The sequence below is a fragment of the Apodemus sylvaticus genome, chromosome 5 (genome assembly GCF_947179515.1).
Source record: "Apodemus sylvaticus chromosome 5, mApoSyl1.1, whole genome shotgun sequence".
NCBI classification, from domain to species: Eukaryota; Metazoa; Chordata; class Mammalia; order Rodentia; family Muridae; genus Apodemus; species Apodemus sylvaticus.
Genome location: NC_067476.1, coordinates 37873764 through 38017942, shown reverse-complemented (window position 1 = coordinate 38017942; position 144179 = coordinate 37873764). Strand labels below are relative to the sequence as shown.

The following is a 144179-nucleotide window of genomic DNA, read 5'->3' as shown; positions in this document are numbered from 1 at the left end:
ATAAAACAAAACAATCAAATAAGAGTAAAACTGAACAAACCTACAGAAGAAAAAGAGCCAAAGACTAAGCACAGGAAATATGTCCAGATGTGAAGACACACATGTTTGCACACAGGAATCTCATAAAGACATAAAACGAAGAGCCATAATAGAACCTATATGGTTAAAAAAAGAATGCTCCAAAATAACAGTATGAGGCAAAGAACCTCCAAAAATGCTGCTGGATTCTTTTTGTGCTGGCCATCTATTGCTAGGTATAGGTTCTATCAAAAGAATGGCTTGACTCTAAGTGCCTACATTTAAAGAAGTAGAAATAGAGTAAGTAATTGATTTAATGATGAAACTCAAACATTTAGAAAAACAAGAAAATAAAATCAAATCCAAACACAGTTGATTCCAAGAAATAAGAAAAATCAGGCCAGAAATTAATGATATGCAGATGATGGCCATTATAGGAAAAATCAAGGGCTTTAAGAGTTTATTCTTTGAGAAGATAAATAAGATTGAGGGATCCTTGGACCAACTAACAAAAAGGAAAAAAAGAAAAGACCCAAATTAATAGAATCAAAAATGAACAGAAGAACATTACAGCAGACACTAAAAAATTTTAGAAAATTATAAGGAAATGCTTGAAAAAACTGTACTCCATTAAGTTGGAAAACCTGAAAGAAATTGGCTGATTTCTGGATTCAACCAAAATACTTAGAAAAAGTCAATAACCTAAATAGATCAATGAAATTATATTCAAATAATAATTAAAACCTTTCCTTCAAAATTCACAGCAGAATTTTAATAGACTTCTAATGAAGATCTTTAGCCAATTCTCCTTCAACCATTCAAATATAAAAAAGAAAAGAAACAGAAGTACTTCCTTCTATGAAGCCACTATCACTCTAATAACCAAAGAAGTAAAAGACAAACTAACAACAATCAACTGGAAAACTATAGGCCAATACATTTGATGAATGTAGACTCAAAATGTTCAGTAATATTTGAAACAGAGTACAAACATACAGTAAAAAAATTTGTTGAAGTTGGGATTTTTTTCCCTATAAATGCAAGAATGGTCAACATATTCAACTCAAAAATGTAATAAACAAAAATGGACTTAAATCTAAAAATTTCATGATTATTTTAAGAGATACATAAAAGGTCTGTGACAAAATGCCTTCATGATAAAAGCCCAAGAGAATGCAGTACTAGAGGAAAGATACATGGAATAATAAAAGCCGTCTATAAGAACCCTGCAGCTGACGTCATCCTAAGTTGAGGAAAACTGGAAATAATCCTGCTGAAGTCAGGAATGAGATAGGGATGTCTACTATGACCACATCCTTTTAATACTGTGCTCAAAGTACTAGCTAAGAAGTAAGGTAAAAGAAGGAAATGAAAGGGATGCAAACAGGAAAAACGGAAGTTACACTGTCCCCATTTGCAGATGACATGATTGTATGCATTGGAAGGTCTCAAAATTCTACCAGAAAACTCCTAGATATGGCAAATTCAGCAATGTGACACATTTACAGACTCAATTCTACAAACCAACAGCTTTTCTATACACCATCAACAAACATATGGAGAAGGAGATCATGGACATACCCCCATATGCAACAGACTTAAATAAAATAAAATATATAGGAGTAAAGCTTACCAAAAAGTGAAGGACCTTTACCATAAAAACATTAAACAGTGGAAGAAAAACATAAAGAAATATAGTAGAAAATAGAATGACATCACATGTTTATGAATTGGTAGAATTAATATTGTAAAAAATGACCATTTTCTCAGAAGCTCTTTATAGATTCAATGTAATCCCAATCAAACCCTCAATTCACTCTTTAAAGAAATATAAAAGCCTGCACTAAATTCATAGGGAGTCACAGAAGCTCAAAAGACAAAGAATACAAAAAAGAAACCCACCAAATGATCCATTAAAAGTTTGAGCCTGGACTGTGAACAGAGTACCCAAAAGAAGAAAAAAAATGGCTACCTAATATCTCAAAAAGTGTCCACCATCCTTAGCATATATATATATTTGCTAAGGATGGTAGACATATATGCCATATATATATATATATATAAAACAAGTATGAGATTGTATCTTACCCCAGACAGAATGGCAAAAATTAACAAAACAACTGACAACTAATACTTGAGGGGTGAATGTAAATACAAAAACAAAAAACCATATTTACTGCTGGTGTCACCCCAATGGAAATCAATGTGGAAATCAAATCCTTCAAAAAGCTAAAAGTAAAAAGTAAAAGTAAATACTGTATGGTCTGCTTTACCACTTTTGGTATATGCCCCGAGGACTGGATATCCTTTTCCTCAGGTTCTTGCTCACCCATGCTCATTGTTGGCATTCCTTTTATACTCAGCTCAACAATTAACTAGCAACAGCCAGGTAGGCTTGGTTTGCTATAAAAGGGACTGTTGGGCCTTTCTGACTCTCTCTGATTCTATGACCCTCTTCCCTCTCCGTGACAGTGACCCCTTTCTCCCTCTCTCCTCTTCCCCCTTTCTATTCTCTCTATCCACTTGTTCCTGGCTGGTTCTCTCAATCTCTCTCAATCTCTCCCTCCCTCCCCCCTCCCTCCTTCCCCCCTCCCTCCCCCCTCCCTCCCCCCCTCCCTCCCCCCCCTCTCTCCCCTTCTCGGGTCTCTCTTTCAATGTTCCATTCCCTTCTCAACCCCCCTTCCAATGTCCCCATAAATAAACTCTATTCTATTTCATTCTATTCTACACACATAATACGGTTGCTACCTCAGAGGGGGAACTAGGGGAGGGATGCTTCATTATGGACCTGATAAGGGACCCTGTCGCACTGCACCATACTGTGCCCTATAAAACATATCCCAGTCTTTATAAAGCACATCACTCATTGCTGTTCTATTCACAATGCCTAGGAAATGGAAACATCCTAATGCCCTCCAGCCAATGCATGGATAATGAAAATATACTACATATACACAATGGAATTTTATTCCGCTATAAAGAAAAGTGAAATCATAAATTTTGAAGACAAGGTTGAAACTGTAACAGGTCACATTGAGTGAGGTCACCCTGGCCCAGAAAGACAAATGTCACATGTTCTCACTCATCTGAGGCTCCTAGTTCTTCAGATGTGAGTACATATTCTAGAGATATACTTTGTACATATATTCTATAGAAATAAGCAAAGTAAAATGAGGCCATTGCCTGGGCAAGTGGGTGGGGGAGCCATAGAATTTAGAGCTATAACTGTCCCTTATTTTTGTCTTATTTTGAAAACAAAGAGTTTGGAAATATTTAATCCATGAGCAAAACACTTCAGTGAGGGAATTCTTGCAAACTGATCTGCCCACCGGTGCTTACTGATATTAATGAGAGGAAAATACAGTGGATAGTTCAAGTCATAAATTTTAATTTTAAACCCAAAAATTAAATATAAGACTTTCCTAGGTTCATCATCTTTAAAGACTGTTCCACTTTGGTATTTCACTGACACTATTAGACATTGTAACTATATTTACATACAAGGGTATAACATGGCAAAGGACACTGAAAACAAAGAACTCTCAGTGTTTTGTGATTTCTTAAATACAGATTAACACAATTAAATACAGATAAATACAGATTAAATACAAACAGATGCAGTTTTAAAAACCTATGCTTAATACTCTAGAATATGAAAATGAGTCTGTTCGAGGTATTCTCCAGAAGTGTATTAGTTAGGGTACACACACACACACACACACACATCATTTATTAGAGTAGTTTATAGGCTGTGGCGTGGCTATCACCATGACTCTCTCCCTATAAAAAAAAGCAAGAAACTGGTAGTTGTTTAACCCACAAGATTGGGATGTCTTTTTTGGGGGGGGGGGGGGATTTGGTTTTTTGAGACAGACAAGGTTTCTCTGTGTAGCCCTGGCTGTCCTGGAGCTCACTCTGTAGACCAGGCTGGCCTCAAACTCGGAAATCTGCCTGCCTCTGCCTCCCAGAGTGCTGAGATTACAGGCGAGCACCACCACTGCCCGGCCAAGACTGGGACATCTTTATTGAATTCTCTTTGCATCATTTTTCAGGCTGTCTTAAAGGTTACACATTGAAAGGTAGAAGCTTTTTGTAGGAAGCCTTAGACAATTCTACTTGCAAGGCCTTAGCCTCAGACTGTATTCTATTCTTCCATTAAGGAAAGAGATTCTTGGGCATTTTACCAGTGATTCAAATGCAACTCAAACAACTTTTGTGTGGTACTGTTCACCTCCACCAGTACAAAGCTTTGTCATACATAATGCAATTATTTCAAAATCTTTCTATAAAAGGTACAAACCTTTGCATTACTTGGCAGCCTGATAAACAATCTGCAACTAGCTAACAAAGAGAATGGGGAGAACAGAGAGGAGAGGCTAAAGCTGCCATGGATTAGGGCTACATTTTCAGCATATTTTAAACGTTGGCTTACCAGACTCCCTTTTACTAAGCGAACCTCCCGAGTGAACCAAAAGATTAAGTTCAATTTTTCCCATTGAGTAGCTCATTAGAGAGCTTATAAATATGCCTTTCTTGAGAGACTCGGTTTAAATTTAACTGTTAACAAAGGCACTTACTTCATCAGTCTTGGCCACCTTTTGAACCCAATCAGCTCAAACTTGTTCAGTTCAAAAGTACAAAGAGCTGGTGATTAGAACAGATCTTTCTTTGCATTTTCCAGGCATGGCTGGCGGTCTCCCCTTTTATATTTAATGCCATTGTTTGGTGACTTTCAAATTATCTAAATGTTTGCCATTTGTGCATTGTCCGAGAATGCTGTGGGCCAGATTTTTACTGAGTTTCAGCTATTTGGTGGTGCAAAAGTGAAGACGTGTACGATCATGTGTAGAATGTAAACAGAAGTAAAACAACAGATTCATACATCAGAAAGAAGGGAAGAATGCAGCAAGCCTGGAATCCCTTGTTTCCTTACAATGGTCACAAAAACTAAAAACCACACTTGCTCGTGTGTCTGCAAGGAACCCACAGTACATTGTTCTGTACATCTGGTCACCTCTCATCTTCACATTTGTTCCACAGCTATGCTTTGTGTTTAATGTTAGCTTTGAACTCATACTTTGAAGTGCAGAGAGCGGCTGAAAACAGGTAAAGGAACGGCTGCCTTGATTCCTCTATTTTAAATGCCACATAAAGAGCTTTCCTGCTTTTACTGTCCAAATACTTTTTAAATCTGACCAGCTCTTAACGTGACTGTTTCTGTCTCTACTCTGCAATAGCAGAGCATGCCAGCCTCGCTGCTCTTTGGTCCACGTTACTGGATGTATCAATGCCTAATGGTTGCTTTTTCATTTCTATTCCCACCTGTGCATAACTAAATTGAGCTTCAAAACTAGAAATTGGATGATAGCACTATACTAATTTATCCAATTGCTCCACACTGAAGTTACATTATATTGAGAACTCATTTTCATGAGTACAGATCTATAGTCTGCCTTTCCTTATATGCTGGCTGCCTACTGTATCCTGATGCCTGTGTGTCACACACAGTGGCTTCTCTTCCTGAAATACCACTATGTTCACTGATGTGGTTGCCATTGCTTTTATTTTATCTTTATGCTCTGGGAGCCTTCTCACCATTCGAGTCTTTGCATCTCCAAGAGTTATATTAATTACTCAATGTAAGTCCTTGTTGGTTCCTCTCTCTCCTGCTGCTTCTTTCTACTCTTCAGTTTACTTTCAGTTTACTTACTCTTGTCTGGAATTATCTATCAATTGACTTCATTGCTCAGTTACTGTGTAGATGCTGGGTAAATGCATGTAGAATGAATATCTAAAGAATATTGTACATTAAAAGAAAAGATGAATGTGTTCTCCCACTAAGATGAAGAGTTTTCTATGTGCTATCTGTGGCATTACCGCCCACTGGTTGAAAACCACTGTTCTAGAGTATTGAATCATGAATAAGAAGTCCTTTTTATAAGGAATCTGGTTTCAGGTTCCATTTAAAAAAATGATTCAATAAATTTTCTCAGAAGAAAATATGCCAATAAAAAGTTGGGGAAAGCTTTCCAAGGGTGGCTTCTGCGTCTACATTGACGCACCCGAAGTAATAGTTAACGTTTTGTTTTGTTTTTCTGTTCATTGTTGAACCAATAAAGTCTGTGAACCCTAAAAAAAAAAAAAAAAGTTGGGGAAAATCCAAGCAAAGATTTGTTAGTCTCCTCAAAGCTTCCAAGGAATAGAGACAGTTTTTCAGTTACCCACTTCATTCTAGAAACTCTTTAATTTAAAAAGGGAGCCTCAGAAATCGCATAGCCATGATTTTAAGAGAAAGTTGATTTTATTTAATGATGTCTGTAATTCACAACATCTTCAGTCGGAGAACTGTTGACATTATCTATGGCCTTATTGTGCATCTGCTCAGATTAACTTGCCCCATGTAGGCAACTTCTTTGTACATGTGGCATTAATGCATGTGATTTCTCATTATCAAGGCATTTCCTGTTCCATGGCTTCTCTTTACTGGTTTCTTTCCCTGTTCTTTCTTTCTTTCTTTCTTTCTTTCTTTCTTTCTTTCTTTCTTTCTTTCTTTCTTTCTTTCTTTCTTTCTTTCTTTCTTTCTTCTTTCTTCCTTCCTTCTTTCCTTCCTTCCTTTCTTTCTTTCTCTCTCTCTCTTTTTTCTTTCTTTCTCTGCTGACATCTCTAATTTTCCTTTGACTTATCTATTTATTTATTTTTATTTATTCATTTTACATTCTGATTGCTGTCTCACATATCGGTTCCTCCTCCCGCAGTCTTTTCCTCTCCCCCCTTCCTTCTCTCCTCTGAGAGAATGAAGGCCCCTGTGTATTTCCCCCTCCCTTGCACATCAAGTCTCTCTAGGACTAGGCACTTCTCATACTGAAGCTAGACAAGGCATCCAAGTTCAAATTCCACAGATGGGCAAAAACTTTAGGGATAGCCCCTGTTCTAGTTGTTTATGACTGACATAAAGACTAAGCTGTTCATCTCCTACATATATGTGTGTGTTGGGGGGGGGCGCTAGGTCCAGCCGATATATGCTCTTTGATTGATGATTCAGTCTAGGAGAGCCACCAACAGTACAGGCTGATTGACTCAATTGGTCTTTCTGTGGAGTTCCTATCCTGTTCAGGACCTTCAATCCTTCTCCCAACTCCTTCATAAGAGTTCTCAAGCTCCATCCAATGTTTGGTTGTGGGTTTCTCCATCTATCTGAGTCATCTGCTGGCTGGAGTCTCTCAGAGAACAGCCACACTAGGCTCCTGTATACAAGCATAACAGAGTATCATTAGGAGTGTCAGGGATTGGTGCTTGTCCATGGGATGGGTTTCTAGTTGGGCTGGTTATTGCTTGGCAATTTTCTCTGTATTTGATCCATCACCAGTCCTAGCATTTTTGTAGGCAGGATAAATTTTTGGTGGAAAGTTTTGTGGGTGGGTTGGTGTCCCTATCTCTGCAATGCAATTCTTGCCTAGTTATACACAGTGGAATATGTGTATTCCAGATTCCATATGCCAACTGCTGTGACTCTCAGCTAAGGTAACCCCCATTGATTCTTGGCCAACTCCTTTATCCCAGAGAGATGCACCTGTCTCTCGTGCCATCTGCAGATTTCTATTCATTCTCATGGCCATCTGGCCATCTCTCTTGTTTTTCCCTATACCTGATCTTGAATGCACCCCCATTCCTCTCCTTATCCCTCTCCCATCCAGAACCCTCCCTCCATTTGTCTCCTACAACTATTTTATTTCCCTTTCTGAGTTAGAGTCAAGCATTGTCCTTGGAGTCTTCCTTCTTGTTTAGCTTCTTTGGGTCTGTGGTATGTAGCTTGGGTATCTTTTATTTTATGGCTAATATCCACTTATAAGTGACTACATACCATGCATGTATTTGGGGGTCTGGGTTACCTCACTCAGGATATTCTCAAGTTCCACCAATTTGCCTGCGAAATTCATGATGTCTTTCTTTTTAAAAGCTGAATTTACACATTACAGTGTATAAAAATACTACATTTTCTTTACCCATTTTTTTTCCAGTTGAGGGGCATCTAGAGTATTTCCAGTTTCTGGCTATTATAAATAAAACTTCTATGAACATAGTTGAGCAAGTGTTCCTGTGGTATAGTGAAGTGTCTATTGGATATATATGCCTAGGAGTGGTATAGCTGGGTCTTGAGGTAGAATTATTTTTTGAGAAACTACCAAATTGATTTCCAAAGTGGTTATGTAAGTTTGCACTCCCACTAGCAATGGAGAAGTATTCCCTTGATCCATATCCTTGTTAACATGTGTGATTACTTGAGATTTTGATTTTAGCCATTCTGATGGGTTTAAGGTGGAATCATGGTCATTTTGATTTGTATTTCCATGAGGTTTAAAGACTTTGAACATTTCTTTAAATGTTTCTTGGCCATTTGAGATTCCTCTGTTTAGAATACTCGGTTAGGTCTATACCCAATTTTTTAATTGGGTTTTCTTTATATAGTTTTGGTGTCTAACTTCTTGAGTTCTTTATAAATTTCAGATATTTACTCTCTGTGAGATGTAAGGTTGGTGAAGATCCTTTCACAATGTGTATGCTGCACCTTCCTTTTCATTTAATTCTAGAAAATCTGTAATTTATTCCTTCCCTGACCTAGAGATCATTGAGTAGAGTTCTTCAGTTTCCATTAGTATGTAGGCTTTCTGTTGTTATTGAAGTACAGCTTGAATCCATGATGGTCTGATAAGATACAAGGCTTTATTTCAATCTTCTTTTATCTCTGAGGCTTGCTTTGTGACCGATTATATGGTCAACTTTGAAGAAGATATCCATGAGCTGCTGGAAAGAAGCAATTTTCTTTTATATTGGGTGAAATATTCTATATATGTCTATCAGGTCCATCTGAATAATAATATTATTTCTCTATTTAGTTTTTTGTCTGGCTAACCTGTCAGTTGGTGAGAGAGAAGTGTTAAAGTTTGTCACTGTTAATTTTTTGGATGTCAGGTGTGTAATGTGTATCCTTGGCCTGAATGTTTCTGGATCAGCAAGTCTGTTGAAGGTATGTAGAGAGGTGGAGGCATAATAGAGGTCTTCTGGGGATGGCTGGTGGCCCAGGAGTGACCCAGAGGACTTATTGGGCAGGGATTAAAGGCACACGCCACCACTGCCTGCCCTGATTTTTTTTTAATCCCACAAATAACTTAATAAAATAGTCAACAAACCATGCTCAAGATAAAAATACAAATCTTAACCAGTTTGTGTAACTTACCTATAACAAAGTTACTCCAAAATTATGTCCATGTTTTTATCTTAATTACATTTCTTTATTAGTATAAGCCTACCAACTACCCTATATATATTTTCTAAAATTTTATTTATTAAGAACAAAATCTGGGAGACCTCTTGACAGACTGACTCACCATCCCTGACCTCAAGCTGTACTATAGAGCAATAGTGTCAAAAAGTGCATGGTATTGGTACAAAGACAGTCAGGTAAATCAATGGAATAGAATTGAAAACCCAGAAATGAACTCATACTCCTATTATCACCTGATTTTTGACAAAGAAGCCAAAACCATCCAGTAGAAAAAAAGACAGTATAGTCAGCAAATGATGCTCGCTTAAGTGGCAGTCAGCAAGTAGAAAAATGTAATTGAGCAATTCTGATCTCCTCGTACAAAGCTCAAGTACAAGTGGATTAAAGACCTCCACATAAAACCAGATCCACTGAATCTAATAGAAGAGAAAGTGGGAAAGAGCCTCAAACACATCAGCACAGGGGAAAATTTCCTGAACAAAACACTAATGACTCAGCCTCTAATATCAACTATAGATAAATTGATTTCATAACATTGAAAGGCTTCTGTAAGGCAAAGGACACTGTCAATAAGACAAAATGGCAACCTACAGATGTGTAAAAGATCTTCACCAATCTTCCATCCCATAGAGGGCTAATATCCAATATATACAAAGAATTCAAGAAGTTAGACTCCAGAGAACCAAGTAACCCTATTAAAATGGGGTACAGATCTAAACAAAGAATTGTCAACTGAAGAATCTCATATGGCCTAGAACCACCTAGAGAAATGTTCAACATCCATAGTGATCAGGGAAATGTAAATCAAAACAACCCTGAAATTCTACCTCACACCAGTCAGAATAGTTAAGATGAAAAACTCAGGTGATAGCAGACGCTGGCAAGGATGTGGAGAAAGTGGAACACTCCTCCTTTGCAGGTGGAATTACAAGCTGGTACAACCACTCTGGAAATCAGTCTGGTAGTTTCTTAGAAAATTGCAAATAGTTCTACCTGAGGACCCAGCTATGCCACTCCTGAAATATACCCAAAAGATTCCCCAACATATAATAAGGACATATGCTCTACTACATTCATAGCAGCCTTATTTGTGATAGCCAGAAGCTGGAAACAACTCAGATGTCCCATAAAGAGTGGACACAGAAAATGTAGTTCATTTACACAATGGAATACGACTCAGCTATTAAGAAGGAAGACATCATGAGTTTTACAGGCAAGTAGATGGAACTAGAAAATATCATCCCGAGTGAGTGAAATTACCCAGTCACAAAAGAACACACATGGTATGTACTCACTGATTAGTGGATATTATCCCAAAATCTTGGAATACCTATGATACAACTCATAGACAATATGGAGCTCAAGAAGAAGGAAGATGAAAGTGTGGATGCTTAGGCCTTAAAAGGAGGAACAAAATAGTCATGGAATGTAGAGTGAGGGAGAGAGGAGGGGGAGGGAAAAGGGGGGCCAGGATTAGGTGTGGCAAGAGACAGGAAAGAAGTACAGAGGGTCAGGGAATTGAACAGGGGTTTGAGCAGTGGTGGATGGAGAACTGAGGGTAGCCTCTAGAAAGTCCCAGATGACAGGGAATCAAGAGGTTCCCAGAGTCCAACCAGGATGACATTAGCCAAAATACCCAACACAGGGGAGATAGAACCTGTAGAGACCATATCCATTGACCTCCTATTGAAGGATGGGGCCAACCACCCATCTTAAAAATATTAGCCCAGAATTGTTCCTGTCCAAAGGAAATGCAGGAACAAAGCACGGAGCAGAGACTGAAGGAAAGGCCATCTAGAGACTGCCCCACTTAGGGATCCATCACATCTGCAGATACCAAACCCACACACTAATGCTGATGCCAAGAAATGCTTGCTGACAAGAGCCTGGTATAGCTATCACATCAGAGGCTCTGCTGGAGCCTAACCAATACAGATGGATGCTTGCAGTCAACCATCATACTGACCTCCCAAAACTCCCAGGGACTAGACCACCAGTCAAAGAGTACACATGAAGGGACTCATAGCTCCAGCTGCGTATGCAGCAGAGGATTGCCTTACTTGGCATCAGTGGGAAGGGAGGCTCTTGGTCCTGTGGAGGCTCAATACGTCAGCTTTGGGAGATGCTAGGGTGGTGAGGTGGGAGTGGGCGAGTGCATGGGGGAGCACCCTCATAGAAGCAGGGGGTAGGGAGATAGGGGACAGAGGGTTCATGGAGAGGAAACTGGTAAGGGGGACAACATTTAAAATGGAAATAAACGAAAGAATATTTCATTGTTCCAATTAAAAAAGGAACAAAGTCTTCAGGAGTGAAAAGATGGCTCAGGGCCTAAGATCAAGCATTATTCTTGCAAAGACCTGGAGCTGTTAGAACACCACAACCTAGTGGCATACACCTACACCTACACCTACACCTACACACACACACACACACACACACACAGTCATACATACATGTACACACTCACACCTTAAAAAACAGAAAACATGTTTTAGGAATAAAAAAAAACATATTTTGTCTGTCTCTCATCCTTAGTTACAAATCATTTCCTTTAAACAATGCAGCTATGAAACCACTTATACTGCTGCTGCTCAAGCACGCACTGCCTCAGTTCTTCCCCTCTGCCTTTACTTGATGCTCTGAGCTGTCTGTACTTGCTTCCAAACGGTAAATGTCATGATGTTCGCAAATTCCCTTCTGCCGCATTGCAGACAAGCCAAGACAAGACTCTAGGCTACATGTGAGTAGGAGCCCTGTATGCCGAGGGGGTTCCATGGGTTATATCATGAGTTTTGTGGAGGTTGAAGGGTGTGCCTAAGACTTGCCCTACAAATTTCTCCCTTTGGAGTAGTCCACATTCAACCGTGAGAGATGTGTTGGAAGCACTGTTAGTATTTCTCATAGTTCATAGCTCTGGAAGCTTCTGTTCCAGGTATAACTCACCCATGGGCCTCTGGATGAATATGTAGGGGGACCATTCTGTCCTGAAGCTCTGGTTTTATAATAAGTGCAGAAGTCATTGGCTTTTACTTTATTTACTGTAGTATGAATGAAGTGACAACTGCCAAGCTTGCTACATGTTGGATGTGTAAACAAGAGTACTAAGGTCTTCTTCATTTCCTGTTGCCAGCCATCATTCTAGATAAAAATGGTAAGAGCATGAGCAGGCAGTATGGGAGAAGTGCCATGAGGACAAATAATGAAGGCATAAGGCAGCAAATCCACGCTGTGGCTGTCTGAAACAAGGCTGCATGTTGAACCAACGATCCCACAGCAAGCAAAGATCCAACTCCTGTCCTTTGGTGCCCAACACACATTCCAAGAATAGCAAATAAAGGTGATCTTTATCACTGCATTTCCTTCACTAAAAATGTGGAGCCTCAAGTTGTTATTTTAGTCGCCATGAGTCAGGGTCAAGGGTCAAATCTCCAAATAATTAAAGCATTATTTCACCAGAGCACTTAATAGATGTTAAACAAGAAGTTAAAAATTCACACCAACTGAGTTGAACTACTTATTCTACTAAAGAACCTAGAAATGTTAGTGTGCTTGAGCTCACCTTGGTTCCAAACAGGTCAAAGCCTGCAGTGTTGTCCATGCATCTTTGAGCATGGATGTGTTCTTGCTTCCTGGAGTTTGCATTTAAAAACTGTGAAGTGATGACCAAGAACCAGGATCTCTAAGGATCCAGTTTTCTCTGGCATGGAATATGAATAATGATTTCTCAAACAGTCTTGGTGAAGAAACTAAATGAGAACCATGTTGCAAACACATGTTATAGTGCTGGGAACAGGAGCAATGACTCAAGGCCAGAAATATTTAGTTACAATTATTTTCTTTTGGGGATGGCATTGTCTTAAAAATGATCTTAAAAAAATAAACCCCTCTTGAAATATCTAATAACTTATGACTTGAGCAATGACTCATCAGAAAAGAACAGCTAGTATTCATACTGATAACAGGAGAGTTCCAGGAAATGGATAAAGGTGGTCACTTAAAACAAATACCAGAACCAGAGCTTTCTAGCAATACCAATGAAAGTAGTTTAATATATTAGTACTCAGTGTCTCTATACTCATACATAGTATATGTATACACACATACACACATGTATGTACTAACATGTCTTCCTACTGTCAGCTTGCCCATAGGCATTTGTTCAGAAGGAAAAGTATACAGGGCAAAGACACACAATGAAGTGCTGTAGAAGAAACAACTTAAAGAGCCAGAGATGTTTATCCCAGAAAGGGGGAGACTTGAGGGAAAGGGGTGGGCAGGAAAGCTGTCTTCAGATATCTACAGGATTGTCAGGTGGAAGACAGGTTAGACTTATTCTGTATCTCCAAAGGGTTCAATCAAGAACAGTTAATATAGGAAAGCAATAGGGCACGAAAGTTCAGCTCTACACAAGGAAAAGTTTTCAGAACTCAGAAACATTTAGAGGATAGTCTCATGAAGTACCATGTTCCCTATTATTAAAGGATGTGCAAATAGAAAGCAAATGCCCCGATGTCAAGTGTTCCGTGGCGGTTCTGTAGGAGATAGAGTAACTAAACAGTTCTGTAGATCCTATCAGTCTCAAGTATCTTCGGTCTAAGAGGCAGGTGGTCTTGGTGGTAACTGTGGCATCTCCATGAACAGATTCTGTATAAGTGCATCAAGTTTGTTCCCATCTGTGGCCCTGAGAAAAGTGTGAGGAGAGAATTGTGTGATTTAAGTAGCAAGAACAGCTTGTGGTAAGTTAGCGAGCAACTTGAGAACTTTTAAAGACTACGAACCCCACGGAGGGTGAATAAATGAAGTTCCTCGTCACAGAGCAAGCAGCTTAAACCCGAGGCAGGCTCATTTCTTATGAAGAATTTTGAAATGTTCACATTTTTCTTAATTCAACACATAAATGTGTTGTAGTTCCATATTAATGTCATCGGATGTAGTGAAAAAGGAGCAACAGCACTTTAAAGATTCAGGACACACCCAGAAAGGATGAGCAAGTTGGGAAGGGAGAGGACATCAAGAGGAAGAGTGATGTATTTCATTTCTCTGCCCCCTTAACTTTCCCTCCTTCCATTTTTCCTCAAAGAGCCCCATCTCCAGGAGCATTGAGTTTTTCATCTCTAAAGGATCTGGTTGGGAAAAAGACTCTGTGCATTCACCCAGCCAATGTTTATTAAGTGTATGCTCAGTAACAGGGCACTGTGTATATGTGACATCTCGGGTTCTGACTCATCCTTTCATTTTTCAAGGTAGAGATGAGATGCTCATGATGCTACACTACCAGGTGTTGCCTTTGCAAGGCTCACAATATAAATTCCCTCAAATAATTTGCTTCAGCTGTATCAGATAACTCTCTAGAGAAAGGGCTGTGAACATTAGGATGTACCACCTGTATATATATATATATATATATATATATATACAGGTGGTAGATCATATATATATATATATATTGAATATATATATATACAATATATAATCAATATACCCAAATCAGTTTACCAGAATTATAAGGATTAGAGGTAAGAAAGGAAACTACTGTGAGAAATTGCCCAATCTTGCTTTAAGGATGACTGAATCTTGACTTTTATTCTCGAAGTCACTTTTCTCTTCTCCCTCAGGATTTTTGGAAAGAAATGACGAGAAGCTCTCTAAATTCTATTCTCAAACCTGTTGTAGGCATAACTTTTGTTCTCAGCTACAAAAAAAATCTCAAGACAATATAGCCTAGGGGATGCTACCCATCAAACCATGCCATATAATAGATGGGAAGAGTAGCTATAGGCCTTGTTTTTTGTGGTTCATGATAACTATTTCTCTCAAAACCAGCCTATCATAGAAAGATTTCCTAGGACATCTTCACTCTTTGGTTTGTCTAAAATCTTTATTGCTGTAAAGAATGAGCTTGTTTCATTATGCATCTAATTTTTTGTTAGATATACAAACAAGTCTATGAATAATTTTCAAATATCCAAGAATATTGAACTAAAGCATCAGTAACAATGATAATTCAGCTTTAGGATGTTGCAATATAAAGGAAGAAAACAAAGTCAATCTCATTTAAGATAAGTTATATGCATGCACAAACACACACACACATAACACACACACACACACACACACACACACACAAGAGAGAGAGAGAGAGAGAGAGAGAGAGAGAGAGAGAGAGAGAATTCATTAGAAAAATGGGAAAGTTGCCAGCTCTTGTTATAGGTTTTACCTTTTACCTGGATCCACCACTAAATAGAAAGAAATCTTTGCACTTATTTTAAAGAATTACCTATGATATGGATAGGCAGTGTGTGTTCACACATGTTGGTACATGCACATGTATATAAACACACATGAAACAGCATTTCATGAGTCTCATGCTGACATGAAACTCCATGCAGCACACATGACACCAAAATCCTCATCCTCCAGCTTCTACCTGTAGAGTTGGGATCCCACCCAACCCTGTGTGCGTGTTAGCCAAGTAGCCTACTACTAAGCCACACACACAGCTCACTTTTGCTATGTTCATAATAAAGAACAGTTTATGTTAAAATCATACTCTCTGCTGGAAATTCTGGCCCTCACCAAACAGATAATCTTTGCAACTCACCTCTGATCTTTGAACTCCATTATTTTCATTTATAAAATTCTAGAAGAAAACAGCTGTTCCCAAAAAGCTCTTGGGAAAATTAAGGACTTGTGTGGAAAGAGCTTTGACTAATGATTGGCTCACAGTAAGTGCTTTATGTTTTCTTATCACTATTTCCATTATTTTGTGAAGTTTGTCTCATGGTTCCAAGTTTTTAAAAATTAGCAGTGTAAAAATAAAAGGCAACAGCTTTCTGCTCCAAGACGCCTTTTATTTCTCCCAGTTTGGTTATGGACTGGAAATTAGGAAGTACCTCATTGCTTGTTAGAACGTGTGCACCAGAGTCAGGAACACCAAGTATTTGTTTATAATGTACATTTTGAGACTCAACTCTATTAGAACACCAGAGAATGTTGTCTAGAAATATGTTTTTTTTAAATGAGGTATCCAGAGAATTCTCAGGTAGACAAGCTGGAGACTGAAGATAACAAAACAGAGCAAGCCTTGTGTGATTTTGTTTACTTGAAAGCAATAATCCTGTCTGTAAACATACGTTATACATAGCCACTGATCTCTCAGGATAGGATTTTATTTAACAGACACAAGCAGTCTCGGAGGGAAACTTCTAGTGTGTGCTCAACTTTTAGATCAGATACTGTATCCCATGCAATTTCTTTGTTAAATTATTGGTCAGTGCAGACTATGGATGGAGCCATGTATGTCTGGGCAGATTCTGATTATGCCAGAGAGTTTTCAGTCTGAATGCAAGTTCTTCCTTTTTTGACATTTTTTCCCTGAGAATTTTTTCCCAGAATATTTGCCATCATGTGAGTCAAAGATAACACTGTTCACTCCAAGAAAGACTGAATATCCCAATGGGCAAGTCTGTCTACTAGCTATCTAGGAGTGTGGGTGAATGCCAATGTGTGGGTTTGAAGTGCATGGAATTAGCTACTAACTCAAACTTTATTTGCAAGTGTATAGAGTCATCTAAATCCACACCACAATCCTGCTCTTCCATGAGAAAAATATGATTTAGGCTGTTATATTTTTATTTTTAAAAAGTTAAGACAATTTTGTAACTACTAAGGCAGGGCAGAATGGTGATATATCATTAAACAATGTCAAAATAAATTGCAAATGGGGAATTAAAGAAAAGTACAAGTGGAATCTTTGGGTAACAGGTTTCATAGTGACCTGTGGCAAACATGTATTGTAGAATGGTTTGGATACTTGGCACGGACTTGGATAAAGCATACTAGGCTATGTGAGAAAGCAAGGCAAGACATTGAAACAGAGAAGCACTATAATGGGGGTAAAGAAAATAACTCAAAATTTGGTGTTAAAACGTAAAGGAGTCATTCTCCTGCCAACTTTCTGCCCACATCCTTCAGAGTCACTGATCTAGAATCATGCAGATGTGCTTATATGAAAATATACAATTCAAGGATATCCATTAGAGGCCTGCCTCATCAGGAGCATTGAGGTTAGACCCCCTCCCAATACCTACTTGAACAAGAATATCCTGGTACCAAAGTCATTCAGATACCTAAAGACCCTTGAAAGAATACAATCAACAAAATCCAGGGCAATATTATACCTACAGAGTACAGCTACTTTATTACAGCAAGACCTGTATATCCTAACACAACTGAAGCACAAGAAAATGGCCTTATATCCAATCTTATAAAGATGAGAGGCCTTAATAGAGGAAATGAATAAATCCCTTAAAGAAATATAGGAAATTACAACTAAAAATATAGGAAATTACAACTAAAGAGAAATAAATAAATAAAAGTGTTCCATATCTGAAAATGGAAATAGAAGCAATAATTAAAAAAAAAACAACTAGAAATTGTGGAGATGAAAAACCTTGGAAAGAGAATAGGAATAGATGCAAAAATCTCAGGCATAGAACATACAATAAATGAAATTCACCAATAGTAATAAAAACTGCTTGGTACTGGTACAGGAACAGTCGGGTTGGTAAAGGGAATCAAATTGAAGACCCTGAAATAAACCCACAGTCTTATGACAGTTGATATTTGACAAAGAAGGCAAAACCATACAATGGAAAAAATACATCTCAACAGATGATGATGATCTAGCTGGATGTCTGCATTAAGAAGAATGTGAGAGGATCCATATCTATCACCCTTCACAAAACTCAAGCCCAACCGGATGAAAGAACTCAACATAAGACCAGATACACCACATCCAATAGAACAGAAAGTGGGGTAAAACCTTATTCGTACAGGAGACAACTTCCTGAACCAATAGCTCATGCTCTAAGACCAACAATTTATAAAAAGAACCTCATTAAACTGAAAAGCTTCTGTAAGGCAAAAGACACTGTCAATAGGGAAAAATTGGAAAAAGATTGGGAAAGGATCTCTACTGGGCCTACTTCAAATAAAGGGCAAAAATCCAAAATATATAAAGAACTCAAGAAGTTAGACACCAACAACCCAAATAGCCCAATTAAAAAAGTGGGTACAGTACTAAAGAAAGAATTCTCAGTAAAGGAATCTTGAATGGCCGAGAAGCACTTAAAAACTGTTCAACATCTTTTTCATCAGAGAAATGCAAAACAAAATGATCCTGAGATTCCATCTTACGCCCATCAGAATAATTCAGATTAAAAAAAAAAAAAAAAAAACTCAAGTGCTAGCACATGCTAGTAAGGGTACAGAGCACGGGGAAAATTCTTCCATTACTGGTGGGAGTGCAAACTTGTACAACCAAATTAAAAAAAAATCAAGATGTCAGTTTCTGAGAAAACTAGAAATAGTTCTACCTCAAGATCCAGATATTCCATTCCTGGGCATATACCTAAATGATGCCCCTCTGTGCCACCGGACACTTGTTCAACTATGTTTGTAGCAGTTTAATTCATAACAGCCATGCGGAGAGCTCTTGGGGTTGCTTCTAGAAATTTGGTAAGAATTTGACATTGGGCCAGGACAGGAAAGTAGGCTCAGGCAGGAATTTGACATTGCCTAAGACAATTAAGTAGACTCAACATCTTGATTATATTGGTAAGACCCTGAATTCCACAAGATTTTGTTCTATTCCTTCACTATATTTGCTATATTTGTTTATTGTCTTGTCTGTTCCTTGACCTAGAACTGACCATATTCTTTGTATGTACCTAGAATGATATAAAAACAGACTAGAAAAAAAAAAAAACCTGTTTCAGCTTCATAACTGGCTAGGGTCATGCTATATGTTGTCTAATTGTCTTTTTCTTTTCAATCCTCACTCCCTCCCTGTTGAACCCTTTGACTGACTGAGGTGTTTTGGTCACAGCCAGGAACTGGAAACAACCTAAATGTCTCTCAACTGAATAATAGATAAAAAAAAAATAATGTAGTACATTTACACAATGAAATATATTCAGCCATTAAAAATAAAGATGTCATGAATTTTTCAGGCAAATTAATGGAACTGGAGAATATCATCCTGAGTGAGGTAACCCAGTTCCAAACAGACTGGTATGGTATGGACTCATATGTAAGTGCATGTTAGCTATATAAAAGAGGATAACCACGCTACAACCCACAGACCCAAAGAATCTAGACAAGAAGGAAGGCCCAAGAGAGGATGCTTGAATATCACTTAGAAGGGGGAATAAAATCGTTGTAGCAGGAAGATGAAGAGAGGAAGCTGGGTGGGAAAGAGTACAAAGAGGGGAATGGATGGGTTCAGTGTCAGGTGAGTGGAGAGACAGGAGAGAGGGCAGAGTACCAAGAGAAAGAATGGAATCTGCAGCTGGTGGCAAGGGGAGGGGCATCTTGAGTACCAGCCAGAGATCTGGGATGAGGGAGACGCTCAGGAATCAGTGCAGGTTTCCTTAGGAGACGCACAGCAGAGGGGCGAGGGAACCTGAAGAGACCACTTCTTGTAGCCAGGCAGGAAGCCCATTGGAGATCTAGGGACACCAACCCACCCACAAAACAAACAAACAAACAAACAAAAAGGAAAGAATAATAGAGGGGTTGTGCTTTCTGGAGACTGTGATTAGCATAAGGACCAGAGGAATTCTGGGGGCTGAATCTGTCTCTCTGTCTCTCTCTCCCCTTCCTTCTCTCTCCCCAGTCTCCCTGTAGAATTTGTGCAAATAGAAAATCTTACCAGCACATATCTTTGCTGAATACAAACCATGAACTAGACATTGTGCTTTAAGACTTTTGGTCTCATCACAACTGTATTGTTGTTGCATGTAAGTTAGAAGCTTGCTGTCAGAAGACTAATCTGGTGTACTGAGATGACAGATGGAGGAGGGAGACCAGATAGATGGCTGTTACAATGGTCCAAATAAACAATTCTAGAAGCTTATAATCAATTTATGGTGCACCTCTCTCTATGCAGTACCTTTCTCCTGACATGTCTCCCAGGGGCCTGTCTTCTGAAGGGCTTTCAGTGCATTTACTGTCTGGATATCCTTTTCTTTTCTTTTCTTTTTAAAATACTATCTTAGTTTTTATTTATTTGTGTGTTTCCAAATGATATTTGTATGCAGTTATATGCATGCTACAATATACATGTGGGGGCCAGAAAACGTCTTTGTGCAGTTGGTTCTTTCCTTTCAATTTGATGTGGGGCCTGGGCTTGAATTCAAGCCAATAGACCTCTGGGGCAAGTACTTTTACCCACAAAGTTCTGAGAATCCTGTGTCATCTTTGTTGTTGTCACTGTTGCTGTTGTCCTTGTCATCTTCATCGTAGTTGTCATCATCGTCATTTTCATCATCATCATCATCATCATCATCATCATCATCATCATCATCATCTAATCCCCTCTTCCTCATTTTCTTCCTCCTCCCCTTTTCTTATTCACGATTTATTTCAATTTAAAGTGTGTGTGTGTGTGTGTGTGTGTGTGTGTTCTCAGATTCATGCTTGCAACACACACATCATGGTTTCAGGTGCACAAGGATGCAAGTGACAACTAATGCTCTGAAGTTGAGATTCCAGGTGGTTGTGGGCCACATGACATGAATTCTGAGGCTAGAACTTGGGTTCTTTAAAAGAACACCTCATGCCCTTAGCTGCTGATCCATCTCTCCAGCCTCCTAGCTCCACCCCGGAAAGGTGATAAAGTGAGCACTACATAGAGGCTTGATGTCATTGTTCACATCATCCAAAACTCAGTAGCATCTTCGCACAGCTGTCCAGTGGTCCTCAACACAGAGGCTTGACAGGAGATCCTAATATGCCTGAAAATCTTTCCTACCTACTCCCAAAGCCTGACTCAGCTAAATTGACAGATGCAACCAAAAAAAAATCTATTCTTCTCACACCATTAAATGTCCCTATAGGTGCTAACACACTGTAGATTCACTTTTCCTTCTCTGCCTAAGGAAAAATATGTTTAATATTTTCTTGCCTTTTTGGGGGGAGGAACAACATCTTGCCTTACTTTTATACTGACATCCAAAATAGTTGAGATGGGTAATGCTGACAGAGATATTACACTCATACATTTCTGCTTTCCCAAGAGGATTATTCAATTCTTTCAAACTACTAAGGAATCTGCGTGCACAAATGCTTTCTGTGGTTTTATAAATATCCAGACAAATTCCCTTTCTATTTTTACCACGTACAGAGGCTCTGTGAGTAAACAAATCATCGCATTAAAATTCTACAAGCAAGCTGAGAGGATGGCTCAGTAGGTAAGTATGCTTGCTATACAAGCATGATGCACTAAGTTTAGATCTCCAGAATGCACAAAAAATCCTCAGGGGAAGCATTGTGATCTTGTAATACTAGTATCCTCTGGAAGGCTAGGAGGGCTTTATTGACTTCCAGCTAAGCTCCAGGTTCACGGAGAGACCCTGTCTCAAGTAAATGCAATAAAGCCTGATGGACCAGGATAGATACCCAACATCCATGTTTGACTTCTGTGTGCATACATAAGTGTGTGTCCTATGCTCCCACATGTACATATATCACCTGCATACTCATGAAAATACAACAACCAGAACTCCATCACAAGTAAGACAGGATTCTAATTGCCTCGATAAAAATTCTAGAATCTCCAGCTCCCTGGATGCCCTCCTTATATATTTTGGATAACACTTAAAAGAGGATCAAGAGAGTAATACAAGGAATACAATTTTTCTTTTGATGGGATTTATCACACACACACACACACACACACACACACACATCTGTGTGTGCAGTTGTGCATGCACTTGCAGATACAGAGGCCGAATGAAGATATCAAGTGTGTTTTTGCTATCCCTCCTACCTTATCCCCTTGAGGCAAGCTCATTCACTCCCTGTATATTCACTATTTTGGCTAAGCTGTCTTCTTAATAAGCCTCTAGTCTCTGTCTTACAACAATGGGTTGCCATGGCCAGCACTTCTTTGGGGATGCTGAGAATTCAAACTCAGGTCCCCATACTTACACAGCAAAGCACTCTTAACTACTGAGACATTTTCTCTTCCTAAGACTCTAGTCCTTTAATATTAAAAGGACCTATGAATTGTTTGCCATTTTCATGGTTCATGGTCGTTTGTCCTGTCTTCCAAGTATTGGACAATTGGATCATCTCTCCCCTTCTGCTTATCACAGCAGTAGGTTCAGAAATTAATCAGTATCCCAGGCTATCTCAATGGGGGCCATCACTGGGACTTGGAATAAAACTAGTGGGGAATAAATTCTTTCATATATCTAATAACTTTGTAAGATAAAATTGCAGATGATTATTTATCAAGATATGTGGACCATCTGCTTGAGAAAAACCCAATACAAAGGAAGTAGAAAAATGAAAGTTATCAGAGAGAACATTCAAGAACCCAGAATACATCCTATTACTATTAAATGTTTTGGCCAAATCCCTTTTCATTTTCAACTAATAAAACATTGCAAAGGAAGGTACATCATGGGTGAGTCTGAGATTACAGACCTTAAATTATGAGATTGCATTGACAGATAAGCAATGAGACACAGAACATGTCCACTCCTAATGTCAAAATGACCATCACACTGACAAATTGTACCGTCAGATCTTGAGTCAGATTTCCAATTGAAGACTGAATTTTTTGAGACTTGTTAGAAAAATTCTAGCATGTTGGAAAGTTTGTGATTTCCTTGCAGCTTTTAATAAACTTAGAAAGTTTAGATAACCCTGGGTTATCTATAAGATGATGGGAAACACATAGGATTGTTAAAAATATTTTTTGTTCAACAAAAAATAATCAAAAATGGTTGGTATTTAAAAAATACATACCCTGAAAATTATCACAGAAGCTGATTTTTTTTCTTTTACCCAGATAGTGATACTGAAGTCAGAAGATCAACATTTGGAATCTATTATGGTGTTCAATTATTGTGTTAGTGTATTGCCATGCATTTAATGGCATATAAACAGGACAAATTTGTTCTCATTAACTTCCTTAAACTAAAAATAGAAAATCCAGGTGTTGTTGGGGGGTGTGCTTAATTTAGAGACATCAAGGGACAACCTATTTCCATCTTTTCTGACATTCCTAGCTTTACTATGCACTTTAGTTCATGGGCCACACGCCGGTGTAAGGTTTTCTAGGTTGTATCTCCCCTTATCTCCATTCATCTTCCTTTCCTCCATTCAGGATATTCATGATTTTAGCCAATCTGTAAATCTAGGATCTTCCCATTTCTTGGATTAGACTCTTAATCCTATATGCATAAACCCTTTTACCATGTAAGATAGCAACTCCAAGCTTCCATAGATGAGATCTGGGTATTACTGGGACTGGTCATCATTTTTCCTGCCCAAACATACTGGAGATAGGAGGGAATCCATTAAAACTGAAGACCAAATGCCCACCCAAGTATTTTCAACAGTCTAATATGGTACTTTCCTTGTGATCGATGGACATCAGATGCCTGTGATAGTATTTACATTACGGCTGGCTTCTATCTCATTAGATAAATGAGGACGACCTTGTGCTCTTGATGCTCTTGCTCTGCTGCCTCCTCCCAAGGGCTAGTTACAATACGCACCCCTATGTCCTGTTTCATTGATATTACTATTAAATCCTTAGAGCTAAACATGTACATGATGTAGCATTTACATAAACTGTTAAATTCATCATTTAAGAATCTTTATGCTCAGTCTGTAACCTATACTCCCAAAAGGCTTAATCTGAATACTTATCTGAAGTCACCAGAGAGGAAGCCATGTCCCTGTTGAGAATGTTTGCTTGCCTTTGTATTAGTTAGGATACTCAGAGCCACAGAACTTATGGAATGAATCCCAGTCTCTCTCTCTCTCTCTCTCTCTCTCTCTCTCTCTCTCTCTCTCTCTCTCTCTCTCTCCTCCTACTGTTTGTGTCTATGAGTCTATGTGTCTGTATCTGTGTATTGGAATGATTTACAGGCTTCAGTTCAGCTAATGCAACAATGGCTGTGAATGGAAAGTCCAAGGATCTAGTAGCTGCTCAGTCCCACAAGCCTGGATACTTCTACTGGTCTTCTGTATGTGCTGGAGTCCTGAAGATGTAGGCTCCAATGCCAGTGAGGGAATGGATGTGGTAGCCGGGTGAAGGCAAATAGGTAAAGACCAAAAGTTTCATTCTTCTATGTCCTTATATAGACTTTCCTCAGAAAGTATAGCCCAGGTTAAAGATATGTCTCTCTGCCTCAGGCTTTGAATCAAATATGTATGGCTTCCCACATCAAGACTAAAATTAAAGTACTACCTCGTCCTCCAGCTTCAAGATTTGAATCAAAGATGTCTGTTTTCCTACCTCAAAGGTCCAGACTAGAAGTGGATTCATCCACTTCAAATGAAGCAAAAATAATCCCTCACAGGTGTGCCCTCTATTTCTGGTTTGTAGTTCATTCCAGTTACAGGCAGGTTGACAACCAAGAATAGCCACAAAGTCATCTTTGTGAAGGGGTCATCTAACGCTTATTTAGAGATATCCCTCCCCATTGGCTACTTTTACCTGTCCTGGCCGCAACTAGATACATGTGGCTCTTGTTTAAGGAACAAATCCTCATCTAGTCTTCATGAAATATTTAGCCTGTTCGATCCATCATTTTTAAAAATTACCATTCAGGGATTTACTAGGAGGCTAAGCTGCCAATTATAACAACTCAAAAAAGATATACCTTCCCTGGGGTTATAAAAATCTTTATCTTTCAAAGCAGTAAAAATAAAATCACCAACAACATTCTTGGAAGATGCAGGCTGAGTTTCAAATTCTTTTGCTTTAAAAAAAATTTACTGTTTCACTGTTGATTTTATTGATTTGCTTCAGGATCTTGTATTATTTCATAGTATTATTATTATTTTATTATATTCTCCCTAGCTTGAATGTTATTTTATTTTGGAATAAATGAATTATTGGTGGGATTAGTGACTTTTTTGTGTGTTGTCTGCCTGATTAGGCTAAACTACATTTCCCAGAATACCTTTCCCAAATTTCCAGGAAAAGAAAACTAGGTCAAAAAAGAGTTTTTTTGTCTGTGTTTTATAAGACTGAATTGAAACAGCAGCTGTTTGTGGTTCACAGAGACTGTGTTGATTTATTGACTCTCTGAGTGCATGGCATATCATCTGTGCCTGTGACTTCACCTTCTTTTGGATCTAACATCAGCATCAGTGAGTCCTAGGTTATGATGAGAAGGACCAGATTCACCTGGAGGACATTCATGTCAGTGGAGTCAGAAGCAATGGTAACTGATAAAGGCCTTAGTTCATCCTCATCTCTTCTCTCTTGCTGCTCTCCCATAAACATGAATCTTCCTTTATACACTTTCTAACAGAAAGACCTAAGCTTCAAGTTAAAGATGTAACAATGGACTTGAAGAAATTTAATAATCGTTCACAGTTACGAGTGCGCACAGATATGACTGCCTATGGCATTTTTCAGAACCCTTCAGATAGGTGGTAGTAGGTACCTGTGGATAGATAAACTGAATGTTAGTGGTACATTAAGATTTTGTTTGTTTTGTTTTGCTTAATTGCTTTGGAAAAATGCCTAAGATAATATGGAAAAAAAAATAAGAGATGCATTTAGACAAGGCTTATCATAGACGTCAGTCCTGGTGACTTAACTCATGTTCAAAGCATCATGGCAATGGAATTGTGTAGCAGAGGAGAGCTATCTATCCAAAGGAGTGAAAGAGAAAGTTCAGACACAGTGGGGATTGGGGACCTGGTACAATCTTCAAGTCAGACACCCAGTGACCAACTATAGATAGTCCTCCCACTTCCAGAATTCTCTCAGCTAATATCTGAAAGTTAAGAACAAGATTCTAGGGAGGAATATTTCTTCTTAGAAACACAATATTCCTTATCTGACTTTCAAAGGTTGATGGCTATGCCATATTGAAATAAAAATAGATCTCATCTGTCTTTGAGAGTCCAGATAACCGTAACAGTTCCTGCATTGTTCAAATTTCCAATTTTCCTCTAAGACTCAAGTGCAAACCTGTATTAAATCAAAGGAAAGTTTCATTTTTTTCCAAGACATGGTCACACAAACTAAACATTTCTTTTCCAGAGAAAAGGGGCACAGATATTAGGAACAGGGTTAAAACAAGTTTTCAACTCAGCAGGGAAAACAGTGAATTCTTTAGCTCCCTTTCTGACATCTAGTATATGTAATGATATGATCCTGGTCTCAACTAGCTAAGGTAATTTCATCATTGTGTTATTGTCACATGGATCCCTCATGGCGTATCGTTTGGTATCCGGTATTGGTCGTTCTTTGCCTATGGCATTCCTCAGCAGACATCATGTGTTCCTGGAATCTCTAACACTCTGGAGTTTCCATTGCAGCACAGTCTTCACCTTCAACAGTTTTATGTATCATCCTTTCAATCGCTGCCTACCAGAATCCTAATAGCTCCATGCGTTGTTTGCTCTCTTAGGCCTTCCTCTGAAGTCATCATCAACCTTCTATGACTCTGTAGCTCTTACATTATGCATGTCTGTAAAATCAGAACCACGTGAACAACATCAAGTCATACTGTCAACTTGAGCAATGTCCAGGCTTCTTTGGATCAGAGTTGCAGCTGCCTTTGAATATCTGGGTGGCTAAACCCAGGAAAGCAAATAAATGGTGTACTGTATGTGAAAAGGGGTTCTCAGTGGCCCTCTTCTCAAGGGAAAATCTTTAAGTGAGTTTATAATTCTGCATACTGATGTATATAGTGGGTGAGATCTGTCTAATTTCTGTAATACTGAGAAAAGGCATTTTTTTCAATTATCCTATGGAAGTGCTTGACTCTAAAGGAAGAAAAAATAAAGAAAGATTTGTTTCTATTATTTTAAAATTATATGTGTATAAGAGGTGGTTTGAGTAAGAATGGCCCCCACAGGCTCATATATTTGAATCTGAGTCATCAGGGAGTGGAGAAAGGCTAGGATGTATGACCTTTTTCACCTTTGCCACTAAGAATAATATAGAGCACTTGTATTTTTGGGTTTTTTGTTTTTTGTTTTTTGTTTTGTTTTGTTTTGCCAGAATACCAGTTTGGATGCCCAGGATCCATATTGTGGTTAACAACTGTCTATAATTCTAATTCCAGAGGATCTGACACCCTCTTGTGCCTTCATGGTCACATGAACATAAACACACAGACATATGTGCAGGTACAAAGCACAGACACATGAACACACAAACTAAAAATAAATAAAACTTTAAACATAGAGAAAAAGCAAACATACTATGAGGAAAATATATAAACAAAATCATATTTTGCAAATCAACATTATGGAATGATTTTGATTAAGAATTATCAGTCCTCCCAGCAGACTCCAGCTGATCAGATACAGATCACAACAGTCAGAAGAATGGTGGGTGATCTGCCTCCCAGCTTAATTTCCTAATTCCTTAGACTCACTTTCCCAAGACCCACTCTGCCATTGCCTACCTCCCATCTCACCATTCACCCCATAGCAAGGTCTCTGCCCCCAGTTCCAGCAGTCTCCAGCTGTTCATGTGAAAGCCACACCAATCAGAAGAGCAGAGACTGTCTGCTGCCCCCAAAACCAAGAAAGTTGACAGATGTCTAGCCTATAGTCTGTTTAGAGACACCATAGTGGTTTAGAGGTCTAGCAGTTTGACAGAAAATGTCACAACACCCAGAAGACCAAAGAGGAAATAGAAACCAAGAAACAAAATACCCATCCAACAAAGACAAAATCAGAAATCAGTATCTAGACCTATAATTAACCCAAACTTAGATGGTTACATACCAGTGTAAGAGCACGATCCACAAATGTCAGAACAATACGGCATCCCAAGAGCCCATATTCTGTCACAAGACATGAATATTCCAATGTAGCTGAAACATAATAAAAAAGACCTTAAAATCAACTTTTTGAGGATGATAGAGGTCCTTAATGATGAACAGAATGAAACCCTTAAAGAAATCAAGGAAAAGACAAAAAGTTGCAGAAGGATCAATAATCCCCCAAATGCCAAGAAATAATCCCTGAATGCCAAGAAAGCCAAGAAAGAACAAAGAAGTGAAGGACTGTTCAAGATCTGAAAATGGAAATAGAAGCAATAAGGAAAACAATTTGAGGGAATCCTGGAAATGGAAAATCTATGTAAGTGAACAGGAACAGCATCACCAACAGAATATAAGAGATGAAATGAAGAATCTCAGGAATTGAAGGTAAGCTAGAAAAATAGATTCATTCATCAAAGAAACTGTTAAATCTAAAAGGTTTATATGGCAAAACATTCAGGAAATCTGGAACACCAGGAAAAGACAAAACCTAAGAATAATAATAATAGAAGAAAATGATTCCCAGGTCCAAGGCCCTAAAAATATTTTCAACAAAATCTTAGAAGAAAAATTCTCTAACCTCAAGAAAGAGCTGCTTATAAAGAAACTTACAGAATACCAAACAGATTGGAAAAGGGAAAAAGAGGTCCTCCTGCCACATAATTATAAAAGTAGTAGATATTCAGAGCACAGAGATAATCTTAAAATCTATAAGGAAAAGGGGACTAGTAACACATAAAGGCAGACCTATTTGACACCTGACTTCTTAACAGGGACTCTAAAAGCCAGAAAGTCCTGGGAAGAGATGTCTTGCAGATTCTAAAAGACTACAGATGCCAGCCCACACTACTATACCCTGCAAAACTTTCCTTCTTTTTCTTTTTCTCTTTCTTTTTCTTTTTCTTTTTCTTTTTCTTTTTCTTTTTCTTTTCTTTTCTTTATTTTTTCGATTTGGTTTTTTTGAGACAGGGTTTCTCTGTATAACTCTGGCTGTTCTGGAACTCACTCTGTAGACCAGGCTGGCCTCCAACTCAGAAATCTGCCTGCCTCTGCCTCCCAGAGTGCTGGGATTACAGGCGTGTGCCGCCACCGCCCGACTTTGCAAAACTTTCAATAACCATAAAGGGAGAAATCAAGATATTCCATGACAAAATCAAATTTAAGCAACATATATCTACAAATCTAGTCCCACAGAAGATACTATAAGGAACATTCTAACCCAAGGAGGTTAATTACACCCAAGAAAATACAGGAAATAAATAATTCCACATGTGCAAAATCAAGAAGGGAAGATCTTTCTCTCTCTCTCTCTCTCTCTCCCACACACACACACACACACACACACACACACACACACACACCACACACACACACACACACACACACACACACACACACATCACCAAAATAGCAGGAACTAGCAATCATTGCTCATTAATATCTCTTAATATTAGTGGACTCAATTCCCCAATAAAAAGATAGAGTAACAGAATGGATAAGAAAACAGGTTCCAATATTTGGCTGCATACTAGAAACACACCTGAACATTAATGATAGACATTACATCAGAGTAAAGGGTTAGAAGAAGAGTTTCCAAGTAAATGGACCAAAGAACCTGGTATAGCCATTCTAATACCAAAATTGACTTTGAACCAAAATTAATCAGAAGAGATGGAGAATATACTTCATAGTCATCAAAGGAAAATTTACCAAGATGACATCTCAATTCTGAACAACCCAAATGCAATGGCCCCAACGTTTGTAAAAGAAATTTTACTAGAGCTTAAGTCACACATCAAACACCACACATTAGTAGTGGGAGATTTCAATAACCCTCATTCACCAATGGACAGGTCATCCAGACATAAACTAACAAAAAAATAAATAATGGAACTAACAAATGTTAAGACTCAAATTGACCCGGCAGATATCAATAGAACATTTTATCCAAATGCAAAAGAATATACTTTCTTCTCAGTACCACCTGTAACTTTCTCTAATATTGAGAATACACTGTCACAAAATAAGTCTCATCAGATACAAGAAAATTGAAGTAACTTTCTATATCTTATTAGACCACTATGATTAAAGCTGAACTTTAATAACAACAGAAACAAAAAGTCTATAAACTAATGGAAATTGAACAGCTCTCTACTCAATGCCCACTAGATCAATGAAGAAGTAAAGAAATTAAAAACTTCCTAGAGTTTAATGAAAATGAATTCACAGCATATGCAAACATATGGGACACAATGAAAGCAGTGCTCAGAGGATAGCACATAGCACTAAGTGCACTCATAAAGAAATTTGTGAGGTCTTATGTTAGCATCTTAACAGCACACTCTAAAACTCTATATGGAAAAGAAACAAACACACCCAATAGTAGACGGAAGAATCAAGTAGGCTGGGCCCATAGGTGCTCACACATACTGAACTGACAACCAAGGAGCCTGTATGGGACTGACCTAGGTCCTCCATATGTATGCTACAGCTGTGTAACTTGGTCTTCTTGTGAGACACCTAACCGTGGAAGCAGGAGTTGGATCTGACTCTGTTGCCTACCTTTGATACCCCTTCCCTCTATTGAGTTGCCTTGTCTAGCCTTAGAAGATGAGGTGCTTGTCTTACTTCAACTTGGTATGCCATGGCTGGATGAAATTCATTGAGGCTGGCCCTTCTCTGAAGAGAAATGGAAGAAGAGTGGATTGGGGAAGGTTGAAGGGATTTGTGGGTGAGGATCTGTGGGTAATGAGGGAGGAAAAACTGTGCTTGGGATGGAAAATGGAAAAAAACAAAAACCCCACCAGTTCAGATTGCAATAGACTTACTAAGGTCATATATTGTTATAAAGAATGAGTGACAACTCTCCTCTATAAGGACAAAATACTATGATCTATTTAATAGTTATATCATCTTGTTGCAAAACGTATCTCATATTTCTTCCTAAAAGTAGGATAAATAGAACATTATATCCTATTCACCTGGTATCCATTATTCTGCATGATACTTTACCAAATATTTCCTACAGAAGTTAAGTCTGGTCAGCCAAAGTTGACAAAATCCTGCATCAATTTTTCTTTCTGCAACCCTAAAATACTTGTAATTATACAAATAGTTAAAGCATTCATTAGGAAGAAAAACAACCACAGGCAAATAAACTGAATTAAATTAATACTAGGATGCATGCATATGTTATATTTACTAAAGGTAATAGACACCTAGAGAAGTAGGAAAGACAATGTGCTTAGACTCTGTAAACCTTGCGGTGATTCTGAAATGAGGTCCTTGGCAAAACCCTCTTGGAATGATTGGGGATAGGACCTTTAAAACTGATGCGAACATTCGTGCATCAATGATTTGCTACTGGTTATTGGGTTGAATGAGGGTCACTTCTTTCTATTAAGCATCATAGACTTTAATATGTTCCTATTTGTACCTGAACTTCAGATTCAGTTTCTGTATACCCTCACAGCTTCCCTCCAATATTTCCTCTTCTATCGGCTTGTTGGTTATTTCTTGTGAGAACAGACCCTTCATTGTCTCCTGCAGCTCTTGTGTGCCTCCTGGAAGGGTTGCTACTGCCTCAGGCCTTTTGCTGTCCTCTAGTGGCTTCTATTCCCATCTACATCAAGGTGGCTGATGATGGGTCCCTGTGGTAGCTGTGGTTAATACAAACATTTTTGCAAAGGTCAGGGATCTCATGTGGCCTCACCTATAGTATGTGCCATTACAGATGATAGGAGCAAGAAAGAAACACTCATTCAACTATTTTAGGGGTAGAGACTCTGTGAGTGAACAGTTCTAATTCTTTTCCTTGACTGAAAGCTGGAAAGGTCCTTGGTTCTATCTGCAGTCCTTTCCTCACTGGGCCCAGGCATACCAGAGCGAGTTCTGATACATGGTTGCTTATTTTTCCCCAAGGTCAGCACCTATACCTGGAAGCTGAATGTAAGATATGTCTAAAGGTGAGAGGACAAATTATGGGTGCACCAACTAGACTGAACACCTCCCTTCCTCACCCTAGTTTCTACAATTAGTTCTGTAAAAAGTCCATAGATTACCATCTCAATAATCTTTACCTTTACCTTTACCATCTAGTTACCTCAATGATCTGAACCCTTGGCTCAGCTCCAGCTACACGGGACCTCTGCCTTTTTTCTTTCTCTTATATTCTCCATAAACTTTTCCATACTCACCTTCGGTAACCCATTAATTTCATTCTTCATACTCTCGAGATAAAATGTGGAGCTACTGACTCTGAAATTTTTCTGATTGTGAGATTCTGGCTCCCTAACTTATAAGTCAAACCCTTCCTGTGGTGAGACAATCTCCACTGAACTTAAAGTCCAAACCCTCCCCACCACCCCATTTCATCAGTGAGCTTACCAACTATGTAGCATCCTACCAATTTAGCAAATAGTCAGTGTGCTAGAGAGAGAAAAGCTGATGATGTTAGGAGAGGGAATTGCAGTCTCTGTTAGAGATGTTTTCCTGCATCAAGAATGAGTTGATGATGTCACAGTGACAAGTATTTGGTGTCTCTGGCATACAATCAAATACACTCATCTTTACATACAATGTTAAACGTTTTATTGGTATATGGGTGCTTTGCCTGTTTTTATGAGAACAATTTCTATGGCTGCTTCCAGCAGAAGAGGTTGTTGGGTCATCTGAAACTGCAATTACAGATGTGTTAAACAGCTGTGTGGAAGCTAGGAATTGTGGCTCAGTTCCTTTGGAAGAACAGCCAGCGTTCTTAAGCATTGAGCTATCTATTCAGCCCTCTTACGCACAATTTTAAAGGTGACAAATTTACAAGCACCACTACCAACCCCCTGCTGCCCAATTTCAATTCTTGATTTCCCATAAACATGCCCTCAAATGTATTCTCTTGGAGGTAGAGACTTACTTCTTCAAACGCACGCATATTTAAATTTTAAAAATTGAATGCCTGTTGCCAGAGCTGTTAGGCAGTAGTCTCATCAGTTAGACCAACTGAAGAGTCACAGGTGGTGAAGAGCTGAGGAAGAATTATTCAATGTGGGAGAAAAAATAAAGATCTAATCATCCACTCAAGTCCATCTTGAGGTGCTAACATGACCTTTGGGTTGAATGGGTATCAAGAGCCTTGCCTAACTGCTGCTAAGTAGTCTTGGCCAAGATGTGGTTCTATCCACCATGGTTCCAGTGCCTTATGCAAGGTGGTTTGATAACTTTACAGAATTGTATAAAAACTCTCCTTGGGGGACAATTGCCTTCTCTGGAAGGCACCAGGCTTCATCCGTTGTTCTCATTTCAGCATCAAAGTCGAGGAAATTCCAGTTTTGGGGGGTCTGATAAAATGTGGGTTAGGGAAGGAATCATCAAAGGAATAATACATTAGCTAGAAATAAGGACTCAGAGATAATGCTCAGACAAAGGACTTGGTCTTGGGGAAGGACTGAGCATGCAGAAAAGAGAAAGAGTGCATTCCTTTAAAAGGGAAAAGGGGAGTGAACAGCAGACTAGTTTCAACCAATGACTAGACAGCAGACTGCATCACAAATGCCAGTATGAAATGCAAAGGATAATTCTGATTGGAGTAAGGGAAAACTTCATGGGAAAAATTACACCAGTGTTTTAATGGATAGGGTGGGTGGGCGTCTGCGGACATAGGGAAACTGGAAAATCAGCTTCCTGAGAGCACACCACGAAATCTGTTGCCAAAGTCATTTACAATCAAGTTGTCATGTTTACAGGTCCTTGAAAAGCTGGTTTTGTTCTTTAATAGATGAGAAATGATGCCATTGTCTCCTACAAAATAGCTGAGATTTTACTTGAACCAAATCTGCTCGAAAATGTTAAGCTGGTTACACAGAAATAATGTGCCTCAAGGTGGTCATTCTCTCTGGATTAAAGCCTGGGAACAATTGTGGCTCCTGTTACAAGGAAAATTACAATGGGCCATTATGGAGAGGGACAAAAATCTCTGTTCCCAGAGGGGGACTGACAAGCGGCAAGTCCCCCTTTGCAAGCCAACACAAAAGCCTGATTGCTTCAGATTGCTTGTTTATGCAAATCGAAGGCAACATTAATTCTGAGACTGGAGCTGTGAGGTGGTAGGGATGTTGCTGATTGGCTGGGTTTTGCTCCCGGGCTGGTAACCAAACTGACAAACCCTATCATATTCATTCCGAGCCTTTAGAAGGAATCTTGCTATTGCATGTCAGACTGAGAGTTCGGTTTTGCGTTAGGTTTTGGAACTGTAGGAACCACAGCATTAGAGCTTGTCAAAGATCCACTCCCTTACTTTCTCCGTTGCTTCCTTAAATCAGACCTCAGTGAACATCATGACAGATACTCCTGTGACCCTGAGTGGGACAGAATGCAATGGGGACAGACCACCTGAGAATGGCCAACAGCTTGGCAGTCAAACCAGGACGGAGACAACTGATGCAGATGAGACCCAACCATACTACAGGGTTGAACCCAGTCTTGAAGATTTACCTGCAAAAGAAAGTCAAGAAGAAAGTGGAAATACTAAAGGGAATATACTACCCAAAGGGTCTGAAGATGAGAAGATTCTCAATGGTAAAGTATTTCTTTTTCTCAGTTTAATTGTTTTGACTTACAAGCTTGTTCAAAAAATATATTAACTAATATTATATAAATAAGCTGAACCCAAGAAATATAGTCTCTATTCCCAATAGGGGCTTCTTACCATACTGACTCATAACTTATGCTTGTCTGATAGCTCTATAATCCTGCTGTTTTCTCTTCTGAACCCCTGATTGATTTCACTGGAAGAAAACAGAATAAAAGTAGCCACTTTTATTGAATTGTTATATAATTTCTAAATGGTAATGCAATGTTAACTACTGCTAGAATTGTTAGAACCACAGAATCATTGCTGTTTGATAAAAAGAGAACTCAGAATTGTAAGATCTTAAAGAGGTCTTAATTCATCTAATATTAGTGATACTATATATATCTATATATAATCATATGTACATTTATATATCTCTATCTCTATATCTATACATATATTAGAGGAGATATCATTGTGGAAAGTAATTATTAAACAAATGCAATCAAGTTTAAAAGAATCAGAAAAATAAAATGATTTCTGAACCGTTAACCATATGTGTTGGAAATGTTCCATTAGTTGTGTTTCTCCCTAGAAAACCCAGAAGAGAACCTCTTTGTTGTTCACCAGGCCATCAGAGATCTTTCTCTCCAAAAAACAAGTGCAGAAGACATGGCTTTCCAAGAAGGTAATGGGAATCCTAGTTATCCAACATAATTGTTTAGCTGGATGTGACATCATTGTATAAAATATGTGTATTGCATGTGCGTTGTAGTGAAGCAGTTCCAAATAAAGACTTCAAAATCTTCAAGCTGCTGAAAGCAGATACCCCAGTCATGCCCCACCTTACCCAGCTTTCCAAATGGCTCAAACACCAGATTGTATGGGTCAGTCTGACTGCCTGGCATGGCAAAGTGATAACTAAGTCTTGATAGGTTAGCCCACCACATCAAGCTTTCTCTTTAGTTTGGTGCTCCAGATGGGTGTTGGGTAGCTTCTGGGATGGTTAAGAAACAGGTTTAGTCTAAAGTTTCCTATTGACATTCGATCTAAAGTAACTTTATAAAACCAGTTACTATGTGGGAAAATTGTGACTGAAAGAAGCATAGAATAACTAATTTTTTGTCAAAAAAAGTCATGCTCCAGATTGATAAAAAATAATTTTGTGATCTTTACACAACTGTCTCCTGAAAAAGACCAAGAAAGTAGCATTGCTAAATTTCAAGTACAGTCAGTAGACAAAGTTACAAAATCCTCTAAACATTTCTTCTGAGAAGATATTTAAGTTCAAATAGTTTCTGAGCTTAGTGCAGGATAGAAACTATTAATTGATCATTCCTTCCCTCTCTAGAAGCTGTAAACAGCTTATCCTCAAATTGAAGCCAGCATGTGGCACCTAACCAATTTAGATTAGGACCCTACCAGACAAAACAAAGGGGAACCCCCAAGGGACTTGAGAATACCAGGTAAACAACAGATGCCAGGGAGAAAGGGGAGGTAATTGGGAATTTTGGAGTGTCTCTCTTTGCCTAGATAACTAGCAGGGTCTATGCTGGCCAACATGTAAGCAGTTTACAGCAAAGCAGTATCTGGTATCACAGAGGAATCACGGGGAGACCATCTCAGCACAGGCGGTGGTAAAAGCTGAGAGTCCACAAAATGAATGACATAATTTTGTTCCTCTAGTCTTCCTATTTTTAATGTGACTAGTCTATCAAGGCAGGGCTCAGGTTCATCCACCTATAGCTTCTTTATCAGTAATGAGATCCACTGTAAAAAAAGGTTACTAAGACTGTGCCTTTCGATCAAGAGGAGAGGAATGGGGCTCTCTTCTTATGTGATATGGTGTCATCAGTGAATTTGCCTCCGCTCCCCTCGCTTCCCTCTGAACACAGCACACTTTGACTCTGTGACAGAGGTGCTGCTTCTGTGCCTTTTCCTTTTAAAATGGCAAACAGCTATACAGTCTCCTAAGAGAATGTGCCTGCCAAGAATAAGATGCTAAATATGTTGAAGAAAAAACACTAATCAATTTAAAAGGAAGGATGATGTTTTTTATTCATGACAGTCTTGGGCCTGAGTTTTGAATATGAATAAAAACTCAGTGTGTGTGATTGCATGTGCCTGTGCGTGCGTGCATGCGTGCGTGTGCGTGTGCATGTGCGTGTGCATGTGCGTGTGCGTGTGCGTGTGCGTGTGTGTGTGCTGTGTTTTGTTTTCCTGGTGGGAGAACACACCAAAACATAACCCAGTATCAGTCATAGGAATATCAAGTGGAGGATCGACAGCGGCTGTTTAGCATGAGTGTGGGTGGTAACTTACCGCTTACTTCTCTCTGTCATGGTCCATAGAATCTTGGACTCAAAGGAAAAAAATAAAAGTTGCTGATTTAAATAGACTTACAGGGAGAACTGTGGGAGGGGGAAAGAAGCTGGTAATGGCCCTTCACTTGTTTATAGGCTTTTGTGGCATAGGAAGAGAATGGTGAAGTCACATGTTCTTAGCCATGTTCTCTATGGCTAGGTCACATTTTCCACATAAGCCTGTTATGTGTGCATGTTTAGAAAAAAAACTTCTGCTCTCTTGCCATCTATTCTTATACATCAAGAAATGCTAATGAAATGTGTTAATATGATTCAGCTGTTTAGAAACAAATGATTATAGTGCTTTAAGCCTTCTAAAGGCCACAACATGGGACCAAATAAATTTCTCTGCTGTCATGTGGGGCAACAGGAGAACCTAGCATCATATGCATACAGGCACAATATAAGCTTTAGATCTGGATCTCTAGAAGTCAGTAGAGGATCTTAAGCCATGTTGTGTATGACTCAATGGCCCACTTATGAATTCTTCAATTCTGAATATCTAGGGACCTGTGATCTTCTGTTTTTTTTTTAATACTTTATTTTTATTGTATATATAATGAGTGTTTTGTCTGCATGTATGTTAGTGGCCTCATCTGTCACCTGGTTCCTGGAGGCCATAAGATGGCATTGGGAATCCCCTAGAACTAGAGTTACATAGATTTGTAGGCTACCATGTGGATATTGGAACCAACCTGCTTCCTCTAAAACAGCATGTTCCTGGGACCACTAAGCAACCACTCTAGCCTCTCTTTGCTTCTTTTTATATTTTTTTAAATTTTGCTGTTATTTTGTGTGTATGAATGATTTGCATGCATGTATGTCTGTGCATCATGTACATGCTGAGTGCCCATCCAAGCCAGAAGAGGATATTGGATCCCTTGGAGCTGGAGTTAGGAATGGCTATGAGATGCCACGTGGGTACTGGGATTGGACCCTGGGTCTCTGGAAGAGCAGCCAGTACTCTTAGCCATTGAGCCATTTTTCTAGTCTCAACAGAGACTACAACTGAGTTTGACTAGACTTGGGCAGACATTATTTACACACTGGAATACAGTGTCTCAGCCCAAGGCACTGTTTGCACTATCCTTGTGGGATATGTTTGTAGATGTGAAGTAAATCCAAGCATTTTTATTGAGTGTATACATATAAACACATATAAAATATATACATGTACACACATGCACGATCTGCATACATACATATACACATAAATACAAACACATATAATTTTTGGAAGAGAAAAATTTTAAGTGTGCCTCAGAGAACAGTAATCCTACTAAATACACTAGATTACAACAAAAGAATTCCAGTCAAAGGAGGTTGTGATGTAGACATCTCGGAAAACACATAATGCTCATTAGCATTTTAAAGACTTAATGCTGAGATACGTATTTAACAATGGGAAATGTAGTGTTTTGCAAACCCTTTTGGCAGTGAAACCTATTTGATTGTCTAGAGTTTATAAGGCAACCCCGAGTCATATAGTCCAGAAGGCACAAGTTGGAATTTCATTGTCTAGGAAAATGGTTTAGATTATTACTGAATAGCTACTAGTTACTCTGAAAGCCCAGTGTGTCTCACCCACTAGTTCATTTTGCTGCAGGGCATCCGTGGAAGAAGATTCCTCTGAACAGCAGTAACCTGGAAGTGGGTAGACAGAAGGAAAGAACTGTCCACCAACATCTAGAGCACAGAGAAGATGAGAGCACAGCCCACCAGGCAACTGAAATCGAATGGCTGGGCTTCCAGAAATCTACTCAAGTTGACATCTTGCATTCTAAATGTGACGAGGAAGAAGAGGAAGTGTGGAATGAAGAAATAAATGAGGAAGATGTTGATGAGTGTGCTGAGGAGGAAGATGAAGTCCGAGTAATAGAATTTAAGAGAAAGTACAGAGAATGTTCTCCATCAAAAGAGGAAAGCCTTGCAAGGGAGGACTCTCCACTAAGCAGCCCCAGCTCCCAACCCGGGACCCCCGATGAGCAGCCAGTGTTCGGAAAGAAGGGAGATATCGCCAGGAATTCTTATTCCAGATACAACACGATATCCTATAGGAAAATCAGGAAAGGCAACACCAAACAGAGAATTGATGAGTTTGAGTCAATGATGCACTTATAAACTAACGAGGAATGAGAAATGTCCGGAGCATTAGAGAAAAACTAACTTCTAACTTCCTTTCACTGAGATGTCTTCTGCTGCCTTATTTGCAAGATGTGCACACGTAATGTTTTTTCCACCATAAAGCAACATGGAAATAACCATAGACAAAACTCATTCTGGTAACTTCAAACCAACAAGCTTTTGATTCATTCCCGAGTTTTTGCTTTTTGTTTTCAAAAAAAATGTTAACTAATATAGCATCAGGTAAGCATTGTCACAGAGCCAAATATGGTAGGATTTGTCTTTAAAAGCAGCAATAGTAAGAGAGGCAAGTCACGGGAAAGAGAACAGTAGACATGACTCTCATAATTCTCTTGGTGTCTTTTTTTTTTTTTTCCTCTTCAGGTCAACGAGAAGCCTAAAACTAAACCCACCTCCATTAAACATAGATTTTATAGATTCTGGCTTTTTTTTCTTTTCTAATTATTGTAAAAAAATATGTTGTATCTTAAGTCTGTTTCCTTGCCATCTACTGAGTAAAAATTCAGCAGATCTCCTTTCTAGGTGCAACTGTTCAGTGAATTTCCTCATTAAAAGGCTAAGCAATTGTCAGTCAGAATTCTGTTTGCTGAGTGCTGGTGCCAGCTTTATGCTTTCAACATGAATTAAATCCATTGTGAAGTTGATCCAGAGAAAGCTTAGATGATTGGAGAACCAGAGAGTACAGAATTGTATTGGGTGGTGGTTTTAATTTTGTTACTGAAAACAAAGTCTTGTGTAGCACAATGAAAATCATTAAAAATAAAAATGGCAATTTTAGAACAATTTTAAGAAAATGCCCTACTTCATTACTGTGCTTTCTTGTATTAGCAGTATCTTAAAACTGTTTTTATTTTTCTTAGAAATGAGAGACACTGGCAGTCATAACTGTACTAGTTATTATAAAAAATGGAAAAATAATTATCTTAGACTATTTTAGAAGTAGGGTGTGATCATATATTTTTAGGGGGAAAACTGATAGCCATAAGGAATATATGATTTATTGGATCAAAGCCCAAATCAAGAAGCTTAAAACCGCACCTGTGGAGTGTCACCCGAGCCAACATGTCAAAAAATGCACTGAATATTTATGAAAAGAGTATATTTATAGTCTCCAATAGTTTACTCCACACATTTTCATTTTGTGATTCTGTATATATTGCTCTGGACTTTCTGTGACCACAGATTAAAAATATCTTTTGGTTCCAACTACAAAGACAATTCCTTATTGTCTGGCTGTAATACAGCCTTCATTGTGCTATTCATCCCCTTGTTTGCGCCAGTCTGTGTAAAAGCCTGGCTTAGTCCTGCCTAAATGATTGCTTATTTATGTGTAACAAATCCCACACACTCTCATGTCAACTTCCTTAATTCTTCCTGGTCATATAATATATTTCCATAGTATCATATACTACTATGGAGTATTTAAAAGACTCAAGTTTGAATTGACATACTTCTTTTATTCTTCAAAGCAATTCTTTATAACCTGACCATGTAAAATATCTGTTATCCTTAGAGTGTGAGCCTGCTGATTTCATTTAGGACAAATGTGCATTTTCTGAATAAAATGAGAGAAATGTTGTCTTTATTGATAACATTGGCTATCAATTTATTGATAACATTCATGGACTGGCACAGTTTCCTGTTTTAATTCAGAGCCTTTGATTATTCTATAGAGACAGCCTGAGTGCTTTCCTGGTTTCCTGATGAGTTCTGTCATTTTCTACTTAACTTCAAAGCCCAATTTTAAGTAACAGGACTACACTGTTGATCTACCCATGTGACAGTTGTTTTGCTAGATGGAGATGATGTGTTACTATGGAACTAACAAGAGATGGGTAGTTTATAGTTAAAGCCATGACAAAGCTATTAACTTCTATGGTACTCCATAACCTCAGACTTTTTCCACTGGGTCCTTTTACCACAAAATTAAACAATTATGAAACATTCTGTCCACAAAGACTATTTTAAGATATGTTCAACTGGGATTTCATTTATTCTTATGGACAAAGAAATGCAGCATCGGGAGATCATTCTTCAGTATCATGATACTTTGCAGTATCCTATCACAGTACAGCAGGGCCTGAGTTAGCACCTGGATAACATGGTGGTGGTAGGTGGATATTTGGGTCTGTAAAATCTAAAAAAACAAAAAACATAAAACAAAAAACAAAACACACAAAAAAACCAAAGGTCTTGTTTAGATTGCATAGGGCATATTAATGTTTTAAGCTCATCTGGGTCACTGTCAACTGATATCCACTCATGAAGATTTAGTTGAGATTTTGTGATTCAAGGTTCGGGGTGGGAAAAATTCTGGTACCTGATACCTGATGGGGATTATATGACTGCTGGCATGACTTAGATGACTTAATTATCTTTTGTTGCCAGATGAATAGGAATTAACAACAGCTTTATGTCTCTGTGAAAATGAAATTTACTTTTAATTTTATACTATATTTAAAGACATGGAATTTGTCTGGTTCAGTATCAATCTATCTATCTATCTATCTATCTATCTATCTATCTATCTATCTGTCATTTATATAGTATATATCTAGCTACCTGCCTATCTATCATCTACCTACCTACCTGCTGTTAAATAAAGAACTTCCTTGTCTGATTTCCTTTCAATAAAGGTTGTGTTTTTTGTTTCAGGTTTTCAGCCTATATTTCCTTAGAATTTAGTGAGAAATTTTTTACTGTAAGCAGCTATTTGGACCATCATTCAATGTACTTTACAGAAATCAAGAGAATACCTAACTAAAATTGATGTACATTTTCTGTTTCTAAAAGATTTTTAAATGAGTATATGTGAAACTGTGAGAACTTCTGGTAGTTAGATATATAATGTGCATGAATTTTTTTTATTATTTTGAGAAGAAAATGAGAATTTGCTTTAGATGCATATTGGCACCAACAATATGAAAAACACAGATTTATCTATGTAGCCCTCAAGGTAATGTACTTAAGCTCTTTTGACACATTGGTCGTGTTATTTCTGCATTTCACATAAGGTACTATTTGTAGTATACTTTCAACTGACATTAAGCTTTTCAAAGTGATCAAGGAAAACACTTAAAATAAGTAATTATAGAGAAGGATGAAATTCTAGAGTATAATAAATAGCAACTGTGTTTGATGATATGAGAAAAGCAACCACTTCTCTTGAAGCCTGAACTTTCATTGCTTTATAAGAAGGCTATAAAATCTAATGCCAAATGTTATACTTTCCAATATTAAAATAGCAGGTCATGACATAATACGAAGAGCATAATGTGTGTTCAACTCTTGCAGCACATAGCAAGGCTGAGCCAAGGAATCAGTTTACTAGTATGTAAGTACACGCACACACACACACACACACACACATACACACACACACACACAGCATGTGTAGTGGCCACCAGAAGTCAATCACTAGATAACTGGTAAAACACCAGACAAATTAGTAACAGCTAGTAACTCATCCCCAGCTCAGGAGAATATTGAACATGAAGTTTAAAAGTAATTTTGATCTTTCGCATGTTTGGTAAGAGTCACCCCAAGATACTTTATACTGTTTGTGGCTATTGTGAAGGGGGTCATTTCCCTAATTTCTTTCTCAGCCTGTTTATCCTTTGAGTATAGGAAGGCCACTGATTTGCTTGAGTTGATTTTGTAACCTGCCACTTTGCTGAAGTTGTTTATCAGCTGTAGGAGCTCTCTAGTGGAGTTCTTTGGGTCACTTAGGTAGACGATCATGTCGTCTGCAAATAATGATAGTTTGACTTCCTCCTTTCCAATTTGTATCCCTTTGACCTCCTTATGTTGTCGAATTGCCCGAGCTAGTACCTCAAGTACAATATTGAAAAGATAAGGAGAAAGGGGGCAGCCTTGTCTGGTCCCTGATTTCAGTGGGATTGCTTCAAGTTTCTCTCCATTTAGTTTGATGCTGGCTACCGGTTTGCTGTATATTGCTTTTACTATGTTTAGGTATGGGCCTTGAATTCCTGTTCTCTCCAAGACTTTAAGCATGAAAGGATGCTGAATTTTGTCAAATGCTTTTTCAGCATCCAATGAAATGACCATGTGGTTTTGTTCTTTGAGTTTGTTTATGTAGTGGATTGTATTGATGGATTTCCGTATATTGAACCAACCCTGCATTCCCGGGATAAAGCCTACTTGATCATGGTGGATGATCGTTTTGATGTGTTCTTGGATTCGGTTGGCAAGAATTTTGTTGAGTATTTTTGCATCGATGTTCATAAGGGAAATTGGTCTGAAGTTCTCTTTCTTTGTTGGATCTTTGTGTGGCTTTGGTATCAGCGTAATTGTGGCTTCGTAGAAGGAATTGGGTAGTGTTCCTTCTGTTTCTATTTTGTGGAATAGTTTGAAGAGTATTGGTGTTAACTCTTCTTTGAAGGTCTGGTAAGAAGGAAATGGAAGAAGACCTCAAAAAATGGGAAAACCTCCCATGCTCATGGATCGGTAGAATCAATATAGTTAAAATGGCCATTTTGCCTAAAGCACTATACAGATTCAATGCAATACCCATCAAAATCCCAACTCAATTCTTCACAGAGTTAGAAAGAGCAATTATCAAATTCATCTGGAACAACAAAAAACCCAGGATAGCTAAAACTATTCTCAGCAACAAAAGAAAATCTGGGGGAATCAGTATCCCTGACCTCAAGCAATACTACAGAGCAATAGTGTTAAAAACTGCATGGTATTGGTACAGTGACAGGCAGGAGGATCAATGGAACAGGATTGAAGATCCAGAAATGAACCCACACACCTATGGCCACTTGATCCTCGACAAAGAGGCTGAAAACATCCAATGGAAAAAAGATAGCCTTTTCAACAAATGGTGCTGGTTCAACTGGAGGTCAGCATGCAGAAGAATGCGAATTGATCCATCCTTGTCTCCTTGTACTAAGCTCAAATCCAAATGGATCAAGGACCTCCACATAAAGCCAGACACTCTGAAGCTAATAGAAAAGAAACTGGGGAAGACCCTTGAGGACATCGGTACAGGGAGAAAGTTTCTGAACAGAACACCAATAGCGTATGCTCTAAGAGCAAGAATTGACAAATGGGACCTCATAAGGTTACAGAGTTTCTGTAAGGCAAAGGACACCATCAAGAGGACAGATCGGCAACCAACAAATTGGGAAAAGATCTTCACCAATCCTACATCAGATAGAGGGCTAATATCCAATATATATAAAGAACTCAAGAAGTTAGACTCCAGAAAACCGAACAACCCTATTAAAAAATGGGGTACAGAGTTAAACAAAGAATTCTCACCTGAAGAACTTCGGATGGCGGAGAAGCATCTTAAAAAATGCTCAACTTCATTAGTCATTAGGGAAATGCAAATCAAAACAACCCTAAGATTTCATCTTACACCAGTCAGAATGGCTAAGATTAAAAATTCAGGAGACAGCAGGTGTTGGAGAGGGTGCGGAGAAAGAGGAACACTCCTCCACTGCTGGTGGGGTTGCAAATTGGTACAACCACTCTGGAAAGCAGTCTGGCGGTTCCTCCGAAAACTGGGCACCTCACTTCCAGAAGATCCTGCTATACCACTCCTGGGCATATACCCAGAGGATTCCCCACCATGTAATAAGGATACATGCTCTACTATGTTCATAGCAGCCCTATTTATAATTGCCAGATGCTGGAAAGAACCCAGGTATCCCTCAACAGAAGAGTGGATACAAAAAATGTGGTATATCTACACAATGGAGTACTATTCAGCCATTAGAAACAATGAATTCATGAAATTCTTAGGCAAATGGATGGAGCTAGAGAACATCATACTAAGTGAGGTAACCCAGACTCAAAAGGTGAATCATGGTATGCACTCACTAATAAGTGGTTATTAACCTAGAAAACTGGAATACCCAAAACATAATCCACACATCAAATGAGATACAAGAAGAAAGCAGGAGTGGTCCCTGGTTCTGGAAAGACTCAGTGAAACAGTGTTTGGCAAAACCAGAACAGGGAACTGGGAAGGGGTGGGAGGGAGGACAGGGGAAGAGAAGGGGGCTTACGGGACTTTCGGGGAGTGGGGGGGGGGGCTATAAAAGGGGAAATCATTTGAAATGTAAATAAATTATATCAAATAAAAAAAAAAAACTCAGAAAAAAAAAAAGTAATTTTGATATTTTTCCCCTATAAATTTAAAGTTGTGCATTTGATTCCTTTTCCATAATAGTCTCCATTGATCAGAAGCAATAGAGATGGCTATTTAGAAGAATACAGTTAACCCAAATATTTCTTCAATAAATTTGCTGTGTGCTCCCATTAACACACTTGTTCAGGAAATCAATAGCAAAACTATTCCTTTGATCTTCCCCTGCCCCTCCCCCTTCTCTCTCTTTAATGACCAGTTTCTTTTTTTTTTATTCGATATAATTTATTTACATTTCAAATGATTTCCCTTTTCTAGCCCCCCACTCCCCGAAAGTCCCGTAAGCCCCCTTCTCTTCCCCTGTCCTCCCACCCACCCCTTCCCACTTCCCCGTTCTGGTTTTGCCGAATACTGTTTCACTGAGTCTTTCCAGAACCAGGGGCCACTCCTCCTTTCTTCTTGTACCTCATTTGATGTGTGGATTATGTTTTGGGTATTCCAGTTTTCTAGGTTAATATCCACTTATTAGTGAGTGCATACCATGATTCACCTTTTGAGTCTGGGTTACCTCACTGAGTATGATATTCAGAGACTAAGAATCCTACAAACTCCACAAATGTAGTTTTATGTGACTTTCAATGATGGGCAGGGCAAATCCACTTGATTCTTTCTGCAGAGGATCCTGGGAGAAATGCACTTGAGTTCAGGAAGCTCCAGCTGTCTCTTGCCCTGACTTGCTTCCTTATGCTGTAACAAGAGACCTAAGGATTTTTATCCCTTCCCAATTTAAACTATGGAATAGATGCACATAGGCAATGCATGTCTACTCTCAGGCATATATTCCCTCAACCTATGTCTTCAAATGGTCAAGGAAAGCATAAAATACTTAACTTCAACATTTAATACAAAGGCTTTATCTATGAACCTGTAACCAATATTTTGAACTGGCAAGTATCTATCAGTATAAATACCTTTATTTACACTCATGGGATGGTGATTGCCAATATTAGGAACACCCCATATTCAAAGTCAGTCTTCATGTTGGAAAATGGGAATTTTCATTTTGTTTCTCCAAGAGAGAACTCACATAAACTTGCAAAGGGATCCTGATGGAGACAACCACTATCAGTTAACAATGCAGGCTAAACCAGAGACATTAAATCTGCTTCACCATGGAGCTGATTTATTGTCTTTCATATGAAACACCACCCCACCAAGCCTCAGAAAGGACTATAACACTTTATGTGACTTATGCAAAATGCCCATGGAATGAGCATTTGTCAAAAAAAATAAATAAATAAACACTGCGCAATAGCTTTGGTTAGCATTTCTTCTCCATCTAGGTAGTGGGCTTGCAACAATTAACAAATACCCCATGCAGCAGTTGTAAAATCTTTATGACACAGTCTGTAAAGCAAGTTGAAGTTAGAAACTGTTGTTTGTGTTTTAAATTGAAGGGTTTTTGAAATTCTATTTCCCATCTCTGTTAAAAAAATGAATCACTTGTCAGTTTTGCTGGAAGGGAGGTTGGCCCTGTGATTCATGGAGTAGCAGATTTTTACATTTCTATTTGTCAGTTTGGTCCAGGAGATGGAAAAGCAAAAGTCCTACATCACATCAAGGCTGTACATCATTACAAAACCTATGAGAGTTCTCACAGACATCTCCACTTCAGTTGCTCAATTAGAGAGGTCCAAGGTTGACTTTCTGCCTATGAAACATTCATGAGAGACCATAAGGCTTTTTACCCAAACTGATTTCCTCAACTTTAAACCAGTAATCTGTAATCCAGGGCCTTTCCTGGGCTCACCTACATTGATAACCCTATTACTTTAAAACAGAACGATGGAGGAGTGCTACAGTAGAAATACTATTCAGAACATTGAATAGAATTGTCACTGGGCTTTGTCTAATATTGATGGGATGACCATATTCTTCCTTGGTGTAAAGAAGGGAGAGACACATCTCTCATCATGTGGAGGGAAGAAAGATGTATTCAAGCCAATAAGATGAGAATGCACAAAACCTAGTAGCACATAAGCATTCAATGATAATTATTCTCTCTTTTTCTTTTCTTTTTTATAGTTTGTGGGTTTTATATAAGTTATTAAGGTCATTGTATGAGATGTGATTGCTTGGTTGTGTTCAACATAAAAGTAGAAGTATTTAACAACAAGAAGCTAGCAGGTGCTACCTGGCTTATCTCAACCTCATTATCTTGGCTGAGAGCTTCCTGAAAATCATTGCAAGCCGTTCATGAAATCAGGACAGGTTGGAAATGCTGAAGTCTTATCCGCTGTAAGTGGTGTCCAGGACCCTCTCTAATCCTGAGCCAACGCTAGAAAGAAGGTTTTCTAACATCTACAAGCATGCTTCCAACGTAATACGGGGGAAGCTAATGATGCTTTGCGAACATGGCACAGGGTGGTTTTGCAGTCCTGTGAATGACAGATAATTGAATGTCAGCAAGCAGAACTGAGAAAATTTGACGCTCGTGATAAAACAGCACTGTAGCAACAACAGCTGTGTCATCCCACGGGAGGGGGGGGTAGCTCTGCATAAGTGTTGAAAAGAGAAAGCTGCTGTGTATGCTAAAGGGGAGGAAGTACCTCCAGTGTTCAGGAACTTAGAATTTTGATCAAATTAGTTCTGTCAAATATTAACAAGGTCACTCTATGTTCAAGTTGACAAGACACATAGGTATGTCTCTAAGAAAAGGCAATAACTTAAGCCAAGTCAAGGAAATGTGAAGCCCCATCCTCCTACCAAAGAATTCTCAAAGTGTTCCATCAAAGGTTAGTTATTATATGTAAAAGATGCTGTAGTAGAATTTTTGTACTCTTTCTGGTCTTCAAAAAAATTGGGGGGGGGAGTGCTTCTTAAAAAATGTTGGGTTATCAAGTCTCTACAGGTTTAGGTATATCCCCTCCCACTGAGTTCAGACAAGGCAGTCCTCTGGTACACATATGCTGGGGCCTTGGACCAGCCTGTGTATGTGTTTGGTAGTAGCTTAGTCCAAGGAGGGGGAATGCCCCAGGGAGTACCTTCTCAGAGGCAAAAAAGGGATGGGGGGAAGAACTCTATGAGGGGGACCAGGAGGGGACAACATTTGTGATGTAAATTTGTAAAATAATACATTAATAATAATTTTAAAAATGTTGGCAGTGGATTTGAAAATCAGAACACTGTGCAGAATGGTCCCTGGGCTTTATCTATTGTTGAAGTGATCATATCCTTCCTTAGTTGTAAGGAAGAGATAGATACTGTCCTTGTCATATGGAGGAAAGAAGGATGTATATAAACCAATAAGGTGAACACACACAAACACAGAAGGATGTAAGCACCCAAATGAAAATTAGGTTTTTTTCCCTCTTTTCCCCTTATTTCTTGTAGTTTTGTGAGTTTTATACAAGTTGTATATGTCTCCTTTCAAGACTAAATCCACACAGATTCCTAACTCATAATAATTCCTTGCATCTTTTGGTAAGTGGGAAAATGTATGGTAGAAAGTTTAGTACCCCCAAATAAACACACAATGTTACAAATAAAGCCTTTGTTCTATGGACAGTTCTCAGAGGTAGCTTTATATAACAAGGTACAGTTAGATCGTGCATAGAGCAGAGGCCACAGAAGGTTCTCTTGTGGGAGAAAGAAAGATTTCATTTCTTCACATCCACGGGTGGATCTAGCCAAAGCATGACTCATCTTCTGCTAACAAGACTTTTTTTTGAAGAAACTGTTCTTGGATAAAATATACAGTCTGTAGACAAATGGACAGGGACACATTAAAGGTGTCACATGAAAGTAACTGTGTGACAAGGGCCACTTTGTACTGTTTGGTCATCAACTCAGTTAGACCATTGGCAAAGACATGTGTCTTTTCTCTCTCCATATAGCTGTTTTTGGTAAAAATTACCTCATTTTCAAATTAATCTCTTATCATCAGCTCCTAAGATGAGACATCTTAAATATGCTGTTATGTTATAATGGTAAAGAAAAAAATGTTTCCTTTCTCATTATTCACAGAGTCGTGCTTGTTTGTAATTAATTGGAAGATAAAGTGTCAAGTAGGAAACCAGACCAAAAATGCTCAGCTTTCAGGTGAACAAAGATTTAAATCCACCAGCAAGTATATGCAATCAGGGCCACCCTGCAAGGCGCAACTTCAATAAGGAACTGGTGTGTGTCCTTTGAAAGACCTCGATGGGCAATGGTGTACCATGAGCCACGGTGCAAAGACTAGAGATAACCACACCCAGAGATCTGAATTCTTTCCGGGTTCCTCACAGGTGGCCAGTGAGAGTTACCAGATAGGCAATCTGTCTCCCAACATCTGTTTTCTTACCAAAAGGCTTGCAGAAGACCCTGGTCTCTAAGCTTTCTTCAGCAATACCTAAGGATCTGTATACTTAACAAGAGAGCTTAGTTCAGATATGGAACCCTTCAGCATCCCTCGGCAGGCCTGTGTTATCCTCAGCTCCATGTAAGTAAGGGATTTGCTCCATCTTTTCCCATCAGAAGCGCCATATCCCTGTCTTCTTCTGCCAGGTCTGGGACAAGCCTTCATCGTCTCTGACCATCAAAGTTGCTTATATCATTTCCTCCCTTTAAATCTGGCTCTGCTTTGGCATGGTTTGGAGTCTGTTTCTTAGACTACTTCATCCAAGTGACTTTTGCTAAATCTAAAGTAGTATTTTTATTGTTTTCATATTTTTAGTTCTTTCCTATTGTTCAGTATTACTTCTGCTTTAATTATATCAACTCTTCTCATTTAACTCTGTGTGGGAATGTTCAATGGCTAAGTGCACTTTTTTTGTTTTTTGCTTTTTTGCTTTTTTCCTTTTTTGCTTTTTTTTGCATTTTTGCTTTTTTGCTCTTTTCCTTTTTTGCTTTTTTGCATTTTTGCTTTTTTGCTTTTTTTTTTTCGCATTTTTGCATTTTGGCTTTTTGGCTTTTTGGCTTTTTTGCTAATAAAGAATTTTGGGACCCAACTACTTCTCCTTCTTTACCTTAAAAAAATACAGAAATCTAATAGATGACTGCTATGATCAGTATTTTTTTAAATGTAGCATCATTAAAGAGCGCAAAGTGAACCGAAGCAATATATAACATTAAATACATTAAGGCTTCTCCCTTTTCAATTAAATTTTTCTACTTATAGCTTCAGATTAAGAAGAAAACTCCATCGTCATCCAGATCAACACCTCTATTAGGAGGGGTTATGGAGAGCTGATCAGACTGCTACACGCTGCCAGGGAAACATGGAGATATGTTAACAAGGTGGTGTCGCTGTGCAGCTTGCTTAGGTCTTGTAGGTGTCAGAATCCGTGTAGATGGATTGGATGGAATCAGAATGTGGTTGTGTTTAGTTCTACTCATGGGCCATGAGAGCAGTCAGAAGCATGACATCATTATACATTTCAGTCCTGGTTACCTGTGAGGGTCTGGGAGGAAGACTTGCAGTACACACTTCAGCACTGGGTGGGTCCCAGACACTTCCAAAAGTCACCCAGAGCTGAAGAAGAGCAGCCCAGCCCAGTGGCAGCTTGTTTCCCTGAGTTATCATTTGGTGGTTCAAATGTAGTCATTTTCAAAAGCCTTCCATGCAAATGCTATTAAAATGGAAAATGTAAGCCACGATGGTGAGAAATAGAGTCACCCAGTTTAGTGTTATTTTCACAGACTATAGCAGCTTAACTAGATAAAGTATTTCTGTTTAGACTTCATAGTATTTTTCAAATTTCCACTTTTGTTTTGGTTCCATTGGGTTACAAGTAGCCAGTTTCAGGGTCTTCTGAGAGAAATTCCCTTCCATGCATAATAACTGCTGATAGTTTTCAAAAACAATGTGATCCACCTGAAGAGAAAGAGGAGATGGTAATGAGCTATGGACTAAACTTGACAACAGAGATCTAATAAGCAAATTTTATTTTCAATCCCCCAGGAACCCTCCTGAATTAAACTAGTGATATGAGCACAAGCTTTGGAAGACATCAAGTTTGTCTGTCTCAAGTTAGGTGAACTAACTTCCCTGCACTGTAATGCTTTCATTCATCAGGAAGCAAATGCTGATATGGCTGATAACTACATTATGTAAAGGAAAAACTCTGGTTGTCACTTAGTCTATAGGGTAACTACTTCATTGATGGTGGAAAACAAAAAAAAAAAAAATCATGTAATGTGACAGAGAACAAGCTTGTTAATTTATTAATCCAGCTCATGTCTTAGAATGTTCACTGGTATCAGCAAATGCTAGAAATGACACATTTTGTTTGGAAGCTCCTTATCTGATAATATAGAATACCGAATGTCCAGTGCCCAGATTTAGTTAGAAAAAGACAAGTATATTCCAGATGCCCTTAATATTGCTGAATACTTATTAAAAGTGGGAGATAATCTACTTAGAACTAACTATGCCTTTGCAGTTTTTAACTTGAAAATCTCCCTTTACCATAAATATGACCATGAAAAGTTTAGTTATTAATAATCATTAATATAATTTAATATGTTAGTTTAGTATAATTTTATATAACATATAATAGTATAATTAATTTTTTACCCAGAAAGGGGATTCTTTTACACTAAAGCATTTTAAATGCATTTCCATAAAATATTGTGACTCTTATAAAACCTTGGAAATATGATGCTTACATATATTTAAGGTTGTGCAAAGTAGGTGGACTTGAAGCAAGTCATTCAGCATTCTCTAGATAGAGTCTGTGGCAAATGACAGAGGTAACTAGATCACTTCTTCCCCATCAAAAGATACAGAAGGACCAGTGATAGGAAGGACTTCCATGATTCAAATCTGGTGTTCTAGTAAGAGGCAAAGTTCAGAGAATCAGGGGAAGAATGACTTAGGGAATACTTAAAAATGCAAATTTATAAGCGTAATTTTAACTGATCATTGCTATCTAGAGTCAAATTCCGAAAAGAAAGATGTTCTTGTTATTCATGGTGCTTCTCCATTATCTTAGGGACTGCTTTTGCATGCTATCCCCAAGGCTGATGGGTTAAAGTCCTGGTCCCAGGGTAGATTAAGAGATGGTAAAGTATTTGAGAGACAACACTTCCTGACAGATCTGCAGGTCAAAAACAACAAGGCCAACCTAAGATGATCTCGGACTTCTAAAACGGATCTGATTCCTCTCCCCTTTAATTATCTAAGGTATTTTTATAAAATGATAGCAAGGGGCTTAAGAGAATTTGTATGATGATTGTCAAAAGAAAAAAGAAAAAGGAGATATAGACACACACACAGAGCGGGGGAACAGATAGACAGAAAGATAGATGGACAGACAGACAGAGTCAATTACAGGCTATCTATCTCTGGCCTTCTACACACATCTAGACAGAGGGGCTGAAATACAGAAGGCAATGATGTAGCAAACCACAGATTCCTAGTCCCTGTTATCTTAGTTCCTTAACTTTTCTAATGGACTTTCTATGTAAGATCTACTCTTACATACTGCCTCACAATCTTGTCCAACATTCACTTGTGCACACAAAGTACGTTTTGGTTTCTATTGTCCCCTTTACCTTCTGGCCCCTGTGTGTGGCACCTTTAGTGCAGTGTGTTAAGGAGGTAGGAGGTGTGATGTAATTTAGTTGATATCTATTCATGAAATTTTCTCAAAAAATATGAAAATAAAAGTAGAAGTTTATATATTAATCATTATCTATTTGATACTATCAGCTGACAATAATCAGATTCAGTAAAGAGAAATTATATATATATATATATATATATATATATATATATATATATATATATACATAAGATATATATAATATATATTATATGTTTTATATATATATATAAAACACTGGAGATTGACCCTGAGTTTAGCTAGGAGAAAAAAAGAATGTCTGAATATGTCATCAAAAGAAAGATATCCTAACCAATGGGAACACCCTTGAAAATAAAATGAGTTTTGATTGGGGCCAGCTCTGGGCAGAATCATGATTTCTATATTGCCTGGTAACTTAGTTTCTTTTCTGTTGCTGTGATAAAATACCAATAAAAAACAACTTGAGAGATAACAGTTTATTTCAGCTCACAGTTCAAGATGGCATCCCACAATGGGTGGGGAGTTTCCCAGTGACAGGAGTTTTGTGGGATTAGTCACATTTCATGAACAGAGGTTAGGAGATCTATGCTGTGTAGTTCTCAGCTCACTTTACTTCACATAGTCCAGCATCTCCCTTTAAGGAATAGTCTCACTCAAGAGGAAGCTACGTCTTTCCACACCAATTAGCATAATCAAGACAGTGTTCCTTAGGCATGGTCAGGAGCTCACTGTAGCCCCAACACCATGGCCTGCAAGACATTAGGTGGCTGCGTGCTAGTGAGATTGCAGAGAGAAAACAGTCTTGAGACTATTCCTAGGTTTCAAGAATCTATGATAAAGCTTATGACCTTGAGTCCACTTCAAACAGGACTGGGAGAAACTGAATGGACTTTGAGATTGAATTCAGCATGGGAGTAGCTTGTTAAGATAACCACTGTGGTGCAAACATTCTCAGCAAGGTGATGTGTTATCACCAAATGCAAAGCTGGCAAGAGACACACAGTCACCCTCCCTTAATCAGTCCCTGCAGTGCCTGGAGAGTCTTATCTGTGGACCCACACAGAGGTGAAGAAATGACCACTTTCCCAGGACGAGGGCAGAAAGGGAAGCTGGAATCATTCTCGACAGCAACATTTGTAGGAAGCATACGGTTTCTTGTTCTTTCCATGTACTCTACCTCTAGACTTTTCTGGTAACCAATGGGAACAAGTTTCAGCAATACGCGTGACATTGTTGCTTGATTTAAATGAATGTTAGAATCTAGGATGATGACCAATATAGTGGGGAAAAAAAGAGTACCTTTAGTTTAAACCACTCAGTTGAAAGAAATTTTGAAAAAAGAGCAAAACAAACTTAAATTGAATTAAAATGTAGCAAAAATGGTCTTTATTGCCCTTGAGTGAAACTTCATACTACCTCCTTTGTCACAGACAATATTTAAGGCTTCCAACTGAGGAGGTTGATAATGGGAGCTTTATGTCTCCTTTGATTGAAAGTTGACTTTGTAGTAGAGGATGCTTACCAGTTCTGGACGAAAGGCGGATGCTGATTTGTGCAGCCATTTAAGCCTGTTGTTTCTGTTATCACAAGGGTACAGTGACAGGGATCCTTTATCAGGGATGGGTGCCACACACCACTCTCCGTGCTTAATAAGTCTTACCCAGGTATAATTAAATTGTTGAAGCTGTAGGGAATAGGAACAGGCAAGGTCATTCGGTTAGCAAGCAGAGGTAAGGGAGGTTGCCCAACCTTTTATTAGGAATAGGAGAGAGCACGTGCACTCTGATCTAATGAGGTATGTGTACACTCTGATCTAATGAAGTATGCATGCACTCTGATCTAATGAGGTATGTACATTATTTTACTGTCATCTTTTCCATTGCTATGTTGGAGAGCAAGACTGTCTCTGTGGGTTTTAGTAATGGCTTTCATGTGTCTAGCATATAGGATGCTCTCAATAAATATTACCGGAAGCAGCATATATTGTTAGCAAAATAAGTATATCTTTGAATATGGATGTTATTTTCAGTGTTGTGAGTTATGGGCAATCTGGGTGCTAAGTATTAGAGTGTGTAAGTCACCATGCAGTTAAGATTCCTGTCCATCAGTGGCTTTATGTGGATCAAAGCCCAGCCTTAGATTTCTTCAGTGGAAATTACCACCGTACCTTCTTCTTTCAGACTCTCACTTGGACTTGGGTTGATTTGTTCTAAGGGATGGAAAGTTATTGAAATGTGTCTTTGCCACCATGCAACATCTCCCAATTCATAGGATCAGCTCCTAGGGTAAGTCCAGACTAGAGCAATGGACAGTGTTTAAAATAAGTATCATTTCAGGTAATTTAATAGTGCTTCCAATCCTTAAAATCAATTTGACAGTTGCCTGAAAATAATTTAAGGTTGGCTGATTCATTTATTTTAAAGCTCTGGTCCTTGTGAAATTTGCCATGGAGGGGGCAGGGAAGTACAGAATAAAAAGAATTTTGAAACTATTTTCCTCTATGAATTGTCTATAATGTAACTAGAGTATCTTTTATTTATAGTATTAAACATTGAACCAAGGACTTTACACATGATAGGCAAATGTCTTATAACTGAGCTACATGTCCCATCCCTTTTATATAATTTATTTTGAGACAAAGCTTACCAGGTAAGCCATGATAGCTTTGCATTTGCTATTTAGTCTGGGAAAGCCCTAAAATCATTATTTTCTTGACTCAGCCTCTGTAACAGCTGGAACTACATGCCTGTGTCACTATGACTGGCTTCAAGTTAAGATTTAATTTAGACTATAAGGCTATATTAAAGAGATAGTAGCATGTCTTGCTGTTCAAAGAATAGTCCCTGAATCAGCATCTTGTCACCCAGACACTAGCTAGTAATGCTAGAAACCAGACCCATTACGGATCCTGTAAGTGAGTCTCACCTAACAATTCCCAAGGTGATTTGTGTGGCTATCAGTGTCTGAGAAGCATGGACAGACAACAGACTAGGAGGTTATAAAGTTACTAAGATAAGCTGAACATGACTGTAGAAAGAGTTTAAAAGTAAAAATCTGAGAAGATTTGCAGTTAAAGTAAGGGACAGGAATTGAGGGTGAAGCTAAGTATTTAATTTCTTATGAGTTGCTTTTGATAAACACAAGTCCGGCATTAACCATTATCAATTCTAACGAAATCAAGCGCACTTCCTCTACATTCCTGTCCTTTTTATTAGTCAAACAATAGGAGAAGCAAGAGAAGCTCCAAAGGTCCAAGAGGGCTGAAGTGTGATGGAGTTTTCTGGTAGGAGGTGACCCTATGACTCATGCTTTGGTCCCCACTTCCCAACTCATTTACCAAGAACAGAAGTTGGTTTCTGGTGAAATACTGATTTTACAGGTATGCTAAGTTCCCACAGTGATTGTTTTAAAGGAGTAAATTATTGAATATTTTTAAATAGCTTAGACTAATTCTGTAGTTGGTTTTTCTATAATTTATGACTTTCTCCACTGTGAATTGTTAATAAACAAAAAGTTATTTCTTTCAGTTGATTCTTTAAACTTATCACCTCTCTCTCCTAATTATGAAATTATGTTTCCTTGGCTTCAGGTTTATGATCCACAGAAGATTTACACTTACATGCCTTCTATTCTAAGGGTAACTTGGGAATAAGTAGAGATGGGATGTGTTTGAAAGTCTAAGCCACAGTGCTTAAATCAGGACAAAGAAATAATTCAGCAAGCCAAGGACACCATTGCAAAAGGATCTGTCTATCAAAGTGTGATTTTCAATCTGGGGGGAAGATTTGTACCCATGAATTAGTGTTCTCACAAGTCCGATTTAGCATCCAAAGCAGATACCATTCTCAACTGGGTCCAGGTGCTGGAGAGGGATGTGTCAACACGTGGAGCTTGCCTATAGCATAGCAGGAGTAGTCCTTTCCTGTCTTTCCTGGCCCACACCCTCTCCCTTCACTTTTTTTCTTTAGAGATCATGATTTATGGAATGTCTCCTTTAAACTTTGGAAGAAGGAGACAAGTTGGGGAGAGGAATGGAATCAGAAAACAAAGCTGACTCCTCCGAATGATTGCTCAGAAACACGGCTTCTATATTATCTGTTGATAAACTTTTAAATTTGTTATAGTTGTATTTATATGTGTGCATATATGACACACAGGCATGTATGTCACAGCTGGTGTGTGGAGGTCAGAGGGGTAGTGTGGAATTGATTCTTTCGGGGCACATTCATGTGGGTCTCAGGAATTAAACTCACATTGAATAGCGAGCCCCCTTACCCACTGAGCCATTTTGCCAGCTGTATTTTGGGCGTTTTTGTCTTTATCACCACATCCAACATCTACAGAGTGCCCACCATTAGATAGTGCTTATCAGACCCTGTGTGTTGCCAATTCATTTCAGCTTTAGAGATAGGCACTATCTTCACTGCCTCTTACAAAAAAAGTTTAAGACTTTGTGTATGAAGAATAAAAGCCAAAAATAAATCCATCACGGAGCAAGGACTTCAGTAACAACAACTTTTTCTATTTTCGCTTCTCTGTCGAAGGGTACTTCCTTATACCAGACTATTGATTCCACTGGCATTGAGAAATCTATGGATTTCTCCTGGATGGAGGTCAATTGTCATGGGAGTAGCAAGCATGCCAGTCACTATTCATGGCCAATACAAAGAGACAGAGATCCCAGGCTGAGCTTACCTGGCTGCCCGCGTCGCAGTCCTGGAGGATGGCTGTGATATTCTCAATGGAAACGCACTTGCCCAAGGCCATATTAATGAGCTAGGAAGCAAAATACAAAATGAGCATTAAGGACTGACATACCTTAACGTACAAGAAAACATTCAGACACATTTAGAAAATATAAAGTAGAGGATCATAATGTTAAAAGATGGTCAATAGATTAGCTAAAGTCTGCACTATGTGATTTTCTTGGTCACTTCTCTATAAGAGACACAGTGTCATTCTGTCACAGCACAGCTGTCAGTTTAAGCCTGATTCAGTCACAGTGGCAATGAACATTAGCTTGTCATTAACCCTTTGCTGGAATGCTGAATTAAAGTGAGAAAAGGTTGGGAAAAGCGGTCAGGATTTAGGACGGGAGGGTTTGAATTGATCTCAATGCATATTTTAAAAGTCAGTGTCCGCACATTCAATTTCAAGCCAAGAGTTAGAGGCTGTGTTCCTTGGCTGACCCGTCTAAGTTATCTGATCACTTAGGTACTGAGACATAGATAAATTGAGCCCTTCAGAGAACCGTGGATTCCAGCTAATTCCCTGGCAGACTCTTTCTAATGACTCAGTTAAGTGACGACTCATTACAGGAAAGTCACGAAAGCTAAAACATGAGCCAAACGTGAGGTCCCTTTCTGGCAGATTGGAGTTTTTAATGGATTTACAGGGTGAGACAGGGAGGAAGCTTTCTCTCAGTCACCATTTAATGCAGACAAGGTTGATTCCTTTGACTGCTGGGCAGGACTGACAAGATGGTAGGTTTATGCAATTTAGGGTTTTCAGTTAAGTGGGGGTATAGAGGAGGATTTATATGCGTTCTGTGAAAGCCAGATAAGCTTGGGAGACAGTGAGCACGTTTTTGTTCCTTCAATACAGAGCTCCAGTTCTAGGGTGTTGCAATAATAGAGGCCTTGTTGGCGACAGGATCATCAGATTTTACAGAGGGGGGGGGGGGGTCTAGTGTGTTGGCTTGTACTTGTGAATGCGTAGCTTAGCCTGAGGATCAGTAGGGAGTGGTTCGTGGGGTCAGAAATACAGAGAGAAGCCCCAAGAAGGATTACTGCAATCTTGGTAACGTATGGGAATGGGTGTGGCCATGTGGGGTGTGTGAGATGTGGGTCTGAGCAAGTCAGAGCTGGGAGTGAGCTGCTCCACAGAAGGACCACCTTTTGCCAGAGGGTTTGAGGAAAAAGGCTCGGTCCACTAGGGAGAAAACATGGAAGCTAGATTCTCTCTGGACATCTGAAACCTCACACTGACCTTTGTTTGGATTTGAAATAAACATTTCATCTACCTGCTAGGGCTAGGACCCCTCACTGACCTTCAAGGAATAAAAACAAACATCGGCAATTTTATTGGTTGGAAATGTCTACGGTGTCTGACACAGGGAAACACCAAGCGATTCTAGGAGGATAGATCTCCATTAAAAAAATATCTTCAAAAATTTCCATTCACCGCTTAAAATGACAAATACGTGCACATCCACAATCAGTAGGTCCGAGCAGGGGCAGCGTGGAGAACCGAGCTATGGCACTCTAAGTTCACACACACACACACACACACACACACACACACACACACACACACAAGGCACAGAACATTTCTGCAGTTCAAAGAAGAAAATCAAAACCCTAGTTGTCCTTGGGATCCTAACGGAGAACTAAGTTCCGTGTCCTCGTGCCTCATTCAGAAATCCCACCAAAAACACGTGGGAAAACTCTGGCTCCAACACAGCTAAGCAAGTTGCCTATCCTAGAACTTCTCAGAACCTCCCAGAATGCAGCCTTCAGCTCAGAACAGTGTTTCCTTTCCTAGATCTACTTGGCTCCCGGCCGCGCATTACCCAGAATACCCGGTTCGGGGAGGCTTAGTTTATGTAGTTTTGTTGTTGACATTGTTTTGTTTTGATTTCAAACCGTTCCTCCATGCAGGTTTTGGAAAGCACTGGAGGCTGAGGGATAACATCTCCTCCCTGATCCTTCGTGCAAAAACTAACTAACTAAATAAGTCTCTATTTCAAGTTAAAAAAAATCAAGTACTGAATAGATTTTATATTTTTGTGTTGAATTATTTCATTTTCCCAATGTCAAAGGCCGGGATTTCTGACACTTATTTACATAATCGTTAAATCTTAAGATTAGGCTGTTTGCTAACAACAAACTCTAATAAAAACAGTGTTGATGAGGCTGTTTATTGATTTAAAATATTATTGACCTTATGAGAAATTACAATAAAAATAACGTTGACTGGGCATAAATTTCAAGGTGTACAGGTTGAATTATTGGAAAATGTGAATCAAGAAACAGATTTTATTTTATTTTTTTGAAGTTTTTCCTGATTGTGATGGTCTACTGAATTATATTCAGTATTAACTAGAAGAAAAAAAAAAGAAACCTCAAAGATTTAAAATGGTAATAACAGCATTGTCAGAAGAAAGGAAATGGTATCTTCATTAGTATTTGTCTGCAATTTGAGGCAGAAAAGAGAACAGAAATACAAAAAAAAGGGAGGGTCTGGTGAAATATATACACAGCATTTTCATACATTATGGCGGCGTCTGCAGGAGATTTTTTTTTTTTTTTTGTGAGGAGAGTCTATCAAAGAGCAGTAGCTCTTACAGAGGAATCAAAAGGTAGTTTGCGTCCGCCCTCTGGTGGCTGAGGTTCAGTAATGCTACTGCTCAGATTCTCTGGAGAAATTTATTGAGCCTTTTGGTGGCCATCCTTGTCTGGAGGAGGGAATGGGAACACAGAAGTGATATGTTTGACCTGTCTAAGGCCAGTCTGTCCTTTCTATTCAGTGACCTACCCCAAATCCTGATGAACTCTTGGGAACTGTCCACAACATTTTGTTACAAATAAGCCAGGTTACATGTATTTAAAGGAAAATTTTATAAGATTTCAAATATTCAGAGTGCTCTCCTGTTTTTAATACTCTGGATTTCCATAGTAGGGACAACAATACCAATTGTTTTTAGCAAGTCTTCATTATCAGGAGGTTTGACAGGCTAGGAGAGGGGCTGATTGATACATCTATTTCCTAGGAAGAGCCAGAGACCAGTGATCTACTGACAGTCAAATTAGAGAGCTTCTTGAACGTGGGTTCAGCGCTATGGGTGAAAACGTGAACTTAGAGACTTATTAGGAAGGTAAGCATGAGCTCAAGTGCAAGGCTGGCTTGTCGCATGCCATGGCAGGAAACTGCGCTCTTGGGTGCACTCCAGGCTTTGCCCCAGGGACTCAGCTTCTCCAAGTTTCCCTTTGCACTGTGCCCCGTTTAAACTATTTGCCTCAGTTTACCCTTTGTGAAACCTCCTTTAGTGCCTTGACTAATTTTATTATTTTCAACCTCTCTACAAAAGTTTTCCAAAACCCAATTAAAATTTGTACATCCTCTGTATTTGAAGCTTGTATACAACTCCGTTTGAAAAAGGAAGGAAACATAGAAAGAAAATCACCCACAGGGATCTAAATGCACAGGATCTCACTTCTCTACCTATGCTTCACCATTTATCCCTGGACAGTTGCGTTCACCTCACCATATTTTGATTTCCACAGCCTGTCCTGAGTTGTGTCGGAGCTTTTTCTCTTTCGGAGCTGGATGGACAATATGTCACAGACTGCCTTCTAATCCTCTGATAGGACTTCTTGACAGCACGCAGTTAGAAGGCACCAGCACTCCTGGCCCGTTCCTTCGTAAGAGCCTTCATATTCTGTATCCATACTTGGTTTTCTTATTTTCTTTGTTCTCTATTCAATGTCAAATTCCAAAGGAAGAGATTGAAGTCTACATCTTGACATACTGCCTGGTCTCTTATGTACAGTGTAGGTATGTGATATTTAGTTATCAGTCATCGTGACGTGATAGATTTCCTCAGATTTATCTCTAGCGGCTCTCATTTATTTATCGTCCTTCTTAGTGGCATCCATGCCCGTAGCTTAGATTATCATACGTCATTCTTTTCTAAGCATGCTTGAAGGAGTTTCTGTTGCTTTAGCAAATGGCCTTGTTAAACTTACCACACCACTAGCTCTCACGACGGGTGCCTTCAAGTCTGGAAAGACATTGTCCAAGTACCACTTGAAACTTTTGCATTTCAGCTTCTTCCGTAACTCCCTTTGCTGGGTAAGGTTGCCCACATCCAGCCCTTGGTCTATGAGGTGATCCCCATGTCCATAGAAGAGTTCCTTGTATTCATCAAGCCAGACCTCAGCAACTCGCACCAGATTCCGTTCCACCGTCTTCATGCGGTCTTTGGGGAAGGAATATGGATTGTCATTTCTGAATATGTGGCCCACTCTGGAACAGGGAATGATCTCAATCTCACCACCACACATCCAGACCTGGGAATGAGTCAGTGAAAAACACTGATTATCAAGTGGTGGTTCACAAATCACAGGCCATTAACAACCCCATGGGACTGTCTGGACATACTCGCCCCCACACCTGGTAAGTAGTGCTTGCAACTTAGAAAAGAATTTTTACAAAAGACAAAAGATCCAACAGGCTTATTTAATTTTGTATATGGTAGACTGCTCTCTGATCCATTAAACAGACTATTTTTCTTTCCTAACAATCTATGCAAATTTCTCTTGATCTCTTTTCTAAATGACTCTTTATAGAACCCCAATATGTAAAATATGTCATACATGTTCTTGCTTGGATTGAATCAGGAAATGGTTATTGTTGTACCTTATACAAAGAAAGAGAGAGCAGGGATATGTTTGATGGAGGCACTGTAAGGTGGGGGGAAGGAGGTGCCTCTGCAGACCTGTGCTTGCACATTCCTCCCCACGAGGTATCAGCCCCAGGAAGGTATAGAATAGAGGTTATTCAGGGTATGAGGACTGGAGAGAGAGAGAGAGAGAGAGAGAGAGAGAGAGAGAGAGAGAGAGAGAGAGAGAGAGACAGAGGAGGGGAGGAGGAGGAGAAGGAGAAGGAGAAGAAAGGAGAAGGAGAAGAAGAAAGGAGAAGGAGGAGAAAGAGAAAGAAGAAGAGGAGGAGAAGAAAAAGGAGGAGGAGGAGGAGGAGGAGGAGGAGGAGGAGGAGGAGGAGGAGGAGGAGGAGGAGGAGGAGGAGGAGAGGCCAGCCATGAGCACCTGGAGAGAAGTGGGGAGGAGAATGGGATGGAGGAACAGGGGGAGCAGGAGCAAGAGAGGAAGAGGGCAAGAGCAAGAGAGAGAGGAGGGGCAAACAGTCTCTTTCATAGTGAGGCAGGCATACCTGGCTGTTGCCAGGTAACTGTGGGGCGGAATCTAGACTAATTGTCAACAGTTATAGATATCCATTTGTTCACCTTCCCCTGCCTTGGGAGACTTATAGGCTCATGGTAACCAATTCAAAAGTTCTTGGTCAAGACCTCCAAAGTTACACCCATTTGAAGAGAGAATACTCAGCCCCATAGGGAAGCTGCTGGTAGAGTTCTGTTGTTCTTGCTAAGGTTTTCCTGGACATGAGTCAATGATGTAAGTCATTTCATACATAGTCTTCAAAGATGCTGTAGCACACACTTGGTTTGCTAGTGGCCTACCCTAGCGGGATTCTTTCTCATTTGTATTAATCAAGATTACTCATTGTAGATATTTCTGCTGCCTTCCATGTATTAGAGAGCTATTCCAAGAGAGTCTCTGTACGTCACAGATGTATCCCAGAGTAATTCATATTAAGTAGGAATCCCATAGTTTTTATGCAGAAAAAGAAAGTAATTCCCCCATGTTTAGACACAGAAACACTGTTGTGAAATATTAAGTACATGAGTTTTGCAATAGTGGTTGAATCTTCCAAGTCTGGGAAACAAACCACTCACTCCATAGAACCTGTACCATGATGAAGTTTCTTCCCAGTGGCAGTCACATACGTGATTGGATTGGTAAAGTGGAGCCACTTGAGAATCATAAACTCGAATTGTGTGCATCTGTAGGTGGTGATGCTTGTGTTTACATGCATGAGGAGTGCACAGAGTAACAGGCAGTGTCTTCCTCAATTGCTCCCCCCTTTACATTTTGAACAGTTTCTCTTACTGAATGAGAACTGCTGATTCAGCAAGAGAAACTATAGATGCATCCCAGTCACTGCATTTGGCCTCTGCATGAGATTTGAACTCAGATCTTTAAGCTTGCGTGCCAATCACATTAGCAACTATGTCATCTCCCCTGCCACTAGAATGGTAAACTTTCAAAAAAGACATAATAATAAGAAGGAACAATTAGAAGTGGATACCTTGAATGATAGCTCCATATTTTCTCCACCCCAAACATCAAGACCAGGGTCATAAGTTCCAAGTTCATAAAAGTAACTTTTGTCAATGGAAAATAGTCCACCTGCCATGACTGGACACCTACAACAAAAAGGATTGTGTTAAACCTTTATCCCATGGCAACTTAACTTCTAGAGTGAGTCCTCTGTAAGAGTTTAGAGGCATTTCTGGATAGGTGCAGGAAAGTCTTGGGATGGAGCCCGAAGCCTGGCTTTAATGAAACGCTTCTGGTTCTGGGAGATTGAGCCTCATTAGCGTTGGAAAAGACATGGGTAGGACTATGATTCTTATTTCTTAATTATATTCTGACTCAACCCCTAGGGTTGTTATGGATTTCTCTGGCTCAGGGATAAATTGGATATATTTCAAATGAATTTGAAGGTGAGCGGTAGAAAACTAGCTTCTCAGGAAACTTTGCTTGCTTTGATGAATTCTTGAATAGAGCTATAATTTTTATACTGTTTTTTTTCCGAGACAGTATCTTACTACTGTAGCCTAGACTATCTTTAAACTTGCTGCCTTGCCTTGCTTTTGGCTCCTAGTACGGAGTTTTTAGTATGTCTAATTGACTCCTATATTTTTTCTGGTTTTCAGGATAATAGAGCATAATTTTTAAAAACCACTTAAGTTCTGTCTTTACAAAAGGACTTAGAGCATAAGCTATTGGTGTTCTGTTCGGGAAAATTTCCCCTGTGCCCATGTGCTCAAGGCTCTTCCTCAGTTTCTTTTCTATTAGTTTCAGTGTGTCTGGTTTTATGTGGAGGTCCTTGATCCACTTGGACTTGAACTTAGTACAAGGAGATAAGAATGGATAGATTTGCATTCTTCTGCATGCTAGCTGCCAGTTGAACCAGCACCATTTGTTGAAAAGGCTATCCTTTTTCCACTGGGTGGTTTTAGGTCCTTTGTCAAAGATCAATTGAGCATAGTAATGTGGGTTCATTTCTGGGTCTTCAATACTATCCCATTGGTCTACCTGTCTGTCACTGTACCAATACCATGCAGTTTTTAACACATTTTGCTCTGTAGTACTGCTTGAGGTCCAGGATACTGATTCCCCCAGAAGTTCTTTTACTGTTGACAATAGTTTTAGCTATCCTGGGTTTTTTGTTGTTCCAGATGAATTTGAGCTACCAGAGGACCCTGTTATACCACTCCTTGGCATATACCCAGAGGATTCTCCAGCATGTAATAAGGACACATGCTCCACTATGTTCATAGCAGTCCTATTTATAATAGTCAGAATCTGGAAAGAACCCAGATGTCCTTCAACAGAGTAATGGATACAGAAAATGTGATATATTTACACAATGGAATACTACTCAGCTATTAAAAGCAATGAATTCATGAAATTCTTAGGCAAATGGGTGGAACTGGAGCATATCATCCTGAGTGAGGTAATCCAATCACAAAAGAACACACATGGCATGCACTCACTGATAAGTGGATATTAGCCCAGAAGCATCCAAAACACATTCCACACATCAAATGATGCCCAAGAAGGAGGAAGAACAAAAGTATGGATACTCTGGTCCTTCTTAGAAGGGGGAACAAAATACCCACAGAAGGAGAGACAAAGTGTGGAGCAGAGTCTGAGGGAAAGAACATCCAGAGACTACCCCACCTAGGTATCTATCCCATATACAATTACAAAACCCAGACACTATTATCAATGTCCACAAATGCTTGCTGACCAGAGCCGGATATAACTGTCACCTGGGAGGCTCTGCTAGTGCATGACAAGTACAGAGGGGGACACTCTCATCCAGCCATTGAACTGGGTACAGAGTCCTCAATGGGGGAGCTAGAGAAAGGACTCAAGGAGCTGAAGGGGTTTGCAGTGCCATAGGAGGAACAACAATGTGAGCCAGTGCTCCCAGAGCTCCCAGAGACAAAAACATCAACCGGATAGTACACATGGTGTTACCCATGGCTCCAGACACATAGGCAGCAGAGGATGGCCTTGTTGGACATCAAAGGGAGGAGAGGCCCTTGGTCCTGGAAAGGCTCGATGCAGCAGTATAGGGGAATACCAGGACAAGGAAGCAGAAGAGGGTTGATTGGGGGAACAGGGCAAGGGGAGATGGCTTATGGGATCTTTGAGTGGAGAAACCAGGAAGGGAGAAATCATTTGAAATGTAAATAAAGAATATATCTAATAAGAAATAATAAAAAAGAAACAAAAGGACTTAGGACTGCTGTCTAGTCCTCATTTTCACATACTTACCTTATTATATCTGTTTCTTTAATTGCATTTTTTGCAACAACATCTGGAGGGATTGTTCTCCAGCCAAAGTTCATGGGCCAGGTGAAGACACCTCTTTGGAAGTGGTCCACTGTCATGTAACTAATTCAGAACAAACCAAATGAATGAAGTTTGCAAATGTAATTTTTAAGGTTATTGTGTCTCTATTGACTTCACTAACACAGCTTGTGACCAGCTCAGATATGCGACAGTTGATGTTGCATATGATTCTGCACCATCACCTCTGAGAAGTTTATAGATATGATCCACATGGGTAGTTGGCTGGTAAGATGAATTCTTTCAACTTAAATTCATCTCTCAGTCTATATTGGCCATTTTAAAATAAACCCAACAACTTAGAAGAACATATAGACTTTCTGTAAAGTCTATATAGGTATGACTAGAAATGAGAAAAATTAATATTTGGGAGTTCAACTGACTAGCAAAGAGGTTGAATATGATAATGAGCAGTTGGACTTATTAGCAGGTAAATATTGGTGCATTGGCCAGATAGATCGATAATTGACAGCTTCTGAACCCAAGATGTTTATCATGTGTTTTCATTTCTTTGGGTGAGTAGGTCATGCTTCTTAGGTTCTAAAAAACATAGCACATGTGAGGACCATCATTCTCTGTTACTCTCTGGTGTCAAGGTGTGGCAGTGTTACCTCATGTCCTTGTCATTGATGACTTCAATTACTGGGCAGGCCACCTTTTTTCTATTTAAATAAACTCTTTCCAGAAGGGGCTCTAGCCAGCCCACATTGCACTCCACATGTGAGTCTAGGAATGTCAGCACATCACCTGTAGAGTTAAAAGAGATCGTTGGAAAATCCTGTACAATATGGCAAGTGCATATACTTCATCATTAAAGATGTTAGGGATTGTTCAAGAGGCATGACTGTGAACATGGTTGCCTTCCTTTCTCACTGAGTTTCTGCTTCCTAAAAGTTCATATTTGTAATAATAGGGAAAGAGTTCAGGCATAGAGATTCTGTGGGATAAACACCACTCATGACTAGAAACAACTGACAAGCTAGTGACATGCTTGCTTCTCTTTTGCTGTAATAAACTATGACTAAAGCGTCTTGGGCAGGAAAGGGTTGATTTGGTTTAAATGATGCGATCACCACTCGCCATTGATAGAAGTGAAGGTTTGCTCAGAGTGTTTTCCTATGCAGCTTGGACTGGTGCCAAGGGGTGGCACCATTCACAGTGGCATGGTTCCTCCAACATTAATCATTTCTTTAAAAAAAATGCTGTACAGACATGCCCACAGGCCAGTCTGAGAGATACTTCTTCATTTGAGGTTCCCTTCATTCTTATTATTGTTTTCACTGACCACTCCTGGACCTGACTGCCCAGTTAGCATGTCTTCCCATGTCTTCCCCTGTTTGAGCAAGTCTTACCATCAAGTGCCTCTATTCTGCCCAGTGGTCTTATCTGTTCCCCACTACAAACTTGCAGTATAGACTTATTCTAATTCCTACTTAAGAGATAAAGATTGGATGAACAAATAGCTAAGGCAACGTTCCAAGGTAATTTACTTCGGGTGCCATGTGATAGTATGAAACAACTCATTACATAGCTCACGATGGGGCTCCAGAGCTGCATTCCCTCCCCACCTGGCCCAGATCCTACCTCGTTGATATTCTCATTCATCTGTTGCCAGGATCTGAGGGAAGTAGCACCTGCCTAAAACATATTTTGGAATTTTTATATTGCTTTATTCGGGGGAAGAGGAAAATCTATGCTCGGATACCATTGCTCTACTTTTAGATATTTTACTTTAAAATAAAATCTCAGGATTGTGTTAGATAAGAAAGCAAGGAGTTCCATGCATAGCTGGCTCCAGGTAGTGTTCCTAATTGTGGTGGGATCATCACATGTGAGGCTGTGCTGATGCAGAGAGGTTGTGAGGCATGAGGAAATGTGGAGAGGAGTGAAGTGCACACAAATAACTGGGTCCTTTTTTCTTTACCCTACGGTAAGGCTTCTACGATCTACCTAATACTCTTAACAAATGGTGAGTAGTCCTCACCAGTGATTTTTTTGATGAATTGTTTAAATGCAAATTCAGAGTAACTTAATCCAATCTTGGTCATAACCTATCATAAATTTCTGGTTTCTTGAGCTGCATACTGGTAATGCTGGCTTATTTGGAGATTGGCTTTATGAATAACAGCAGCAATTACGAGGAGGAGGAGGAGGAGGAGGGGGAGGAGGAGGAGGAGGAGGAGGAGGAGGAGGAGGAGGAGGAGGAGGAGGAGGAGGAGAAAAGAAAAAAAATCTGCCAACTTCAAGGTGCTCAGTACGTCAAATATCCTTAGCTCCTTCATGACCATAGTACTCCAAGTACTCCAACCCATCCAGGCACTCTTTTGTATCATCAAGTGGTTAGTGCTAAATCATTACGTTTATAGTTTCTAGAGGAGCATGGGTCTAGCTTTTCATTTAATTTTACTTAATGGCTTTGAAGTGATACTGAGACAGCAGAAGCAGACTCTGGAATATGAAGAATGATGCCCACTCATACTTTTCAGGAAACCTTGGTGTAGGTCAAGAGTTTGATGTTTCTTGTTGGGTAGTTACTTGAAGTAGTTGACTGACTCTAGGAATGCTAATGACAAGCCAAGGATTTTGCTAAGGGGCCTGTCATAGAGTGATTGAGAATCTGACCTAGGACTCTCACTGAGGAGTTTCCCTGCTCTATGCCTCACCTTTCTTTGGTGAATAATTCTTAGGAATATATTGTTGCTCTCCTGCCCATAGAATTTTGGCATCCTGGTTGGTCTTTTGGAACTTCTCACTCGGGCAGCAGCCATCTGATAGAGCCTTTGTATATGCATTAGACTCAGACACCAAGCACTGAGGGCACCATTGCCATTACTAGTGGTAAGAGGACTGGCTAGTTGCTGATTGTTTGGGAGAAGATCCTTTCAGACTTTAAAAGTAGCTAATTAATCCTTTAGGGAAAATAGTCTGAATCTTATTGCTCTCTGTCCTTGACTGTCTAGCTCGATCCTTGCCAGATGCATGTCTCTTTTTTCTGTTAATTCCACTGGGTGAATAGTTTGAAGATAGACATGGCTATGTAGACACATGACTAATATTCTTAATTTTTAGCTCTTGGTTTTGTTGAAGCATTCCTGAGAATAATTTTGCTTAGCATCTTTGCTAATTTCTAATTTTCCTTTTTTTAAATTTGGTTTGCTTTTTATTTTTATTTTTTGTTTGTTTTTTTTTGTTTGTTTGTTTTTTCAAGACAGGGTTTCTCTGTATAGCCCTGGCTGTCCTAGAACTCATTCTGTAGTCCAGGCTGACCTTTGCCTCTCAAGTGCTGGGATTAAAGGCATGCGCCAGCCACCACTGCCCAGCTAATCTCTGATTTTCAAGTAGTCTTTAGACTTTCTACAGTTTCCAATTCACATCAGCTCACAGGGCTAGAGAACGCTCAGGGTAATGAGAAAGATACACTGAGTAGGCCATCCCACCTTGTTCAAAGGCAATTCCTGAAGTATATACTTGATAAAACTTAGCACAGGCCAGGCTGGCTTCCAGGAGTGAGGGAATTAGTCAGGATACCAACACTATCATGGGATAACTTTTCTCCAAGCTTTCAGACACTGGCCATCCAGTAATGCTGAGCAAAGCATTGCATTAAAATCATGCATTCCACAGGAGATAGGAACAGAAACTGAAAATAAATGTTCTCAATCTTTATAGCAATTTGATAATTTATGAATTTATTATTTACTGTTTAATATGTGGAGTGATCTCTTAGTATTTCACAAAGCATAAAACCATTCTCAGGAGTTGACATTGCTTATTTATATATAATAGTGTACTATTTCTTGCATACTTTCAACCATCCCTAGAAAACTTATGATACCTAATCTTATGTAAATAGTTGCAATACCAAGCTTTCTGAGTGAGTGCAATAGAAATGAATTTTTTTTAAAAAATATTTTCATCCAAAATTGCTTGAACCGATTGGTGCATTAAGGAGCATTGGTTGTACAAATGTATATACATATACAATTATTTTAAGTGTTAAAATGGACCTGTGGTTTTCTATATCATTCAAAATTTTTTGTCTTAAAGAAATGTGTTTTGCTGTGATTTACAATGGGGTAGTCATACAACACTTAGAGGCCAGAGAAGTGTCCTCTTTACATTCCTTGTGCAGAATTTCTTACTAGGAGCAGCGAGGAGTTAGGAAACACAGAGCTGGGGTTTTCAAGATGTAGGTCTGTGAACCTTAGAGAAGCACTCAGTCCATATGGTGGGACTGTCCAGTAACATAGACAGGAAGGTAGAATGTGCTGCAAATGTTGTTTGAAGATTCTTCTGTGTCACATATGTATTTGTGCATGGACCTGGATTGTGATGTAAAGTCTGTTTCTTATCAGAAGCCCTTGTCAATGGCTCAGTCACTGAGCACCAGGTCGATGTCCTCAAGGGCATTGATGATGTGAGACACTAATTCAAATTTTTACATTTGGAGTCACTAAACCTAAGGACAGTATTTGATGGAGAGAACTTCAACTGACTGCCACTGTTCCTGACCAAGTTCATCTGAAGAGAGTGCCCTACCCCATGCCACTGTCTAATAGTTGGCCTATTTAGGAGGGCATTGCCAGCGTACTTTGTTCCTTCTGTGGGATGGGGGAAATCTCATTGATAAACAGCATGGTTTTCATTCTGTTTTCAATAGGTTTCTCCTCATGGACGTCTGATTTTCATTTTAAAGTCATCACAGGGTATATAAGAACTCACACAATGACAAACCTACTCCTCTAGTCATGGGACCATGATCCGTCAAGTTATTCTGATTTCAGTTCAAAGCTTTTTGTTGTTCTTGCTGGTGTCTGCTTTTTTTTTTTAATTTTTCTCATTTCCCCTCTCAGCTCGTCTTATCTGATGGTGCATCCTGTAGCCTCCATGCCCAGTGTAAATTATGAATCTTACTGTTCTTCCAGTTGCCCTTGTTCCTCTCTGGTTCATGACAACTGTAATAGCCTCCTAACTGAACTCTCTGCTTCTCTCCTCTCATCTCTCTGATATCCATTTTGTATATGGAGGCAGCTTGAGCTTTTAAAATGCAAATCAGACAATTTAGCTCTCTCTTCACTGACCTTCGATGGTTTTCCAGCCTAGCATACAGAACTGTACAGAAGTTTTATGTTTGTTACTTCTTCCAAATGAACCTCTTACCACTCACCTCCCTGGTCAGTTCTCATCAGGACATATGAATTCCTTCTTTGCTTTGGAAGTGTCCAGTTCATATCTGTGATCCATACTTGCACATGTGAATATTTTTTAGCCACGTGTAAGCTGATAAGTTCCTTTTCTAAATTATTTCCTAACTATAATATTTTCACATTATTCATAGATTTACTCTACTGAGGAAATTAATCTCGGAGAGACATTTAAAATTTCAAACACAGTCTGTGAAGTGCAGATGATGAGGGATAGGCCATGTCAATGTAAGTGATACAAACGCATAGAATTTCATAATGAAGCATTATTTCGTCCAATGAACACATGATAAAAATACCCTAAAGTTACTTCTGGGCACATAGCTCAATGATAACATAGTAAGATACAAGGCTTACATGTATAAGACCCTGGGTTTAATATTTAATATCGTAATTGATAAATGAGAATAAAGACAAATATAAAAAATCTTAGCTATCACCAATTTTGTTTTGATTCATTTGTTATTCACTTAAAATTTCTACTATAAAAGATGATGGTTCATCTTGACTGGATCGAAAATCACTCAAAAGACAATCTGCTAGGCACCTTGTAAGACAACTTCTTCATCAAGATAATTGAAGTGGGAAGATTGACCATAAAAGCTGGCAAACAGCTTCCAGGGCAGCCCAGTTAATAGGAATAGAAGAAGGGAGCTTGATTTTTGCCTGCTCAGTCCACTCTTGCTAGAAAGGTTGTCTACTCTGCTGCAGCTTCTGTATTTCCTTGCTAAGATCAGAACCTAGCTTCTTTGAATCTCCAGTGTGGAGCAGGGACCACTCTTGTGTAGAAGTTTACTTTGAGATTAAAACCTTACTTCTTAAGAGAGAATGTTAACGGGAGATAAAATAGTGGTGTTCTAAGAGGGGAGACCGGGAGCGCAGGAAATTTTCTTGAGACAGGAATTAAACAACTCAAATAGCCTCAGTAAGTCCTTGAAATTGGTTAGATTTACTAGCCCCCCCCCCCTTATCTGTAAATCGAAGGACCACAGAAAAGAGTGCTGAGAGATGACTCAGACAAATCCAGCTGCCTAAAAGAAGCAGAGACCAGGTGAACTATCTAGAAGAGACAAAGACCAGCTGAGTTGCCTGTTGGAAGCTGAGACCAGTTGAGTTACCAGGAAAGGCTGCTCTCCAACCTGCTGAGCTCCCTGAAGGCTGTGCAGTGTCCCTAAGTTCCTAACTTTTGCAAGCCATCCCTCGTGCTGGGTTGAGCTTTGGTGATACAGCTGTCTTTGAGTTATTTCTGCTCCTGTAAGTAACCATTCATCCCTGATAAAACCCTCATAGGTTCATAAATTTGGATATTGGTGGTATCTATACTTCACTGGTTCCCTATCTGAGTTGAGTAGATATGGTGTTTTATCTCCCCAGAAATGTCAGGAATTCTCTAGACCTTCAGTGGCAAACTGAAATGCTCAGCCTCATGGACTGTGATCTCAGACCCTTCTGTGTGTGTCAGCCATTGTTGGACTATCTAGACTGTGTTGTGTAAGACAGTCTAAACTCTCCCTTTACTATATGTTCAGTCTCCCAGTTCTTGTCATCTAGAGAACCTAGACTAACACACAAAGGGATTGTCACTTTTGGAAAACCAATGGGATTACAAGAATATGCTTGGGGTAAAGTTACAAGGAAAGAAGACTCCAGTGAGTATCGTGAGAATTTCTTATCACCAATCTGATAGAGACAGGCAATGCTAGAGATTCCAGAGAGGGAGGGGTCAATAAGTCCCTACAAGCAATAAGGAGTGTAGTAGAGGAGAATGTAGACTGTGGACTTGGGTGTCTGGGTGCAGGTGCCTCCACTACCACTGACCAGCTCGAGAGAATGAGAAGTGCTATTTACAGAACCAGAATTGCAGGCTATCTGATCCGTAGAGAAGGTTAGGGGAAGGGTAGGAGAAGAGATGGGTAGAAAAGATGATAGGAGAGGAAAAGAGATAGGATCTGGAAGAGATCTCTTCACTACACACAAATGCCAGCTTAAAAAAAAAAAAAGAAGCAATAGAGAAAAGCTGTTTTATAGTCCCACATTCTAATGATTGGTATAAGTGAGGGACAAGAGTGTATATTAAAGCCCTGTGTAAAATGTGTGAGCATTAGGTTAATCTTCTGAAACAGAGGATTAACCCACAAGTTACTTCCAACCCCCATAGGAGAGGTGTAGTTGTTAATATCTTAACTCTGTATAACCAAATAGTGGGCCAGCCTAACAGTATAGGAAGAAACAAGAAATAGGCAACTGCTGTGACCTGTGGTCACACGGTATGTATTGACCATAAGCAAATCATTTATCTTACAGGCAACATGAGAACCAAAATTTCAGAATGTGGTCAATTGTACAAGTACATTGCCTGAAATATTAAAACAATGCAATAATATGTCAGTGCAAGGTGTGACAAGACTAGACTTGGAAATTAAAATAATTGAACTAACCAATAGGTAAAATAACCAAAGAACATGAAATATGAAAAGATCTTGAATTGAAAAACACTGGGAATGGCCTGGAGAGATGACTCAGCGAATAAAACCACTGACAATTCTTCCAGAGTTCCAGAGTTCAATTCTCAGCAACCAGATGGTAGCTCGAAACCATCTGTATTGGGATCCGATGCCCTTTTCTGGTGTGCTACAGTGCACTTATATACTTATTTATATAAAATAAATAATTCCTTAAAAAGATAAAAGAAAAAAGAAAAACACTGGGAATAATGAGGAATGTTGACAAGAACATTTATAGGTATTTGCTGTTTTTCAATGTAAAAGTATACTTATTTAAGAGAATCTCCCTTTTTTACTGTAATGCCCAGGGAAAACTTAGGTGTGTAGTGTCATGGGTCCATGGTGTTAGGTTATCTCTGAGTTAGGAAGTCCTTTTTAAAGGCCCACAAAAAGCAGTTAATATAACTTCCCCTTCTTTGTCTCTGTCTTTCTCTGTCTGTCTCTCTCTCTTTCTGTGTGTGTGTGTGTGTGTATCCGTATGTGATAGCTACATTTCATGTCAAAGGTCTAGAAATTAATATGCACACAAGGATATTTTTAGTTATATTCTTTTATATTCTGTGTTTGCTTGAAAAACATTATAAATCAAAGCAAAATTGTGATGAACACAATTTGGGAGGTGGGGCAGTTTCTTACCTGTTGCGTTCTGTGCCCCAGCCAGCCTTGCTCTGATCAAGCCATGTCTCTCCTTGAGGCGAAGAATCCGAACTTTTGGGAACTGAGACATGTATTTATCCAAATCAGCTTTTAGGTAGTCTATATCAGGGAAAAGAACAAACCCAAAATACTTTAATTAACTGGATTTACCAAGAACATTTTTTGCAATTTCAAGTCAAAATGTATGATGTCATTCTAGTTGCCAAATTTTAACTTTGGATCCATAATTTTATTTGATGTCATCTTACTGAAAATATTTATGTGGGTTCAATATTCTAAACTAACCAATTTCTCAAATCCAAGAAAGGAGTCTGACTTGAGTGTATAAATTTGAAAAGTTTGAAGAAGACAGTACAATTTTGGTTTGTTAAGAGCTACCATTCCCACTAACACTTCTTAGTGATGAGAGAGTTATTGAGTATATTTAAGGATCTTTGGGCAGAGAAATTAGAGTACTGTGTTTACATAAGAAAACATGCAGCTGGGTTCTCCATTTTGAAGAAGGACTTGCTTGGTTGATGTGGCCGTGGCTGTGGGCAGTTTCCTGGCATGCAGTTCTCACCATGAGAAGGAAAGCAGCCCTGACTGGTTTGTGTACAGCTTGAAGAAATCAGCCTGAGATTCGGTGTAAGCGACTGCCAGTTATACAATCTCTGTTGTGCTCATGGGAACAGACCTGCCTAATCAAATCCCAGTCCTGGCCCACAAGAGATTGGGTCACAGGACTTAGGACTTCAGCTCATCCTAGAGTATCTTTGCTTCTTAGTTGGCTGTAGAGGGATTCCGCCAAGGAACATTTTAGAGACGCTTAAGGATATAGTTACAATCACATCTGTGGCTATTGACAACTATACTGGGTAGGAATGCCTTCCATAGTTTCTTTCTTTCTTTGAGACTGAATTTCACAATATACTCCAGGCTAAACTTGAATTCTTGATTCTCTCGCTTCTTCCCCGGGGTACTAGGATTGCAGGTATGTGCTGTGCCACAACACTGATTTTCCTGGAATGTATTTACAGCATATTTCCTACTAATTGTGTGTGTGTGTGTGTGTGTGTCTTTCTTAAAAAGGACCCTGAAACTGTACAAGACTCTGGGTCCATAAAAAACAAAACAAAAGATAAATCACCACCAACAACAACAACGAAACCAACCAAAAAAAAAAAAAAAAAAAAAAAAAAAAAAAAAAAACCAAATTGGCTCTGCTCCGCGTCAAAGGGCTTTTCTTGCTTGGTGGCTGACTACTACTTCTTTGTCTGGTTTCCCAATCCCTCATCAACATTTTCCACTCTCTTCTGGCATCCTGCTTCTTGAGATCTCTGTGGCCATGGCAGTAACAACAGGGCAAAGACAGCACACACGTCATCATGCTTACAGATCAAGCTTCAGTCGTCTCGCTATCATCACTACCCAAGTATTTCTTTTTCTAGTTCAAAAAAGTATGGGACATTTTGGGAATTGTCATTGTGGCATGGCTGGGACTATATGACTTCCTATACACAGAGATACTTTGGTAACGCAAAGAGCCAAAGCCTTCCATGTAACAAATGAAAACAAATGGAATCTTAAAAACTGGTGTGGCTTCTGCTTCCAGTCTGCACTAGAAAGGCTATCTTTTTGAGCCATTGAAAATGTGTCTTCTCTGAGCTTTACTGCACACAGGATCTTCCTTCCTCTTCAGAGGCATCCAAGGGATTTCCATTTCTTTGCTTTCCATAGAGTTTAACTGGTTACTGACTAGAAAATATTTCAACGGACAGGGTGGACTTTGCTCATTATAGTCCATAAAAAATAAATTGTTCATCATCTTCTGGACTCAAATGACCATCTCAGGGAGTCACAACATGAAAATAACTCCTGCACAGTAAGTAGGTCCCAATGGGAATGGCAGAAACATGTAGCACAGCAGATCCCTGGATAACCAATGATAGTCTTAAAGATGGATTTGTTCAAATGTTTTGCCTACATCTGCATCTATGTAGTGCATGTATGCATTGCCTGTTAAGGCCAGAAAGGGGTGTTGGATGCCCCTTGAAACTGCACTTACAGATAGTTTTATGCTCCCATGTCAGTGCAGGGAGTTGAACCTGGATCCTCTGGAAGAACATTCAGTGCTCTTAACTGTTAAGCCGTCCCTCTAGCTTCCATTAATAATATATGACCGGTGCTTAGATTCATATTTTCATGGCAGCACATGAAACAATAGTTTGGCACTTACAAATACTAAAGTTTCATTAAATTACCTGCTCAACAAAACGACGATTGCTTTCCATCAAGCTTTAGCTTTTCAGGCAGAATCCAAGAAGGCTTTCTTACCTTTGGTGCTGAAGTCATCCACCAGCAGAATCTCCTTGATGAGGTGTGGAGGGGAGCGGTTGAGGACGCTGTGCACAGACCTCAGGAGAGCGGACCACACCTCATCCACAAAGCACATGATGATGCTGGTGGTTGGGAGGTCATTGTGAACTAGTTGTTCTGCACACCTGTGCCAGGATATAATCACAGAACAAGAGATATGCTACTGAGATCTCCAAGGGTCCTGAATAATCTGTACACAAAGTGCGCATATGTGCACATGTGCAATACACACACACACACAAGCACACATACACACACACACACACACACACACATTACCAGTTTATTTGAGTACTATGTTCATTTTGTTGTATGCATGGGCAATAGCATTTTTTGAAAGGACTAACAGTGGCAGACATGAGGCCTCCTTTGGAGGTATAACACTACAGTGAAAAGGATGGGTTTTTTTTTTTTGTAGGAGGTTAGATTACTTTAATCCTATGACCAAGAAATTAACTTCAATAGCTTATTATTTCCGTGTCTCAGTTTTCACACCTGCCAAACAAGGTAATGTTCCTCTTAGAGTTTCAGAGCCCAGTGATTGTCATAGAAACCATTTACCATAGTTCCTGGCACAGGCATTTACTAAACAGTAGCTCTTGCTATCATTATTAAATTATATATAAGAAGAGAGCCTTATGTGTTATTTAGTGTCACAAAGTAGCTTATGATTGCTTGTATAAATAGCCATCCGCCAAATGGCAAAAGTGATATCTTTCACTCCACTCAGCTTATGAAAGTATTTTTTGGCACAGTGTACATGGACCAAATAATTGTACCCTCTCCCATTTCTGTATTTGAAAGTCCCTTGCTGTGACTGCTTCAGAGTAGCCATGCTTGAAATCATTTTGTTAGCAAATGATAGACAGGCTAAGAGGTGCTTGGTGGGCTATACCTGGACATGGTCTCCTATAGGCTCTGCAACTCATGGCTACCTCATTGTAGCATTTTCTTTGTCTGGCTTGTGTCACTGTTAGTGTGCAGCTCTTAGTGAGACTGCCCAAAGTGTATTTGCCCTTCTGCTAACACACCTCCTCTTAGTAAAATAATAATCAGTGGTGCACGTGAATAAATACTTAAGCACTCTGACTTATTTCAGTGTAAGTCTCAGACCTCTTTCCCTTTTTAATAGATATATGGGCAAAATCTTGGACATATAGGCTCTTGGTTATGTTGTTAGTAGGTTCTGTATCTGGGACTGAAACTCTGGTCTAAACTGGCCCTAGAAGTAACCATAGAAGTTTAGATCCCCAGAATAAACACAGCTAGCAGCAGATGTAACATTTGTGAGAACCAGAGCATCTGTCAAGTACCATGACTCATTTTTGTTAGTTTAATGAATAAGACAAAGATAAAAGTAAATGCTATAGTTAAACAAACAATATTTGCTTGTTCTTTGTTTATGGTTGGCAACGTACTATTGTGAACATAATTTAATTCAATACCATGGAAATTGCTTGAGATGCAATTGTGTAATAAATTATCACATACTTCTTTAAATGATGCAAAATGAAGCACAAGATGATCAGTGATTCACTCAGCATCATTTCCATGGTTATAACGTTCATGGGAATGTAAAATGATGTTTTCACTTCATTGGTCTATGGTGGGTTCCATGCTAAGAGAGTTTGGATTAGGAATCAAATAAACATATGGCTGCATATCACTTATCCCTAATTACTGGCTTGAATAACTTCTTTGAACTTTAATTTGCCAACTACAAAGCATGTATTAAAAACCGTCTTGATTAAATATATATCCAATACAGCACTTGTTCATAAGAAACACAAGGAAACTCACCATGGTCTTTACTTTCAGTCTTTTCCTAAAGTGGCTGGTTAATGTATTATGCAAAGGCTTTGGAGAATCACACCCAACTTCAACCCCAGAAAACATGCAGAAAGTTTGCACAGACATTGAGATTCTTTGTCATAAATAAAACAAAAGATAACAGACTAACTCACAGTTCACTGCCCATCCGTTTGGGAATGTAAGTTCCTACATTAAAACTAATTCAGTCTCCTCATAATATGTGATTAAACTTAAGAAAATATTAGAGGGCTCAAATGAACACATGCTACACTTTCAGGTGCTGTAAACTCAAAATAACACATTTCAATCAGATGTCTTAATCTGATTCTACTGTTAATGTAAAATAGCAGGTTGCCTAAATTAATCTTATTCTGTACAAAGAGCACCTGTATTGGAATTTCTGTAAAGCAGGAGCATTCCTGACTATATTTAAGGATTATATTAATTACCTGTGGTTGCTCTAACACCTAAGATTTCTGCTCCAAAGTTTCTCCTAATCTATCTTCTCTTGCATTTTGCTATGAGCAGAAAGAAAATACCAGGTCACACCTTCAGTGCTGTGCTTGCTACATCCCCTTAACAGATATCCAAGTTCATCACCTCCAATTTCTGTTCATTTTTATGTGTTATAAGACACAATTCGGTCAAGCTCCTTGCACTCTATAACACGCATCACCTCTTCTCTAGTTCCCAGTCACCTGCCTGTGAATCTTTGCAAGCCATCAGGAGAAACACTTTCCAAGCCCATATTTTTAGCAGTATCTTTTAGTGACAACATAAATGTCCCCAGGAGTGATAGGAACCGTCTCTGCAGAGGGCCTCACTTTTTTCTGACCCTCACAAACATCCCTAACATCCACATTGTTTCTATTGGTATCTTCAAGACAAACATTCCAGGTGTTTCTATTACAGCAGGAATTTTTATCCTAGTGTGGAGTGCTAAGAGTGTACTTGACATTGGTCAAGGTGAACTTCTCCCAGCCTATGGTGAGCAAGGAATCCCCGTGCTAGTCAGGATCCTGCTCCACCTAAGGTGGAGAAGCTCAGAGTGAAGGTTAAGTTCATTGTTCCTCCAGGTCTACGAATTCCTGAATTAAGCAGGCGACCCACCCAGCTGCCTGAGCAGTCTAGCCAAGGACCACCAGCCAACTTGGCCCAGGAGTCTGGTGGGAGGGGCTTGCCCAAACTGTTAAAAGTTCTGACCGCCATTAAAGTTGGGGCTTCGATCAGTAAAATATCATCCTGGCCTCTTTCTTTTCGTCCCTTCTCCATACATCCCTCAGTTTCTGTTCCAGGAACCCAGTTCGTAGTATCTGCAGGCAGCCATGGAATACGATAAGCACATACCATGTACTCATCTGTGGGAATCAAGAAGTAAATACAACTCTTTGAAGAGACATGCCTATCAGTTTACCCCAAAGAATTTAACAAATCAAAGTAAGAAATAGCTATTCTTTTGGAGGGTAACATACCTATATGTTTTAAATGTGGGACTCTCTCCCCCTAACTCAAAAGTTAGTTTAGTTATAACTTAGAGAAACATTAAGTTAGCCATTTACTCTCTTGTTTCTTTCTTTCCTTCTTTTAAAAAACATGCTTGGAGCTTCTTTATGTTTGTAATTTTTTTTGGAGAAATCCATAAAATATTAGGTGTAGTAGTTTGTCATGAATTAAATATTGATAATCAAATTTAGAAAAGAATTAGAACAAGGAAAGCCACCAATTGAAGACTTGTCAAGGATTAATAAAAAATGTAGTTGATTGTATAATCAGCAACAGTTGAAGGAAAATTTTGGAAACATAAAAAGTAAATTCTGAAATGTATTTTATAAGCCATCTTATATATCTAAGGTAAGGTTTCAATTCTCAGAAGCTGTGGTGTTGAGCAGGAAGGACTGAGAAGGGGCTGGGTGAGACTATTATTGTAATCATTAGTCCAAGCCAGATGCAGGAAGAGACAGAGTTTTGTAAACTGTTTTGTAAGAACTCTGATTGATAAATGGGACCTCATGAAACTGGAAAGCTTCTGTAAGGCAAAGGACATAGTCAATAAGACAAATAGACAACACATAGATTGGGAAAAAATCTTCACTAACCCCACATCTGATAGAGGGCTAATATCCAAAATAAAAAAAAAAAAGGTATAGGACTAAACTGAGATTTCACAACTGAGGAATCTTGAATGGTTGAGAAGCACCTAAAGAAATGTTCAAAGCCCTTAGTGATCAGAGAAATGCAAATCAAAACAACCCTGAGATTCCACCTTACATCAATCAGAATGGCTAAGGTCAAAACTTCAGGTTATAACACATGTTGGAGAGGGTGTGGAGAAAGAGGAACACGTCCATTGCTGGTGGGATGGCAAACTGGTACAACTACTCTGGAAATCAATCTAGCAGTTCCGCAGAAAATTGAAAATAGATCTACCTAAAGACCCAGCTATACCACCCTTGGGAATATACCTAAAAGATGCCCCACCATGCCACAGGAACACATGATCCACTATATTCATAGCGGCATTATTTGTGATAGCCAGAAGCTGGGAAAAACCTAGATGTCTCACAACAGAAGAATGGATATAGAAAATGTAGTTCATTTATATAATGGAATACTACTCAGCTATTAAGAATGTGGACATCGTGAGTTTTGCTGGCAAATGGATAGACCTAGAAAATATCATCCTGAGTGCGGTAACTCATATTTAAAAGGACATATATGGTATGTCTTCACTAATAAGTGGATATTAGACAAAAAAGTACAGAATACCCAAAATTACAGTCTACAGAACTCAAAAAGGTCAACAAGTTGAAGTCCTACTTGGGAGGAAGAAGAAAGCAATTGCAAGTGGGGAAGGAGGGAGGGAGGGATTTAGGAGGGAGAGTGGATGGGAGGGAAGGGAGTTGGGGTGAGGGAGAAGGGAACCTGATCTGGTACTGAGTGAGAGAAAAGGACTGAAGCCCTGAGGGCCAGCAGAAAGAATGCAAACAGGCAACCTCAGGAGATAGGAGGTTAGGGGGGATGCTGCAGGATGCAACAAAGATCTGGGAGGTGAGAGACCCAAAGGGAGGGACCTTAGATGAAATGCTGGACAGTAGGGAGAGGGAACTTAGAGAGCCCACCTCCAGGAGGAAGACAGAGCATCAAATGAGGGAGAAGGGGGGCATCCCACAGTCACAACTCTGACCCATAAGTGTTCCTGTCTAAAAGAACTACAGAGATGGAAATTCAGAGGAGCCCGAGGAAAAGAAGATCCAGCGACAGGCCCAAAGTAGGATCCAGCTCAAGAGGAGGTCCCAAGACCTGACACTATTACTGAGGCTAATGGAACACTCACAAAAAGGGGCCTAGCATAACTGTACTCCAGAAGACCCAACAAGTAGCTGTCCCCTGTTGTTGAATTAGGGAAGGATGAAAGAAGTTGAGGAGAAGGATGACCCTGTAGAAGGACCAGTGGTCTCAATCTGGACCCCCAAGATCTCTCAAATACTAGATCACCAAACAGGCAGCATATACCAGCTGACATGAAGCCCCCAACACACATACAGTAGAGGACTGCCGGGTCTGTGTTCATTAAGAGATGATGCACCTAACCCCCAAGAGACTGGAGGCCCCAGGGAGTTTAGAGGTCAGGTGTGGTGGGGGTAGGGACATCCACATGGAGACAGGGGGTGGGGAGGAGGTATGGGATGTGGAATATTTGGAGGGTGGATGGGGGTGAGGAGGATAAAATATAGAGTTTAAATAAACTAATTAATTAATTAAAAAATAAACCAAGACATAAAAAGCTAAATGCTGAAATAAAGCACACTTGTCAATTAAAAAAAAAAGAAATCTTTTAAAAAGAGAAAGAAAGCTAGGTACGCAGGAAGGGGCAAATTTGTCAGCCTCTTCTCCCTTTCCTGAAGGATGGAGTCAAACTTATGAGTGTGAGGGATGGTTCAGAGAGCTGACAAAGATGTCAATGACTTAAAATTACCAAGGGGGCAGGCACTCCTTACACTGAGCAATCTTACAGCAGCAACTGATATAACTGACATGTACTATCTCTTTAAGTCCATCTGGATATCTTCCCAGTCTCCTGAGGTTTCATACTCTTGTAATGTTCAGCCTTGCCTGGTGGCTGTTTCCCTTCAGTTTCTTTCTTAGCATACCCCTGGTTCTTCATAACCACTAAGCAGTTATTCTAGGGTCTGGGTCTACAGCTTTGTCTCACCAGTGAACCCCAACTCCCATGCTCTTGTGAACAGCTCCATTTGGGCACTAGATTCAATATTGCCTGCAGGAACGACTAATTTGCTTTGCTTTCTTGGCGTAAGATAACTCAGAATGTTCTGGAATTCAAAGAAAAACTCTCTCCCAGATATATATTTGGAAGACTTTCTTGTGCGTAAAACTGGGCAGTGTTAGGTCATGCACTTTTAGAAACCCGATCTCCTATAGCAGTAAACAGCCTAAATGTGTGCCAAGTATGTGACAAACCAGCTTTTGTTGTTGTTTATTCACAGCCACAACAGGTCAGACCAGACAGCTCACAGCATTAGTAATGCTTACTCCAGATACAAGTAGCTACAGCCATCTAATTTCAGATTGTAGAAACATGTCAATTTATTCTCCACTGACCCAAGTAAAATGAATTATCTTTGTTTCTGATTTGTCCGAGTTTTGATTTCTGATACTTTTACAGGAGAGGGAACTGCCACTGACGTCTAATCTATGTTCATGATATTTAGTTTTGTGAAGTTTTTTGAGATTAAGAACTTATGACTTTTTTTCCTGAATGATCACTTTTTACACAGACTAGGTATTCAGTCTCCATGTCTGGTTCTCTGTTTAAAATTACTCAAACTCTTTTGCTTAGGGGAGTCGAGGTTTGGATCACTATAGCAATCCAAAGACTGCAGATTATTAGGAACCCAAATGTGAGGAATTCCATCATCCCGAAAGAGCTGATGTCTAACTACTATGGTAGAATAAAGAACTCAGTCTTGTTCTTTGTGGCACTGACTGGCTGTCTGGGCATCAGCATGGCACTTAAAATGCATAACTTTACGGCATTCACTTTTAGGATGAAGACTATGATGTTCGCATCATAGAACATGCAGTCTTCATGAAACAATGGATATAAAAATACTAGGCATGCCTCGCACTGCTGTAAAGCCTGTGTGAGAACTCAAATCTCTCTCTCTCTCTCTCTCTCTCTCTCTCTCTCTCTCTCTCTCTCTCTCTCTCTCGATGCGCAGGTTCTGACTTAAAGCACTGGCTGGTCCCAGGCAGTCTTTGATCTGAATCTACCAAGTGCTTGCTCATTTATCAATGCTGATGGTTTACCTCCTCAACTTCTGTGTGCTCAGTCCTTGGCCACTGACTTGATTTGAATGGAGCCTATCGAACAGAGACGGCTTCAAGTCAGAACACTGAGGGAATGATAACATTCTTTCATTTCTATGAATTTTTCATTTTATTCCAGCAGAAGCTAAACACATCATGAAGGTCAAGTCTCAGTCTTTATGGGTCTGAACAGAAGGTCGGAGGAATATGTTTCAACTTCTATTTGCAATTCAACTACAGCGTCCATGGGAGCCTTGAGCGCCCTTCACTGTCTACACTCTGATATCTTCAGGAGCATCAGGAGAATGGAGTGGCCAGCTGAGATGCTCTGTCTGGAACTATATTCTTTCCTAAGACCTTAAAATTATTTGGGCCTCTTTGCCTCCTGCTGATAAGAGAGTATAGGGATATGAGGATTTTTCTTTTGTGATTTGTTCTTTTTTTTTTTTAGGGTAAACAATCCTTGACATTTGGTTAAAATCACCTGGCTAAGAACATTCAGTGCCACTCCCCCCACTTGCCACTAAAGCCTTTAGCCTGGAGATGCTGTAGTTGCAGAGGCAAGAATGTGTCATCAGAATGAACGGACTGAGGCTCACAAATACATCCCACCAACACCAACACTCGCCACGTTAACAATGGTCTATTTTGAGCAGGCAGCTGTCAGGGTGAAATTAGGATAGAGGCAGGAGTTAAGACGGTGCAGTTCTAGGGTAAAAATAATCCTGGGGGAGAGCAGGGCATCTGTGGGCCGTGTTTCTTGCCTGCCCTGCTGCATGTAACCTTGGGTAAGTCACTTCTCACGCCTGCTCTGGGATATAGGTGGTTGCCTTGGGCTCTTCAGCCAGTATCATTATTTCCTGAGGTTTTCCTTCTCACCTCTGGCCTACACACGAAGAAGAGAGAGGTCTTAATTTTCCCAAAACTCATGTGACTATAAGGAATCAAAGAAAGGAGGCTGTGGAGTCTGTGGACAGAGCACTCAGATGAGAAGCTGGGAATCTTATGGATCTGGAGTCTGTTAGTTGTTTCCTGTATCCAGCCTCACTTTTCTCTTCTGTAAAGCACACAGGGCAAGTCCTTATCCTTACTGCTGCTCTGAAGTGCTTATTGTCAAACATACAAGCACATATGACACACATACACATACATGTATCACTGTCAAACAGAGTAAACATCTTATGAGTCTCAGCAAGACAAAGATTTCCCTTCACAAAGAAGCTTGCCAAACCAAGGAGGGCTAGGCATATCATTACGAGGTAGACTAGCTGGGGTCAGAAAGAACCTGACTGGTGAAGTGCAATTACTACTTAGTGATGGCCAATCAGAAGACTAAGCATTGGTATCCAATCCATCACTTCTGAGCTGTGAGCCCTTGTCTTTCCTTTAGTGAGTGTGTGTGTGTGTGTGTGTGTGCATAAGCACATTTATTTCTTCATGTTTTAATAAGTAGGTGTAATACGTTATCAGTGTGTGATGGCTGTTGTACCAGTCAAATGAGATAACATACATGAAAGATAAAGGGTACCAGCTGCCTGGCCTGATCTGTTGGCTCATGACCAACAATAAATGATTGCATGCATCATTTATTGCATTAATAAATGTGTATGGAGGCAATGGCCACTGCCTGAATTACTGCCATAATGTTAGAGAAAAGCTCCAGCTCCTCTGGAGATAAGGCTGAGGTGATGACGACCATCACAACCTTGGGCTGTTTTTTCTTAGGATGACTAAGAATTCAAGTGGCAAGAACTTTGCAAATGTTCAGTTCTCCATCTTAGTTCTCTCACATGGCCAGTGTGGTACATTTAAAAGGCAAGCCCATTTAAAGGTACTGGTGTTTGGCATTGATGTTTTTTCCAGGGAAGCTGAAACATTTTCATTTAGTTTTGAAAGAAAACAAAACAAGGTCTGTAAACATTGCTATTTTTTCCTAAGTTTTCTTAGCGTTGGTGGAGGAAGCGGAGAGACTCATTCTTCTCTGGAAAGCTCTGTTGGAACAGGTCAGCCAGGGAGGACAACAGGAAATTATGTTCTGGGGCAGAAGGACCCAGGGCAATATTACATCAAGAATTTGATAAAATGAGGCTGGTGGTTGAACTTGGCCATGGTTGAGATGTCTGAGAAAGCTGTGTGAATTCAAAGTCCTACCTACACATTATGCTCTCCCAAGCACACTCTCAGCTCATGGGCAGCATTTGGAGGATGTGTCCTGACCTGCTTTAACGTCCTCAATGTTATGTTAATTAGGACCCATGTAACAGCTTTCTTTGCTTTGAATTAATGTCTGATATGTATTTTCTATTTCCCTCCTCTGACTGTCTTTCTCTTTCAAGTTTGTGCTGAGTGTGACAAAGAGGGACATCTGAAGGCTTCAGAATTATCTCTCAGCCATATTTAACAATTGCTATGTTATGATCTAGCTTCTGCTTTTTAAAACACGTTTCCTTCTTTCATGTATATATATGTATATGTATATATATATATATATATACATGTCTCTCTCTGTCTCTCTGTCTCTGTCTCTCTGTCTCTCTCTGTCTCTCTGTCTCTCTGTCTCTCTCTCTCTCTCAATTGTGAAACAGCCCCAATCCCTCATACACACATATTTTCTGACAAATGCAAGTGTACGTGCACAGATACACATGCAGCTGAAGAAACACCGTTAAGTGCTTTCACCTCCATGCATGAAATCAGCAAGGAAGCCTTTTAGGTGCTGTTTCTCCCTTGTCATTGATGGGTTCTTCCCTGGGTATGAAATATCACTGCTTCTACCATCTATGCCAAGTGATGTTCTCCAGTCACTATTAGTCACAAAATCATTCCCAATAGACCAAGACAATTATTCATCAATATAAAAATAAAATCTTGAATTGTATTTGACTTTAACATTTTCTTTTCTCTCAGCCTGATAACATTCAAGAAGCCTGAGGATGGGGAGGATGTATGATCATCTACTGTCTGTCTCCATCCCCATCTTAATTCTCCTTTAACTGTGGCTTTCTTCAGCTTCCTACAGTCAACATTAAGATTCCGGAGACTTTTCCCTTAGTAATTTTGGCAGTTTCGTAGGAAATGCCTAGTGCTATCTTTTGTTTCTCATGTTTGCCAAAAAGTATTGGCTAACAGTTCAGGCTCTGGACTAAGGTATAATGATAATTTACTACACATATTCAAAACAAGAAATCAAGACACAATTAGGAATTTACTTAGGTGACTTATTAAAAGCTTCGTTTGACCTGATACCTGTCATTGATTTATTGTTTAACAGTAGCATTAGTTTTCAAAACCCATTTCAGAGAAATACATGTATAAAGGCATCATTGTGCCAGCTTTTATCCTTGGAATGTGAAGCTCTGTGCTGTCCCCTCAGGGAGTTGGAAGTAAAATTGAAAAAAGTTTCTGCAGAAGCCTGGAACTTCAGCGTGGAGGACAACAATACTCAAGGCTCTGGTTACTGAGGAACCAAAGTGATTCAGTGAAAAGAAGTCTGCATACATTCAACACTACTGGAATTAATTGGTTGAAGCTATGTCATGGCCCAGGATGAGGTATGCTCCATTGGGATTTTGAGTAATATTGGATTGGCATGTGAGGGTAAAAATGGCGAGGCCACGTAAGCAGGTTATAGAGGGAGACTGTGAAGAAATAAACTCATAAAATAAATAGGCGATAGACGCATTATGTATAGAAAACATAGCCATGGGAGCTGGGGAGGTGGCTCAGCAGGTAAAGCAGTTACTATACAAGCACAAGGATGACAGCATAAACCCCCAGAATCCACCAAAAGATGGCTGCTTCTGATCTTGGTACTGAGGAAGCAGAAATGGAAACCCCAGGGCAAGCTGATCAGCTGGGTCGGTAAGCTGAGGGTTCTGCAAGAAACCCTGATTCAATAAGAGAAGCAGAGAGCAAAGAGCAATTCAAGACAACCAGAGTCAGCTTCAAGATTATACACACACACACACACACACACACACACACACACACACACACACACAAGCACGCACACACTTGCATCCACATCCACACTTACATCCATATACACACTCACAAATATACACATCAACTACAAATATTTTTTCCAGTATTACAAGACTGGCTCCCCAATGCTGAGAGCCCGCCTTGGGAGACCCTAGAGATGTCTTGGGAAGCACAGCATATAGGCACTAGGTGTCTACTACCAGGAAGAGAATCATAGGCAGTCCTGAGAACACCATGTGAATAATGCTAGTGGCAGACAGACAGGGGTCCTTTGTTTTTGGATAAGACCTTGAAATAGTGTAATCTCTTAGAACTGTTTCTCTGGAATATGGAAGGAAGGAGGTGGAAGAGGTGGTTTGAAACAGAGATTCTGACTTGAAGGCTAAAGTAGGAGACGTTGTCCTGGCAACCCTGTCTCTTCTACTCAACGTCAACTTGTCCTAGAATATCAGTTAATTTAGCCTTAAGATGTTAACTAGAAACTAGTCATTATCTGTGCTGAGGGAAATGAAATCGAAATGAATGTTGCAAATCCAGGCTTTTTAATCCCTTTTTAATCTGTATTCAACAGAAATAATATGGCACACACTGTGTTAATCTATAAGAGCAGCTATGTTTTAAAATACAAACATATGGAACTGATTCCTAAAGTTTTGAAATTTGAAGATTATGGTGGTCTTAACTTCAGCTAATTCTGAGGCCTGGATCTTATAGCACCCTACCCACATACACATGCAAGTAAGTATGTATTTTATTACTGTGTTTTATAATAGTTTTCTGTAAGACAACTAAAGCTTATTACCTTAAACAGTATTATATGCATGAATAAAACATTTCAGATAATTTTGATCAAAGCTGGAGAAAAATAATGTCAAAGTTTTAAAAACACTACAATAAAACACCCTTGCTCTAAATCCTGTCTACCTAAAAAGTACCACATATTTTTATTTGTATTTTATTCTAAATATATTCATGTGAGCATATAATTTACAAGTGTGAGTAAAAAAGAAGAAAAATGATTTATCCTCCTTTAAGGAAGAACAGCAACACAAAAGGACCAGAAATCCTTTGAGAGTTTCACACATAGACTTCCTGGTGTCTTATGTCTTCATCTGATTGGGGTTGGGGAAAGAGCATAAGCCAGGCATCTTTCCTACACACACACACACACACACACACACACACACACACACACCTATATTTATCCAAGGTGGTTTGTGTGGTAAGAGGGAGGGGACTTGACTACGTGTTCTCTGAGTCATCATCACAAGCACACGTGTCAGTTTCAGGAACAGCAGCTAGACAATCTCCTGCAGAAGACAGAGTCCAATTGTAGCCTTCTCAGGCTGCACGACTCCAGTTTCCCAAACTAAATTATAAATTAACAAGCTCTGGAAGGCAAGGGGCCTTCAATAACTCATCTGGGTAATAGCATTAGTGTTTGCTCTTGGCTCCTTTTCCTCTATTTAGAGATGTATCCAGTGCTGCTGTGCCCCGCCTGATTCTTCCCCAGGCTGGTAGCAGCCTGCTGGACACCAAGGACATACTTAAACAAAACTGCCTAAAAGGAGACTCTTTGTCCTGAATTCCTTGTGGAATACTGTAGCTAGTGCTCAATCCTGTGACATGTAGAATTTCAGCGTATAGCTGGTCTAACATTTTAGAATTCTTTTTGGAAGATAATACATAAAAGACAAGAGAGAGAGAGAGAGAGAGAGAGAGAGAGAGAGAGAGAGAGAGAGAGAGAGAGAGAGAGAGAGAAGGAGACAGAGAGGGAGGGAGGGAGGGAGGGAAAGAGAATTTTGAATGTGAATTTTAATCACTTCTCTTCAAAGAACTAGGTCAATGATCTGAGGCATTTACATTCCTAGGATCTCACTTGCATTCTCTGGGAATATTCCTGTGTTCTTCTCAAAGATGCTTCCCACCATCCATGGGAGTATGGATGGCACAGTGCCTAGTCTAGACAAGCCAATGGTATATGGCTAATAGCTCTGCGTCAGTGGCTAAGAGACTGAACTATCTTCTTTGACACCTGCCTCACAATGAATACACTTCTTATGTTACCATGAGTAAAGATTCATCTGTGCACGCCTTCTTTCTGAGAACCCTGTCCAAAACCTTGTCTGAACTACCTAGATTCAAAACAAAAAAACAAACAAACAAACAAAAATGAAACAAAAAAACACAAAAAAATTTTTGAAGAAGCCAAAGAAATCCATCATATGTAGTACACATGTTCAAAGTCTCAGTCTTGCCATCTGTGCATTCCAGACACCAGGCTGGCTTGGTTTAAAGAACCTGATTACATCAGGTTGTAATCAGAGCTATAGTATTAATTAATTGGTAGTAGCGAACACATGGCTACGAGTATCCACACTTATAAATACACCAACGAGAGTCTCAAACTGAATTTGAATCATTTCTGTGACTGGATCTACCTTGTGATGAGGAAAGTAAGGCGTTTGAAGAAGGTAATTGTTTGAAGTACTGAATGCGAGGATCTGTTGGGATGCTGTAGAGGTGTGGACCACTGTGGGCAAGCGATACACATCTAATATGAAGTAGTGGAAAGATGCTAATTACACGAGTGCCCTCATCTAAAAAGTCAGGCTGCCCCTTCCTTTCTCAGGCTCACGGAGTTCATTTTCATATTTGCAGACTCCTGTAACGCGGAAACTCTGCTCTCAGGGTTTTTGCTAGTGTACACCTGAAGATCCGACAGGTTTGCTTGTTGTTGATGGACTTTCCCCAACATTACTGCTCGTGTGGCAGAATGCACAGATGTGTATTATTCTCACCAACAAAAGGACTTTTAAGTTCAGAGAACAACCCTCTCTTTTCTTGTCCTAGTCATCACTACTTATTGTTATTCTAAGATTTAATTTCAGGGAGACTCAGGAGGCTGCTTATCAGTGTATACACCAACATTTCCCACATATATTCCTGCCAAACTTATGAACAATGAAAAGTTCCAACATGAAAACTTCCACTGTCACTGTTAGAATGAAAGTATGTATGCCTTTTACTACTTAACTATAGATTATCAGAAATTGAGCAAAGATTCATCTGTACATGCCTTCTTTCTGAGAACCCTGTAGAAAACCCTGCTCCAACTACCTAGGTTCAAAAGAAGCATTTTCTGAAGAAGCCAAAAAAAAAAAAAAAAAGCCATTGTTCAGTACTATGCAAGTTCAAATTGGCATTTGAATTCCAGCTTCCAGGCTGTAATTCCAGTTGTAATTAGAGCTAAACTATTAATTGATGGGTAGTAAACACATGTCATTTAAGCAGATTTTTTACAAAGGGAGGAAAGGGAAAGCTAAGGAATGGAGCTGAGACGTGAGCACAGCACATTTCCGATAGCAGAATTTTTCTCTGTGTGGAGGGTTGACTATTTGGCTACCATCAAATAATTACTGTCAAGTTAATTCCCTAGGTGGCCAAAATTCACACAAAATTGAATTGCAACAGAAGCCGTCTGTACCTGAGCCCAGTCTTTAGCTCAATGGAAGAGAAGAGAAATGGGTCTTACCCAGCAGGCCTTGTGTCTTCAATGGCTCTGTCCACTGGAATCAAATCACTAAGATAAACATTGAAGTTTCCTTCTTTCCATCTCTGCTCAGCCTCCGCCTTCTTTTCAGGGGGAACGACCACGGGGCGCCCAAACTGACCTGGAGCGTTGAGATCCCTTGGAGAAAGGGTCATGTCGATTCTGGACACGTGGTGCCTTCCAGGGTTTTCAGGGATATTTGCATGGCTTTGCTGGTGTCCCACAGTTGAGGCTTTGGCAGTCAAGTTGCTTCTTGCACTATGGAGTACCCCAGCTAGAGTGGGCTTGGACTGAGACACTGCTCTCTTTAAAGCCAGTGGAGAGGATGAGGTCTTGCTTTGATTCCCGGGGTTATGTTTATCTGGACTTCCACCCAGTAATTTAGGAAACACAGTTTGGGTTTTAGAATTAGGTACCTCTTTGGTGTCTGTCTTTGGGTCTTCCTCTTTAGTTATAATCACAATATGACTTTCAGAGAAATTAAGTTTGTTCCCTGGCACCACTTTGGCCGCATCATCTTCTGGCAATCCTCCCAAGTGTGTCTCATTTCTAGATTGGCTCTTTAAATGACCCATATCAGCAGTGAACTTAAGAAGGGGTAGCACTTTATGGGCTTCATGCTTTAGGTCTTTGCTCTGAGCCCCAGTTTTCTTTATGACTGTGACTTCCTCAGATTTCAGGATTGGTGGATTGGCAAAGTGCATCCTCGATTTTCTTACTGTCTGTGACTGTTGCTTTGATCTGTCAGTCCGGACACTGATGGTCACATTCAGGGACCGTTCAGATGCTTGCTTTGATGTATGGCTGCTGACATTATAATTCTTTGGGGCCTCTTGTTTTTTCTCCAAGGTTTCTGTTTGTCCCGCTATTTTGGTCAATGGAACTCCTCTTGAAGTTGTGAACGGACTCTTCTCAGACCCTGACACTGTGATCCACTTGGACAGGTTGTGCTGGGAGGAGACTTCAGGCTTGCTCTCTGTCCCCTGGGTCCTCTGCATGGGAACTGTCACTGGGAGGGTTTGCAGATGTGCAAGATGCCACAAAGGCACAGCCTTCCTCCTTCCCAGGAGGTTCTGCATTTTCCCTTTCATCTGGACTTGGTCTATATCCTCCCCAACCCTGAGTACGTGGTTCTCGGCCTTTCTAAAGTTCCCCTTACCCCACACTCCGTTCCGGGGCAGCCTCATTCCTGTGATGCTGGTGTAAAGGACCTTCATTCGGTCTGGCTCAACTCTGGACCCTGTCTGCTCCCTCCTCATGATATCTTCTTTGAGTATCCCTGCGTTGATCTCACTGAATGACAGGCGGAGGGCTGCCATATCAAAGAGCAGCCAGATGACAGAAGCTACAAATATAAACGCCAAGACTCGCCCACTTCCTCGGAAAAACTTTCGGATCTTGTTCATCGTACAAAGGCTGGCCTTGCAGCTCGCCCTCTGCTTACCCGGAGTGGAGTGGGGAGAGTTGAGGCAGCAGTAGTAGTAGCAGCAGCAGCAGCAGCAGCAGCAGCAGCAGCAGCAGCAGCAGCAAGGCCCCTCTCTTCAGAACCTAGCAGGAAACAGCCTTCCAAGTGGGAAAAAGCTCAGCTCTTACTGACTGCCTGTCACTCACTCTCTGCCTGCGTGGCATTTCACAGCCAAGCATTTGTGCGCGCTCCCTGGCCCTGGCTAAATCCTAGTACACACTGGCTCCAGGTGACTCCCGGAGCAGTCAGCTGCAGCTGCAGGATAGTTCACTGTGTCCATCTTCCTTCTAGCCCAAGAAAACAAGAAAACGTGGGGCTAGGCTGGGGCTGCCCACAGCGCCTTCCCTCCTCCCAGGTCCCTGCATGCTGTAACTCAACACCAATGTGTCTCAGAAGGAAAACCTTTCAAGCCATTACCCAACAAACTTCCTTTAGCTTCTGTGCTGTGAGAGAGAGTGTGTGTTTTAGGGGCAATTAAACAGAAAGCAAACTAACTTAGAGGACATGTGTTCCTGGTTTGTAACCCCTCCTACCCCACTCCTATTCATTAACCCTGTGGTACCCAGATGCTTCAGTGCTTAGCTGGGGCAATTAATTCTTGACCTTAATGCTCTATGAGGTTAATGGCTTAAAGAACAGGGTATCTTATAGCCTAATTGCCAGAGAGGGGGTGATTAGCTATTTTGGAGGCTTCCACCAACAGGTACAGAAATCTTTCTATGTAAGTAGGTCAGCTACTCTTTTTACACCAATCTATCTTTCCCCCCTCCATTCTTAGCCCTAATTGACACATTTTTGTCATATTCCTATAAAAAATTCAGGACACTTCTCTATGATCTGAATGTTTGTGTCCCCATCAAATTCAGTGTGGAAACCCTCATCACCAATGGGGTGATATTAGCAAGTAAAGTCTTTGGAATGTACTGAGATAAGGGAGACGCAGCCCTTAGATGTTAGATTCTTGTCCTATAAAAGACCTCAGTGACTCCCTTGTCCCTTTCACCATGTGAGGGTCCATCAAGAAGCACTCATGCAGGAAACAAGTGACAAGGCCTTCTGAGACTCCATGACTGCTCTTTTCAAATGTCTTTGCCTCCAGAATTCATATTGAGTATACACTACTCAGTTTATGGTAATTTGAAATAGAAACTTGAATGAATTAAGACACACTCCCACATCTGTGTTTTCCTAAGTTACGGACCAATGATAGCTTGACTATTGTGCCAAGGCTTTGACTAGACTCTGAGAAATCCTGGGCCAGTAGCTTCCTCATAGATTTGGCCTTCAAATCACTCAGAAGTCCTCTTCTGTCGATCTTTGTTATTGCTGTCATCTGACAGTAGCAGTTTAAGAAAAGATGGTTTATTTTGGCTCACAGTTGGAGGGTGTTATCCCTATGGTGGGTAAGTCATGGTGCAGAAGATTGAATCCAGTGGCCACAATGTATCATCCACAGCAAGGAATCAGAGAGAAAGACCAAAGGCAGTCTTAACTTGCTTTTTTTTAAAATTGATTTTGCATCCCTGTACACTGGATTATAGAATAGAACCACCGATGTTCAAAGTGGGTCTTCCCACTAGAAAATTCCTCAGAGGCATGCCTCATCTCCAAGATGATCTAGACCCTATCAGGTTGACAATATTAACTATCACTGCCCCAAATTCTGAATAACTGAGAAGTAGAAAGTATAAATGATATATTGTCTTGTTTTATGTCTTTTAAAAATTCACAGGTCTTTTCAATATAAAGTCAAACGTGTAAAACACTGGTCTATTACTACCAGGCCGGCTTTGAATACTGTCCCAATGATGCTTAATTTTAGTTGTTGCTTTGACTGGCTTAAGACAGATAGCTGATAGAGTATTACTTCTGTGTGTTTCAGTAAAGATGCTTCTGGAATGGTTTGGCATCTGAGCTGGTGAACTGAATAAGAAAGACATGAACAGGTGTCAAAAGTTCAGAGAAGGCAAATCTCCTCTTCTTTTTCTAGAGACAGGATGCTCATTTCCTTCTGAACTCAGTTATCAGGACTTCAAATTCTCTGGCCTTTGGTCTCTAAGACTTATTCTAGCAGCCTCATTTTTCAGGCCCTTAAGTTTAGACTGGCAATTTCATCACTGGCTTCATCTGCTCCTGGGACTTTCCAACCTGGATGGTACCACACTGTCAACCATCTAGTTTTCTAGATATGGCAAACATACTGTAGGACTGAGTCTCAGTGTCCATAATTGTGAGATGATACTCCTACTCTGTCCCTTTTCATCTATTGTCTACTCTCACATGTCTGTGCACTCTATTTATTGTTTCTGTTTCTCTGGGTAACCCTGACTATAGCCGTAGATTGCTCATTGCTAATTGTTAACTTAGGAAAAAACAACTAGAATCTCCTGGGAGACAGGCCTGTGACTGAGGGTAGGAGAGATTTTCTTAACTTGGTGAACTATGGTGGGAAGCCCCGCTGTGTGTGGGGGCAGTACCAGTTTGTGGACTAGAACCTGACTGAATGAAAAGGGCATTATGAACTGCATCCTGGCATGCATGCATTAATTTTGTACTCTTCAGTCGTAAGTGAGGATGTGATCAGCCATCTCAAATTCCAGACAATGGTGCTATTCACTGAGACTGTAAGCCAAGCAAACCCTTTCTCCCTTAAGTTACTTTTGTTGGAGTATTTTATCATAGGAATGGGAAATGAAACTAGGATACAAGACCATCATTTTATAAAATTGCTTATCAGATTCATACCTAATAATAGCTTTGTTTCACAAAACACCTGAATCAGGATGTACCCTTTGCCATTTGCTAGTTATAAAGAATGGGCATCCAGTCTAAAACCACTGCTCTGGTGCGATTTTCTGAGTAACTCAGAAGTGGTATGATGTCTCTTACTATAGAAAGCCAATAATTTCTCTTTTGAGGTAAACATGGTGTGGAGGGAACTGGGAATTACTAATTCTTAATCTTTGTCTCCTATAGTTGTATCGCAAGGTTTGTCCTTTGCTCAGAAGGAGATAACACAGACTTTGACATACTTTTTAGCCCCATATTCTCCTCCTTGTTTGGTACTTGCCTTCCTATTCTGGATTACAGTATACAACCAACTAATAGCATTAGAGCTCAGCTGTTTCTTCTGTACATATCTGCCTTTATTTATCTGCCCTTCTTATGTAGCCTGGGCCCTAGGTAAGATGCTGAATAAAAGCACACAATTGCTAACATTAGTAGGTTCTAGTGGGCATAGAAAGGTAAGCACATTTGGGTATCAATATACAACATGTAGTTGAACTCATAACAACTCCAGGATATTTGGTGACATAGTTCAGTAAGTATGCATCTTCTTTAAAGAGTCTGTTTATAAACTTGAAGACCAAATGAGAATGTAATTATGTCCTCTTGTTATATTGTAGTCCAGAGAAGAGATACTGGTTGAACAGTAAAATATTGAAAATATTGATAAGGTAACAGATGCCTAGATGTGAACACAGACTGCTGTGGCTTTGGTGGATGCAGGGCTTTGGAGAACAGCATTCACGCTCTGGCTTTAGCATGCGTGTGTTTCCCACACTGTGTGCCAGGCACCTCACTCAGCTCTGTCCTTTGAGTATTACATTCAGTCCTTACAAGAGCAGCACATGAGAAAGATAACATTACAATGCTTGTTCTGTAGACAGGAAATGAAAATGAAGGGAAGCAAAGTGCCTTACAGCAGAGCTTGGAAGAGTAGGCTCTTTAATATAACATTGTGTGATGCCATAGTCCATATAGTTAAATGTTACAGAGAGCTATTCCTTGGACTCAGACATTCTGAACTTCCTCACCAAAGAAGATTTTATGTGTCTGGGAACATATATTAAAGCAATATATTTGAAAGCAATTCTTTGATATGCACATAATTACACCACTTACTATAGACGAAAGCAAATTCACATACTAGTGAGGTGTACTTATTTTATCTTAAATAATTAAATTTTGGTTGAACACTTGATACTCTTATATGAAGAGCATCTTCAGCATTTTTAGAGCTTTTAAGTATTTTGTTTATATAATTATTAGTGTTAATATATAGTATAAGATGGTAAAGTGTATGTGTGTTAATTATTTTTACCTACTTGACATAAACTAGAGTCACCATGGGAAAAGAGAACCTCAGTTAAGGTGACTAGTATGATCTGGAAATCAGTGAAGAGTTTAACTGAGTATTTTGTCTCATTCTTATCATTTTATTGCATTTTATGCTTCATAAATGTTTTAATTTATTCTATGTATATAAGTGTGTGGCTATATATGTATATATACACATATATGTATGTGTGTATACATATATAGCCACACACTTATATATACATATATGTGCATGTGTATCTCTATCTCTCTCTCTCTCTCTCTCTCTCTATATATATATATATATATATATATATATATATAATGCAACAAATGTGTATTAGTTGCATTTCTGTTGCTGTAATAAAACACCATCACCAAGGCAACATAGAGAAAAGAGGGTTATTGGAGCTTCTAGTTCTAGAGGAGAGGAGAAGAGCAGAGCATGCTAATGGGCAGCAGGCATGGAACAGGTAAGGACAGGAAGCTAATTTATCACATCTTTAGTAAAAAACATGAAGCAGAGAAGAAACAAAAGTAGACAAGGCTTTTTAGTCTCAAAGACCACCATCAGTGACGTACTTCCTCCAGTGCATAAATCTTCCCAAACAGTGTTACCAGTTGGGGACCAAGTGTTCAAATAACTAAGACAAGAGTGGAAATTTCTCAACAAATTATCACAAAGTGTGTACAGTGTCTGTTGAGGTTAGAAGAGAGCCTCAAATCCTCTAGAAATGAAGTTATGAGTATTTGTAAGGCTTCTAATGTGGATGCTGGGAAATGAACCCGGGTCCTTTGAAAGAGAAGAACTCTTAGTCACTGAGCCATCCTTCCAGTCTCTGTCATTACACTTTATCATGGATTTGCTCATGATAGCTCTTTAGTGAGAGTCCTGGAAACAAAGTAGATGCCACTTTCTTTCCCCAGCAGCCGCAAGAGCTCTAATTAGAACTCTATCAACATGATCACAACAATTACTGTCAGTATTTCAAAATAAAATGGCTATGTTTATGATCATGGCTAGTTTGTACAAAAATACGATGTTAATCGCCCTGCCCCAAATGACATTGAATCTAGGAATAGTCACTCTTAAAGTGAGATTATAGTTAGTTATTCTAAGACTAGTAATAAAAATCAATATTTATGACAAGCTTAATTTTTCTGGGTAGCTTTAATACACTGTACTGAATGTACTCTCTTCCCTCTGTATCCTTTTTTACCTGAGATCCATAATTGGTTTCTCTACTTGATTTGAAGGGAAAATGTAGAGGAAGCTAAAGAGTGAGATGTTGCCTATTTACCTTAAACAAAGCAATTAATTCTAGGTTACTCTTCAGGCTGACATCGATACAGAGAGGGATACAAAGAGCTTATCAGAGAGAAAGAAAACATTGAGAAAGAAAACCCTGAGAGAAAGAAATGTGGCCTTGAAGCATTCCTGAAATACTAGCTTGGCTGGGGACAATCACAAAAGAATGGCTTTGTCACACACCCAGTGCTTCTGAGAGGATAGCAGAATCTGGTTATGTCTCAATATTGCAGGCACTCAGGGACCTGGTAAGAGTTTCTACCAGCTGTGCATCTCTTAGTCATTTCTTTTCTTTTTATTTTCTTTCTTCTTGTTTCTTTTCTTTTTTCTTTTTTGGTAACTTTGGACCAGTGATGACTGTGGGTGGGTAAAAGGTAAGATAAGAAAAGGAGGGGCTGGAGAGGTGGCTCAGTGGTTAAGATCACAGACTGTTCTTCCGAAGGTCCTGAGATCAAATCCCAGCAACCACATGATGGCTCACAACCATCTGTAATGAGATCTGATGCCTTCTTTTGTTAAGTCTAAAGACAGCTACAGTATACTTACATAATAAATAAATAAATAAATAAATAAATAAATAAATAAATAAATAAATAAATAAATCTTTTAAAAAAAAGGAAAAAGAAAAGGAAATTTGAAAATTCTGTTTTTGGTAGGAAAAATTCTGTCTTCAGTAGGACTCAGTATACAAACTGCTCAATAGATAGCCTATATGTTTATTCTTGTTTTTAATCTAGTTTGATCTCCATATTATGAGCTCAAAGCTGATTATGTTAAGGTTGCTTACTGAGGTAACTATAACCTAAAAGCAAAGCTGGTTGGTCCTGGGAGGTTTGATTATTTGATTTCTCAAATTCTGTGCATATTTATTTGGGGGTAGATATTAGTGCAAATACATGTAATTTTATCAGTAATACTTGGGAAGCTTCTGGGAATGTCCTTCCAATTTTTCATGTTTCAATCTATGTACTTAGGAGGAAAATTTTATTTTAGCCTCTGTCCAATAGGTGTAATTGAGCATAATAGCAGAAACTGCCCCTCAAATCTTGTGTGGCTTTTTCTAAATATACAACCTTAACAAGAACTATTTCATGAGAACTTACTGAGTATTCAGCTCTAGGCTGGTCTCTTGACATTGGAACCCACAGCATTAGATTTTCCAGGCCAGAACAAAAGTCTCCAGGGTGACTCCCTGTAACTAAAATAGAGTGTGAATCCTTGTTCTATGTCCATGAGTGTCACAGCAGCACCCCTACTGTCAGTCAGTGTGAACATGGCAAATCTAGTTTTGTTTCTAGCCTCAAACCTTCAATGAGTATGCAGCATCTTAGAAATATTGGTGCCAGTTTTTCTAGCTTCCCATCTATGGTGGTTTGAATGAGATATACATGCTCATATGTTTAAATGCTTGGTGTCTTAGTCAGGGTTTGTATTCCTGCACAAAACATCATGACTGTGAAGCAAGTTGGTGAGGGAAGGCTTTATTCCGCTTACACTTCCACATTACTGTTCATCACCAAAGAAAGTCAGGACTGGAACCCACACAGGTCCGCAACTTGGAAGCAGGAGCTGATGCAGAGGCCATGGAGGTTGCTGCTTACTGGCTTGCTTCCCCTGGCTTGCTCAGCTTGCTTTCTTATAGAACCCAGGACTACCAGCCCAGGGATGGTGCCACCCACAATTGGCCCTTCTACCCTTGATCACTAATTGAGAAAATGCCTTATAGTTGGATTTCATGGAGGCATTTCCTCAAAAGAGGAAAGGCTCCTTTCTCTGTGATAACTCCAGCTGTGTCAAGTTGACACAGAAAACCAGCCAGGACACTTGGTAACCCCATTGGTGAAATGTTTGGGAAGAAGGTGTGACCTTGAGGGAGGAAATGTGTTACTGGGGGAGACATTTTCTGTTTCAAAAGTCCAAACCAAAACTTCCCACTAGCACTTTTTGCCCAGTGCTTGTAGATCAAATGGAAGCTCTTAGCTACTGCTCCAGCCCCATGCCTGCCTGCCTGCCTGCCTGCCTGCTGTCATGCTGCCTTCCATGATGGTCGTGGACTCTAATACTCAGGAACAGTGAGACCCAAATTAAATGCCTACATTTATAAGTTGCCCTGGTCATGGTATCCCTTTTTAGTAATAGAAAAGTAACTAAGACATTGTCCAAGTAAGTCTTTCAGGCAATTGATTGTTTCCTGACTATTAGGGCATACTCTTGGTAACTAATTTCTGGGTTTGATTAAAAATACTTATCCTAATCTTCAACTCTAATTATATAGCTATAAATGAAAGTATATATTCACATATTTTATAGAAAAATTTTATCTATAGATGAACCACTGAAATCATTTTTCTAGCTTTATAAGAAAATTGCAGACCTTTATGCTGGTGCTTTGACACAGACCTTGCTGGTGCTGTCTGCTAGACCCATGCCTCCCTGCTTGCTTTTGTGTGGGTGTAGACAGTATTGATGGTTTCTCAGAATGATCACTCTATGTATAAGTAGCACATAATTATTCATCCTACAATGCTACAAGTTTCATTCATGCTACAAAAGTGAGACTTTATACTCTTCAAACATGTTTCTATTTTTCTCTGAGCTTCTGGAAATCACCATTCATTTCTCCTTTGCGCAGTTTGTCTTTTAGAGTCCATATGTGAGATCATGCAGCATTAATCTGATTCTTTCTGCCTTGTTGCACTCAGTATAATGTCTTTCAGATTCATCCACATTGCTATGAATGGTGAGACTTCCATGGTTTTGAAATCAGAATAATATTACATTGCTGCATTTTCTTTATTCATTCATATGATGATGGATTCTTAGTTTGCTTCTAGGCAGAGTTGCAAAGAACCAGAGGATGCAGATTTTTTGAAAGACTTTCATTTCCTTTAAATATATACATCCAGAAGTGCAATTGTTGGGTTAAAAAGTAATTCTTTTTTTTCCAGGAATCTACATAAGTACTTTCTATAACTAATCTACTACTTTACATTTCTACCAACAATATTCATGAATGCCCTTCTCTCCTCATTCTCTTAGACATTTACCTTTTATTTTTAAAACAGATGGTTTAATAGGTATAATAAAATTTTAATTATGGGTTTGCATTGTGTTTTTATGTTGGTGACATTGAACAATATCTTAGATATCTTTTGGATACTTGAAAATCTTCCTTTGAGATATGTCTCTTTAGGTCCTTTACCTAAGACTCAGTGGAGGACTATTTGTTTACTTGCTGTTGAGTAGTTTGAGTAATTTCTTTTAAGTACTCAAAAGGAACTTATAAACGAACCTATTTGGAAGCAAGTAAAGATGAGCAGAGGTAAAAGAAAGGAAGATTAAGTATTTGAACCTGATGATTTTTCTTTTCTCTCTCTCTCTCTCTTTCTTTCTTTCTTTCTTTCTCTCTTTCTCTCTTTCTTTCTTTCTTTCTTTCTTTCTTTCTTTCTTTCTTTCTTTCTTTCTTTCTTTCTTTCTTTCTTTCTTTCTTTTCTTTCATAGAACAGGAAGACCAATTATAAACAGTGAAGAGTTATGGATGGTTGTATCAAAATAGAAGATTTCATTAAGCCTAAAGACTGAATTGGTATGTATTAACAGTTCATAAGTTACAATATCTCCTCTCAAAATTTAGGAAACGTGCCTGTGATGGCTATTCTTGGTTATCACCTTGACTATGTCTGAAATTACCTAAAACCCAAATGATTTGGCATACGTATGAGGGAGAGTTTATTAATTAAATTATTTAAAACTGGAAGACCCACTTGAGGTGGGAATATATAGCTTTAACCTGGGCCACGTCTTCTTCTGGCAGCCTGTACGATGGACATAGAAGGTGGAAGCTTTTGGACTAGATTGTAGTACATTTTCTTCAGGATTGTAGTATATTTTCTTATAAAAATTACAAATGAACTTTTATCTTGTCAGGGTTTTTAAAATAATGTTCTATTACTTAGCTTATTTTTTAGCTTATTTTTTATTTTAAATCAAAATATAATTATATTATTTCTAATTTCTCTTATCCTTCTTGCTCTCATCAAATTCATGGCCTCTTTTTTCATTAATTGCTGATAGATGCACACACACACACACACACACACACACATATATATATATGTATATATATAATCTCCTAAATATAACTGGGTCAGTCCTAGATAACCAAATGATGGTGTTCTTCCCCAGGGTTTCAACATTCCTTAATTGTCTATAATTCTTTGTTCAGGGTTGGTGCCTTGTGATCCTTTCCTCATTCAATTAATCCTGCCTATTGTTTTTATTCAGCTCATCAGTCCATGTTTAGGAAATCCTGTTGGTGAGAGTTATTGGTGTAGCTTGTGACATCACTTGGAAACACAATTTTACAGCAAAGTCCCTGATTGTCTGGTTCTAACAATCTTTTCTCTCTCTACCTTCTCCAATGTTCCCTGAGTGGGAGTTGTTCTATTGATGTATCCACTGGTACTGTGCCCCACAACTCTGAATTTTGGTTAATTATAGTTTCTTGTAATGGCTCCCATCTGTTGCATTGAGAAGTTTCTTTGATATGGGTTGAAGATTATACTTATCTATTGGGAGGCCAAATATTTAGAATGTAGTTATGGATTGTTATGGTTAGTAAGGTGATTGTTGTAGGTTTTCCTCCAAGACCCATGATTTCACTAACTCTGGGTAGTTGGCTAGGTTTCCAGTATCACCCACCACAATGAGTGGGTCTGCCCAAGAATTAAGGCAAACAACAATTGACAAGTGGGATTGCATAAAATTTAATAGCTTTTCTATAGCTGAAGAAACATTTAACTGGGTGAAAGAGAAAGCCCACCAAATGAGAAAGACTCTTTACCAGCTACAAAATCTGGCCTCTGTGAGATTAATAACCAGAGTATATAATGATCTCAAAAAAGCAAAGAAACGAAAAAGATGAACCTGGGACCTGAACAGAGAGTTCTCAAAAGACAAAAGAGGGACCTCTCAAAAAGTAGCTCACTCTCCCGAGCAATTAAGGAAATCAAAAACAACTATGAGATTTTATTTTACTCCATTCAGAATGGCAAAGATAAAACAGTAGACAACAAATGTCGGAGGGAACGTTAGGGAAAGGGAGCTCTCGTTCACTGTTGGTGGAATTGGAAACTGGTGCAGCCACTATGGAAATCAGTGTAGAGAGTCCTCAAAAAGATACAAATAAATCTACCATGTGGCCCAGCTATCACATGCCTTGTCATATGTTCAAAAGACTCAACATCTTATTCCACAGACACTTGGTCAGCCACATTTGTTGTTCTAGTCATGATAGCTATGAAAAGGAATCAACCTAAATGTTGTTTGAACAGATAACAAATAGATGATAAAATGATGGCCTGTATACACTATAGGTCATCAATAGATGATGAAATTATGGCCCATGTACACTATGAGCTACTAATACGTTGAAAAGAAAAGGAAATCGTGACCTATGTATGCAAATAAAAATAGCCTGAAAAGACCACATTGAGTGAGGCAATGTAGATGCAGAAAGACAAATGCCACATGATAGGTGAATTGATGAGCTGAACTGGATACAGACAAATAAGGAGCACTTGAAGGGGAGGGAATGGTTTTCATTGTGTAACTTTCGAACATATACATGTGGCTGTGTGGGCAAATTTGTATATAAGTATAAACTCTATTTGGTTAATGCTTGGATATATGAATTCATGTTTACACATAGGTATATGCATGACATTTATATAGACTACACACACACAGACACCCAGCATCCAAGACATGCTGAATATATATGGATATATATGAATATATGATTATACATTTAATATGTGTGTGTGTGTGTCTGTCTCTGTGTGTGTGTGTGTGTAATATTACAACCAAAATGGAAATAAATCCAGCCTTTGCCTAAGGACATTGGCCATGCAACCAGGCATAGTGCCTTTTAAATGACAGATTATTTGTTCTACATATGTTTATTTAGGGTAAAGAAGGACTCAGAGGCAACAGAACCACATTGGAATTTCAGAGGGATCTCATGTGGGATGATTTAACTCATTCCATATGGTTCCAGAGGGTAGAACAGAGGCTGAGGCATAGCAGATGTCATATCTAAATAAGATGCCTTTCTGTCAATTAGGACAAAATTAAAGAGATGATGATTCTTTCTAAAAGTAGCTGATGATCTTCCTGCTCTTGGAAGTGACATGAGGCAGAGGATGAGGCCAACTGTCACAGAAATTGTAGGGGGACATTTTTCAATATGCTGAGGTTTGAAACAGCCCAACAAAAGGAAGACCTCTTCATCTCCTTTTGGAAATGTAGAGATTCTCTGAAACACAGAAATACATGTTTAGGCAGGATGTGCCAGATATTGGCATTGCTTTACACACCCAATGCATTGACTCATAAAGATGTAGCTTAAGGTAAAAAGTGATGCTGACAGTGAACCTGGGGACTGTTTCATGGTACAGAATAGAGTGACAAAGCACATGTGGGGCCATTTCTGACCTTTTGAGCGTGCCTCTTTCAATCTGCTGACTCAGAAGTAGCTCAATAGGCCCCAGTACTATTCTGTCCATGTTCTATTTTGATTCAGTTTCCCCCACTCCTTTTTCTCATATTTAATTTTTGTGTTTAATGTTTTTATTTCTTTTTAGAAAAAAATCCTGGCTTTTGTGCAGAAGAACTGGAGCAAAGGAACATTTGTCAAGAAGGCCAAGGGGAGGCTAAAAAAAAAAAATACAACTATTCAATCCTTGGCTATCTCTAAGTTACACACATTTTACTGATAAGTGTTTTTGTGAGTAGATCCTCAATTAAATGGGACATTGCCTGAAAAATCTGGTTTGTAGTATTTTTAACATGGACAATTTCCTTCACAAGCAAATGTTTGGAAATGGTGAGGTTTGGGATCAGTCTTGGGTACCACTATGCCTGGGTGAAGCTATAAGCATGAAATTGGAAAGCGGAAGGGATCCTCAATATCTTGCAAAGTGCTGGTCAATCACACTCAATTAAGTATCTTTCAAATAACTACGAAACTTCCATAAATAGCTAGGACAAGTTTATGGAAATTCTGTGTTTCAGAGTATACCCTCTTTTAGCATTATGACTTGAATAAGTACTCTAACCTTTATGTAATAAGGAGGTTAATGACTGTCCTTCATACAGTGTCATAGAGATAAATGGCTTCACCTAAGTAGGTCCTTAGAGAAGCACAGACATGTGATGCTCAACAAACGTTGACAGGGGTTTTGATTTTTTTTCTGATGCTATTGGGTATAAGATGACTTAGATTAGTTTTTCATGATGAATATAAAATCCTTCTCTGCTACAAATAGTATATGAGGGGAATAAGATTTAAAAATTAATAATTGCCACAAAATGTATGGCATAGTGACCCTTGCAGTACATCAACAAGATTGAACTTACCTAATGTTCTCCTTCATCTCTTCTTGCATATGCAATTAGAGACTCAATCCTTTCTCCAATTATTCCAATCTCCACACAGATGCATACATATGCAGATATCCAGAGTAAACAAATGAGGAACTATGAAAACCATGAAGGGCTACTTGTCTTACTCCTACACTGATAGTGAATATATTATCTTTTTAATAGATTGACAAAGAGAAGGTGTTTTAAGATTGTGTGATGTTACAAAGTTGTAGTCTCAGACTTTAATGATTATCGTGTGAAAAGTCAGTGTAGAAGGCATGTTTGATTAAGTTGAATCTGTTAAAAGAGGGTAATACCATGAAAAAAATTTAGAACAAAAATGCCTGACATCAGTTTGTTTACTTTTCATTTTTAATTTGTTTTGTGAAAATAGAGTAGAGATTCTTCGTAATTATATGTGCTTTGGTTTAATGACAATATTTTCAATTGATTTCCCCATCTGTTTAAATAATTTCCCATTCTCATTTGACCAGCTCATTTGGAAGGAAACATAAGTAAATATGCAAGTTGAGAACAGAGCCATACAATTTTTTTATGTCATGACTGTTTATTTTTTGATGACTATAAATTAAGAAGTGACAAAACTTTTCTTACAGCTCATGGTGCTTGATAAACTTTTACCACACATAACTTTCTTGTGCTGAATTGACTTCATGTAGCATGAATGTATAAAAGTACATACAGACAGACATACAGGAGCACACACACACACACACAATACATGGAACATGTTCCAGCTATAGCTTTGATATTTTTATACAGATTAGAAATGGGAAGTTTGGAATCATCTTATGTGTTGGGTATAAAAGAATGTTTATTTAAATCAGGACTTAGAAAACTGGCATCAGTTGTAAGACCCCAAAAACCGGGGGTGCCCCAACAACCCACATCCCGGAAGGCGACACCCAAATCACTCGCAAGAAACGGTCTCGATGCAATAGCATGAGGATTTCTTTATTTCCAGAATTCTGGGTTCCATTGCCGTGCACCACTCAGGGTTAGAGGACTATGGACCCCGAGTGCCGAATTGAGACAGCTTTTATAAGTTTACAACAGAGCCCGCGAATCATAAACCAATCATTTCTTAGCATGGAGAGCCCGCGAAATGCGAGCCAATTGATTTGTACCACTCCATAGTTTGTAGGCCAATCAGTTTAAATTATCGGAGCCCACACTCAGTGAACCAATTAGTTTCCTATAATGTCTACAGCTGCGTGAACTCCTGCTTAGGGGTAATGGCGTAAGTTTACAGAAGCAAGATAAGCTTAGCCCATTTTCAATTACCCTATGGGGCCAGGATCACCTATTCAAGGCCTTTCTGCTAGGTCTAAACAAAGGGCGGGCTCTGGAATGTGACCTTTTACCTAGTTTCTAACAAAGCGAGATAGCATTTTAAACTACTAATTTCTTGGGGTCGTTAGAATTAGGCTGTATTATTTTCTATCCTTTCACAGTATCCACATGTTCCATAGAAAGAAGTAACAGAATTTATTGGAATGTGGCTTTTTTAATTCACCTGCCCTAAACTGCAGATGCTAAATTCCCCTGACCACCTGCCTGGAGGAGCAGCCTGTGTGGCCACTCTGTTTCAAGCTCCTACTTTGTTTCCTAGTTCTTCTCTCTCCAAAAGATGGCAAACTCTGTCCTCTCTTGCATCTCTCTGCCTCCTCCAGAGACCTGGGAGTCCCACTTGCATCTTCCACACAGCAATTGCTCCATTGCTTTTTTTTACTGACAGATCAAGAACCAATTGAGGAATAGGACCTTATCATCAGAACCACTTCCTACAAAGCTAAGTGATTTGCTGCCCAATAAATAGATAGACATCTATCATACTCACATAGAAAAATGTAGCCTCCCGCGGCCACATGCGAACCGGATTACCTGGAAGAGAATTCTGGGGATGATGGGGAGGGGGCGAAAGAAACTGAGTCAAGGTGACAGTGCCAGTCAAGACTGACTTTAATATTATTATGCCAAGATATATAGTCTTAGGGGAATAACCCTGCCCCCCAGAAGGTGGTCACATCAAAAGGCAGGCCGAGAACTCCTTGGCTCCAATTCTCAGCAGATGGCCTGCTTCCAGTCTGGCCGGGTCTCTGCTGCCTCCCAGGTGAGATTGCCTTGAGGCCTTCTTGGTAGTCAAGGTGAAAGCACCTTATTGTTCCAAGGAAGAAAGGCTGGAGGTAACACGTCATCGGAAGAGTGGGGGTTGCCAGCCGGCTCAATGTTGTGGGGGAAGGGACAGAAAAATACTACCCAAGTGACTGAAATATATCCAACTCTTCTGTGGTAATTTAAATATGAATCATCCTAGACAAGCTCAGGTGTTTAAATACTCATTTGCCAGTTAGTGGCTCTGTTTGAAGACATGTAGGTGGTAGAATCTTGCTTGAAGAAGGATATCACTGGCTGTGGGATTTGAAATGATATACCCTCTCTCTGCTTTGTGTCTATGATGTGGCCTCTCCATTATAAACCTAATTTCTTCTACTTCCTTCCATTTGTCCTTGCCAGAATGGGCTTTAATCCCTCAAGAACCATAAGCCAAAATAAACCATGTTTTCCAAGAGCTGCTTCATGTCAGTGTGTTTTATCACAGCAATAAAGAAGTAACTAATAAAAGTTCTTAGTATTCACAGGCTTAGAATGTACTTCAAAGTTTCCCATGAGTGGCCCATATTATTTTGTGATTTGGCTATAGACAACCAATAAGGTTTAAATAAAAGTAAGTGTGTTGCCAGAGGCAAGGAACCATACCTGTAAAGGCATGTTGACATATACTTTTAGTCTTAGATCTGAGCACTTGAGTGGCTAACACAGGAGAGATGTTAATTTGGGGCCACTGAGACCTTGTTAAGAAGGAAGAAGAGGATAAAGTTGAAGGGCCAAACTAAAGTATAAAAATAAAGTATAAAATAAAATGTGTTGTATGTGTACTATTTCAGAAACACAGGTGAACATGTTAGTGTCTTTTCCTATCAGAATGTATTGAAAAGCCATGAGTATACAAGAATTCATGGTTTTAATGATAGCAATTTATCACAGAATTTCGCGTAGCTTGGGAAACTGGATGGAGCAAATGAAACTTCTTTTTTTTTCTAGTTTTAATTTCTAGTCTTAGCTTTCCTATCACACATCATACAGTATATGGATGAATACAAGATAAAATAGCTGCAGCAGACTTCTAAAGGTATCAGCAGCAGGTGGACAGAATCTGGAATGACAAAATAAAAAATCTGACGAGTGGTGTGAGAACGAAGGTGCTGAAGCTTCTGGAGTTCAGGTTTGAGAGCGAACCTGCAGAGTTCAGCTGCTAGATAAAGAAGGGTCAAACAGTAGTCTGAGAACAGTGAATGGCTCTTGGGCACACCCAGATGGGTGAATTGATGGATGAACATGGAGTCAAGTAGCCTGCATCGTCAGAAAAGACTGAGGAGAGCCATAGTTCTAGGAACGGTCAGGAAATCTTTTGCTTGTTGATCCTTGGTGTGCATACACATCAGGTTTCAGATGATATGTTGGTATGGGGGTCATTACATTGCAGTGTTATATATCCACCACCATGGAGAGGGCTAATATCCAATATATACAAAGAACTCAAGAAGTTACACTCCAGAGAATCAAGTAACCCTGTTAACATTGGGGTACAGAGCTAAACAAAGAATTTTCAATGGCAGAATATTAAATGGCCTAGAATCACCTAAACAAATGTTTGCTCAGCTATTAAAAACAACTAATTCATGAAATTTTTAGACAAATGGATGAAACTACAAAGTGTCATCCTGAGTGAGGTAACCCAATCACAAAAGAACACACATGGTATGTACTCGCTGATAAGTGGCTATTAGCCCAAAAGCCCAGCATCCCCAAGATATAATTCACAGACCACCTGAAGCTCAAGAAGAAGAAAGACCAAAGTGTGGATACTTTGGTCCTTCTTAGAAGGCGGATCAACATGCTCATGGCTCACAGACAACCAATGGATTGAACATAGAGTCCCGAATAGAGGAACTAGAGAAAGGACCCAAGGAGCTGAAGAGGTTTGCAGCCCCATAAGAACAACAATAATATGTACCAACCAGAACTCCCAGAGCTCCCAGGGACTAAACCACCAACCAAAGCATATGCATGGAGGGACCAATATCTCCAGTTATATATGTAGCAGAGGATGACATCAATGAGGAGAGGCCATTGGTCCTGTGAAGGCTCAATGCCCCAGTCTAGGGGAATGTCAGGTCAGGAAAGTGGGAGTGGGGGCGGGGGGGGTTGGTGAACAGAGAGTTGGGTGATGGGATAGGGGGTTTTCAGAGTAGAAAGGAGGAAAGGGGATAACATTTGAAATGTAACTAAAGCAAATATGTAATAAAAAATAAAAAAAAGAAAGGTTCAACATCCTTAGTCATCAGGGAAATGCAAACAACCCTGAGATTCCACCTCACACCAATCAGAATGACTAAGATAAAAAACTCAGGTGACAGGAGATGCTAGCAAGGATGTGGAGAAAGAGGGACATTCCTCCATTGTTATTGACATTGCAAGCTGGTACAACCACTCTGGAAATTAGTTTGGTGGTTCCTCAGATAATTGAACATAGTATTACCTGAGGATCTAGCTATACCACTCCTGAGGACATACCTAAAAGATTCTCTAACATATAACAAGGTCACATGATCCACTATGTTCATAGAAGTCTTATTTATAATAGCCAGAAGTGGAAAGAACCCAGATGTCCCTCAACAGAGGAAAGGATACAGAAAAGTGATATATTTACACAATGGAGTATTACTCAGCTATTAAAAACAATGCATGAAATTCTTAGGCAAATGAATGGAACTAGAAAATATCATCCTGAGTGAGGTAACCCAGTCACAAAAGAACACACATGGTATGCACTCACGGTTAAGTGGATATTAGCCCAAAAGTTCGGAATACAATTCATAGAACATGAAGAAAGACCACAGTGTGGGTACTTTGGCCCTTCTTAGAAAGGGGAACAAAATACTCACAGAAGCAAATATAGACACATTGTGTAGAGCAGAGACTGTAAGAAAGGCCATCCAGAGACTGCCCTACCTGGGGATCCATCCTACATATGGTCATCAAACCCAGACGTTATGGATGCCAAGAAGTGCTTGTTGACAGGAGCCTGATATAGCTGTCTCTTGAGAGGCTCTATTAGAGCCTCACAAATACAGAGGAGGATACTCACAGCCAACCTTTGGACTGATCACAGGGGCCCCAATGGATGAGTTAGAAAAGGGACTGAAGGAGCTGAAGAGGTTTGCAACCCCATAGAAAGAATAACAATATCAATAAACCAGATACTCCAGAGCTGCCCAGGACTAAACTACCAACCAAGGAGTACACATGGGGGGACCCATGGTCCCAGCCGCATATTTAGCAGGAGATGACCTTATCAGGCATCAATGGGAAGAGAGGCCCTTGGTCCTGTGAATACTTGATGAATGCCCCAGTTTAGGGGAGGTTGAGGGTGGGGAGGAGAGAGTGGGTGGGTGGAGGAAAACCCTCATAGAAGCAGGGGGAGGGGGGATGAGATAGAGGTTTCTAGGTGGTAAGGAAAGAGGGAAAGGAGATAACATTTGAAATGTAAATAATAAAGAAAATATCCATATTTAAAGAGGGAGGGAGGGAGGGAGGGAGGGAGGGAGGGAGGGAGAGAGAGAGAGAGAGAGAGAGAGAGAGAGAGCGAGAGAGAGCATTGAAATGGAAAGTTGTTTTGTTTTGTTTTTTCTTTTTGTTTTAGGTCCTCTTGGCATCCAACTCAGAACAATCCTTCTTCCTAATCCTCCCCAGTGCTGGGTTGTAGGTGAGCAGCATCACATGCAGGATTGTCAAAGAGTCTTTAATGTTTAAATTGAACTTAAACCTGCAGGGGTGGAAAGGCATCAAAGACAAGGACTCCTGGTTTCTTCTAAAATCTCAATCTAAGGACTTTGATAAGTTGAATAAGTACTTTGTTAAAATTCAATTTCTTTCTGTCATATCTCTTTTTCATCTCTAATTCTGTTCATTTGAGCGATATCTTTTTCTGCTTTGGTTAATTGGGCCAATAATCTCGTGATACTGTTTTCATTTTCAAACAACCAGCTCTTAAATTTGTTGTTTCTTTGTAAGATTTTCTTATTTCTACTTCATTGATTTCTTCTGAATTTTATTATTTCTTCTGTCTGCTGCATTTAAATTTGTTTTGAAGCTACACCCAGGAAATCTCAACAATATGGTTGCCTAAACAAGACCTAAAAAATGACAACACCAATTGACATGACAACATGAAGTATTGGATTATGCCTTCAGGGCTTCATTCTTAGGAGAAAAACTACAGAAACTTATGGTTGTGGGGAGACTGAGAATTAGTCTTCTCCAGGGATGATTCCCTAATAGGCTATCCAATCACAACAGGCTACCTTTAGGTTCATATGAGCAACACTAAATGATTTTGGTGCATTGTATTTACAAACGTATATACATACATACATACATATATACATTCATAGTATATACGTACATACATATGTATCAATTACATTTAAGAATCATAAGTCATGATTTTGAGGATTGGGAAATACATAGGAATTATTGAAAGGAGGAAAACGAGAATGATGTAAAAACCAGTACATGTGACATTCTCAAAAGATAATTTTTCAAAGCCAAATAAAATCTCTTTTTTAACTGGGACAAAGATTTTTGAGATGGACAAAGCCAACATCCCTGCTGCATTCATAGCCACAATAGTCCTTGTGGCTATGGCATTTCTGACTTCAGCACTATTCAAATTGTTTTTTACTTTCACATCTCAAATGTAATAGTCACTTTCTTGGACATGATTCTATATAGCCTACCCAGGAAATATTGAGTAGAACATCCATTGTGTCATCCAGAGGCACCAACTACTGCGTTAATGTTTGAAGATGATGCTCTTGGATTTGTTTTGTACATTCATAAGCACACAGCATTGGCCTGCCTCATCTTGGCTGTTCTTTTTTTCCCATGTTTCCTTGATGTTGTGGTTTGAATACACTTGATCCAGAAAGTGGCACTGTAAAGAGGTGTGTCCTTGTTGGAGTAGGTGTGGGCTTGCTGGAAATACATCATCATGGTGGGGGTAGGCTCTAAGATGATTCTCCTAGCTGGCCTGGAAGCCAGTCTTCTGTTGACCTTTGGATCAAGATACAGAACTCTCAGCTCTTCCAGAGCCATGCCTACTTAGATGCTACTACACTTCTTGCCATGATGATAATGGAGTGAACCTTACAACCTGTAAGCCAGCCCTGATTAAATGCTGTGCTTTGTAAGTTTTGCCTTGGTCATGGTATCTCTTCATAACAGTGGGAACCATAAATAAGACACTTGGCCTGTGCTTTCTCATCATTTCCTCAAGTTGATGTTCATCATAGTGTTCTATCAAGCCATGATTACCATACCCATAGTAACTACAATAAAATAAGATTTTGTTGTTGACTTAAAACTACTCTCAACTGTGACATAGAGAGTGGAGTTGCATGGGAAGAGCGTGTTGAGACTATTTGTACTTGATAATTTTGCTCTGTTTGCATGGTCTCATTTGTAGCAAAAGCAAATTTTACAGGCAAATCAAAACCTATACTACATTTTAAACCTTTTGTATACCATGGCCCTCCTTGCAGCCAGGTAATTTATGCTCCAGAGCTGTGGCTCTCAACTTTCTTAATACTTTGGCCATTTAATACAGTTTCTCATGTTGGAATAACCCCAATGATAGAACATTTTTTGGTTGCAACTTCATCACACATGGCCCATCCACTCTGAGGTAGGATTTTCCCTGTCCAATTACATTAGTGTAAAGAAAGTCTGTAATTGAACAGGGAAAAGTGAGGGCAGAGATAAGAGTGACACAGAGAGGAAGTGTGACAGAGAGGAAGGAGGGAGAAGAACAGTGATGGTTTTGGACATGCATCTGTGTGGCATTTATGAGCCCCAGGAAGTAATGATTTTATAAGGTTAGAAATATGGACATAAAGCTTTTATCATTATCAATTAGCTCTAAAATTCTTATATTGACATCTTGTAAATTGTGATATTATTTATATATAAATCTGATTGGTTAATTAAGCCTTAAGAGTCTGATTCTACTGGGTAATTAGGTGATGAGGTGACAGATTGTAGGGTGTGTTGGGTGTTGTGTGGTAGCGAGAGGAACTCGGGTCTCCCGCAGAAGAGATGGTGGGTAGAGGGACTGCCAAGTGAGACACATCAGGCAGGGGCCTGTGACCCAGTGTGAGCTCTATGGCTCAGGTTGCCTTGCTGGCACTAGCACAGGAACGTGTCGGCACTCTTTTTAAATATTTCCCACAATGCACTCTACCTTCTTGGTCACACTTCTTGCTTCCTTTCCTGGTTTCCTGTCTAGATTCATAGCTCATACGTACTCTCATATATATGTATATGTGTATGTGTATGTGTATGTGAATTCACATTAAGAATTATATGCATATAAGAAGGAAAACACAATTTTCAATCTTTGTAAGTTTAAGTCTGGGGTACCTCCATTTATTTACCCCCAAAATCATATTTTCATTTTTTAATAGCTAGTAGATTTCTGTTGTATATATTTGCCAAAATTGATTCTCTTGTCCTTCTGTTGATAGGTTTCTATACTGGACCCATTATTTTGTTATAAACATGGATGGACATAATCCAATGACTCTGATAGAATATAGAGTCTTTGGAGTATATGCTTAGGAGTGGTATAGCAAGGTCATATGTTTGTTTTAATTTTAATTTTCTTGGGAAACCTTTATAGATGTTTCTGCATTTTTTTTTTACTAGTATACAACCCCACCAGCCATGAATAAGGAAGAATTACTTTTATCCAACATTATCTCCATCATTTGTTGCCACTTGTTTTCTTGATCCTAATTAGTCATTCTGACTGAGGTGAGATCATTAGCAAATATCATGAGGCGTCTTATCTCAAAAGGCTAAAAGACAGTGATGAAATAATCATTACCTAACTTAATAATACTGAGATATAAATAATTTAGACAGCCTCATAACAAGCAATGAGATTGGCGCAGTAGTTAGAATCTCTTCCCAAGGGAACTCAAGGACCAGATGAAGCCAGCACTTCTCAGTTGCACAGAATAGAAAGGGAAAGGATGTTGCCAACATTATTTTGTGTTATCCAGATACTCAAACAGGGTATCTCTGGACCAATTTTCCTATTAAATATAGACACAAAAATTCTTTTTCTTTCTTTCTTTCTTTCTTTCTTTCTTTCTTTCTTTCTTTCTTTCTTTCTTTCTTTCTTTCTTTCTTTCTTTCTTTCTTTCTTTCTTTCTTTCTTTCTTTCTTTCTTTCTTTCTTGCCATGGTGGTCCAGTGAAAAGTCTGGAGACATGATATTTTACAGACAGAGGAGGGGAAAAAAATGTCTCCTGGGAATAATGGGCCTCCCCATATATTTAGAAGCAGATAAATCTCACTTGGCAATTTCTTAAACTCTCCTATTTGCTTATAGCTGAAACATGGCCTAACCAAGCAAATATAGATATGTTAGAATCTATCTTATAACAAAAAATTTTGCTTTGCTTCAACCACTTATGTTATTATGGTAAAAAAGGCATTCCAGAAATTCCAGTCACTGGTTCTAGTCTACTACCTTTCAGGGCAGATAGTTTCCAAACAATAGCACAGACTAAAGATATTTACATCTGAAAAATCTTAAGAGGTCCCTGCTTACAGATGAGTATTGGGCAAGGTAGAAAGAATTTACATTTGAATTGGTCCCTAGCTACCTCCCCCCACAAGTTAATCTAGTTATGCCTGTTGACTCTTGATTTTGCTTGCAGACAGGTTATCTCAGGCCCACCTGAATAGCAAGGGAAGCTTTATGAGGACTTGGCCTTTTGTGTTACAGGCCTCACGCAGGGAGCCCTTAAGGAAAACAACTTTTCTTAGCTTAACCAGGTGTGATTCAGGGATTCAGGTTACAGTTTATACATACTAACTCAGAGAGACTAAATTGAGTCAGAGAGAGAGAGAGAGAGAGAGAGAGAGAGAATTTCAGCGAGGCAGACAGAGAGACAGTAGATACTTTTGATTTACAGAGAGAGACAACAAGATTCTCTCTACCTGAGAGAGAGTCACTTGGAGGAAGAATGAGTTAGTTAATTCATCTAGCTACAGCCAGTTAGCTTTACCAGGCTAGAGGCTAGAGACTGCTAGCTGATCGCACAGGGCCCACGATGGCCCTGGGCTCGGGGCCTACGATGGCCCCAAGCATTGCACAGAGAAAAATGCAACCAGCAGACTAGGCAAAAGGACTTTTAAAAGACAGCGCAAGCAAGACAGCTTCTCAAGTTCCACAATGTCGCCATTTTCGCCAGGAGGCTAGGCACGAGAACGCCAGGAGGCTAGGCACGAGAACGCCAGGAGGCTAAGCACAAGAACCGTCCTTCTTCAGCTCCCAGGCAAGCACGACATCAAGACCAAGATGAAGAAGCAGTTTGGCCGCATGGGCCCTGGACTTTGGGTAAACACCCTGTATTGCCCGAGAAAGCCTAGCTAGCCTTTTACAAATGTATATGATGCTTAATTCGAGATGTTGACTAGACTGGACTTTGAGAGATGCCCGAGAAATATACTCAGTTATTAAACCACCTCTGTGGTCATGTCAGTTTGTCATGTTTCCGCCAGGCCTGTGTCTTCCTGGACCAAGAAACCCTGGTTCCCCCACGGCAGACCCCCTCGCGGTCGACAACACTCTCCTTCCTTCCTTCCTTCCTTCCTTCCTTCCTTCCTTCCTTCCTTCCTTCCTTCCTTCCTTCCTTCCTTCCTTTCTTTCTTTCTTTCTTTCTTTCTTTCTTTCCTTATTTATTTATTTTGGTTTTGGTTTTTCAAGACAGGGTCTCTCTCTATAACCCTGACTGACCTGGAACTCACTCTGTAGACCAGGCTGGCCTTTAACTCAGAAATCTGCCTGCCTCTGCCTCCTAAGTGCTGTGATTAAAGGCGTGTGCCACCACCGCCCGGCAGACACCAAAATTCTTAACTGTTTAAGATTGGATTCAAGAATATATTAAGATCATTTATCATTATCAATTGGAATTCATCCCCAAAGTGAAAGCTTGGCTTAATATACATAAATTGATCAGTGTAAAACAATGTATTAATAAGCCTAAGAACAGAAGTCTCCAAACCATCTTAATAGATGTGCTAAAGTCACTTAACAAAGTTCAATATGTACTCATAATAGAAACCCTGAAGAAATTAGGAACAGATGGAGTGTGTTATTATTTCTAAAAGTCTTTTCTGTTCTAACTCTTCCAAAATAATTTTGATTATTCACTTAAAATTTTAAATGAAACTTTATTCAAAAGAACTTGCAAAAATAAAAGCACCACACATAAAAATTAATGAGGGTCAATAATGACCATATATCTCAGTGGACTTCTATAAAGTGAGGATGCTTTATAATTACATGTATTTATATTTATGTAGAGGTAGGTTGTGTGTGTGTGTGTGTGTGTGTGTGTTTCCGCCTACCATGTAGGTTCCAGGGATTCAACTTAGGTAGCCAGAATTAGTAGCAAGTGCCTTTTTTAGCCTAGTTGTCTTACCAGTTCCTGAAAATAATTTTAAGTGAAAAGATAAAGACCATAATAAGTTACAATAAAATTAAGACTTTTGTATGTAGAAGAAATATACTTTTATCTCTAAAATTCTCCTTCCTTCATCTTAATACAGAAATGCTTTCTTATTTAATGTCAGAATACTCAGGTGTTGTGCTGATAGTAGCTGAGGCTCTTAAGTTTCCAGGCTTCCAACATTCAAGATGAATAATATTAAAGTGGGAAATGAGTTCATAACCCTGCTATATCTGAAAGTTTTTTCCCTTTTATATGTTGTCATACATTTATTTCTTCATTCATTCTTAGTGTCTTAATTCATTCATAGAGTTTGACACTATGCTAAGTGTTTGGAACATCAAAACAGAATACTTTTTCTGGTTTTCTGGAAGTTTCTAACCATGGTGGGCAGAGGCATATATAAATACTCAAATATGTATCAAGGAAATGGGGCAGGAGAACTTTCAAGGAGGGAGAGAAGGACAGTACCCAGCTTTACGTTTCTACTGTCTCTTTTGCTTTAATTAATTTTAATACAATATATTTCATTATATTTGTCCTCTGCCCCAACTCCTCCCAAATACTCTCTACCTCTCTGCCTACCCAACGTTATCATCTCCCCACCCCCATCTCAGTCCTGTCATATCTGGAAGATGCTGTTTTCATGGAGTCATCCACCATCGCTGGATCTTACAATTTTTTTTACTTCATCTGCATAAAAATCTAAGTCTTGGAAAAGAAGGGTTTGATGAAGGCATTCTAGGATCACAGGAGCTTGGTCATACCAGGATCTCAGGGTCTCAGAGACAGCTTGACTCCCAGGAGCTCAGACACACCCAGGATCTCAGGATTACAGGATCCTAGAATCACAGGATTACAGCGACAGCTTGACTCTGAAGAGTTCTGACTAAACTAGGATCACAGGAAGGACAGGTTCCAGTCAGATACAGCGAGGACAGGTAGCAGTAGAGATAACCAGATGGAGGAACGCAAGCTTAAGATCATAAGCAACAGAAACCAAGGTTACTTGACATCATCAGAACCCAATTCTTCCACCATAGCAAGTCCTGGATACACCATCACACCAGAAAAGCAAGATTCAGATCTAAAATCACTTCTCTCTCTCTCTCTCTCTCTCTCTCTCTCTCTCTCTCTCTCTCTCTCTCTCTCTCCCTCTTTCCTCCCTTTCTCATTCCCTCTCTCTCTTATCCCCCTCTCTCTTTCTCTCTCTCTCTCTCTCTCCCTCCTCCCTCCCTCCCCCCTCTGCCTTTTGGGTAGCATCTTTATTAAAGTTCTTTTCTTTCAGCTGCAATGAATTGTGTGTTCTGTGAAATGATTCTGTCAAAACTCAAGACAGTAATGACATACTGTGTTCTATATAAATAAAAAAATTCCAAAGCAAGGCATAATGACTGACTTTAGAAAATGACATCATTTATGAGAAAAAATTACTTCTTTTCTTTTTTATTATTTTTATTTTTAATCATATTCAACACTATATATATATATATATATATATATATATATATATATATATATATATATACCAATCATAAAAATGATGGACATAAATAACTCCCTTAAAGGAATACAGGAGAGCACAGGTAAACAGATGCCATTAAAAAAGAAATACAAAAATCCCTTAAAGAATTACATAAAACACAATCAAACAGGCGATGGAAGTGAACAAAACCATCCAGGATCTAAAAATGGAATTAGAAACAATAAAGAAATCACAAAGTGAGACAATCCTGGAGCTAGAAAACCTAGGAAAGAGATCAGAAGTCATAGATGCAAGCATTACCAACAGAATACAAGAAATAGAAGAGAGAATCTCAGGAGCAGAAGATGCCATAGAAAACACTGACACTTGTGGCTATTATAAATAGGGCTGCTAGGAACATAATGGAGCATGTATCCTTATTACATGCTGGGGAATCCTCTGGGTATATGCCCAGGAGTGGTATAGCAGGGTCCTCCGGAAGTGTGGTACCCAGTTTTCTGAGGAACCACCAGACTGATTTCCAGAGTGGTTGCACCAGCTTGCAATCCCACCAGCAGTGGAGGAGTGTTCCTCCTTCTTCACATCCTTTCCAACACCTGCTGTCTTCTGAGGTTTTAATCTTAGCCATTCTGATTGGTGTGGGGTGAAATCTCAGGGTTGTTTTGATTTGCATTTCCCTGATGACTAATGATGTTGAACATTTCTTAAGATGCTTCTCAGCCATCTGAAGTTCTTGAGGTGAAAATTCTTTGTTTAGCTCTGTACCCCATTTTTAATAAGGTTATTTGATTTTATGGGGTCTAACTTCTTGAGTTCTTTATATATATTGGATATTAGCCCTCTGTCAGATGTACAGTTGCCAGAAGCTGCAAAGAACCCAGATGTCTCTCAACAGAGGAATGTATACAAAAAATGTGGTATATATACACAATGGAGTACTATTCAGTCATTAGAAACAATGAATTCATGAAATTCTTAGACAAATGGACAGAGCTGGAGAACATCATTCTGAGTGAGGTAACCCAGTCTCAGAAGAACACTCATGGCATCCACTCACTGAGAAGCGGATATTAGCCTAGAAACTTGGAATACCCAAGACACAATCCACATATCAAATGATGCCCAAGAAGAAGGGAATGATACCTAGTTCTGGAAAGTCTCAGTGCAGCAGTGTAGGGGAATACCAGAACAGGGAAGTGGAAAGGGGTGGATGGGGGAACAGGGGGAGGGAAGAGGGCTTCTGGGAGCAGGGAGCCAGGAAAGGGGACATCATTTGAAATGTAAATAAAGAATATATCGAATTAAAAATAAAGTAAAAAAAAGAAAAAGAAAAAGAAAAAAGAAAACATTGAAACAACAGTCAAAGAAAATGAAAAAAGCAAAATGCTCCTAACCTAAAACACCTAGGAAATCCAGGGCACAATGAGAAGAGCAAACCTAAGGATAATAAGTATAGAAGACAATGAAGATTCCCAACTAATATGGCCAGTAAATATCCTCAACGAAATTATAGAAGAAAACTTCCCTAACCTAAAGAAAAAGATGCCCATGATCATATAAGAAGCCTACAAAACTCCAAATAGACTGGACCAGGAAAGCAATTCCTCCTGTCACATAATAATCAAAATACCAAATGCACAAAACAAAGAAAGAATATTAAAAGCAGTAAGGGAAAAAGATAAGGTAACATATAAAAGCAAGCCTATCAGAATTACACCAGACTTCTCACCAGAGACTATGAAAGCTAGAAGATCCTAGGCAGATGCAATACAGACCCTAAGAGAAGACAAATGCCAGCAAAACTCCCAATTATTATAGATGGAGAAAACAAGATATTCCATGACAAAACCAAATTTACATATCTTTCCACAAATCCATCCCTACAAAGAATAATAGATGGAAAACACCAGCACAAGCAGGAAATACACCCTAGAAAAAGCAACAAAGTAATCTTCAACAAACCCACATAAACCTAATTCCACCTCTAACAACAAAAATAACAAGAAATAACAATCACTTTTCTTTAATAACTCTTAATATGAAAATTAATATTACCAATATATCCTAATCGATTGAAACTCAAAAATATGAGGAATTAGAAATTTGTTGGCTGTGACCCAGTGGTCTCTCTAATTTGGTAATTGGAGAAATATGTCCAATATTTTACAGCCCATATACACTTTCTGCTTGTTTGTATGTGACAGTGACATTCTGTGTACCACATAATGGTCTTGAAATCATGCTTTGGTCTCCACCTGTGGATCGTGAACAGCCTGGGCCACGGCGCCCCATCTCCAGGCAGTACAAGAGGCCAGCTGTGTACCCAGAGGCCAGCTGGGAGGAGGCAGCATGCACTGGTGAGTCCAGCCCTGCAGAGCAGAGGATCCAGTCCTGAGACCTCTGGCAGGAGTCTTCCGGTCTCTACTTCTGGATTGGGAACAGCCTGGGTCACTCCAGGCAGTGCAGGAGGGCAGCTGTGCACCAGGAGGCCAGATATGAAGAGTCCGGCATTGACAACAAGACCAACTACAATCAGTGAGAACTAGAAGGCAAAAGGCAAATGTAGGAACGTTACTAACAGAAATCAAGGCAATATGGCAGCATCTGAACCCAATTCTCCACTAACAGCATGTCCTGGATACCCCAGAAAAACACACCAGAAAAACAAGACTTGGATTTAAAAATCACTCATCATGATGCTGTTACAGGAACACATGAAGGACATAAATAAATCCCTTAAAGAAATTCAAGAGAAAATGGATCAAAAGTTAGAAGCCCATACAAGGGAAACAAAAAATCATTGAAAGAAATTCAGGAAAATACAGGTCAAAAGATAGAAGCCAATAAGGAGTAAACACAAAAATCACTTAAAGAAATACAGGAGAACTTTGGTCAACAGGCTGAGGTCATGAAAGCAGAAACACAAAAATCTCTTAAAGAATTACAGGAAAACACAAACAAGCAAGTGAAGGAGCTAAGCAAAACCATCCAGGATCTAAAAACAAAAGTAGAAACAACTAAAAAATCACAAAGGGAGACAACTTTGGAGATAGAAAACCTTGGGAAGAAATCAGGGGCCATAGATGCAAATATAAACAACAGAATACAAGAGATAGAAGAAAGAATCTCAGATGCTGAAGATACCATAAAAAACATGGACTCAACAGTTAAAGAAAATGCAAAAGGCTTGTAACCCAAAACATCCAGGAAATCCAGGACACAATGAGAAAACCAAACCTAAAGATTATAAGCATAGAAGAGAGTGAAGATTTACAACTGAAAGGGCCAGCAAATATCTTCAATAAAATTATGGAAGAAAACTTCCCTAACTTAAAGAGAGAGATGCCCATGAATATACAAGAAGCCTACAGAACTCAAAACAGACTGAACCAGAACAGAAATACCTCCTGTAACATAATAATCAAAACCCCAAATGTACTAAACAAAGAAAGAATATTAAAGGCAGTAAGAGAAAAAGGCCAAGTAACATATAAAGGAAGACCTATCAGAATCACAGCAGACTTCTCACCAGAGACTCTGAAAGCTAGAAGATCCTGGGCAGATCTCATGCAGACTCTAAGAGAAAACAAATGCCAGGAAAACTACTATACCCAGCAAAACTCTCAATCACCATAGATGGAGAAACCAAGATATTCCATGAAAAAAAACAAGTTTACCCAATATCTATCCACAAACCCAGCCCTACAAAGGATAATAGGAGGAAAACACCAATACAAGGAGGGAAACTTCACCCTGGAAAAATCAAGATAGCAACCTTCTTTCATCAAACCCAAAAGAAGATAACCAATCAAATATAAAAAATAACATCAAAAATGACAGGAAGTAATAATCACTATTCCTTAATATCTCTTAACATCAATGGACTCAATCTCCCAATAAAAAGACATAGACTAACAGAATGGATAAGGTAATAGGACCCTACATTTTGCTGCATACAGGAAACATGCCTCAGTGTCAATGACAACCACTACCTTAGAGTAAAAGGCTGGAAGACAATTTTACAAGCAAATGGTCTCAGGAAAGAAGCTGGAATAGCCATTCTAATATCAGATAAAATTGTCTTTCAACCTAAATTCATCAAAAGAGACACTGAGGGACACTTCTTGCTGGTCAAAGGAAAAATACACCAACAAGAACTCTCAATCCTGAACATCTATGCTCCAAATGCAAGGGCACCCTCATTCATAAAAGAAACTTTACCAAAGCTCAGAGCACACATTGCACCTAACACAATAATTGTGGGTGACTTCAAAACTGCACTTTTCCTCAATGGACCAATCAGAAAAACAGAAACTAAACAGGGACATAGTGAAACTAATTGAAGCTTTGGACCAATTAGATTTAACAGATATATATAGAACATTTCATCCTAAAGCAAGAGAATATACCTTTTTCTCAGCACCTCATGGTACCTTCTCCAAAATCGATCATATTATTGGTCACAAGACAGACCTCAACAAATATAAGAAGATCAAAATAATCCCATGCCTCCTATCAGATCACTATGGAGTAAAAGTGGTCTTCCATAGCAACAAAAACAACAGAAAGCCCATATACACATGGAAACAGAACAATACTCTACTCAATGATACCTTGGTCAAGGAAGAAAGAAAGAAATCAAAGACTTTTTAGAATTAAATGAAAAGGAAGATACGACATACCCAAATCTATGGGACACAATGAAAGTAGTACTAAGAGGAATACTCATACCCTGAGTGCCTCCAAAAAGAAAATGGAGAGAGCATACACTAGCAGCTTAATGACACACCTGAAAGCCCTGGAACAAAAAGAAGCTAATTCACCCAGGAGGAGTAGAAGGCAGGAAATCATCAAACTCAGGGCCAAAATCAATCAAGTAGAAACAAAGAGAACCATACAAATAATCAACAAAACCAGGAGCTGGTTCTTTGAGAAAATCAACAAGATAGATAAACCCTTAGCCAGACTAACTAAAGGGTACAGAGACAGTATACAGATTAACAAAATTAGAAATGAAAAGGGAGATATAGCAACAGAAACTGAGGAAATTCAAAAAAATTATCAGATTCTACTACAAAGGCTTATACTCAACACAACTGGAAAATCTGGAGGAAATGGACAGTTTCCTAGAAAGATATCAAACACCAAAATTAAATCAGGATCAAATAGATCATCTAAACAGTCCCATAACCCCTAAAGAAATAAAAGGCTTCATAGAAAGTCTCCCAACCAAAAAAAAGCACAGGACCAGGTGGCTTCAGTGCAGAATTGTATCAGACCTTGAAAGAAGACTTAACACCAATACTCTTCAAAGTATTCCACAAAATAGAAACAGAAGGAAGACTACCCAACTCGTTCTATGAAGCCATAATTATGCTGATACCAAAATCCCACAAAGATCCAACAAAGAAAAAGAACTTCAGGCCAATTCCCTTATGAATATCGACCCAAAAATACTAAATAAAATTCTTGCCAACTAAATCCAAGAACACATCAAAATGATCATCCACCATGATCAAGTAGGCTTCATCCAAGGGATGCAGGGATGGTTCAATACAGGGAAATCCATCAATGCTATCCACTACATAAACAAACTCAAAGAAAAAAAAATATGATCATTTCATTAGATGCAGAAAAAGCATTTGACAAAATTCAGCATCCTTTCATGCTAAAAGTATTGGAAAGAACAGGAATTCAAGGTCCATACATAAACATAGTTAAAGCAATATACAGCAAACCAGAAGCCAACATCAAACTAAATGGAGAGAAACTTGAAGCAATCCCACTAAAATCAGGGACTAGACAAAGCTGCCCTCTCTCTCATCTTTTCAATATAATACTTGAAGTTCTAGCTAGAGCAATTAGACAACATAAAGAGTTCAAAGGGATACAAATTGGAAAGGAAGAAGTCCAATTATCACTATTTGCAGATGATATGATAGTATAATTAAGGGATCCAAAAACTCCACCAGAGAACTCCTACAGCTGATAAACAACTTCAGTAAAGTGGCTGGTTATAAATCAACTCAAGCAAATCAGTTGCCTTCCTACTCAACTCAAAGGATAAGCAGGCTGAGAAAGAAGTTAGGGAAATGACACCCTTCACAATTGCCACAAACAATAAAAAGTATCTTGGTGTGACTCTAAGCAAACAAGTGAAAGATCTATATGACAAGAACTTCAGGTCTTTGAAGAAGGAAATCAAAGAAAACCTCAGAAAATGGAAAAATCTTCTATGCTCGTGGATTGGCAGGATTAATATAGTTAAAATGGCCATCTTGCCAAAAGCAATATACAGAATCAACACCCATCAAAATACCAACTCAGTTCTTCACAGAGTTAGAAAAGGCAATTCTCAAATTCATCTGCAATAACAAAAAACCCAGGATAGCTAAAACTATTCTCAACAGTAAAAGAACTTCTGGGAGAATCAGTATCCCAGACCTCAAGCAATACTACAGAGCAATAATGTTAAAAACTGCATGATATTGGCACAGTGACAGGAAAGTGGACCAAATGGAATAGAATTGAAGATCCAGAAATGAATCCACACACCTATGGCCACTTGATCTTCTACAAAGGAGCTGAAAACATCCAGTGGAAAAAACATAGCCTTTTCAACAAATGATGCTAGTTCTACTGGAGGTCAGCATGCAGAAGAATGCGAATTGATCCATTCTTATTTCTTTGTACTAAGCTCAACTCCAAGTGGATCAAGGACCTCCAGATAAACCAGACACACTGAAACTAATAGAAAAGAAACTGGGGAAAACCCTTGAGGACATGGGCACAGGGGAAAAGTTTTTGAACAGAACACCAATAGCTTATGCTCTAAGATCAAGAATTGACAAATGGAACCTCATAAAATTACAAAGTTTCTGTAAGGCAAAGGACACTGTCAAAGGAACAAAACAGCAACCAACAACTGGGAAAAGATCTTTCCCAACCCTACATCCCATAAAGGGCTAATATCCAATGTATATAAAGAACTCAAGAAGTTAGACCCCAGGGAACCAAATAACCCTATTAAAAAATGAGGTACAGATCGAAAGTTTTAAAAAAGAATTTTCACCTGATGAAATTCGGATGGCTGAGAAGTACCTGAAGAAATGCTCAACATCATTAGTCATTAGGGAAATGCAAATCCAAACCACCCTGAGATTTCACCTCACACCAGTCAGAATGGCTAATTTTAAAAACTCAGGAGTAAATGGATCAAGGACCTCCATATAAAGCCAGACACTCTGAAGCTGATAGAAAAGAAACTGGGGAAGACCCTTTAGGACATCGGTACAGGGGGAAAGTTCCTGAACAGAACACCAATAGCGTATGCTCTAAGATCAAGAATTGACAAATGGGACTTCATAAAATTACAAAGTTTCTGTAAAGCAAAGGACATCATCAAAAGGACAAATCGGCAACCAACAAATTGGGAAAAGATCTTCACCAACCCTACATCAGATAGAGGGCTAATATCCAATATATACAAAGAACTCAAGAAGTTAGACCCCAGAAAACCAAATAACCCTATTAAAAGATGGGGTACAGAGTTAAACAAAGAATTCTTACCTGAAGAACTTCGGATGGTGGAGAAACATCTTAAAAAATGCTCAACTTCATTAGTCATCAGGGAAATGCAAATCAAAACAACCCTGAGATTTCACCTGACACCTGTCAGAATGGCTACGGTCAAAAACTCAGGAGATAGCAGGTGTTGGCTAGGATGTGGAACACTCCTCCACTGCTGGTGGGGTTGCAAATTGGTACAACCACTCTGGAAATCAGTCTGGCAGTTCCTCAGAAAGCAGGGCACGTCACTTTTGAAAGATCCTGCTATACCACTCCTGGGCATATACCCAGAGGATTCCCCAGCCTGTAATAAGGATATATGTTCCACCATGTTCATAGCAGCCCTATTTATAATAGCCAGAAGCTGGAAAGAACCCAGGTATCCCTCAACAGAAGAATGGATGCAAAAAATATGGTATATATACACAATGGAGTACTATTCAGCCATTAGAAACAATGAATTCATGAAATTCTTAGGCAAAGGGATAGAGCTGGAGAACATCATACTAAGTGAGGTAACCCAGTCTCAAAAGATCAATCATGGTATGCACTCACTAATAAGTGGATATTAGCCTGGGAAACTGGAATAGCCAAAACATAATCCACACATCAAATGAGGTACAAGAAGAACAGAGGAGTGGCCCCTGGTTCTCGAAAGACTCAGTATAGCAGTATAAGGCAAAACCAGAACAGGGAAGTGGGAAGGGGTGGGTGGGAGAACAGGGGGAGGGAAGGAGGCTTATGTGACTTTTGTAGAGTTGGGGACAAGAAAAGGTGAAATCATTTGAAATGTAAATAAAAAATATATCGAATAAAATAAAAATGCATCAAAAAAAAAGAAAGAAAGAAAAAAAACAACAACCTCAGGAGTAAGCAGGTGTTGGAGAGGATGTGGAGAAAGAGGAACACATCTCTACTGCTGGCTGGATTGCAAGCTTGTGCAACCACTGTAGAAATCAGTCTGGCGGTTCCTCAGAAAACTGAACGTGACAATTAAGGAAGACCCTGCTATACCGCTCCTGGGCATGTACCCAAGGATTCCCTGGCATGCAATAAGGACACATGCTCCATTATGTTCATAGCAGCCTTATTTATAATAGCCAGAATCTGGAAAGAACCCAGATGTCCCTCAATGGAGGAATGGATACAGAAAATGTGGTATATTTACACAATGGAATACTACACAGCAATTAAAAACAATGAATCCATGAAATTTGTAGGCAAATGGTTGGAACTGGAAAATATCATCCTAAGTGAGGTAACACAATCACAAAAGAATACACATGGAATGCAATCTCTGATAAGTGGATATTAATTAGCCCAGAAGCTCTGAATACCCAAGGCACAATTAGCATAACAAATGACTCCCATGAAGAAGTAAGGAGAGGGTCCTGATCCTGGAAAGGCTTGATCTAGCATTGTAGAGGAGTACTAGAATAGAGAAAAAGGAGGGAGGTGATTGGAGAATGGGTGGAAAGAAGAAGGCTTATGGGACATATGGGGAGGGGGGAACTGGGAAAGGGGAAATCATTTGGAATGCAAACAAAGAATTTAGAAAATAATATATTCTTTATTATTTTCTTATATAAATTTTCTTTATTATTTTCTTATATATATCAGAAAAAAAGAAATCTTGCTTCTCCTATCTTAGCCTATTAGTAGGATTGTTTATTTGATGTTTTCACACTATACTATGGCTTTAAAAATAGCTTACATATTTCAACATTTTTATACCACCAAAGAAATATAGACAATAAAATTAGGAGTAGGTTGGTAAGAGAGCAACAAAGAGTGAGACTGAATGTTTTGCTTGATGTTTATAATTATTGCATCAATTTTGAAGAAGATGACCTTATAACTTACTTTTTCTGAGATGAATCCTTTTCAAAATCACCATAGCCAATGAACCAGAATCTTACCCTCAACTAATGTCTGTGCCACCCTCCAAGCAGAACCATTGTTCATTGAAACAGTTGATAAATGACTTCATGGATAGACCATCTTAATATATATACCATTTCTTAAATGAATGTAACCTGTTCATTGTAGGCTGAGAATGATGAAAATCACTCAAGCCAAATAGCTTTGAACATAATAGGAAAACTGTACCCAAATAATTGTGCCTATAATTCATTCCTTGGTGCAGCACAATTGTCAACTCTTAGCTTAGCCACTATGGAGGTAAAATCCTTTGGTGATATGAGGGACATTGAAGTAGAACCTTACTACAATGAACTCCAGTGTCTAAAACTTGTTTTTATTTTGGGTTTCTACCACAGTAAGAGCCAAGATTTTAAGGTCTGCCAATAAATAAATAAATAAATAAATAAATAAATAAATAAATAAAAAAAAAAAATAAAAAATAAAAAAAATAAAAAAAAAAGCAAACTAAGAAACAAACAAAAAGATTTTTTCTTTTTATGTTCATTTAATAACATGCCCATAATTTTTATGATTGGTATAAAATATATATTGTGTTGAATATAATAAAAAATTAAAATTACTATGAAATCCAGAAGAGTCTGGGCAGATGTCATACAGACCCTAAGAAAACATAAATGTCAGCCCAGACTACTATACCCAGCAAAACTTTCAGTTACCATAGATGGAGAAAACAACATATTCCATGACAAAAGCAAATTTTCACAGTATCTTTCCATAATTCGAGCTGTGCAAAGGATAACAGGTGGAAAATACCAACACGAGGCAGCAAACCACACTGTAGAAAAATCAACAAGGTAATCTTTCAACAAACCCAATAGAAGATAGATACACAACCAGAATTTCACCTTTAACTAAGAAGGTAACAGTAAGTAACAATCACTTTTCTTTAATATCTCTTAATATCAATGGTCTCAATTCCTCTATAAAAAGACATAGACTAACAGACTGGATGTGTAAACAGGACCCAACATTTTGCTGCATACAAGAAAGACAATGTGACAAAAACAGTTACTATTTAAGAGTCAAAGGTTGGAAAACAATTTTCTAAGCAAATGGTCCCAAGAAACAAGCTGGAGTGGCCATTCTTATATGGATATTTGGATTTATTGGATAAAATTGACTTTACACCAAAAGTTGTCAAAAAAGATAAGGAGAGACACTTCATACTTCAAAGGAAAATTCTACCAAGATGAACTCTCAATTCTGAACATCTATGCTCCAAACACAAGGGCACCCATATTCATTAAAGAAACTTTAATAAAGCGCAAAGCACACATTGCACCCCACACAATAATAGTGGGAGACTTCAACACCCCTCTCTCAAAAATGGACAAATCATGGAATCAGAAGCTAAACAGAGATACTGTGAAACTAACCGAAGTTATGGATCAAATGGATCTAACAGATATTTATAGAGCATTCCACCCTAAAGCAAAGGAATATGCCTTCTTCTCAGCATCTCATGGTACCTTCTCAAAAACTGACCATATAATGGGTCACAAAACGGGCCTCAACAGATACAGAAATATTGAAATTATTCCATGTATCTTATCAGATCACTACAGCCTAAGGCTGGTCTTAAGCTCAAACAAAAGCAATGGAAAACACACATACACATGGACCTTGAACAATGCTCTCCTCAATGATAGCCTAGTAAAGGAAGAAAAAAAAGAAATTAAAGACTTTTTAGAATTTAATGAAAATGAAAACACAACGTACCAGAATTTATGGGACACAATGAAAGCAGTGTTAAGAGGAAAACTCATAGCTCTGAGTGCCTCCAAAAAGAGAATGGAGAGAGCTTACACTAACAGCTTGACAGTCCACTTGAAAGCTCTAGAACAAAAGGGAGCAAATACCCCAAGATGAGTAGACAGCAGGAAATAATCAAACATAGGACTGAAATCAATTAAACAGAAACAAAAAGAACTATACAAAGAATCAACAAAACAAGGAGCTGGTTCTTTGAAAAAAATCAACAAGATAGATAAACCCTTAGCCAGACTAACCAGAGAGTACAGAGACAGTATCCAAATTAATCAAATCAGAAATGAAAAGGGATATGTAACAACAGAAACTGTGGAAATTCAAAAAAATCATCAGATCCTACTACAGGAGCTTATACTCAACAAGGTTTGAAAACCTGGATGAAATGGAAAACTTTCTAGATACACACCAGGTGCCAATGTTAAAACAGGATCAGATAAAGTATCTAAATAGTCCCATAAGTCCTGAGGAAATAGAAGCAGTCATTAATAGTCTCCAATCCAAAAAAAAAAAAAAAAAAAAAAAAAAGCCCAGGACCAGATGAGTTTAGTGGGGAATTCTATCAGATCTTCAAAGAAGAGTTAATACCGATAATCTTCAAACTTTTCGAAATAGAAACTCAAGGAACACTATCCAACTCATTATATGAAGCCACAATAACACTTTTACCTAAACCAAACAAAGACCAAATAAGGAAGGAGAACTTCAACTCAATCTCCCTCATGAACATTGATGCAAAAATATTGAACAAAATCCTGGCCAACCGAATCCAAGAATGCATCAAAACTATAATTCACCACGATCAGGTAGGTTTTATCCCAAGGATGCAGGGATAGTTCAATATATGGAAATCTGTCAATGTACTCCATTAAACAAACTAAAGCAAAAAACCAAAAAACAAAACAAAACAAAACAAAACAAAACAAACAAAAAAAAACCAAAAGCAAAAAAACAAAAAAAACCCCACATGGTCATTTCATTAGATGCTGAAAAGGCTTTTGATAAAATCTAACATCCCTTCATGATAAAAGTCTTGGAGAGATTTGGAATTTAAGGCCCATACCTAAACATAGTGAAAGCAATATACTGCAAACTGGTAGCCAACATCAAGTTAAATGGAGAGAAACTTGAAGCAATCCCACTAAAATCGGAGACCAGACAAGGCTGCCCACTCTCACTCTATCTATTCAATATAGTACTTGAAGTCCTAGCCATAGCAACCAGGCAGCAAAAAGAGCTCAAAGGTATACAAATTGGAAAGGAAGAAGTCAAAATATCACTATTTGCAGATGATATGATAGTATACTTAAGCGACCCCAAGACTTTCACCAGAGAACTCCTAAAGCTTATAAACAACTTCAGCAAAGTGGCTGGATATAATATTAATTCAAGCAAATCAGTAGCCTTCCTCTACTCAAAGGATAAACAAGAGGAGAAAGAAATTAGGGAAATGACAACCTTCACAATAGTCCCAAATAATATGTCATACCTAGGTGTGACCCTAATGAAGCAAGTGAAAGGACTATATAACAAGAACTTTAAGTCTCTGAAGAAAGAAATCGAACAAAGTCTCAGAAGGTAGAAAGATCTCCCATGTTCATGGATTGGTAGAACCAATATAGTAAAAATGGCCATCTTGCCGAAAGCAATCTACAGATTCAATGCAATCCCCATCAAAATCACAAATTAATTCTTCATAGATATAGGAAGAGCAATTCTCAAATTCATCTGGAATGACAAAAAACCCAGGATAGCAAAAACTATTCTCCATAACAAAAGATCTTCTGGAGAAATCACCATCCCTGACCTCAAGCTCTACTACAGAGCAGTCGTGATAAAAAACTGTTTGGTATTGGTATGCAGACAGGCAGGAAATCAATGGAATAGAATTGAAGACCCCAAAATGAACCGAAACAGTACTTGATATTTGACAAAGGAGCTAAAAACATCCAGTGGAAAAAAGACAGCATTTTTAACAAATGGTGCTGGTTCAATTGGAGGTCACTATGCAGAAGAATGCGAATCGATTCATTCTTATCTCCTTGTACTAAGCTCAACTCCAAGTGGATCACGGACCTCCACATAAAACCAGACACACTGAAGCTTATAGACCAGAAAGTGGGGACAAATCTTGAACATGTGGGTACAGGGGAAAAGTTCCTGAAGAGAACACCAATGGCTTATGCTCTAAGAACAAGAATTGACAAATAAGACCTCACAAAACTGCAAAGCTTCTGTAACGCAAAGGACATGGTCAATAGAACAAAACAGCAACCAACAAATTGGGAAAAGATCTTTACCAACCCTACATCCGATAGAGGGCTAATATCCAATGTATACAAAGAACTCAAGAAGCTAGTCTCCAGAGAGTCAAGTAACCCTATTAAAAATGGGGTACAGAGCTAAACAGGAAATTCTCAACTGAGGAAACTCAAATGGCTCTAGAGCATCTAAAGAAATTTTCAATATCCTTAGTTATCAGGGAAATGCAAATCAAAACAACACTGAGATTCTACCTTATACCAGTCAGAATGGCTAAGATGACAAACTCAGGGGACAGCAGTTGCTGGAGAGGATGTGTGTAAAAAGGAACACTTCTCCATTGTCGGTGGGACTTCAAGCTGTTAAAACCACTCTGGAAATCAGTTTGGTGATTCCTCAGAAAATTAGACATACTACTACCTGCGGACCCAGCTATACCACTCCTGGGCATATACCAAGATGATGCTCCTACACATAATAAGGACACATGCTCCACTATGTTCATAGCTGCCTTATTTATAATAGCCAGAAAATGGAAAGAACCCAGATGTCCCTCAACAGAGGAATGGATACAGAAACTATGGTATGTATACACAATGGAGTACTATTCAGCTATTAAAAACAATGAATTCATGAAATTCTTTAGGCAAATGGATGCAACTAGAAAGTGTCATCCTGAGGCAACCCAGTCACAAAAGAACACACATGGTATGCACTCAATAATGAGTGGATATTAGCCCAAAAGCTCAAAATAAACAAGTTACAATTCACAAAGCTCAAGAAGAAGGAGGACTTAAGTGAGGGGTGTTTCAGTTCCTCTAAGAAAGGGAACAAAATAGTCTTCAGAGCAATAAGGAAGACAATCTGTGGAGCAGAGACTGAAGTAAAGGTCACCCAGAGACTGCTCTACCTGGGGATTCATCCTATAAATAATCAACAAACCTCGACACTACTATGGAGGACAAGAAGTGTATGCCAAAGGAGCATGCCGGAGGGGCCCTGGCCGAGCCTTAAAAATACAAAAGCAGATAGATACTAACAAAGAACTATTTGACTGGGCACAGGGTCCCCAATGGAGGAGCTGGAGGATGGTCCAGAGGAGCTGAAGGGGTTTACAGCCCCATGGGAAGAACAATGATTTCGGCCACCCAGATGCCCCAAGACTCCCAGGGACTAAACCATCAACCAAGGGGCACACATGGTTCCAGCCAAAAATGTGGCAAAGGAAGGCCTTGTTGGATATCAGTGGGAGGAATGGTCCTTGGTCAGGTAAAGGCTCAACAGAGGCCTGAACAAAGGGAAACCGAGTTGGGGTGGGGGGAGGGAGTGTGTTGGGTAGAGAGGCATAAATGTCTGGAATACCCAAAACATAATTCACACATCAAATGATGTCAAAAAGAACAGAGGAGTGGCCCTGGTTCTGGAAAGACTCAATGCAACAGTATAGGGGAATACCAGAACAGGGAAGTGGGAAGGAGTAAATGGAGGAACAGGGGGAGGGAAGAGGGCTTATGGGACTTGCGGGGAGTGGGGACCCAGAAAAGGGGAAATCATTTGATATGTAAATAAAAAAATAGAATAAACATATATATTTTAAAAACCTACATATCTTTCCTTGTGCAATAATTAGGATACTTATGCCAGGCTAGTGGAAGTGGAAAGTCAGGTAGGTGCTATAGAGAACAATAATGGCTTTAAAAATGATGTATGCCCCACCAGTTCTGCTGTGAGATGTGTATCTCAGCATACCTGCAGGCAGAAGTTTATTCAGAGTAGAATTTTCTTCTTTTTTTCTTTCTTTCTTTCTTTCTTTCTTTCTTTCTTTCTTTCTTTCTTTCTTTCTTTCTTTCTTTCTTTCTTTTTTTTTTTTTTTGATTTTGGTTTTTTGAGAAAGGGTTTCTCTGTGTAGCCCTGGCTGTCATGGAACTCACTCTGTAGACCAGGCTGGCCTCGAACTCAGAAATCCGCCTGCCTCTGCCTCCCAAGTGCTGGAATTACAGGCGTGCACCACCACGTCCGGCTAAATACTTTTTCTTTTGTTTTGTTTTGTTTTTTCTCTTTTCTTTTGGAGAGATTTTTTTAAGCCCTCAGAATGTTTTATTCCCCTGAATAATTCACATTAATTGCCTTGTACAGTTGTATCACACCATGATTCGCCAAATTCTTATACATATATACATGATCAGCATCCAAAATTAAAACTTTTGCCTTTTTTACTCAAACACTTCAATTGTTCATCCACAAACTTGACATTATTTCACCTTAATAAAGCTTATTATATATATACACACACTCTCCAATTTAGAATAGGAAAGAAACTCCCATAGTAACAAAATCTTTATATAAAATTCAATCTCCTTTTAAATAACTCTAATGAATGGAAATCAGAAGCCATGAAAAAATGCAGAGTAGTATTTTCAAGCATTCTTTATAGCAACTTTTCAAAATGGCTAAAATTTGGAAACAGCCATGGATCATTAATAGAGGAATAGAGAGAGAACATGTGATATTGAACACAACAAAATATTATTTAGCTGTAGGAGACTTGTTTGAAGCCTCACTTGGTGAAGCTATTGCTTTGCATACACAAGAACTTGTGTTAAAGTTCAGAATTCACAAAAATGTTCTAGGCAGGGTAATAGTAGTGCTTATGATCTTAATGCTGTGGAAACAGGAGACCCCTGGGACTCAATGGCCAATTTAGCCTAGCTGGCAAGCTGCAAGGCAATGAGAAACTCTGTCTTAAAGGAGGTAGACAGTGTTCCCAAGAATAAAGCCTGAACTGTATTCCATTCACTTGTATTTGCTGCCTACACCACACCCGTAACAGCATTCAAAAACAACAGCATTAAAGGAACATTAAGGACATAAAACTAAGTGAAATAAACAAGCCAAGAAGCAGAAGGATTATATTATACAGAATAGTCAACTTATAGCACAGAAAGCAGAGTAGTTGCCAGCAGGAACTGGTAAAAGGAGTCCTAGGAGTTATTGTATAATGGGAAAAGAGTATAAGATTTGCAAGATGAAGCATTTGGGGAAAGTTAATGGTGCTGATTGCACAATACAGTTATATTTTACTTCTGAAAATTATTTCTATTTTTCATTATGGGTATGTGGTTTGGGGAATGAGGAGTTATATGTGCTTGAGTGAAGGTACCTGCAGAGACCAGAAGAGAACATTAGATGTTATTGAACCGAAGTTGAAGGTCATTGTGAACTGTTTGAAGTATTCTTGGAGTCAAAATCATGTCTTCTAGAAGAGAGGTAAGCATTTGTAACTTTTTAGCCTGCACACATATAAATGGCTCACATTATCCATTTTATTGAGTGTACATTTTGCCACTTTATATAAGTAGCATTTCTCTCCTGGCTCCCACTATGTGTGTGTGTGTGTGTGTGTTTTTGGGTGTGTAAACATGTGGGCAATAGGTGCCATTATTCACTAAGCCATCTTGTCAACCTTCCCCAACAAGAAAGAAATATAGGCACAAAAATCTCCATCAATTTAAGTAAAATAAAACAAAAAAAAGCAAATCATACAAAAGGTGATTCAAACAGAAGAATAGAAAAAGCATATTGAAAACACGAATATAAGTTGTGTCAATATGCATAATCTAATATAACATTTTGTATTTACTGAATAAAAATTTTGACAATATGCTGTATGATGTTTTTATATGTCTGGCCCAGGGAGTAGCACTATTAGGAGGTGTGAGCTTGTTGGAGTAGGTGTGTCACTGTGGGTATGGAATTTAATACCCTAGTCCTAGCTGCTTGGAAGTCAGTTTTCTGCAGCCTTCCAATGAAGATGTAGAACTCTCAGGTCCTCCTGTACTACACCTGCCTGGATGCTGCAATTTTCCCTCCTTGATGAAAATAGACTGAACCTCTGAATCTGTAAGCCAATCCTAATTAAATGTTGTCCTTATAAAATGTTGCCTTGGTCATGGTGTCTATTCACAGCAGTAAAACCCTAACTAAGACATGCTGTTTATAAAAGATATGTTATACTATCATTTAGGTCTGAAATAGCTCATGAATATATATTTTTGGACATAATATATTTTTGAGTATGATGCAGTTACATAAGAAATCAGTTATTTGTAGGTATAAAGAGTTTTTCTGTGTATTTGAAAATTAGGAAGCAAATCCTGGTCCTGGAGAGATGGTCTACTGGTGAAGACTGCTTGATGCTCTTCCAGAAGATCAGAGTTGAGTTCCCAGGACTCATAACCAACATATCCCTATACTCAAGAGACCTAGCACTGTCTGTGGCCTCCTCTCTCTCTCTCTCTCTCTCTCTCTCTCTCTCTCTCTCTCTCTCTCTCTCACACACACACACACACACACACACACAAAGAAAAATAATAAAAATAAGTCTAGGGGCAGACTGGGTGCTCCAGGAGGTCTGTCATAACTAGCTTCCCAGGTGAGACATTCCCACCCCACCCTAATACCTGCCCTAGCTGGGACCCCCATGAAGCCCAGCAGACTCAAGACCAATCCACTCTGCCAGAGACATGTTTTCCTTCTGGTCCACAACAACCTCTCTCCTATACCCAGAGATAACTTAACTCCCAGTACATCTGTCATAACCAGGTTCACAGGAGATCTGCTGTACCCAGGGTCACAGGAGGCCTGCCTTAACGAGGGATACAGAAGCCCACACCCCAGGATAGCACTGTTTGCCTCCAAGATGTCCAGCTCTAACCCAGTTCACAGAGTTCAATCTCCTACAAGGAGAATTAGGCTCCAGTCAGAGACAGCAAAGCCAGTTAGCACCAGAGAGAACCAGATGGCGAGAGGCAAGAACAAAAGCAAGAGAAACCATTGCTACTTGGAAAAATAAGAACCCAGTTTTCCCAACACATCAAGCCCTGAGTTCCTTAACATACCTGAAAAGCAAGATTCTGATCTAGAATCCCATCTTATGAAGATGATAGAGGACTTTAAGGAGGACATAAATTACTCACTTAAAGAAATTCAAGAGAACACAGGTGAACAGGTAGAAGCCCTTCAAGAGGAAACATATGAATCCCTTAAAGAAATATGGAAAAACACAATCAAACAGGTGAACAAATTGAATAAAACTGTCCAGGATCTAATGGATCTAAAAATGCAAATAGTAACAATAAGGAAATTGAAAATGAAGGCAACTCTGGAGATGGAAAACCTAGGAAAGAGATCAGGAGTTACAGTTGCAAGCATCTCCAACACAATCCAAGAGATAGAAGAAAAAAAATCTCAAGCATAGAAGGTATTGTAGAAAATATTGACACAACAGTCAAAGAAAGCACAAAGTCCAAAGAACTCCTAACACAAGACATCCAGGAAATTCAGGACCCAAAGACTAAACCTAAGAATAATAGGAATATAAGAGAGTAAAGATTTCCAATTTGAAGGGCCAGAAAACATCTTCACTAAAATCATAGAAGAAAACTTCCCTAGTCAAAAGGAAAGAGATGGCTGGTTCTTTGAGAAAATCAACAAAAAAGATAAACCCTTAGCCAAACTTACTAAAGGACACAGAAACAGTATCCAAATTAATAAAATCAGAAATGAAAAGGGAGAGATAAAAACAGAAAGTGGAAAAATTTAAAAAAAAAATCATCATATTCTACTAAAAAAGCCTATACTCAACAAAAATGAAAAATCTAGATGAAAAGGATGCTATTTTTTAGATAGATATCATGTACCAAAGTAAAATCAGGATCAGGTAAACTGTCTATACAGTTCCATAACTTCTAAGGAAATAGAAGCAGGCATTAAAAAGTCTCCCAACCAAAAGAAGATCAGAAACAGATTGTTTTAGTGCAAAATTCTATCAAAGCTTCAAAGAAGTCCTAATACCAATACTTCTCAAACTAGTCCATAAAATAGAAACAAAAGGAACACTGCTAAATTTATTCTATGAAGGCACAGTTACTGTTTACTAAACCACACAAAGACCCAACAAAGAAAGAGAACTCCATACCAATTTCTCTTATGAATATAGAAGTAAAAGTACTCAATAAAATTCTTGCAATATGAATCCAAGAACACGTCAAAAAGACCATTCACCAATCAAGTAGGCTTCTTCCCAGGGATGCAGCAGGGTGGTTCAATATATGGAAATCCATCAATGTAATCCACTTTATAAACAATCTCAAAAAAAAAAAAAAACCCACAACCTACCACATGATCATCTCATTAGATGTTGAAAAGCCTTTGACAAAAGGCAACACCCCTTCATGTTAAAAAGTCTTGGAGAGATCAGAAATTCAAGGTACATATCTAATTATAATAAAAGCATATACAGAAAACCAATAGCCAACATCAAAGTAAATGGAGAGAAAGTTGAAACAATCCCACTTAAATCAGGAATAAAACAAGGCTTGCCACTCTCTTCCTATTTATTCACTTTTGTACTTGAAGTTCTAGCCAGAGCAATTAGACAACAAAAGGAGATCTAAGGGATACAAATTAGAAAGGAAGAAGTCAAAGTGTCACTATTTGATACTATACATAAGCGATCCCAAAAATTCTACCAGAGAATTCTAGCACCTGATAAACAATTTTAGCAAAATGGCTGGATATAAAATTAACTCAAACAAATCAGTAGTACACAAAAGATAAATGGGTTGACATAGAAATTAGAAGAGCAACATCTTTTGCAATAGTCACAAATCATAAAATATCTTGGATTTAACTCTAAGCAAGTGAAAGATCCGTATGACAAGAACTGACTAAAGAAAGAAATCAAAGACCTCAGAGGATGGAAAGCTTGCCCATGCTCATGGATCAGTAGGATTAACATAGTAAAAATTGTCATTTTAGGAAATTTGCAATATCTGCAAATTCAATGCAATCACCATCAAAATTCCAACTCAATCCTTCACAGAAATAGAAAGAGCAATTCTGAACGTCATATGGAATAACAACAAAAAAAAAAAAAGCCAAGATAACGAAAACAATTGTTAGCAATAAAAGAACTTCTGGGGGAATCAACATCCCTGACCTCAAGCTGTACTACAGAGCAATAGTTATATAACCCTTATGGTATTTGCACAGAGACAAGCAGGTAGATCAATGAAATAGAATTGAATACCCAGAAATAAACTCACACACCTATGGTCACTTGATCTTTGACAAAGAAGCCAAAACCATACAGTGGAAAAAAGAAAGCATTTTCAATGTTGCCTGCCTGTAGAAGAATGCAAATTGATCCATTTTTATCTCCTTGTACAAAGCTCAAGGCCAAGTAGATCAAGGACCTCTACATAAAACCAGACAAGCTGAATCTAATAGAAGAGAAAATAGGAAATAGCCTCAAACACATCATCACAGGGGAAATTTTCCTGAACAGTACAACAGGCTCTCAGATTAACAATTGACAAATGGAACCTCATGAAACTGAAATGTTTCTGTAAGGCAAAGGAAACTGTCAATATGACAAAACAGCAACCTACAGATTGGGAAAAGCTCTTTTACAAACCCTATATCCAATAAAGGACTAATATTCAATATATAAAAAGAACTCAAGAAGTTATACTCTAGAAAATCAAATAACCCAATTAAAAATGGGGATGACATTTTTGTGCTCCACAGAGGGGAGATAAAATCAGAAGAAACTACCTCTAGTATGTATACATGGCCCTCAGCTGAAGGACGGTCCACCTACCCATCTCAAAAATTTTAACCCAGAAATCCTGTCTACAGGAAATTCAGAGCAAAAATGGAGCATAGAGTAAATGAAAGGCCATCCAGAAACCTACCCAACTTGAGATCCATTCTTGTGCAGGCATTAAACCCCAACACTATTGTTAATGATAGATTTACTTGCAGACAGGAGCTTGGCATGGCTATCCTTTAAGAGGCTCTGCTGGCATCTGACTAAGACAGATACAGATACAGCCAACCAATTGAGCCTGGAGACCCCAATGGAAGAGTTTAGGGGAAGGACTGAAGGAGGTGAAGGGGATTGCAACCCCTAGGAGTAACAACAATGTCAACTAACTGGACCCCTCAACACTCCCAGAAACTAAACTGCCAACCAAAAAATATACATGGACCAGACCATGGCTCCTGCTACATATGTAGCAGAGGATTGTCTTATCTGGCATCGGCGGGAGGGGGAGGCACTTGTGGAGGCTTGATGCCCCAGACAAAGGGGATTCTAGAGGGGTAAGGTAGGAGTGGGTGGATAAATGGGGGAGTACCCTCTTAGAGGCAAATTCGAGGGTGGATAAGGTGAGGGTTTTTGGAAGGGAGACTGGGAAGGGGGACAATATTTGAAATGTAAATTAATAAAATAATTAATAAAAAATTAATCTAAAAGAAAACTTCATACTTATATAACTCACAATTATAAGACAATACATTGAGAATTACAGCATGCACACATAAAAGTTCATGGCAATATCACACATCAAAACATTTTAGATGCTTCCAAATCATGATTAAAGTGATGTGTAGAGTTTGAAATAGACATACCCCAAAAGAATAACTGAAAATCAAAAAGGTAAATGTTCATCTTAAAATATTAAATGTGGCAATTTAACCAGACTGAAGTAAAGGAAGATAAATGGCAGAACAAACGTGAGAGGAAGACCCACGTAGAGACTGAAAAAGGACAAAGCCTGATGCTCAAAAGAAAAAGACTGAAAAAAATGTTCGTAGGGCAGGTGAATAATGAGAAGGTGCAAAGATTAAGGTGAAAACAGACAATATTAAAGAATGGTGAGAGGTCATGGTTACGGGCTCTTCAAGAAAAAAGTTTACAGTATTGTTTGTTTTTGGTTTCGCTTTGTTTTTCAAGACAGGGTTTCTCTGTGTTGCCCTGGCTGTCCTGGAACTCATTCAGGCTGGCCTCGAACTCAGAAATCCACTTGCCTCTGCCTCCCAAGTGCTGGGATTAAAGGCGTGCACCACCACTGCCTGGTAGTATTGTGAGCAACTACAGAGAATAAAGTTGAACATTTAAATGAGATTGGCATACTCTTAAAAAAATGCAAAACCTACCTAACATGATTCGAGGAGGAATAAGAAACTTAAATGTAAATAAGAAAATGACATCACTAGATGATGTAATGTCATGGGAATGGGACCACTGTCAACAACAGAGCAGTTTATCATTAACCAGACAACTTAGCCATAGCATGTTTGCTAGCAAACTGAACTCACTATTATTATACATAAAGAAGCCATATAAATAATTAATAGTATTTTGTAATGAAAATTCATTTATTATATTTTTATAAGTCAGTGAGATTTACAAACTAGCAAAGAAAAGATAATCTGTGGTCATTTCACCATGCAGAAAAGCCTAGGTTAGAATTCAATTCCTATTCCTGATCAAAGGCCTTACCAGTCTCTGAGGGAACTCTTAATTTGAAAAAGGACATCCACAAATTAATCATAAACATCACACATCGTGGGAAAAGCTGCACATTCTTTGACTTTGGGGATTGGTAAGCATTGCTGAGATTCTCTGCCTCCTTTCAAAATGGTGTTGAAGAGTCAGATAATACATAAAGCCAAGAAAAAGCAGCAAGAATTGAGGACCCACAGCACGCACTGTATTTCACAAGGTGAGGTTTCATACACTGTAATCCTTGGACAAATTATTAGAGTTATAATTCAGTTTACCAGGATTGCTGTTTAAGACATGATTTCAATCAATGCAGTGTATTGAACGTGCTACGCACAGTGTAGAACAGAAATAAGCCTTCATGTGTCGACATGAAACTAGTTTTAATCCAGCTGAAGCTGTGGAGAAATACTATGTTGAGTTTCTTCAAAATTTCTCCAAGGATTTTACTTTTTATAGTCACTTTTGACTCCCCCAGCACATTTTTACGAGTGTAGAGATGATTATCTGTAGAAATGAGTTTTGTTTCTTTCTTTAACTCCATCCAAGAGAGCAAAGCCTCACCCTGGAAAAGTCCCCATCAGTCGTTAACAGAATTCTATTTTGCTTTCTCCTTGAGCTTGCTTCACAAGGGTCCGTGGTTCCTCTTGAGAAGCTTCTCTTTCCAAGTCCTCCTGTGGTGAACCCAAATGTTGTTTATCAGGCAGACATCATTCAGCCCACTAACATGTGTTGCTGCCAATCGGAGTCTCACTCTGAGCCCCAACCCCCTCCGCCTAGCCACACACGCACTCTATTCTCAATTTGCGTCATGGAGATCTGTAGGCAGATGTAGGTGGTACCGCAGAGATGCGAGCGTTTTATTTTTATTTTTGCTGTTTTCATTTGTCATTTTGGACATGCCAGTAGAAACCCAATCATCCATTAGTTGTAAAGGGTCTGAATTGAGAGCTGCCTGTTCTGGCTACCAACACCCGTAATTTTACTTGTCTGATCTTGGGAGAAAAGAAAGCCTAGGAATAGTCCACTCTATCATCTCTACAGCAAATCCTGTCTGTTATTTTGCAGCTGGGTCTCTTTTAACCTACTATATACACATCTTCACCAGCCCAAGTGAGAAACACAGCAAGAGAGCCAATGTAGACCTTGGACTCAGGACATTTGTCTACCACCCTCTCTTATTACTTAAAAACTTGGTTGGTGTTATTTTTATTCAACTTTGAAATGTTTTAAAAGTGATTTTCGGGACTTGGGAAACATAAGCATCTTTTAATTGCCTAACAGTCTGCTACAGGTTCAGTGGACCTGAGAACATGAGAAAATAACATGAAAAGACATGGTAATACTTTTTTAGAAATTCAATCTACAAAAATAAAAGCCCACTTTCTGTTGCTACAAAGATAAACAGGAATAGCCCTATGTGGAGCTTCACAGGATGCTGAGATCAGATATACAAGAAAAAAACATCTCATATATGCCACCTATTGTATTCCTTAATAAGTTTCCAAACTATTGGATCTCTAGTGAGTTTCAAGACTATTTAGTGATCTTCTTCATGACATTCTTTTCTTAAGGCAATTCATACAAGTTCAAACAAAACATTTTTGAAAAAAGATATGATTTTCTTTTTATAATCATATCAGCTTAAAATCAAAACTGTGGCATCTGAGGATGATCTAAACTTGGCAGGATTGTGTCTGGGAAAGGAATTATAGATTTTGAACTTTTGGGAAGGCGTGTGGTTTGTTAAGAAAGAGTCTTACCATGTGGTTAAATTGCTTGAATTAAAAATCTCTCCACCTCTTCTAAACAATGTACATTTTGTCTCTACCTGTTTTCAGATTAAATATCCCATTAAACTCAGCAGTGCTGCTTTTTAGCTTTTGTTCAAAATATCCTATTTGGATGGTCTTTCATTTAGCCAGCAGACTCATTGATTAACTCAAGAGGGCTACTTTCAAGAGAGGAAAATTCAGTTAGCCAGTAAGTGTAGTGTTTCCATTGAACCTGGCTAAGCACAGGCTTTCTGCTACTGTGTGATGGCAGTGACTTCTTCTCCTGGGACCTTGCCTTTTCATCTATGAGAGTCTGCATCCACAGGAACGTTGCCAAGATGGAGGCATCCTTGACACCTATTTTCAAAGCCAAGTTAAGACTTAAGTATCTGCGACTCCGCCTTCTCTGCAGGGCAGAGTAGCATCTGGCAGCCCACAGAGGTGCAGATCTAAATAAAGAATTTTCACCTGATGAAATTCAGA

The 144179-nt window shown here is 39.1% G+C and overlaps 2 protein-coding genes across 3 annotated transcripts; one reads left to right on the top strand and one right to left on the bottom strand.

Moving 5' to 3' along the window:
* The first annotated feature begins 34451 nt into the window (after positions 1-34451).
* Ermn (ermin) lies at positions 34452-39171 on the top strand. 2 transcript variants are annotated; one of them, XM_052181133.1, is made up of 3 exons: positions 34452-34692; positions 35328-35375; positions 38657-39171. In XM_052181133.1, the coding sequence occupies exons 1-3, from the start codon at positions 34452-34454 to the stop codon at positions 39169-39171; spliced, it is 804 nt and encodes a 267-aa protein (XP_052037093.1). The 2 variants fall into 2 exon arrangements, with proteins under 2 accessions (XP_052037093.1, XP_052037092.1); XM_052181132.1 differs by having other exon boundaries at positions 35283-35375.
* An 11861-nt stretch (positions 39172-51032) lies between these two features.
* Galnt5 (polypeptide N-acetylgalactosaminyltransferase 5) lies at positions 51033-92979 on the bottom strand. Its single transcript, XM_052181131.1, has 10 exons — positions 91556-92979; positions 76855-77021; positions 74518-74637; positions 66785-66920; positions 66099-66218; positions 63835-63952; positions 61635-61958; positions 57583-57663; positions 54410-54571; positions 51033-51173 (listed from the first exon to the last, which is right to left on the bottom strand). The coding sequence occupies exons 1-10, from the start codon at positions 92977-92979 to the stop codon at positions 51033-51035; spliced, it is 2793 nt and encodes a 930-aa protein (XP_052037091.1).
* Between the last annotated feature and the right edge of the window lie 51200 nt (positions 92980-144179).

Bases quoted from the DNA above. Each gene is read 5' to 3' on its own strand.
- Ermn (XM_052181132.1), top strand. From the start codon at position 34,452: ATGACAGATACTCCTGTGACCCTGAGTGGGACAGAATGCAATGGGGAC. The intron at 34,693-35,282 runs GTAAAGTATTTC...GTTTCTCCCTAG, and splicing joins AGATGAGAAGATTCTCAATG to AAAACCCAGAAGAGAACCTC. The intron at 35,376-38,656 runs GTAATGGGAATC...ATTTTGCTGCAG, and splicing joins AGACATGGCTTTCCAAGAAG to GGCATCCGTGGAAGAAGATT.
- Galnt5 (XM_052181131.1), bottom strand. From the start codon at position 92,979: ATGAACAAGATCCGAAAGTTTTTCCGAGGAAGTGGGCGAGTCTTGGCG. The intron at 74,638-76,854 runs GTAAGAAAGCCT...TCCCTGATATAG, and splicing joins GGATGACTTCAGCACCAAAG to ACTACCTAAAAGCTGATTTG. The intron at 54,572-57,582 runs GTAAGCTCAGCC...TATTCCCTACAG, and splicing joins ACTGCGACGCGGGCAGCCAG to CTTCAACAATTTAATTATAC.